Here is a 144,179-nt window from a genome sequence, read left to right as displayed (position 1 = left end):
CCCATTGAACCTGGGCCACTGGTGCTGCCTCTACCCACAGTGCCCAGCGGGAGTGAGGCCAGGAAGCTGCCTGAGGACATAAGGCAGGCAGTGCCATCCACCTCCCAGGGCTCCTCCACTGGGCTGCAGTCCCACTAAACTCGGCCCTCCAGCCATCCCTACCCCGTGCCAGACATGAGTGACCGTGACCAAGCCATCTCAGAAGACATCCCCCTGCCCCCAATGTCCAGCCCCCAGCCTGTCAAATCAGCCCCTGCCGAGGCCCCAGGCCCTGTGGAGTAGGGACTCGCGAGCTCTGCTGGGCCTGCCTGGGTCCTCCTGTCTGTCTGACAGCTTCAGTAACCAAAACACCGTTTCGGAGTCTGCGGATTAACACAGAGAGCTTTGCTGATTGAGTGAGTGTTCAGCGACAAGAACAGTACTGCGTAGTGACTAGCCAAGTGTCCTGCTCGGGCCCTCGGCAGGACACGACTCCCAGGTGGGCCAAGCCCAGTTCCCAGCCAGCTTCGCTTGTGTGTTCTGGGTTTTCCTTTCACGAGAGTATTCATTTCTTGGGTCCTTCCAGGCTTCTGTGAAGGCAGCCAGCCCTGGAACAGAGGTGCTGTGCTTAGTCACTCAGTTCTGTCTGACTCTTTGTGACCCCATGGACTGTAGCCCGCCAGGCTCCTCTGTCCATGGGGATTCTCCAGGCAAGAACACTGGAGTGGGTTGTCATTTCCTCCTCTAGGGGATCTTCCCCACCCAGGGATCCAACCCATGTCTCCTACGTTGCAGGCGGATTCTTTACTTTCAGAGCCACCAGGGAAGCCCTTGGGGGTGGGGAGTGGAGGCCAATTCCTCTTTGTCACTGTCACTTCCTAGAGCTGCCAGGAGATGAGGGGACAGGCAGCGCTTCCTGCCACTGGGAAATGAATCGCTGCCGACGTCAGTTTTTAAAGGTGTGGGGAGAGGGGGACGGAAAACGGCAACCACGGGGAAATTTACAGGACAATTCCTGGATTCACCTCGAAATTCAAGTCCTTTATGGAACCAGGAACAATGTTACTGCTGGTTGTTCTTTCCTATAGGAGGGGGGATATAGCCAGCCTCAGGAGTGATGGTGCCTGTAGGCATTTGGTTTGCAGCTTGAATTGATTATCTGTACAACACACAGCCTCGAGCGCCTCAGAGTGTGTGTGAAGGAGCCTGAACTCCTTCTACTGGGCTCTCCCTGTCAGGGACACCCCATTTGCCAGCTGTGTGACTGACTCCTCAGGACAGACTGTATTTTCCTCTTGAGTTGGGGTGTCCACACAGTTACAGCGCAGCCCAGGGCTTGGGCTTTGAGTCTTTGATTACAAGCAATAGAGACTCCAGCTTGCATGCTAAGTCACTCAGTCTTGTCCAACTCTCTGCAACCCTATGGGCTGTAGCCCGCCAGGCTCCTCTGTCCGTGGGATTCTCCAGGCAAGAATACTGGAGTGGGTTGCCATTGTTTCCTCCAGGGGATCTTCCCCACCCAGGGATGGAAAGACTCCAGCTTAGTTAACAATAAAGGGAATTCACAGGGAGGAATGGAACCTAGAACTTGGGGCCAGTCTAACCCGTTAAAGATAATTAAAAATGACGATGTAGGTAACATGCAAACTCTGCTCAACACCTCATAATACAAGTGGTCCCTGTTTCCAAGGAAGGATCCAGGGACCTGCAAAATGGGGCAGAAGTCTGGACCTTTTTTATAGGATAAGGATTAGTTTCCATTGGCTGTCATAGCACCCAGGGCAGGAGTGACTCCATCTTGGGACTAGAAATGTATTTCAATCAACTGAAGTACAGTTGGCTCTCAGTCTCTGCCAGTTCTGCATTTGCAAATTCAATCAACTGTGGATTGAAAATATTTGGGGGAGAAATTCCAGAAAGTTCCAGACAGCAAAACTTGAATTTGCTGCACTCAGGCAACTGTTTACACAGCACTGACATTGTATTAGGTTTTGTAAGTCATCTAGAGAAGATTTAAAGTTTACGGGAAGCTGTGCATAGGTTATGTGTAAATGCTGCACCATTTTATGTGAGGGACTTGAGCATCCTCAGAGTTTGGTATCCATGGGGGTCCTAGAACCAGTGCCTGGGGGATACCAAGGCTGACTGCAGTGCCGCTCAAAGAAGTGAACTCCAGTGGCTTCTGCCTTTTCACCTCTGTCCCTCGCTTCTTCCTCCTCTGCACAAGGGAAGATTGTGATTCAAATTCCAGAGGTGCTCCTGGGTTCTGAGGAGTTCGGTCTAGCTTGTGTCAAATGACTGTCTCTTAACTGGAGGAGGGCATAGCGCCACGAATAACAATTTCCCCCGATCCACCTCGCAGGAGAGGAGTAATTCCATTCTCCCTCCACAAAACTGGGATGGTGTTACTGAAGAAGATGAATGGGTGCTGGCTTTCCTGCTCCTGCAAGGGTCTGTAGCCCTGGAAGATGCTACTCTGACCTCCTTGAGAAATGCTCCCACTAAGGGGGACGGATGCCCAAGAGAACAGACGGGGGGCTTCTCACTGGGCCACGGGTGGTCCAGCTGGAAGAAAACTTCGAGCACAGGGAAGGCTGGAATTGCATTCTATTTATTATTTTCTGGGCTCGTCTTCATAAGGCATTTTTGCCTGAGCCACAGGCTTCATAGCAAAGGCAATAAAAGTGGGGCAAATGCTGATGTAATGTAACAATGTTGGGATGATGATGTCATCTGCGGTAAACAAGAATAGCTATTGAGTCATAAATAATCTTTTTATGGCGATCTTGAATAGGTCTGATACCAGATGCACAGTACATAACACTCACTTTATGGAAATACCTTTCCTTTGAAAAGAAGGGAAAACGGTCAGTAATATATAAAGGTCCTTGTGTGCTGCTCACATGGGCTTTATTTTGTGCTTTCTGTGTGATTTGTTTAATGATTCTTCAGTCACCTAAATAGAACAGGCCTCGCTATGCACTCCCTGGTTTTGTGTTAGTGAAAACGTGGGCCGGATGCCCAAATCTGAACTGAGTCTGAGTCTGAGTCGCCTAGTCTCTGAATGAAGTGTGTCGCCTCCAAAATCCAGTTTCCTTTCTTAGACCTGTGATGTTGAAGAGAGCTAGAATTTTCTGTCACTGCACATCTTGGGCTTTTTGTCTTTTAGATTTTGAAGGCAGAATCTAACCAACTTTGGTTCACGCCACTGTCTAAGCAGGCTAAGACCTCCACAGTCCCCTCCAGAAGTGAGTCCTCCTCACCCTGTTCCTCGATGTCCCCATGCAAGGTAGCCACCCTCCCCAAGTCTGTTCATGAGGCCCTTGCTTTCCCTGTTTACACATTGTTACATCATTGATACATATTCTAGGAAAATATGCTTTATTTGTTGTTTTTAACTCTATACAATTAAACTGGTTGGGAGCTAGGGCAACATTCATTATAGTATTCTTTATTCCTTTTTGAATGTCTTCAATATTTGATACATCTTAAGATGGAAAACAAAATTTGCAGATTCTTTTTAAATTGTTTTTTAAAATGTGTCTGTGATCCATGAAAGAGAAATGTCAGCTTTGAAAGTTAATGTTCACGAATATCTGGGGACAAACTTTTTTTTTTTTAAAGATGGCATCATGCGGGGAAAATTTGGCTCATTGTAAAATCAGGATTTCTTAGAAAATCTGTATAAACTCTAATGGCCAGTGTAGGAAGAGCCCCCTATAAAAAAAGCAGGTTTGTCTTCCACAAAATAAATGATCTGGCAATAGAGAGAGAACCCACATCACTGTTTTGTTACCTGAGTGTTTCTCCCATTTCTGCTTTTTCCCCTCTTCTCATCCCTCCCCCATCACCATTCCCTCCCCTCCCCAATTCAGTCCTCCTCTGAAGCCAAGTTCTTCTGGGGGAAGCGCACACCCAAGATACGCATTTATGCCGCAGTGGGGGGAACTCAGCCTGCTTCTCCTCCAAGGAACTCTTGCACTTTGACAAGGAACTACTGCTGGGAACTTCATGCACATGGCCATGATTTTCAAGGACCTGAATGTGAAGGCAGGAGGGGAGGACCTCTGAATACCTGGGAGTTAGGGAGTTAGGGGGATAGAGGTATTTAGGTTAAAAAAAAGTCATCATGATACCCCCAGTCCTCTCCCACATCTCCACCAAGAATTCTGGTGCCAATAAAGAGAACGAATATTTACTGGCACCGGCAATGGGGCAAGGCACAGAAGTAGGTGCTCTGTGGATCTTTCCTCATTTAACCAACAAACTTTTGTAGCAGGCATCGCTCTTTGCATATTACTACTGAAGAAGTTGAGACTTAAAAAGGACAACTCAGTTGCCCAGTCTCACCACTTGTCAGCAAGGGGCGGCACCTGCCGCATCCTCCCAGCACACCTGCCTCCTCACCTGCAGCCACTCCCACCCAGAGGCCACGTGGAACGCACCTTGCAAGTGCAGACGGAGAGACTGCCTCTTGCTTCTGATGGGAATCACATTCTCAGCAGCTGAGGCATTGCCAGGGGGCAGTAGCATCTCTGCTTTGCTCTCCAGAGAACTCTTATATTCAGTTTTTACCAGTTATCAAGATGCTCCCGGCAGATGAGTGAGGGAGAGAAGAGTAACAAGCTACGTTTTTAGCAGCTGAAGTTGATAGCTGCCCGGCCCACGAATCTATATTGGCCGGACCTGGAGCCATGGACTAATTCTGTGAGGAAGTAGCTAGAAGAACTTGCTTCAGGAACGTTTCCTCTGTTTCAATAGTATTTTAGTTCTTTATCAAATTCCAACTTTATCCGATGGCCTTGGCCATGGTGAAAATGGGATTATGTTTATCTCTGCTATTTCAGACGGACTGGCAGGAGTCCCTTCAATAAAATCAAGATGGCAGAGAGGCTGTCTTTTTGGACTCTTCGTCCTGACCCGAAGTCAAGTAGAGGCCAGCTCAGCTCACTCCTGCCTGCTCCCAATAAAGATAGTGAGAAAGACAGGAGGTAGGGCCGGGGTGGTGATGGAGGGATGGGACAGGGGAGGGAGGAGGAGGAAAAGGGGGAGGAGGAGGGAAAAGGGGAGGGGGAGAAGCCAGCTGCTTCCTAGCTCTTCAATTGATGGACCAAGTGAAGCCCCTTCCTCCCTGTGGAGAGTGGGAATCGCTCCCTGCCCTGTGCCCCCACAGTGGACAGCAGCTGGGCCTTGCTCCGGAAGCTGGACTGGCTCTGGCCAAGGGCAGCCTGCATCAGCACTCTTCTGGAAAGCAGCAAGGGGCTCACAACCCGGACTCGGGCTTGGAATTGGGACTTGTTTTCCACTCCTCCCTGCCAGGGCCCCTCCATCATAATCCTGGACACCCCTGCAGAGTCCACCCGCCTGTCTGTGAAGAGCTGGCTGGCGGAGGCCGATTTCATGGGGCTCTGAGAGCATGGGCCAGCAGAAAGCAGGGCAAGAGCTGCAGCCGTCCTTGTTGCTGGCAGCTGAGCTGGGCTCTGAACTGCTTCCCAGATGGAAAACACGCCACTGCCGGGCAGCTTCATAAGACCACCAGCTTGGCTTCAGGTGCAGGCTGTGGAGGATAAACAGCCAGCTCGCTTCACTCACCCCAAGAGGAGGCCTTCTTGCTGTAATCCTGACCATCCCAGGAGGAGGGGCGGGGGGCTGGAACCAGCACAGCTAAAGCGGAAATAGAGGAGCAGCCACATCATGGGAACACAGATATTTTATCCTTGGTTTTTAAAAAGTTGCTCTGCAAACTCTCCCCTTGCTGGCAAAAGTTTGCACTTATGCAAAGCTACCTCTTCTAGTCTGTGCTCCAGCAAAATCTCTAAAGTCTTATAATTAAGTACCAGAGAGGTAGAGAACATTAAACCAAGAGATTTAAAAACCAGCAACCAAATGCTTTCCCTGTGAAGCAGGCAAATTGCTGGGGATCATGTCCAAATGCACATCTGTTTCAGCAGGTCTTGGGGGTGCCCAAGATGATGCTGCATCCCTAATGAGCTCCCAGGTGGGGTGATGCTACCTCAGCTCACACCTTGAGCAAGAGTCTCATGTATGATGGTTTTGAACATAGATTATTTTAGGAGTCACAAATGGTAAGATACTTGTACACCAATATCCTTTTATTCCTTCAACATTAAGTTTTATTGAGATAAAATTGATGTACAGCCATGTATTCATTTCAGGTGGCCCGCATAGTGATTTGACTTCCATATATTATGAAATGATGATCACAATAAGTTTATTGAACATCCATCATCTCACATAGACACAGAAAATAAAAAGGGAAATAGTTTTTTTCTTGTGACGAGAAACTTTGGAACAACTTGCAAGAATACCATGTGACAGTGTTAACTATAGCCATCACAGCCAGTGTTCACAGAGTGTATGCGATGTGGCTTCTGTGCTAAGCACAGGGCAAATCGCTGACCTGAATGTAGACCTCAAGGCATCCAAAGTTCTCTGTGAACCCTACAACAAATTGACCTTGACTGTTTGGTGTAATAAGCTCTCGTTCACAGTGGGTCCAGCAGGTGGTGTTAGCCTCGCTGCTCCAGCAAAACAGTAGAAAGAACCTGTGTTATCATCATTGAATCCATGGCTCAACAGGAAGTGCTGACTGAGGCTGCCTGAATTTGGAGGGGTGCTGGGCACTGTACCAGGTACAGAATACCCGTCAGGTGGGGTCCCACAGTCCACAGGTGATACAGCTGTAATCTGTGCAAAGTGGCACGCAGCTATGCAACTGTGGTAGTAGGGAGTCAGTAGAAAGAGAGCAGAAAGAGGAGGGGGGCGGAGAGGGAAAATGGTAAAGACTGACGAAGACAAAAAACAGGAAACTGTTGAGTTCCCAATGAGCTGTCTTCATTATATAACATTTTGCTTCTTTTTATATGACTATAAAAATAATACATATTTAGTGTAAGGTAACTCAAAAAATGAAATACAGAAAATAAAGGTGAACACGTGCCCAAATCCCACACCCCACAGAAGAAGACTGTGTGTGCTGCTCTGTACCTTTTATCTTCACAAATCAGTACTCGTGAGGCTAAATAGAATCATCGTTTATGCCTTGTGCTCCCACTCACCTCCTGCTTTTCTTTCTCCCCCTTTATCAGAACTCCTCTAAAGGGTTGCCTGTCTCCTCTCTGCCCTGCCCACTGCAGTCAGGCTCGGCCCCATTTCCTGCACTCTGCATCCTGAGTCACCATCTGACCAGATACTCCACCTCACTGCTCATCTTGCTCGGCCTCATCTGACAGAACCCATCTCTGCCTCTTCACATCCTCTCTTCATTTGCCATCTGGGTCATCACTTTCCACATTGTTCACCTGTCTCACCAGCAGCTCTTTCTGGGTCTCTCTGCTGAATCTCGGAGAAGGCAATGGCACCCCACTCCGGTACTCTTGCCTGGAAAATCCCATGGATGGAGGAACCTGATGGGCTGTAGTCCAAGGGGTCGCTAAGGGTCGGACACGACTGAGCGACTTCCCTTTCACTTTTCACTTTCATGCATTGGAGAAGGAAATGGCAACCCACTCCAGTGTTCTTGCCTGGAGAATCCCAGGGACGGGGAGCCTGGTGGGCTGCCGTCTATTGGGTCACATAGAGTTGGACACGACTGGAGCGACTTAGCAGCAGCTGCTGCATCTTCCTCCTCTCTCCTAACTGCTGCATCGTGGAGTGGCGCAGGCTTCCTTCCTAGCCCACGTTGCTTCCTCTCCATGTTCATAGCCTTAATCCCCTGATTTTAAAAACTGTTATTATGCCTCCTAAATTCACTTCTCTAGTCCCAATTTCTCCCTGAAATTCAGACCTACAATAGTCATTTAACTATCCTCTCTATTCAGATGCCTAACAGATATCTCAGATGTTGTATGGGCCAGATTAGGGTCACAATGGATTGTTGTTCAGCTTGAGCACCACCAAAGGCAGCCAGCCAAGAAACCCCATTGGGCATCCAGCCCATGTCTGGTCTCCGAAGCTCTGAGCACCAGTGTGGGCTCCAGCTGCTCTGCAGAGGAGTCACCTTCCATGGGAGTGCCTGTCTGATTCTCTGAGCTGCCGTATAGGTTCGCTAAGGTTGTGGCCAAAATATATCTTTTGATTTCTCCCCACCTCTAACCTGCTACTTTTAATATATGTCATCATTCAATTGGAAAAAGGTGGAGGAGGTTGCTGAAGAGGGAAGGGAAGGAAAGGAAAAGAAACCCAGCCTGCTGATCTCTTTGCCATATCCAGTTGAATTCCCAAATGTATCCTGAATCTGACCTCTTGTCCCCCCTCTTCTGCTCCAGTAAAGGTCTGAGCCCCTATAATCTCTGGGCTACAGCAAAGCCTCCCAGCTGACTTCCTGGCCACTACCCCTGTCCTCTGCACAGACAGAAGCTAAGACAAGAGTATTCTGTTAGCACTTACCTGCTTAAATAGCACCATCATCATGACTCCACCAGAATCAAACCAAACCCTGTGCTGCAGATGACAGTTCTCCCACTTACTCCCCCACCCGGGCACCCAGGGTTTCCCTGAGCTGAGGCCGCACTGGTCTCCTCCCGACTCGGGGATGCCAGCTCCCTGCTGCCTCGGGGCTTTTGCGCTTGCCATTCCTTCTTCCAACTCATCACACAGCCACCTCTTTTTCAGTATTCAAGTCCAGAGTATATGTTACCTTCTCAGAAAGTTCCTTCCTTAACCAAAATGGCTAAAAGAGTGCTCCCTTCCTCTCCGTCACTTTCTGTCACACTTCTCTAATCTGTCTTCTTTACTGCGTCTCTCGGCTCCTGAGATTACCACATCCACCTCTCAGCTTCCTTGTCGCCCACCTATCCCCCTGTCTCCCATCAAGTCCATTTTAGAAGTCCAGGGTCTCTCAGCCGTGCACCTGCACCTCCCCTCCCCGGGGCTGAGCACAGGCTGGCATGCAGCAGGCTCTTGGCGAGTTGACTGACTACATGGACTGATGTGAGAGAAAGATGTTGCAAGCTGAAAAGATCACAGGTAGACAGGAAAGGGGAAAAAAAGAGCGAGAACTAAGAGAGAGACGAAGGGAAGGAGGAAGATGGAAGATGGGCTACAGACTGAGAGGAAAATCTGCCCATGTATAGCAGGACCAGGAGAGAAAAAGCATGGGCAGAGAAAACGGGGTTGATCTTTGGCATCACAGTAAAATGCTGCGTAGCTGGTGCCGACCCCCCTGCGGAGGCCTTGTGTACAGGGCTAGGGCTCCCAAGCGCCCCCTGCAGGAGGCAGTCTCACGTACACGCGGGAAACAAGCATTAGCAGGGATACGCGGCCACTAGTGCTTAAATTCGGAGAAGGCAATGGCAACCCACTCCAATACTCTTGCCTGGAAAATCCCATGGATGGAGGAGCTAGGTAGGCTGCAGTTCGTGGGGTCGCTACGAGTCAGACACGACTGAGCGACTTCACTTTCACTTTTCACTTTTATGCATTGGAGAAGGAAATGGCAACCCACTCCAGTGTTCTTGCCTGGAGAATCCCAGGCACGGGGGAGTCTGGTGGGCTGCCGTCTATGGGGTTGCACAGAGTCGGACACGACTGAAGCAACTTTAGCAGCAGCAGCAGCAGTGCTTAAATTCTGCCCCCAGCCAGGTGAGGACCCAAAACGAGCTCAGTGGGGGAAAAGGCAAGGCTGTTAAGAGCTTAGTTTATGTTGGGCCTCACACGCTTACCCCACTGACATTCCAAGGGAGTTTGAAACAAGCCTCTGTTTCTGCTTCCTTCCACATTACCCCCAGGGTCCCTGAATTGTGTGGAAGCTTTGTGAATAGAACTGGGTTGCAGTCTCGCTTGAAGAAAAAGAAAGGTCCAGAAGTCCAGCCATGAAATCAGCATTCCAGCAGTTTTCTCAGCTTCTTGTTTAGAATTTACTTAGTTTTTAATTGAAGGGTAATTGCTTTACAAAATTGTGTTGGTTTCTGCCAAACATCAGCATGAATCAGCCATAGGTATATCTATGGCCCCTCTCTCTTGAACCTCCCTCCCCATCCCACCCCTCTTGGTTATTACAGAGCCTTGGTTTGAGTTCCCTGAGTCATACAGCAAATTCCCATTGGCTATCTATAAGTTTCCCTGTTGCTCTCTCCATACATCCCACCCTCTCATTCCTTCTCACCACCCCCATGTTTGTTTGTCTGTATCTCCACTGCTTCTTACCATGTCTTCTCATAAGTTGAGGAGTGGAGGCTTCCACCAGCTGAATGTGTATCTTCAGTTCAGTTCAGTTCAGTCGCTCAGTCGTGTCCGACTCTTTGTGACCCCATCAATTGCAGCACGCCAGGCCTCCCTGTCCATCACCAACTCCCAGAGTTCACCCAAACTCATGTCCATCGAGTCAGTGATGCCATCCGGCCATCTCATCCTCTCTCGTCCCCTTCTCCTCCTGCCCTCAATCCCTCCCAGCATCAGAGTCTTTTCCGATAAGTCAGCTCTTCGCATGAGGTGGCCAAAGTACTGGAGTTTCAGCTTCAGCATTGCTAGTGTTAGTAATTCACTATTAACCTACTCAGGAGAAGAAGGGGACAACAGAGGATGAGATAGTTGGATGGCATCGCTGATGCTATGGACATGAGTTTGAGCAAGCTCTGGGAGTTGGTGATGGACAGGGAAGCCTGGCATGCTGCAGTCCATGGGGTCGCAAAAGTTGGACACGACTGAGTGACTGAACTGAACTGAACCTACTCATCGTGGCCACTGCTCAACATGTGGGTTGTTTTGGTGGTGGTGGGGATCTTAAAAGGGATGGAGAGGATGACGAGTCCAAGTAGTAGAAACAGATCCTGGACCAAGTGCTCAAAATCTGCTCTACTCGTTTCCCCACTGAGAGCTTTCAGGGTGCTGCTTCTCCCTGGACTTGGGGGGCCCCAGTGGCATCAGGATCACAAGTCAGCACACCCCCAGACTTATCTCAGAGCCTCCTCAGACTTGTTTCTGGGCCCTCGGGAGACAGACTGGCACGGCAGGCAGAAAATGACATCAACAAGCGAGTCATTCAGGGGGCACCCTGCCAACTTCCTGTCTGTTTAAAATATCGGAGCTTTGTCTGAACATGGGATTTTGCAAAGCCCACCTGGACAAACTCTCAGAGATTCCCCCTACCAGTCTCGTCCACATGTCAGCCATGAGTTTTATTTCCCCACATTTCTTCTGGGAACACCAGGATGCTGGGTTCCTTTGAGTCGGATGTGAAATCGTGCAGGACCCAGTTAGCTGAATGTTGAAACGAAGTAGACACAAGCCCTAACCTTGTATGGTCTTAAGCGAGAGAAATGACTTGCAGAACACTGAGCAGCAACGGCCCATATAAAACTTATTTTGATGGCAGAGACTCAAGCAGGCTGCGCAGGAGGCCACACAGTTTACAAAGGAGAGGTCTGCTAATTGCACAGCGGGGCTCAGCAGATGGCACGCAGCCCAGAGCATAAATTTAGCTGGGTTCCCCCTGCTCTGTCTCCACGAGTTCCAGACGCAGAGTGGAAGATTCTTTCCACCCCTACGCAAAGTCAAGGAGAAGAGATCGATGTTGCATTTCTCTGAAAGATAACCCGCTGTTCCAAGGGAGGGCCTGGTGGTTAAACAAGACATTTCTCTCTCCTTACCCACCTAGAGTGACCATGCCATGTCTCTGAAGGGCTCTGCTATGGATTCCTAGTTGCCAGTATTTCAGGAACTCAATTGGCAATTCATTTATTGATGTTTATAATTTGTACAAAGTTTTCCTTGCTCAAGTTCAAGGGAATTTGGCATGGACGTTCCCTTGTTCATTCATCAAATCAGCTCATTTGTCTTTCTAAAGGGCAGTGTCCTCCTTCTCTTCCATCACAGGGTCCTGGCGGATGTGGGCCTGACTAGATCTGTCTCTGGCACCTGTCCCTGCCCCCATTCTCCACTGATGGTTTGGTATATTCAGCTGATCTCAGTCAGGGATCCCCTTCCTCCCTCTCGGCTCCCCAGGAGTCCTGCTGGAAGCTGTGCTCCCTCTTTGCAAGAGGGTGATGCTCCCAGAGAAAGGGGGCAGTCCCCCAGGGATATATGTTCAGGCAAGAGCTGGTGCCGCCTCGTGTCTTGGTCCCTTCCCCCTGGTCTCACCAGTCCATTGATCTCCAGGGTCCCCTTCGCTGGTAACTCCAAATCTCTCCCTGGTTAGATTATGTGTTGGTTTACATCTCACTGTGTCTGTCACTTCTCAGACTCACAGCTGCATCAGGAAAAACTAAGAAAAAAATTATTTACTCATTTGAAATGCAGTGAGGCTTTCTGAGGGGCCCACAGAAGTGCCATCTATTCCAGACCTTTGGAATGAAGTTGAGTTGTGTGTGGGAGGCTTTGGGGAGTGGTGGTGTAGGAAGAGATGACATCTATCATGCCCAGGCTCGTGGACATAAGAGACCTGCATTTTGTGTTGTAGAATATAATCAGTAGATCCAATAGGAAGCAGCAGGGCTCTTTGGGGGAGGGACTACTTCCAAGTCTAGGCAGGAAATAGACAAGAGGAGCCAAGATGTGTTGTAACGAAGGAAGCAGAGACAATGATGGGTCGTGTGAAAGGATGTAGGAGTCAAAGTGAACCATCTCCCTGTGACTAAAGATGGAGAAATGAAAGAATTAAGAGAATTAGTAAATACAATTGATTGAAACACATGAAGCTCATAAAAAGTCATGAAGCCATTATCATCATCATCATCACTTAAGAGAGAGACTCTTATCCCCACCAAAAAAAACAAGCAACCAAACGAACAAATAAACACAACCTTCGGACACCACTGTAATTAAGTAGGGCACCAAATCCTTACTCTGAAAATGAACCTTAAGAAAAGAAAGAATTAAGCTTCTATCCAGCCCTTTTTTATGAACTATATTTGAGGGTAAAAATAGTCCCCACTGATGAGGGGAAATCACCTTCTGGAAAGAATCCAAGGAATGGGAAAAAGTCATGAATTTGTAAAAACAGTCTTTTGCAGCCTCTAATGAAATGATTGATGAAGCCACACTTGCCAATGAATGATCCGCTCATGGAGGGCTGGGGAGGGATCTGACAAAGGACCACTCAGGCTGTCAGCCCGACCCTGCTTCTTGGTTAAGCATCCCACTCTGCAACAGGGGCAACAGGACCCCGTGCATTTGCAGACGGACGCACCATGGAGAGAACTAGGGGACACAACCATCTGATTTGTCATAACTTTTAATGGAGTATAATCTGTAAAAGCAGGGAATTACCATGCTGTACCTGAAACTAACATTGTAAATCAGCTATGCTGTGTATGTGCTCAGTTGCTTCAATCACGTCCAACTGTTTGCGACCCCATAGACTGTAACCTGCTAGGCTCCTCTGTCCATGGGATTCTCCAGGTGAGACTACTGGAGTGGGGTTGCCATACCCTTCTCCAGGGGATCTTCCCAACCCAGGGATCAAACCCAGGTCTTCTTTATTGCAGGCAAATTCTTTACCATCTGAGCCACCAGGAAAGCCCAAATCAACTATACTTCAGTTAAAAAAACATACAGTACTATCCCACAAACAAAATGAAAACAGCTCACAAATAATACAATTATGGCTGACCAAGCAATTTATGGAGAAGTAAGTTCAGATGATAGAACGTATGTTGTATGATAAACGACATCATTAGTAATCCAAGAAACAAAATAAATCAGCAAAAGTCTTTATAAAAATAATAACCAATAGCTATTTGTAGACCTAATTTGGATCTACTTATAACAAGTCAGCTTGAAATACAGATTTTTGACAGTTGAGCGAATGTAATCACAGAATGGGAATAAGAGGGTAATGGGCTGTAATCATGTTTTGTTTTTGTTTTTTTAAAGGTTCATATTTTTTAGAGCTACATCCAGATGGCAGTGGGGAAATGATACCAAGTCTTTGTATAGGGAGTCCATTCCATTATGATCTCTGCTTTTGAGTATGTTTGACATTTTCATGATGTAAAAAATTTAAAAATGAGGTTTTCAGTGAATCTAAACCTTACCATGAGAGCCTTTCATGAACGCCTCTCCTGGGCTTCTTTCCTGGGTCTGAATTTGTTGTTCCTGCAGGAGTTTCCCAGCCTGAGTATCTCAGAGTGGACACGGGCAGCAAAGGGAGGGCTCATGAAGGGGGTGTGCCCACAGGGGTCCCTGGGGGAGGGCATTCCAGAGATAGCAGCACCCATGCACCCCAAGAACCCCTGCCCTTCCTGACCCTTTCTGAGAGCCCCAAAACATTTCTTTCAGCATTATGTTCAATTTGGGGTCAGATTTGAGAGGCCCAAAAAAACAGAGTATACATTTTGCTTTAAATATTAAATGAGAGGTGGTTGGTGTCTAGTTCTCAGCCTTTCTTCTATGAATTCTAGTGCTGAAGACCACCTAGTCATCAAAATTATAGCGAAGAGCCAGAATTCTAGAATATCACCAATGATGGTGCTTACTGGACAGGTTTAGAGAGCCCTTTTTATGACTTTGCAGGCATCAGTTCAGTTCAGATCAGTTGCTCAGTCGTGTCCGACTCTGAATCACAGCACGCCAGGCCTCCCTGTCCCTCACCAACTCCCGGAGTTCACTCAGACTCACATCCATCGAGTCAGTGATGCCATCCGGCCATCTCATCCTCTGTCGTCCCCTTTTCCTCCTGCCCTCAGTCCCTCCCAGCATCAGAGTCTTTTCCAATGAGTAAACTCTTCGCATGAGGTGGCCAAAGTACTGGAGTTTCAGCTTTAGCATCATTCCTTCCAAAGAACACCCAGGGCTGATCTCCTTCAGAATGGACTGGTTGGATCTCCTTGCAGTCCAGGGGACTCTCAAGAGTCTTCTCCAACACCACAGTTCAAAAGCATCAATTCTTCGGTGCTCAGCTTTCTTCACAGTCCAACTCTCACATCCATACATGACCACTGGAAAAACCACAGCCTTGACTAGACGGACCTTTGTTGGCAAAGTAATGTCTCTGCTTTTGAATATGCTATATAGGTTGGTCATAACTTTCCTTCCAAGGAGTAAGTGTCTTTTAATTTCAGTAAGTGTTAAAAAAAAAAATTCTTACAGAGCCACACCAGTGCTGGGAGGACAGGAAACTGGGAGAGTCTGAAGGGATGCCCTGTAGAGCTGGAGCCCCCTGTCTCAGGGCATCCTCACCTCTCATTCTCCTGCTGAGCTGCGACATTGCCTGTGGGACCCTGGGGCTGGATGTGAGACCTACTTACTGTCCAGCATCTACTCCAGCCATGGTGGGGGTGGGGTTCACTTCCAACTTCCCAGGAGTTCCCCACGGTCAGGGCTTGTTCTGGCTGGTGAATGTGAGCAGAGAAGACATGTGTCACCTCTGGGGAGAAGCATTTAAGAGGTGGTGCCAGGCTCTCCAGGTCCACTTTCCTCTGGTACAAATGCAGCCACCAGAGAGGACACCACCCACCCAATGGCATCGTGGACGAGGGAGAAACCCCAGCCCACCCCCATCTCTCTCTCTCACAAGCTGCTAAGGTTTGGAGGGTTTTGTTACTGCAGTGTGACTTACCTGACACTTCATCTAATACAGAGTACGGAAATGGGGTGGACACTGGTCTTTTCAAAACATCCTATGTTTGTTTACTTTGCATGTTATGTTTTATTACCATAATAATTAGGATAAATTAGTTAGGGTTTACTATGCTAAGTATACCTATTACTTAGGTTACCTATTATCCTATTTCTGTCTCGCCTATTCCAGTCTCACCACAAGCTATGTGTAAGGTCTATCATTATTACTGAGGAGCTTACAGGCAGTGTAGTGGTAAAGAATCCACCTGCCAATGCAGGAGACCTAAGAGATGGAAGTTCGATCCCTGGGTCAGGAAGATCCCCTGGAGAAGGAAATAGCAACGCGCTCCAGTATTCTTCACTGGAGAATCCCATGGACAGAGGAGCCTGGGGGCTACAGTCCATGGGGTCACAAAGAGTCTGACACAACTGAGTGACTGAACACATCATTATCATCTCCATTTCGTATCTGAGACAGGCAGAGGCCCGGAGAAGTTAGGAAGTTTGCCCAAGGACGCACAGCAGGTCTAAGGCAAAGCCAGGACTAAACCTAGGCAGCTCAGTTAGAGGACAGCTCTTAACTAGAACCCTATCTTTTCACTGGGTGAGCGTCCCATCTCTACATTTGCAGGAGTTCTATTCCTGCTCACACTGGTTTATTAAGTATTCTTGTTTTTTGTTTTTGTAAAAAAATCTATTTCAGAGAGTAGTTCAATAAAACAATAACCTTGAGGCCAAGTCCTTGAGGTTTACAAACTGCTTCCCGGTAGGATGTATAACAACAGTACTTTTGTCCAAGAACAAAAACTCCTCACAAATTGCTCTGTTTATTAGAGGAAAACTTGCCTCAGAGATCACTTCTCACTGGATAAACAGTCACGCTGAAGCCTCCGCAGGTTTCCCAGAGGTTTCTGTCAGCGGCAGGCTCTGGAGGTAGCTCTCCCCCAAGAAGCGGACTCTGCATGGGAAAAACTAGCCTCAGCTCAACCCCAGATCCACACGGTCCTTCCTGCTTCCCGTCGTCTTGGGGCTACGTCTTTTGAGCCTCTGTGTGTCTGGTACTTCTCTGAGTGATTCACATGTGTTGATCCTGACAGGAACCCTGTGAGGTAGGCACTGTTATTAGTCGGTACTCCACCGACGGGGAAACTGAGGCACAGAGCAGTTAAGTTTCTTTCCCAAGGCCACACAGCAGGACCAAGGAATGACCAAGCAGCCTGGTCCAGATCCAGGGCTCCACGTCATGACAGCATCACACCTCATCCCTGGCTTATGTCCAGGGACTGCTCCTCAACTTGAGGCTGCCTGGAATAAATTGCTGGGCAGCACACACGCCGCTTCAGAAACTCCCCCCAACCCTCTTCCTTCCCAAGTTCTCCCCTGGGCTTTCTCTCCTGGGTCTGAATCTGTTGTTCCTGCTGGAGTGTCCCAGCCTGAGTATCTCAGAGTGGACACGGGCAGCAAAGGGAGGGCTCATGAATGGGGTGTGCCCACATGGGCCCCTGGGGGAGGGCATTCCCTGGAGAGAGCAGCACCCATGTACCCCAAGAATCCCTGCCCTTCCTGACCCTTTCTGAGAGCCCCAAAATGTTTCTTTCAGCATTATGAAATTTGGGGTCAGATTTGAGAGGCCCAAAGGACCAGAGTATAAACAACTTCTCCGAACGTCATGGGATGGCCATGGCCCAAGGAAATTTGCAGGAAAGTGATTATTTTCCCCCTTGCCTCTCATATATTGGTGCACTGCTGAACTCAGATTAAACTTAGTAGCACGGACCTGCGTGTGTGCTCAGTTGCTCAGTCGTTCTGATTCTTTGCAACACCATGGACTGTAGCCCACCAGGCTCCTCTGTCCATGGGATTATCCCAGGAAGAATACTGGAATGGGTTGCCATTTCCTACTCCAGGAGACCTTCCCGACCCAGAGATCAAACCCATGGCTCCTGCATTGGCACTGGGCCAGCCCCAACCTGCGACAGGTAGGATACGGGAAATAGGTATACACGCCAAGGTCATGCTTGCTACAATGACAGTCAGCTGAGCCTGGCATGGAGGCCTCACCTGTCAAAGCAAAGGTTGCTCTGGACAACTGCCCAGCCATGCTGGACCATCCTGGTGGTGGTCCTCCCATCCTTGCCTGGGAGAAAGTAGCAAGAAGCTTAACAAGGGTAAATTTCCTTCATTCCGGCATCCTTTCTGGCTCCAGCTCTGACAGCCGAGCTGCTTCAGTCACAGCTGCCTTTGGGTCATTCTTGCTTTAGTGCCCCCTGGACTGGGTCGTTCTGCCCCCTGAGTCCTGGAATCTAAACAGGACTGCTAGTTTGCAGAATGTACTAGGGGTGGCGTTGAGGGTGTTTGAGGAGGGTGCTGTGTGTCTCAAATGAAGCTGTCTGCTTCCTACATCTTTGACTTCCAAGTATTTACTGACTTATTACATACCTGTGGGGTTATGCCGGACCTTGGAACCTTCAGGAGAAAAGCTCTGGAGCACAGACCATTGCTGGAGCTGGAATCACTAGGGTCTTTATATAATTTGATGTGCTCAGATGCTCAGTCTTGTCTGTGTCTGTCGTTAAAGAGGTTCTTCTGTGAGACACAATCCGCCGGTCACAGGTCATGAGAAGATATGAGTGTCCTTCACTCATTGATGCCCACGTCATCATTGTTCATGGTCAAGGATCAAATTCCTACCAAGTGTCTGGTAATCTCTCCAGACAGACCCCAGGAAGCCGCTGATGAAGAGATGCTCTGAGAGTCTGAATCTGTCACCACATCCAGGCAACACACATAAATGGACAAGTCCTGAGGCTCCTTCCAGGAAGAACCTCCTCAGTCAGCCCACTGTCCCCTCCTCCCTTTCCTTCCTGCCCCCCATCCTGACCTCTTCTTTATCTCCTTCTCTCATCTTTCCATTCTACCAGAAGGAAGACCGGTCAAAGACTGGTTCATTTGTTTATGCACAGTCTTGTTCTAGAAAGGCTCCTTGAAAGAGTGCAGAAAACACAGCAAGGTGGTATCTGTGTCAAGTAGGACAGCGAGAGAAGGAAAAGCAGTGGCTGTCAAAACCTGAGGCCCGGAGATGAGACAGAGAGACTTGCTCCAGCCCAGCGGAGCTGCGCGGCCCTTGGTTCCGCCCCCACATGTCGGTGTTCTCTCTGCAGATCCGGCCCTCCCCTCCCTGACTGTGTCATCTGCCAGTGTCACAACTGTCAATCCCATTCGTGAGCAGATGAGTCTACAGCAGAGGCTCTTCCCGTTATCTGGAAGCCCAGTTAGGGATGTCATTAAGGGCAGCGATGCACCGGTGAAAAGGTTACACTCCTCGCATCCCCCCTGCAGCCATGGTGTTAAGCTCCAGAGAATGAGATGGACAGAAGACCATGTAGCCTCACCTTCCCCTACTCTTCCTGTTCTCAGACTGTGGAATTCATGAGGAGAGCGCCCTGGTTCATGCTGGACCATGACATGGCTTTGGGGACAGCAGCCACATGCTGGGGACGATAAAGAAAAGACAGAAAGACAGGTGTCGGGTCCTTGATGAGGAGCGCATTCCCTGTATCAGCCCTGAGGGGCCTACCTCCAGATTACCACCAGCTGGGCAAGGAATACGCCTCTTCTGTTGAAGCTACTGATATTCAGGATTTCTGGTCTGTGTGCTCAGTTGTGTCTCATTCTTTGCAACCCCATGGACAACAGCGCACCAGACTGCTGTGTCCATGGGATTTCCCAGGCAAGGATACTGAAGTGTGTTGCCATTTCCTCCTCCGGGGAGTCTTCCTGACCCAGGGATCGAATTCACATCTCTTGTGTCTCCTGCATTAGCAGGCAGATTCTTTACCACTGAGCTACCTGGGAAACATTCTGTTATAGGAAGCCATGCCGATTTCTTTTTTTGGCTATGCTACATGGCTTGCGGGATCTTAGTTCCTGACCAAGGATTGAACCCAGGCCATAGCAGTGAAACCACAGAGTGCTAACCACTGGACCACCAGGGCAGTCCTGCCGTACCTAATTCTAAGTCTCTCTCTCAAATCTTTGTGTCTAGCTATGCTCATTTCATCTGCATATCTGACATTTCTTCTTGAATGGTAAATAAGCATCTCAAACTGAAAAAGACCCAAACAGAACTCTTGACATTTTTCTCATCTGTTTTTCATGCTCAAGGGCCTTGCAGAGACTTCTTGATCTGAAGTTAGTACCACCAAAGGCTCACTGACTTAGGATGAAAACCAGGGAGTCATCCTCAATTCCTGTTTACTTCCCTCTCCCACATCAGCAAAATTTACGGGCTCTACCTCCAAAGTAGACCCCAGGTCCCACCACTGCTCACCACTTGCCCAGCTCTCACCATCGTAGACACTGACATCTTTTCTGTGGAATCTCATAAAAGTATCTCACCCACTCTGATTCCACTCCTCCTCCAACAGTGCTTCCTCCAGAACAGCCGGAAAACATACATCAGATCACATCACTCATCTGCTCAAAGCTTCTTGTTCCCACTGCAGTCACCCCACTCATCATGAGCTGGACTCCTTGACATCCTTGCCTTTCCCACCCTAACATCCTCAACCCACCAATAAATAGGCTGGGAACACTCCTCAGTAATCTTCCCAGGCTACCCCTACCTGAACTTATCCTCTCAAAAGCTTGCAGGGCAGGGTGGCCATGCTGGGGGTGGGGACATGCATATACAGAAGTCATAGTACACACATAAGTTTTCTTGTATTTTATTGTAAAATTTCAAGGAGATTTTGCAGTCAGTGCTATAATACATTGAACCACTGGGCAGATGGGTGACCAGCAAGAAGCTATGCTTTCTCTCAGCTCGGGGAACCTGAAGCCTGGCCACCTGTGAGGTCACATTGCACATCACCTGGGGACCCTCTCCTGCCTTTGTTCTGACTTTGGGCTAGTTTATCAAAGTTCACCGCTCTCCCTGCACCTGAAGTATGCAGAGATCGCTTTGGGGGTCAACCCCCTCAGAATTGTTGCTTGGCCTGGGAAGGTCAGATGCTCCCACAGATCAGCAGGAGAATACAGATATGTTTATGAATGTTAAAAACATGATGAGTGGTCAAAAGTCAATGAAATTAGCTAAGTACGGCCAAATTTGCAAGCTCTGCAGCAGGATGAAACAGCAAATCTTTCACTGATAGAGGGTTGTCATTAAAGCAAGGAACTGAAGCCCATGGAGAAGTGATTTGCTTGCCACCACCCCCTGCTCCACGAACGTGTTCTCCACGCCACCCCTGGCAGACACCTCAGTCCCCCCAGCTCCTCCTGAAGCTGGTCCCACCCGCAGCACTGTGTCCTCCCTCTTATAGGCCTTCTACCCAAAAGCCGGTCTGGGGCTCTAATGAGAGGGGAAGGGACCAATCAGTCTCTTTTTCAAAAAAAAATTTTAACTGAAAAACATATATGAATGAGTACAATAACGGCAGGGGGGAATCTAACTGTTAAACAGGATGCGCAATGAAAAGTAAATTTCAGAGTGGAATCATTCAGAGCATAGATTTCAGGCAAACTGCCTCGGTTCAAACCCAACTCCTCCCCTGCCAGTCTGGTTGACTGTAGGCAAGTAACAGAAACTGTGTGCCTCAGTTTCCTTGTCTATAAAATGGGAACCCTAATATCTGTCTAGAGAACTGTTGTGAGGATGGTTGTTGTTGTTGTTCAGCCTCTTAAGTCATGTCTGACTCATTGCAACTCCATGGACTGCAGTATGCCAGGCTTCCTGTCCTACACTATTTCCCAGAGTTTGCTCAAATTAATGTCCATTGAGTCGATGATGCCATCCAACCATCTCATCCTCTGTCGCCCCCTTCTTCTATTATCATGCTCAATCTTTCCCATCATCAGGGTCTTTTCCAGTGAGTTCTGACTCTTCACATTAAGTGGCCAAAGTATTGGAGCTTCAGGTTTGGTATCCGTCCTTCCAGTGAATATTCAGGGTTGATTTCCTTTAGGATCGACTGGTTTGATCTCCTTGCAGTCCAAGGGACTCTCTGTGAGGATTAAGTTTGTTAATTCATGTAAAGTGCATAGGTAGGTGCCAGCATACATAAGCCCTGTCTAGAGAGAGATGATATTATTGTTGTGATTGTTTCAATTTCCTTAGACTTTGAGGGAACCAAAGGTGACAGCTTTTCATGTATCTTTCTGGGCATTGTTTATGCGGACATAAGTACATTTCCTTTTTACATGGAAAGTAACAGGCTAACACACTCTTTTACAAAGAAGCTCATATGTGTTTCTGCCTCGTTCCTTTCATACAAATATTCCTTATGTGACCAGTTCCTACTGATGGACATTTAGGTTATTCTTCTGTTACGTAGTCACAAAGACTAAGGTAATACAACCTTTTACATGACTTAATGTGTATTTGTGAGTGTATCTAGAGAATAAATCCCTTACAGTTGAATTGCTGGAACCCAGGCTATACACATTTTATACTTTGAAAGGTATAGCTGAATTGTCCTGTAGTCCAGCAGTCCCCAATCTTTTTTGGCATCAGGGACCAATTTCATGGAAGACAATTTTTCCATGAACCCACATCTGGTGGGTGGGGCTCCTTCCCACATCTGGAGTGGTTGGATGGTTTCAGGTGGTTCTCAAAAGTAACATGCAACCTAGATCCCTGCCATGAGCAGTTCACAGTGGGGTCCATGCTCCTATGAGAATCGAATGAAGCCACTGATCTGACAGGAGGCGGAGCTTAGGTGGTAATGCAAAGGATGGGGAGTGGCTGTAAATACAGATGAAGCTTCACTTGTTCACCCACCAGTCTGTGGCCCAAGGGTTGGGGCCACTGCTCTAGTCCATTCTCCAGAGGGATCCTGACAGCATGCTTCCCACACCTGGTGGGTGGGGCTTCTCTCCCTGTCTTACCTGGAGCAGGTATCTCACTTTTTCTGCCCTTTTGTACATTATTCACTTCCAACCCTTTCATGGTGTTAAGCTTCCAGTATTCGGGTCTAGTATGAAAATTCCATATCTCTCTTGCATCATTCCCTTGTGATTTAATGGTGTGTTTTTTTGGCTATTTTCTATGATTTCTAAAGCTCAGAGAGTACATCATCTTTTTTTACAGATGGGTCCTTAGTCCTTTTAGGGGAGGGAGGAACATCATTTGAGTTAGGGTTCCAAACTAACTATAAAAGTCATTTTTTTAAAAATCCAGGTGCTCTCCTGTTACCGGCCTTACTTCCAGACTCCCTACTGTCCATTTCCTGCCACTGAGCAGCTCACACACTTATACATTAGATTCATTGTCTGGCATCTTCTTTATCAGAGAATGCTCCCCAGCGTTGGAATTTTCCTGACCAGCGGTTTCCTTCAGAGTCATGGTCACCAAGAGGACTTTCTGGGTCTTTAGGACCAGGCATCTGGAAGCCTGGACTAAGGGCCCCACTCAGCCAGCATCTGAGATCTCCTTCAGGTCCTTAAGAAGCCTCAGTTTCCCCATCTGAAAAAGTAGGGCAAGACCATCAGTCCCAGCCAGGACCAAAACTCTGTGATTTTCGTATGCTCTTCCAGATGGCTTCTATCTGCCAGTAATGTTTGTAACTGTTCTTCCTCCAAAAATGTCCTTCTTTCCAGAAAGACATACAGAAACAATTAACAGAATATTTTAAATACACATTAGATTTGCTCATTTATTCCCCTCAAGGACTTTATCTTTTGAAGTAAATAGGAGGTAAATTGAAGGGCCAGAGAGGTAGCTTCTACCTGAAAACAACAGTGATGACGAATTCCGACCTAAATTATAAGGCCACCTGTGAGGGTGGAGTGCTTCCAGGGAGTGATGAGCTCAAGCTGGGGTCTACAAGGCAATTTTACTCTGGAGCCTCCTTTTACATGACTTGAAGTGGTAAAATTAGAATTGCTGAAAAGAAATTTAAATCCTTTAAAAAAAAAAAAAAAAGAAAGGAACCCGTCATTGTTTAAACATTTCTTCTGTGGTTTAGTATAAGTTTCCAAGATTTGTATCTGTAGATTGTGGAAAACTCCTTTCTCATGCTCAGAAATCTCCTCACCTCGTACCCTGTAGACCTATAAAGCATTTTCAACTAATTGGACAAAGAGAAAACAAAGACATAATAAAGAAAATGAGTTTGTGTTCATGGACTGGTGGAAGCAACTTTTTTCTTGGTACTCAGTGGAAAGAATCATCAGTGATACTAATACATTAGAGTAGTTTTGTTTAATGCAAACTGTACCACCTCAAGAGGGAAATAACATTTGGAGATGGATTTCCCATGGAACAAAATATCATTTAATGTTATATTAACAAGTCTCTTTTCCTAGAAAAGAGACTTGAATATGAAAAGCTATGAATATGTTCCCGGCTTGACCTTTTACTTGCTTTATGTTCCTGAAGTAATTTCTTTATTTCTCACTGTCTACCATTTTCAGCCTCATTGTTTACTTCTGTGGGTAAGATCCAGAAAATTGGGTGTATCTCCTGATAGCTGGATAGAGATCTCCCTTTTACTCATTTCATGTTAAAGCTTTCCCTGAAAGTAGTTGTTCGTTTATTCAGTTACCTAATAAATACTTAAGTATGTTAGCATCAGCAAAGCCCCGAGCACTGAGGAATGTTTTCGAGGGAAGGAACTGTCCTTACCTTCCAAGGATTTATGATCTAAATTTTGCCCTGGGAAGACATATGAAGCCAAAGTTACCAAGTCATGTAATTTAATCCCGCAAATATTTATTGAAAGTCCACCATGTGCTAGACACTGGAAATACAAAAATAAATAAGATGCAGTGGAAGTCCCAGTTCACTGGAGAAACAGACCAGGGCAAGCAGGCAGTTGTGCTTCAGGAGCTCAGATCTGCAACATAGAGATGTGCACATTGTGGAGACGAAGTGGAGAAACGTAGAAGAGGAATGTGGATTCATCTGCCTGGAGAGACCGGAAAAGTCTTCCTAGAAGGGGTCACCCTGTTCAAGATCAAGTCTGATCAGGAATTTGCCAGACAGACTTGGTGATGGATTGGTTACCGGGCAAAAGAAGTGGGGCAGGGAGGGAGCGTGGTCCATTGGGAGAAGGCGCGAGTAACTCCTCATGTGTGGAGCTTGGATGCAGGTGGATGGCACAGTATGGTGAGTCCCGGCAGGGTGGCCAGGGCAGCTTACGCCAGGCCAGGTGCTTCTCGCCAAAGGGATTGATTTTATCTCATAGTCTAGGTGATTGGAGCCACTGAAGAATGTAAGCAGAGGTGTTATATGATAAGATCATTAAAAGAGATGTCCCTGAGTGGACAGCCTGGACAGCCATTGCCTGTTGGAGTTCAAGTCACAGCCCCACAGCCTGCCGGCTGTGTGTCCTGACGGAAGTGACCCAAGCTTCTTGGGCCTAGGTTTCCTCGCCTGTAAACATGAAGACAAAAGGTGTAAAGGGGATGCAGCAGTGAAGACAGGAAGTGCTTGGGGAGGGGTCCAGCATGCAGTCGGTGTTCCTTAGGTGCCTCCCACTGTCATCATCGTGGTTTCTGTTGTCTGTCATTTTAGACTTTTCTCACAAAGCAAGTGTCATTTGAGCTGGATCTCCCCCCAGAGAAGAAGAACCCGTCTTTTCTCTTCAGGCTTTTGATCAAACAGTCACCGCCAGGGCCAGGGGTGAGTCTAGCCCTCCTACAGCATCCACTGTGTTCTGTGAACCAGTGCTGTCAGCAGGGAAATGTGGTTCTCAAGTGGGGTTCCTGGAGGAACATCACCTCCTGTTTGCCACGCTGAGTCTTCACCAAAATCAGAGTCGTGAAGGGTGGATCCAAGAAGAACCCTGTACAACTCACAGGCTCCTTCCTGTGGTCCCACTGCTGCTGCTGCTGCTGCTAAGTCGCTCCAGTTGTGTCCAACTCTGTGCGACCCCATAGACGGCAGCCCACCAGGCTCCCCCATCCCTGGGATTCTCCAGGCAAGAACACTGGAGTGGGTTGCCATTTCCTTCTCCAGTGCATGAAAGTGAAAAGTGAAAGTGAAGTCGCTCAGTCGTGTCCGACTCCTAGCGACCCCATGGACTGCAGCCTACCAGGCTCCTCTGTGAATGGGATTTTCCAGGCAAGAGTACTGGAGTGGGGTGCCATTGCCTTCTCTGGTGGTCCCACTAGCAAGTGCTTAATCTCAAAACTGTAGCTGGAACGCAGGGGTCCTTGGTGCCTGGATCAGCTTTCCCTGTCACTCCATGATAGCAGGATCTCAGAGGCCCTAGCCTCACAGGGCAGATTCTTAACCACTGGACCACCAGGGAAGCCCCACCTGTCTCTTTTAAAGAAAGGAAAAAACAAGCATCCTTCACCTAGAATCTTCAGATCCAGAGTCTCCCGCAAATCCTCCCAGTAGCCCCTCTGCAGACTTCCCTGTAGCACTGCTCTCAGGGGCTTTTCTCTCTCTTTGTCCTCAGCCACTCCTCATCTCTTCTGCTGCAGGCCTTCCCCCTGAGAGTTGTCCCTGGAGAGTTCCTCCAGCCCCTTCACAAAGCCCCAGCCCCAACCAGGGGACGCAGGTCTGGATATCTATCTCCTCCCACGTTCCCTGTGTAAGGCAGGAGGGGAAGGGGTGAATTTACAGCCTAGAACCTCCCCTGGTTTTCACATGTCTCAACAGTGACACTGGCTTTTTCCTTCTCCTCCAGAAAGACTTTTGACAATAGTGCTCCCATGTATTAGCAGCAGACCTGGCCCTGGTTTTATTGTCGATCTGGGTTCTGTTTGTACTGGGGCAAATTCCATTCTCCATTTAGTCTGGGACAAACCAGAGATGGAGTGCACCCTAAGCATAACAAGAAGCCGCTCTCAGGAGGCAAGAGACCGAGTTCCAGGCCTCTGGCCAAATGAAATTCATTCTTTGCTACCACCACCTCCAGACTATGCCTCACTCATTAACTAGTTATTCTATTCAGCTTCAAAATGGTAAAAAAAAAAAAAAAAAAAGAAGAAGAAGGCAGAGTTGGAAGCCAAGCCCTAACTTGAGGCAGCTTTGTGATGACAGTCAAGCCCCCCCATGTTTGGCCAGAAATGATGCAGTCAGGGCCGTGCCCAAGAGCACTGCATTTTTTGGTAAGATGTAGAAATGATTGAATAATAGATCAACATCATTATCACAAAGCATATAAATAGATGTTTTGCTTGCTGTCTGACTTTGCATGCATTGAGAACTTGAACTACACTGCGTGGCTAATTCTGTCTGAGACTGTGGACGGCCTTATTAGGAAAAGGTGGTGCTTTGTTGTGAAGGGCCGTTTCAAAGGAACACAGACATCTCCCTCCCTCCCTCCCTCCTGGGAGAACTGTGTTAAGTGAAAAGGACTTTCTGTAGTGAGTAGATTCTAACAATCCAGCGCAAGAGTAGAGAGTAGAGACACCACGTATTTTGTGGTCTCAGAACCAGGCCCTGGTTTGAAATAATTAATACGATCTATATGACATTTCCTTTTATCAGCCCAGGCTGATAATTCCAGCAGCCTTGGGTGTTCTTTACATTTTGTTGGCTTAATTTCAAAGCTGACCTCATCCTTTGAAGATGGTGCATTAAGCCTAGAGCAGTGTCTACAGCTACCTGTGAGAAAGATACTTTAACAAAGAAGACTTTTTTCTAGGATAGTCAAACCCAGTAAAAACAAACACACACACACACACACAAAATCCTATTTCTATCTCTCGAATACGCAAGGCTTACTTTAAAAAAACATCTATGTGAGTGTATTTCAGATTTTGAAACAATCACCCACCTAAAGAAAGTTAACAAGTAGAATACAAATAATTTGTTCCCCTTAGATTATTTGAGAGTAAGTTTCTAATCTGACGCCCTGTCCCCCATGAATAGAAACAAGGACATTTTCCTCCATAACCATTGTACAACCGTGCAACCAGGAAATTTACAGTAGTGTGCCACTGCTACCCAGTCCTCAGACCTATTGAAGTTTCACACTTATCCTAATTTTTTTTTTTTAATAGCAAAGAAGCCAGTTTGCAATCACATGTTACTTTCTGTCATCATGTCTCTTTGGTCTCCTTCCATCTGGAACATTCCCTAGGCTTTCCTTGAGTCTCATGACTTGACATCTTTGAAGATGACAGGCCAGATAGTTTATAGAATGGCTCTCAGTCTGTTTTGCCTGATGTTCTCTCATGATGAAATTCGGGTTCTGTGTATTTGGCAAGAGCATCACCAAAGTGATGCTGTGTCTTTCTCAATGCCTCCGATCAGTGGTCGATTTCAGTTTGTCTTGTTACTGGAGACCTTCACTTTGATCCCTTGATGAGGTGATGTCTTTCAGGCCCTTTTTTTCTTTTTTGCAGTCAGTAAGTATTTTAAGGGGACTGACTTCGAAACTGAGGACATATTTTTATATTTAACAAAGAGTCAGTATTTTAACTCAGCTAACATTTGGAGACAAAATCTGATAGAAAAAAGGCAAAACAACTCTCCCAAAGTAGGGTCCCACTGGAGAGGACCCTGGAAGGAGGACACAGGGGTGTTTGCCAAGAAACTCCTGAAAGTGGTCAACTGTAAAATCCCTGGAGGTGAATAGCACAGAGGTTTTTGCAGAGGGATGGAATTGTTGGAAAACTTCCATGTCATTTTCTCATTTTTAGTTTCCACTTGGACTAGTGGTGCAAGACAAGGCACTTCGCTTTGATAGTGTAGTATGACTTTTTGCTTAGATTTATCCGGTTCTTAATTCACAATGGCCTTCCAGGAGTCAGGAATTAGACTTGAAGCACATTCAGAGGATGCCTGAATTCACAGGGCCACAGAATTGATGAGTTTTCTAGCCAAGAATAACACTATTGAGTTCTTTGTGGGACATATTTTTACTAGGAAACCGCTAGACATTGAATAAAATGGAGCAGCCTGGACGTGGTAGCTAGTGGGACAATTTTAATGCCCTGTCCCATAGAGTATCCTAGATAAAAGTAATGCTAACATTATTTTCAATTCAAAAAATAAGGTGAATGGGTGTTGAGGGACTAGCGCTTCAGCCCTACAGCCAATTCCTGAAGCCATATTTCCTGACTCCCAGCCCTTGGGGAAGAGCATGCCCGCAGAAGTCAGAGACTGGAGACCCTCCCTCTCAACACCAGCGTGAGATGATATTATTAAGGAATGATTATTAATGTAACAGTATACACACACACACACACAAAGCTTAGGGTCAAAATCATATCATACCTAGAATTTGCTTTAAAATACTTTTAACAATAATAACAAAAGAAGATGGAGAGGGCAAAAGATACAATAAGATTGGGGGAAATATTGATAATTATTGAGCCCAGTGGGTATAAGGGAGTTTGCTACATGTTTCTCTTTACCTCTGTGTATTTTTGAAATTCAACTTTAAAATTATCTTAAAGATACTGATACTTGGGACTGTATCACTGCAGACTAAATAGATTAGAATCCTGGTTGAGGGAGGAGGATAAACCCCCTAAGGATCAAAGTTTTTCACCTGTCCCCTGCCCTCCCCCGCACCCCGCATGGTTCTAACATTGCTGCCATGGTTGAGAACCACTAGGTTATTAGGCAACACCTTTAATTCTATGCTGGTGGCTCAGTGGTAAAGAATCTGCCTGCAATGCAGGAGATGTGGGAGATGCGGGTTTGATCTCTGGGTCAGAAAGATCCCCTGGAAGAGAAAATGGCAACCCACTCCAGTATCCTGGAAAAATCCCATGTACAGAGGAGTCTGGCAGGCTACAGTCTATGGGGTTGCAAAGAGTCGGACAAAACTGAGTGACTCAGCACATTAATTCTACCAGAATGGTTAATCCCTGATGGCTAATGATGTTGAATATCTTTCCATGTATTTATTTTCCATCCGTGTATGCTCTTTGGTAAAATATCTCTTTGTATTTTTTGCCCATTTTCTAATTCAGTTTTTTGTTTGAAACTGCTAAGTTTTGAGAGTTCTCTCTGTATGTTCTAGATATGAGGCCTTTGTTGGATATGTGGTCTGCAAATATTTTTTCCACAGAGCTTGTTTTTTCTTCCTCTTGCAGTGTCTCAAAGAACAAAAGAATCTATTGTTAAAGTCTAGCTCATCCACTTTCTTATCTTTTGTGGATCATGCTTTGACTGGTAAGTCTGTGGACTCTTTGCCCCGCCCTAGATCCCAAAGATTTCTCCTATGTTTTTGAAAAGATTTTAAAATTCCCATGTTTAATAAAATTCAGTTTTATGCTTTACACTTAAGTCCATTATCTTTCTGGAGTCGATTTTTTTTTTTTTTTTAAGCTCAAGACTTAGGTTGAGGTTCATCTTTTTTACTTCCAGATGCCCCATGTTTCTAGCACGATTCGTCAAAAAGTTTATCTTTCCCCCATTGACCACCAGTTGTTGCATCTTTATAAAAAATCAACTGGAGAACTTCCCTGTTGGTCCAGTGGTGAAGACGCCGCCCTTCCAGTACAAGGATGCAGGAGGCTCGGATTTAATCCCTGGTTAGGGAACTAAGATCCCACATGCTGCGTGGCAGCATAAATTCTATTTATTTATTTATAAATAAATACAAACAAACACATACACACATATACATACATTACACAAAATAAATATATAAGCAATATTAAGAAAAAACCAGCTGGGCATATTTCTGTGAGCCTATCTCTGGGCTTTCTGCTCTATTCCACTGATCTATGTGTTTATACTGACACCACTGCCTTGATTACTGACCCTACACAGTAAGTCTTGAAACCACATATACTGATTCCTTTTACTTTATTCTTCTTTTTCAAAATTATTTTTAGCTATTCTATTCTCTTTGCCTTTCCATATAAATTTTAGAATAATCTTGTTTATATCTACAAAAAAATCTTTCTGGGCTTTTGATAGGAAAAAAGCAAGGCTTTTTGGCACTCTGCAACGTCCTTTGGTTCCAGGACCTGCTGAGGATGGAATCTTGGCCCCATGACCCAGTTCCCATTTCGCCTTTGGTTGTTGTTGTTGTTATTTGAAAATGTCCTTTTCTCTCTTCTAAAGCTTCCTGCCTCCCAGACACATGTCAACATCAGGAGTGACACCGCCGTGCAGCTGGGAAGCCCATGAAGCTGATGACTCAGGATGATGGAAATAAACACACTTTGTAGCGGCCGGTGTCCCCAGTCACAGGCGGCCCTCACCCCCCCACCCGTGCCCACTACCCCGCCTTCACCCTGTCCTATGCCTTCTTCCTTTTGTGCTTCTCCAGGATCCTTTCCTATCCTCTCGTGCAGCCTGATGTATCCGTCACTCTGGCTTCTGTCTGTATTAATGAATATCAGCTGTCTGGGAGAAGCTTTCCAACAGTTGTCTTGTTCAAAAAGAACCAGAGGAGGCATACAAGGAACAGAATATACAGACAGATCTGGGGACCCTGACCCGGAGACAGGATCTGGGGTCACTGAAGCATCACCTGGGAGGCTTCCAGCTTGGCCATCCTTCCTGTCCAAGGGGAGGTTGGTAGGAACGTTATCTCCCATCCCTCTTCTGGATGCTCTTCTCAGATCCAGAGAACACAGGGAGCCCCTCCCAGCTCCAACAGGCAACGTGAGCCTCCACGAGCCCCCGCAGGCAGATGGCTGCAGAGAGGCCGTGCAGTGGGGGTTGTGTGTTCTGTCTCCAGCACAACATTTGGGTTGATTCTGGGAAAAGATCTAAACAAGTCTCCCAAAGAACAAAGACTTGCAGCTGCAGTGTCTTACCTACTGAGAGGCACACCAGCTGGATCTTGCCTCTGAGCCTGTGTGACTGCTTCCCACTTGCGTTTCTCGGGCTTGGGAGCTTTGGTGGGGAGTGCGTTGGGCTGTGAGGTCAGAGGAACCCATCTATTGTGCCCTTCCATATGGCCACGTGACCTTGGGCCAATCACTTTTGTCTTTGTGAGTAAAATAAATGGGGTACCTATTCTACAATTGTTTATTAAATGATATGAAAGAATTATTTAAAAGTCTGGGGGATGTGATCATGGCATCATGAAAATAATGTTCTCTGGGAGCTGATTTAGAATAATACAAAAGAAACAGGAAGGGAGTAAAGACAAATGAAACAGGATTGGCAAAGTGTTGATAATTGTTGAAGGAGGGGTCTGGGTTTGAGGTGGCTGTTACAGTCTACTTTCTGCTTTTGTGTTTGAAATTTTCTATAATCAAAAATTAAGAGTCATAGCATTTCACATTCTAGTAGCACCAACAAGATGGTGGCTAGAAATACCCTTTGGAAATGGAGTCTTGCTATGGAAGAGCTTATCTCCACACTGCTTTTCTCTAACAGGATAACTGGGTGAGGGCACTCCTCTCTCACTGGTTGAACTTGGCTGTAAGAACTGCTACACGTCTAGGCAGTGAACGAATAAAGAAACCCACGCTCACCACCCCCGCCACCAGCTCTCCAAGTGGAAGGAAGGTCAGCAGCCTCTTACAGGGCAGGAGTTGGACTCTGTGGTCCTTCTCAGGCTGGTTCCCATGGCCTCTCTCTGTCATGTGTGGTGGTTGTCCACCACAGGTTCATGGCTGCCTGTCACTTCCTCTTGGATCTTGTGCCTCCTGGCCTTGGGGGAGACTTTCCCGTTTCCTCCTCTCCTGTGTTCTGCTTGCTCTGGTCCTCAGATTCAAGAGAGGTTGAGGAGACTGACAAGGAAGATATGCGGACGCAGAGAGTTGAGTCAGGTCAATGGCAGGGGTCAAGGCCAGGTCACCTGCGTGGGGCAGTGGTCCCCAGACTGCCATCTGGCAATGAGCAGGTTGGCCAGTGTCACTGGTCCTGAGCTCTGGACCTGCTGGGTGCTATTTCAACAAAGATGACAGAGGTGAATCCTCTGTTCCAAGGAACTCGTGTCTGGTAATGGAGAAAGTTAGAAAAACAGATGGTTACAGAACAAATTACATTCCAGGCATAGACATTTGGAGACAGAATAAACAGGGTTTTAGACAAGATGCTCCAATGTGGCATCTGGGTGTTTGGATGGTGGGCAGGGGTGGGAGTAGCTGTGTAGCGACCAGGGCAGCTTACCAGGAACATTGACTCCTGAACTCATTGTTGAAAGGTCAGCAAGTGGTGGGAAGAAGGAATTACATCAAACATGCGTCACAGCTCAGATATGAGGGGCGCCTCGACAGAGAGACACAGTTCCTCCTCCCACCTTTCTGCAGCCCTCCTTGTTGAAGAGTTCTGCAACCAAACCCCAGATCCCCACTTCTGACAACAAGAGCCCTAACTCATGTGCTTCATACATGAGACTTATAACAAGAGGTTGTTAGCAAGTGACTGGTGGTTGCAGAACCACAAAAGGGCTCAGGTAGGTTTCCAGAAAGAACCAGTGATTTTTTTTTCATGCTGGTCAGGACCGAACTAGGTGGCCCTTGGACCATACCATCCATCCAGGCTGAAGGCTATTTTTAGACATTGTAGGCTCTTTGTGTTACTCTCTTGCACTAACAGGAAACCCTGTTTGTGTTCTGGATCCAAGTTAGTGCCCGTCACTCCTATTTCCTGTGTTTATTTTGGATGATGGAGACTTGTTATAATTATCTTTCTTTTAGTGTAGAGTCTATTAACTTATCCACATTAGTAATGTTTGTTCGTTATTGATAAGCTTGGTAAAAGACAAATAGAACAGAATTATTAAAAATATCAGCAGTTAATACCAAAGGATAGTCCTTCTCTAAAGAGCCACAAGCATTTTGAACTTGCTTGTGGTCAAGCTTGGAGACACAGCATGCTCTCATGTAGATATCTCTACTTCCTCTTCCCGAGAGGTCTATCCTTGGATTTCCTTTCTTTCTATCTATGCCCAACCAGAGTGGTCTCTAGATGAGACCTCTAGATGAGACCTCTTCCACCTTCGTCTCTGGCAGTGTCTCCCAGTGCTAGGTCCTTAGCTTTCCCCTTGCTCCTGAGTTCCATACCTGTCTGTCCAACCCATATTGGGCATCACTCAAATGTTCCATGGGTGCCCTAAATGTGTATGTACCACCTCAAACTTGCTCCATCTCTTATGCTGTCCAGTACCAGCTACTCGGTCCCAGTGGTAGAACCCTGGGAATCATGCTAGGCCGCTCCCAGCTGCAGCTGACTCCCCTCTCCACCACCTTCCATTTCTTCTGCTGTCCACACACTTCAGAAAGGGGCAACTTCCCCCCAGGCCATTGGTATCTCTTATATCCACTTTCTGCCACTCTTCTCTCATCTCTTGATCCAGCATGGCCACTGCTTCCAAGCAATTCCTTAAAAACAATCTCTGTCACCCCTCTGCTTTAAATAAACCCATTGGCTTTCCACTGCTTCAGGACACAGCCAAATTCTTGACCCAGGTGCAAGGGCTTTCACACTCAGGCCCCAGTCCATCTTTCTGTCCTTACCTTGACCTCTTGTCCATGAGACGAACAGCTCTGCTCTTTCTGACCCTCTATTCCTTTATTGATTCCTCTCCCCAAGTCCTCTTAGTTTTCCTCTCAGTTTTATCATTATAAGAAAAAATTACATTAGACAATTCCCAGGGCTCCTGCCTATTTCATCCTTTCATGTGTTCTTAAGTTCAACAGATATTTCCTGAGCATCTCCTGGGTGGCAGGCATAGTTCTAGGCAGCAGGGATACAGCAGATACCAGGAATGAAAACCCCTGCCCTGTGGAGCTCAGGGCAAAGACAAAAAACAAGCAGAAAGAGCAGCAAGCAATGGACTGTGATGAGCTCTGTGTAGATAGATGAAGCAAAGGAGACAGAGAGAGAATGAAGGAGATGAGGAGACATGGTTATTTCTCCCCCTTTCACGGTGCAGGGACAAGTGGGATTTTCCTGTCTGTATTAGTTTCCTGGGTTAAGGGAGAAGAGGAACAAGAAACAGCTGGTGGAGCATTGGCACGGGGCTCTGGTGAGGCTCTGTGTGTTTTGCCTCCTTCAGATTGGCCGCCATCTGTTACACCATCAGCCCCTTTGGGAGGCAGTTAGGAAAGAGGGTTTGTGGTGGTCAGAAGCTGATTTATTATTTTTTTTACGTGTGTCCACGCCATGTGACACATAGGATCTCAGCTCTGAGACCAGGGATCAAACCCACACCCCAAGCAGTGGAAGCCTGGAACTCCCAGAGAAATCCCAGAAGTTGACTTTTTAATCGCGTCAATTTGTACTCCAAACAGGGGTAAAATGTCTTACGTAACCATGGCTAATTGAGAGCAATAATTTATTGAGCCTAGCGCTGTGTTGTATATATATGATCTTTTTTAATCTTCACAACAGACTTACAAGATAGGTCTTATTATTCCCAGTAATAGATGAGAAAAAACCCCTGAGGCTCAGGTAAGAGTCCATGCTATCACTCCCAACAATGAATGCACAAGCATCAAGGAATCGCCATGACTGTTAGTATACAGACGGGCTACACGTGGAGAGTGAGTCTTCAAAGGAAGCACTTACAGTTCTAAGCATCTGTTGACTTTATATTCTTAAAATGAAATTGAGATGTTTCTACAACACTTATTTCCAGCTTAAAACAGTTCAAAGAAGTGTTTATAAGAACCCTGCTTTTTTTCTGGATTCTTATTTAATTGGTGACTTTCCCACTTTTTTGAAGTATTTGTTTGCTTAAAGATTTTAAAGTTTTTTTTTAAATTTCTAATGTAAACATGGTTAAACAAAGTGTAAGACTCTGAAGAACTGTTAACACTAATGAAATAGGAGAGGCGCTCTAAGACAGAGCCCCAAAACAGCAGAGGACACTGAAGAATGAGAAGAAGCATCAGGAATAGGCAAGAAAAAATGCGGTAGGACTCATCACAGACGCGTTCCAGGCGTAAACATCCTAGGCAATGTATCTAGATTGAATTATGGTACAAGACAGTTATAGGTGGGGATGAAGCTTGTATATCATGCATTATCATGTGTAGGTATGAAATGATTTAATATCCTCTAAAAAAAATCACCCGCCAGGAAAAGCCCTGGCGTGGGGAATATGGGTTTTAAATGTGAGTCCGCAGCATGAAACCTTAAGAACAGAGATGAACAAGTTGCAAACATTACCTCGAAGTCGTTGTGATGGGACGGTTTTACCCAAGCCTGCTTTGGGAACACCCACAAGAGGGCTTTATACACCAAGAAACAAAAGCTACAACAATCATAATATAGCCAATATTTTATTAATATTGTAATCCTCAATGGAGTCTAGCCTTTAAAAAGGGAATCCCTATGTTGTACACCTGTAACTTATACAATATTGTATATCAACTATACACAATAAAAGAAAACAAAAATGAGAAATCATGCTCAAGTTCCCAGCACTGGCTTCACATCAAAGACATCATTATGGTCCTTGGATTTATTCTCTTTTTTTCTTTGTCAATTTTTATGTTGTATTGAAGTATAGTTGATTTACAATGTTGTGTTAGTTTCAGAGGTACAGCTAAGTGATTCATTTATATATATATATGTATTTTTCAGATTCTTTTCCCATATAGGTTATTATAGATTATTGTGTAGTGTTCTCTCTGCTATACAATAGGTCTTTCTTGTTAATCTATTTAATATATAGTTGTATGTGTATGTTAATCTCAAACCTCTAATTGATCCCTCCCCACAACACACACACACGTCTTTCCCCTTTGGTAACCATAGGTTTGTTTTCTAAGTCTATGAGTCTGCTTCTGTTTTGTAAAGAAGTATCCTTGTATCATTTTTTAGGCATATAAGTGATATCATATGATATTTGTCTTTCTTTGTCTAACATACTTCACTTAATATGATAATCTGTAGGGCTATCAATGTTACTGCAAATGGCATTATTTCTTTATTTTTATGGCTGAGTAATATTCTATTGTATACATGTACCACATCTTCTTTACCTTCCTCTGTCAGGGGACATTTAGGTTGCTTCCATAACTTGGCTATTGTAAATAGTGCTGGTCGCAAAGAGTCAGACACGACTGAGTGACTGATCTGATCTGATGAAGATTAGGATGCATGTATCTTTTCAAAGTATGCTTTTCTCTGGATATATGCTCAGGAGTAGGATTGCAAGATCAGATGGTAACTCTATTTTTAGTTTTTTAGGGAACCTCCATACTGCTCTCCATAGTGGCTGAACCAAATTCCATTCCTGCCAACAGTGTAGGAAGATTCCTTTTTTTCCACATTCTCTCCAGCAATTGTTATTTGTGGACTTTCTGATGATGGCCACTCTGTTGTGAGGTGGTACCTTATCATATTTTTGGTTTGCACTTTGACTGTGTGGATCACAATAAACTGTGGAAAATTCTGAAAGAGATGGGAATACCAGACCACCTGACCTGCCTCTTGAGAAACCTATATGTAGGTCAGGAAGCAACAGTTAGAACTGCACATGGAACAACAGACTGGTTCCAAATAGGAAAAGGAGTATGTCAAGGCTGTATATTGTCACCCAGCTTATTTAACTTATATGCAGAGTACATCATGAGAAACACTGGGCTGGAAGAAGCACAAGCTGGAATCAAGATTGCTGGGAGAAATATCAATAACCTCAGATATGCAGATGACACCACCCTTATGGCAGAAAGTGAAGAGGAACTAAAAAGCCTCTTGATGAAAGTGAAAGAGGAGAGTGAAAAAGTTGGCTTAAAGTTCAACATTCAGAAAACGAAGATCATGGTATCTGGTCCTATCATTTCATGGTAAATAGATGGGGAAACAGTGGAAACAGTGTCAGACTTTATTTTTCAGGGCTCCAAAATCACTGCAGATGGTGACTGCAGCCATGAAATTAAAAGACGCTTACTCCTTGGAAGAAAAGTTATGACCAAACTAGATAGCATACTCAACAGCAGAGACGTTACTTTGCCAACAAAGGTCTGTCTAGTCAAGGCTATGGTTTTTCCAGTGGTCATGTATGGATGTGAGAGTTGGACTGTGAAGAAAGCTGAGCACTGAAGAATTGATGCTTTTGTACTGTGGTGTTGGAGAAGACTCTTGAGAATCCCTTGGACTGCAAGGAGATCCAAGCAGTCCATTCTGAAGGAGATCAGCCCTGGGATTTCTTTGGAAGGAATGATGCTAAAGCTGAAACTCCAGTACTTTGGCCACCTCATGCGAAGAGTTGACTCATTGGAAAAGACTCTGATGCTGGGAGGGATTGGGGGCAGGAGGAGAAGGGGACAATAGAGGATGAGATGGCTGGATGGCATCACCGACTCGATGGACGTGAGTCTGAGTGAACTCTGGGAGTTGGTGATGGACAGGGAGGCCTGGTGTGCTGCGATTCATGGGGTCACAAAGAGTCGGATTCGACTGAGCGACTGAACTGAACTGAATAATTAATGATTTTGAGTATCTTTTTGTGTGTGTGTTGGCCATCTGTATGTATGTTCTTTCAATATTTCATCCGAGAAAAGGTGACTTTATTGTGCTTGTGTGCTCAGTCACTTCAGTCGTGTCCAACTCTTTGCAATCCCATGAACTGCAGCCCATCAGGTTCCTCTGTCCATGGAATTTTTCAGGCAAGAATACTGGAGTGGGTTGCCATGCCCTCCTCCAGGGGATCTTCCTGAGGAATGGAACCCACATCTACATTTCCTGTATTGCAGGCAGATTCTTTAACCACCGAGCCACTGTGGAAGCCCTGCAGTGAAATACATGAATGTAAATTAGGTGCATTAACACTTCATCAATACCTGTTTGTCCACCCTCCACTCATGTAGAGTCACCAGAATTTTCTGTCTTCCTTTGACCAGGATGCCTTGAATGTTGGGGTGACATCTGTGGGACTGAAGTCAGGAGTCCTCTGCTACTGAGTCTATTTTCAGTGTGTCTGCTGTGTCCCTTCGTAGTTAAATTTAGTCATCCTAATTGAATCGTCTCTCACCTCCACAATTCAGATAACTGGCAAGATCAGTTCACTTCTAAACGTTTTTAAGTGTTTTTTTTTTTTTTTGGTAGGAATATTCCTGTTACAGGAAAAAAAAAACAGATTATCCAACCTCTAAGCTTTCTCATTTTCACTACCTACACAGTCATTTTTTTTTTTAAGTTTAATTTTGCAAAGAAGAAAGCATTCTAGATGAAAGCATTCAAAGTGATTTAAAATAAAGCATTAACTTCACAGAGAAAGGGATCTTGTGTTAGCACTATTAAACATTTTTTTAAAACCTGAAAGCACCATAATACCTGGAGGTGTTTGCTGAGTCGTCTCAGCCTGAGGGCTGACAAGGTGGCACAAGTGACCCATAGCCCATCTTGTGGGTGCCCTGGTTACATCTCCCTTGTAGTATAAATGCTCCGCCTCCACTTGTCAGCATCTGTATCTCTGCCTGAGAGTTTATCCAACAGCTGGAGACCATTCTGTCCTCCCACAAAGCAGGCTGGGAATTCTGGAAACATAAGAACCCTGGGAGCCTCTCTCAACAGAACACTGACAGAAGCTGGTGTACAAATATCCCAGCTCCCTTGCCCCTTGGAAGCAATATAATATATATAAGCTTCCCAGGTGGTGTAGTGGTAAAGAATCTGCCTGCGATGCAGGAGACGCAAGAGACATGGGTTCAATTGCTGGGTTGGGAAGATTCCCTGAAGTAGGAAATGGCAACGCACTCCAGTATTCGTGCCTGGAAAATTCCATGGACAGAGGAGCCTGGGGGGTTATAGTCCATGGGATCGCAAAGAGTGGGACATGACTTAGCGCTGAGAATGCACAACTGTAGTTAGAAAGTACGTGAAGCACTTTAAAGAAAATTTACAGCAATTCTGATTTTTAAAAGTCTGGATTGCGTTGGTCGGTTGTCACCCAAAGGTTCAGATCCAGTCCAGTTTGTCAGTTGACTGTTGACAGATGTTAGGATGTTTGCTGATTCAACAGGGATTCATTTGGGAGCTTAGATTTCTGATGGAAAGTGAGACACGGGATGATGAAATTTATGGTGAGAACCTCATTCCTGTCATGAGGTTTTAATCAAATAGCATTTTAAAAATATAAAATGAAGGCTTCCCTGTTGGTCCGGTGGTTAAGAGTCCACCTTGCAATGCAAGAGACATGAGTTCAATCCCTGGTCTGGGAGGATCCTATATGCCATGGAGCAACTACAGGCTCATGCACCACAACTGCTAAGCCCGTGAGTCCTGGAGCCCACACTCCATGACAAGAGAAGCCACTACAATAAAAAGTCAGCATACCACAACTCAAGAGTAGCCCCCACTCACCACAACAAGAGAAAGCCGACGTGTAACCATGAAGACCCTGCACGGCAAAAAATAAGTAAATAAAAATATTTTAATTAAAAAAATATAAAATGATTTACATATACATCATCATCATGAAATACGTGACACAGTTGTTTTCTGATGCAGAGTAAATCTTTTAAATTTTATTATAAAGTATCAGCAACATAAGAAGGTATCAGAAATGTAGGGCGAGGAACATATTTGATCATGATCATCCCTCTTCTGATCTTTTAGACACTATTTTACCTTTTGTTTTTTTGACATCATTCTGATCGAAGGTGCTAACACCTTAACACCCTTCATCTATCTGGTTATTCTGTGCATCAAGGCCCTTCTGCCCAGGCATCTTCATTATCCAATCATGTCCTTCCTGTTTGGAATTAAAGTGCATTTCATTTCATGAAATTGTGTTAATAGCAGATGCTAGGTTTTTTATTAATATTTGTTCCTTTAATGAAAACTAAAAGTTGCCATTCTTTTACACGTTGTTGTTATTGTTCAGTCACTAAGTCGTGACTGACTCTTTGAGACCCCATGGACTGCAGCACACCAGATTTCCCTGTCCTTCACTATCTCCCAGAGTTTGCTCAGATTCATGTCCTTTGACATGGTGGTGCTATCTTACCATTTCATCCTCTGCCTCCCTCTTCTCTTCCTGCCCTCAATCTTTCCCAGCATCAGTCTTTTCCAATGAGCTGGCTCTTCACATCAGGTGGCCAAAGTACTGGAACTTCAGCATCAGTCCTTCCGGTGAATATTCAGAGTTGATTTCCTTTAGGATTGACTGGTTTGATCTCCTTGCAGTCCAAGGGACTCTGAAGAGTCTTCTCCAGCACTACAATTTAAAACCATCAATTCTTAGGCACTCAGGCTTCCTTATGGTCTGACTCTCACATCTGTACATAACTACTGGGAAAAACATACCTTTGACTAAATGGGCCTTTGTTGGAAAGGTGATATATCTCTGCTTTTTAACATGTTGTCTAGGTTTGTCATTGCTTTCCTTCCAAGGAACAAGCATCTTTTCATTTCATGGCTGCAGTCACCGACCACAGTGATTTTGGAGCCCAGGAAAATAAAAGTCTGTCACTGTTTCCACTTTCCCCCTTCTATTTGCCATTCTGTTCCATACTCTGTTCTTCTACTTGTAAATGTCCAGTTTTCCCAGCACCACTTATTAAGGAGACTGTCGTTTCTCCACTGTATATTCTTGCCTCCTTTGTTGTAGGTTAATTGACCATAGATGTGTGGGTTTATTTCTGGGCTTTCTCTACGGTTCCATTAATCTATGAGTCTATTTTTGTGCCAGTTTCATACTCTAGCTTTGTAGTATTATATGAAGTCAGGGAGCCTGATTCCTCCAGCTCTGTTTTGTTTTGTTTTTTTCCTCAAGATTGCTGTGGCCAATCCTCTCATGTCTTTCTTTATTTTTAACAAATATCTTATTGGATGTTAACATCTAGGCATCATAGTTTTGGCTTTCTTCTTCAACTAGTGTCTTGGATATTGGTTTTCACTGCTGTCAACCTGTTTGGCTGTCCATATCCAGCTAAGTTTCATTAGTTTCGTGATAAGCAAGCTTCCTACAGCTGGTTAAAGATTTATCTGCTGGTGAGAAACAAGGTGTGCATTCCTGTCACTCAGAATGATGTGCCACTCGTCAAGGAAGATATCTACCTTCAAGGTTCAATGACTTGAACGATTCTGCTAAAAGGCCTTCTTACCCTAAAGCTTGCTCTACTGCCTGTGCCCCCCAGAGAAGAGCTTTTAGAGAGTTCTTTCCTTGGGTTAAATTATTCTGGCTTGTGGAGTCCAAGCATAAGATACAAGAGCAACATAGTGTTCAATTATATCTTAAAAATTTGATATTACCTTGTACTCTGAGCAGTCCCATGCTCTGAATAAATAGCACCTGCTGTCTAACTCTTACACAATCCTATCTTCTGCATGGTGATGTAGAAAGCTAGCCTTGTTGTCCAATCCACTGAGGGTGGATGGAGAGTGTGTTCTGTAAAGGGAAACATGCCTCCCTCATAGGATGGTGGCCTTCAGAGCCCTGGGGCCTGGAGAGGCTGCTGACTCCTCAGAGGTGTCCTCTTGGTCTGGCCTTCAGGGCTGGGCTGCCCACAGTGAGACAGCTCTCTACTGAAGAACAGAAGCTGTGGTACATATATGCAATGAAATACTATTCAGCCATAAAAAGAATGCATTTCAATCAGTTCTAATGAGGTAGATGAACCCAGAGCCTATTGCACAGAGTCAAGTAAGTCAGAAAGAGAAAAACAAATGTCATATATTAACACATGTATATGGAATCTAGAAGGATGGTACTGATGAATCTGTTTGCAGAGCAGCAGTGGAGACACAGACATAGGGAACAAATTTATGGACAAGGTGGGTGAGAAGAGGGAAAGGGTGTGGGATGTATAGAGACAGTAACATGGAAACATATACATTGCTGCTGCTGCTGCTAAGTCGCTTCAGTCGTGTCCAACTCTGTGCAACCCCATAGACAGCAGCCCACCAGGCTCCTCTGTCCCTGGGATTCTCCAGGCAAGAATACTGGAGTGGATTGCCATTTCATTCATATACATTACCATACGTGAAATAGTTAGCCAATGGGAATTTGCTGTGTGACTCTGGGAACTCAAACCAGGGCTCTGTAATAACCTAGACGGGTGAGAGGTGGGGGGAAGATTCAAGAGGGAGGGGACATATGTACACCTATAGCTAATTCATGTTGATGTATGACAGAAATCAAACCAATATTGTAAACCAATCATCAATCAATTAAAAATAACTAAATATACATGTAAAAAAAAGAACAGACATGGTATCAAGGGCCTCCTCTCTTCCCAAAGGAAGATGCTTGCCCGGGCTTTGGCTGAGTCATTCTATAAAAGCTGCCCAAAATAGCTGCCAGCGCCTAGATCCACAAATTCTCCTTTCCCCCTCTACTTCTCATTTTGTAAGTTTTCAAACCTAGAGAAAATTTGGGGAAAAGTAGTACAATGAACATCCATGCTCCCTCCACTTAGATTCAACTTGGAGGAACTTTCCTGGGACCACCCTCATCTAGATTTAGTGTGTGTATTAGTCGCTAAATCGTGTCCAGCTTTTTGCAACCCCATGGATTGTAGCCCGCCAGGCTCCTCTGATCATGGAATTCTCCAGGCAAGAATACTGAAGTGGGCTGCCATTCCCTTCTCCAGGGGATCATCCCAACCCAGGGATCAAACCCAGGTTTTTGCATGCAGGCAGATTCTTTACCAGCTGAGCCACCTGGGAATTTAACAGTTCCCTTATTTGCTACATTTACTCTCTCACTCTTTTATTTATTTATTTTTTTAGTATGTTTAGACTTGTTGCTTTATTCTCAAATTTGGTTATCAGCTTTAAATTATTGCCATCATTAGCCTTCTCCCTAAAAGCATGTGCTTTATATGTACCTTGATGTCTCTGTCTTTTTTTTTTTCTGGCCCTGACATGCAACATGCAGAATCTTAGTTCCCTGACAAGGGATTGAACCTGTGCCCCCTGCGGTGGAAGCATAGAGTCTCAACCACTGGACCACCAGGGAAGTCCCTCTCTCACTGAGTTTCCTAACTGGGAAATTATCTGTGTGCATCATAATGCTTTACTCCTTATTATTCATAATTTGCAGACATCCCTGAGAATAAGAACATTCTCCTGGTAACCACAAAGCCATTTTCATGCCCAGAAAAATCATCAATAATTCTATAGTGCCACCTGAGAACCAGCCCAATACTTCATTATCTCCAATTGTCTCTAAATGTCTTTTATGATTGTTCTCCTTTACTTTTCTGAACAAGGATCTAATTAAGGTTGCACCTTGCTTTGGGGTTCTGTGTCTCTTTTCTTCTAAGCCAGTCTCTCATTTTTTCCCCTGTAATGTTGATTTTGAAGATTCCAGGCCAGTTTTCCTGCAGCATGTTTCATCTTCAGAAAAGAACCAGTGTGTTCAACTCAGAGTAGTTTAACTTCATTGTACCCTCTGTTTCCTGTGAACTGTAAATTAGGTCTAAGGCATCAGCACTCCTTAACCTTCAATGGTATTGAACCTGTTCTCTCTGTAAAAATAGCCTCCCTCAGTCACGTTCCCAGATTTGCGTAACTCTTTTGAATTTATGATTTGTTATTTAACCAGCACACGCCTGGTAGTTATCTCTTTGTCAATCACTGCCTCTGGGAGCGGGTTAACTCTGCACCAGATGGAAGGTATTCCAGCAGAAATAACCAGCCTTGAGGCTGAGGGACACACAGATTGCTGTTTAGCATCCTTGATCTTTGCCTGCCCCTCACCTCGCCCCGCCTTGGCATGAAAGCAATTAACGTCTGGGGTATGAAAGCAAAGAGAAAGAGTAGATCTTAGAGAAAGTTCTTTCCAACTCTTAATCTCTTTCAACCTGGTCCTGACTGTGAGCAGGGCGTTTTCCCCCTACTCAGTTCCCACATCTGGACACTGTCTCCTCTCAGCCCCTGCAGGAGCATAGCTGTCCTGAGTCCACAACCACACTTGCTGGGAGACTTAGGGGAAACGGCAGCTGTGTGCAAAGTGCAGAACTCTGCGACACTGCCCAGCTGAGCCTGACAGCCCTCCCTCATGATCCTGCTGCTGACAGTTTGAGTCTTAACATGAAGAGTAGGCAAGGCAATAAACCAGAGAAAGTAGGTCCAGAAAGGACAGAGAAGAGAAATGATTTCTGATGAATCCTGGACTTACTAGTTCTCTGCTACTCAAATCTGAAAACGGAATATAGGCTTTTCATTTCAGGAGAGTCTGGGTCTCACAGGCTAGTTGCAATAACAACAGCCAGCAATTATGGAAGTGGTACTTTAGGCCAAGTACTCTTCTCGTTAAAAGCCCATGAGTTAAGTATGATGAGCTTCTGTAAATAAATCTAAGGCACCGAGAAGTTAAGTAACTTCCTCGAGGCCACACAGTAATTAGTGGGAGGAATTAAGATCCAAACCCCAGCACATGGGATTCATGACCTAGCACTGTGTGCCCGGCGACTTTTCCATGTGGCCCAAGAAAAGCATCTGGAAGGAAGAGGTGGCCCCTTGGCTGCTCTGGGTCCAGAATCTGCCCAGGAGTGAGGACGCACCCATTCTCTGCCTGACCTGATGGGCCACGTTCAAACTGTCCAGCTACAGCTGGAAGCATGTGGGCGAGCAAGTTGGTTGTGCAGCAATCCTTGTCACAAAGGCGGAAGGCGTGGCCTCCAAAGATGACCAGGGGAGGTGGGGAGCAACTGGGGATCTGTGTGCAGATGGACAGACGCCCTTCCTGGATCTGCTCTTCCCATACCTGCGGTGATACCCGGTAGGGTCACTACGGGGCAGGTGCGGTGAGATCAAGAAGACCAGCCGAGGTAATCTGTGCCTGACATGTGAAACTCTATAAACAGCTGCCCCACCGCCAGCTCCCCAAAAGTGAAAACAAAGGGCTGCTTTAGGAGTGAGTTCATCCGACGAGCCTGCTCTGCTCAGGTGCCCAGACAGGTCAGTGCCAGACTGCAGAGCGGTCCGGCCATCAGCAACAGTGTGATCAGCGGCCTTGCAGGTAGGCCGGAAAACTACAGAGTCGGAATCATGTCTGGACGTCGGCATCAGTGTTTCTTCATCAACACACTCATTTATAAATAAACCATCTCCAACTGTACCTTTGTTGGATTTTCTCAAAAGCTACCTGCTTCTTGAAAATATCTGGAAAGCAGACATTATTAGGCCAAGGGACACAAAACACAGCTGGCCCAAAGTCGCTCTTTCTGCAGTTGTAAATCACTCAGCACATCTTTTGCCATCTTTTTGCTAAATGATTGAAATGGAGACACTTATGGGAGAACTGCAAATTGAAACCAAAAAAGACACCTTTTTTTTGTTGTTGTTCCATATGTGTTGGCAAAGATTCAAAAGTTTTATAAAACCTAGGATAGGTGAGGGTTAGGGAAGTTCCCTTCATTGATTGATGGTCAAATATAAAGATCTCTAAGGAGGCCATGGTAATATCTGTAAAAATATTTTATGTACAAACCCTTGAATTGGCAAGTCTGCTTTTAGGAATTTACCCTACAGACATATTGGGGCAGGTGTACAAAAATATATGAATAAATATTCATTGCAATATTGTAATATTTTTAAAAATCTGAAAATATTAATAACAAATATCCATGAATAGGCGACTGGTATATGAAGCACATCCACAGAAAGAATGCTATTGTTGTTGTTTAGTCGCTGTTGTGTCTGACTCTTTTGCAACCCCATGGACTGTAGCCTGCCAAGTTCCTCTGTCCATGGGGACAAGTTCCTCTTGTCCAGGCAAGAATAGTGGAGTGGGTTACTGTTTCCTTCTCCAGGGGATCTTCCCAACCCAGGGATCAAATTTGCAGCTCCTGCATTGGCAGGTGGGTTCTTTACCACCAAGTCACCAGGGAAGCACATAGAAAGAATACTATGTAGCTACTGAAAATAATAAAGTAAATTTGTATGTGTTGAAATAAGCATGCCAATATGTATTAAATATATAATCAATAATCTTTCAAAAAACATGTCATAATATTGTATACAAATATTAAAATATGTTTTTTCAATGTGTATGAATGGAAAACTCTGGAAGGATATATAAGAAATTGTTCATAATGTTTATCTTTAGACATAAGAGGAAAACTTTTATTTTCATCTTTTAAATCCTTATCTCTTTGAAGTTTTTTAATGAGCATGTGCTGCATTTATCTTTTTTTTCTTTTTAATTCATATGTAATTGTTACAACTTTTTAAAGAAGAAGGTGACTGGAGCACCATTTATTGTTTTTACAAACCGGCTTCTGTTTTTTAGAACTAGTGACGCTGAAAATTCCTGGATCATTTGGAATTTTCGTGCTTCTCTTTTCTACAGAACATGCAAATCACAAATGCTTCCCAAGGCTGAAAAAAAAAAAAAAAAAAAGGAAAGAAACATAAACCATGTTATCCAAAAGGACCTGCTTTCCTATCATCCCTTTCTTATAATTTTCATGGAATTTCCACGTGTTGAGTGAATCTGAGTCAGTGGAGGTGGAGGTCTGGGCTGGGAGGTCTCCCTATTCCCTTCCTCTGACTGAGACTCAGACGAGAGGCCTCACTCATTCCCTAAGGGTCAGCCGTGCCTCCTGGGGACCTGCACGCTGCCAGCCTGAAGAAGAACAGGTTCACAGCTGACTCGGTCTGATATAGCAGAGGCTGGGGGTTCTCCTGCTTTCCCTTTGTGAGTCAGCATTTGCCCTCTGGTGTGGCCTGGATCCACAGGACTCGGTATGGAATGTGACAGTGTGGTTCTGACACACTGGAGAAGTTTGTGCTACGGTTTCTTCAGAAACAACTTTGTCAGGAGAAAACATCTTTATAGTAAACTTTGCATTTCAAAAATTGTTCTCCACAAACTACTATAGATAAAATAGATAAACAAGGTCCCACTGTGTCATGCAGGGAACTATATTCAATATCCTGTAATAAACCATAATGAAAAATAATGTGGAAAAGAATATATACATATATGGGTATATAGAACTGAATCACACACACAAAAATGTTCCCTGGTTAACTAGTGTCTACGTTAGTGTGATAACAATCATTTTGCCATATATACATATATTAAACCATTATGTTGTACACCTGAGCTAGTATATGTCAGTTATATCTTTTTATCAGCATTGAATTTTATTCAAAGTATTTATGACCAATTCTTTTCTTTTCTTTTTTAAACTTTTTATTTTGTATTAGAGTATAGCAATTAACAGTGTTGTGGTAGTTTCAGGTGGATAGCAAATGGACTTGAAGAAGGCGATGGCACCCCACTCCAGTACTCTTGCCTGGAAAATCCCATGAATGGAGGAGCCTGGTAGGCCGCAGTCCATGGGGTCGCGAAGAGTCGGACACGACTGAGAGACTTCCCTTTCACTTTTCACGTTCATGCATTGGAGAAGGAAATGGCAACCCACTCCAGTGTTCTTGCCTGGAGAATCCCAGGGACGGGGAGCCTGGTGGGCTGCCGTCTATGGGGTTGCACAGAGTCGGACACGACTGAAGCAACTTAGCAGCAGCAGCAGCAGCAGCAGCAGCAAATGGACTCAGCCATACATATACATATATCCATTCTCCCCCAAACTCCTCTCCCATCCTGGCTGCCACATAACTTTAAGTGGAATTCCATGTGCTATACAGTAGGTCCTTATTGATTATTCATTTTAAATAGAGCAGTGTGTACATATCCGTCCCAAACTCCCTAACTATCCCTTCCCCCATCATTCTTCCAGCAACCATAAATTCATTCTCTAAGTCTGTGAATCTCTGTTTTGTAAGTAACTTCATCTGTGTATCATTTCTTTTTGGATTCCACATTAAAGGAAAAAAGAAAATGAAACAAAAGTGTCCTCTGGTTACCACTGAAAGTATTATATTTCTGAGACGGTGGAAAAAGAATGTTGTCTTTTCAGAGGATTTAAAATAGTAGTAATAAGTGGTAAGTGTTCTATAGTACTTACATAAATAATATTTCCCAGGTGATTTTCCAATTCAAGAGCAGAGCCATTTGGTAAAGTGAGATGGTGTTGCCAGTGACTCCCAGCCAGGAAGGGGCTTGCGTGCCTTTGGAAAAGCTCCTCTTCTGGTTCCAGCAACTTTCTTATTCACTTTCCACTCTGTCCACCTCCACTCCCACCCCACTCCCACCCCCAACTGTGGAGTGAATGCTGGGGAATCAGAATTGACATGGGCTTGGGGAAAGTGAGTCCCCCATCTTGGAATTCCTTCCCCTCCATGACCCTCCAGTCTCATGTGAAAACCACTGACGGAATAACCCACTGTAGGTCTTGGTGTCCTGTCCCGACTCCCCCCACCCCCGCCAACCCCTCATTCAGTATCAAAGAATGTTTCTTTCCCTAGACACAGAGAGTCCAGACTACATTTCTAAGCTCACAGAGCTCTTCTTGACCCGTCTGCCAACAGTAATTGAATCTTTTTTGTCCTGTTGGCCCAATGGGTGGGATGTGGATCTCAAATACTCCATCTGAAAGTCTGCTTTCTTAGACCATTTCTGGTGCCAGTCCGCAGAGGCGGGTTCCCCGGGGAGCTGACTCAGAGATGGACGTCAGCAGGTCAGCATGCAGAATGTTTATCAGGGAGTGATCTCAGATTCTCACTGAGGGTGGAGGGATAAAGCAGTTTTGAGCTTCTAAGGCACGGGTAGTGTTCAATTTTTTAAGTTGAGTGATAGGTATTTGGGGGTTCATTTTATTAATATTCTTTATACATTCATTTTACATATGCTATTTCAAATGAATGTTATATTTTACAATTTTAAAGCTTTTTTTTGTTGTTGTTCTTAAGAGTGATGGACCACACAGCCTGATAAAATGCTCTAACACTTGAATTCCTGGCATTTCTGAAATATTCCCTTAGGCCACCATTTATTCTCCGAACATTTTGACATCTTTATGTACCAAACGGTAACTGTTATAACATTTACTTCATACGTTCATGGTAAGGATTAAAGGATTATGCCTGTAAAGTGGATTAAATAGTGTCTGTCTACAATTCACATTCACCTGGAACCTCAGCATGTTAACTTATTTGGAAATTCAACCTTGGCAGATGTGCTCAGTGACAATGAGGTCATATTAGGGTAGGGTGGGCCCTCAATCCATCTCCTCTTCCTTATAAGAGAAGGAGAGAACATACAGATATACACACTCAAGCAGGGAAGAAGGCCACGCGTCAGAGGCAGAAACTGGACTGAAGCAACCACAAGCCAAGGAACGCCAAGGACTGCCAGCAAGTGTCAGAAGCTCAACAGGCGAAGCAGAGTTCTCCCCTAGAGCCCTCAGAAGGAGCACGGCCCTGCCAATACCTTGATATTGGACTTCCGACCTCCTGAACCAAAAGAGAATATATTTCTGTGGTTTCCAGCCACCCCTTTTCTGGCGCTTTGTTCAGGTAGCCACAGGAGACCGATCCATTATGTAAATGCTTAGCTGGGGACTTCCCTGGTGGTCCAGTGGTTAAGAATCTGCCTGCCAATGCAGAGGACGCGAGTTCTGTCCCTGGTCTGGGAGGATTCTACACGCCAGGGAGCAACTAAGCCCATGCACCACGACTACTGAGCCTGTGCTCCACAACAAGAGAAGCCACCGCAGTGAGAAGCCCACTCGCATCAACTGGAGAAAAGCCCTCACTTGCTGCAACTAGAGAAAGCCCATGCACAGCAATGAAGACCAAAATAAACAAAATTTTTAAATTGCTTAGCTGGTCCTTGGCACAGAGAAACCACTCACTGAAAATTAGCCATTAGGTACATTCAAACATCTGTGCCAGTGGTTTGACTTGAAACCTTCTCCTTGGCTGCATCGGCCTGCGGGGCGCTTCACGAAGCACTTACACGCAGTCTACTTTTGTATTACTCTTGTGCGAGTGACTCTATTATTTCTGGGCTGCAAGCTCCAGGAGACGGAAACTAAGCCTTATGCAGCTTTTGTGTCTCTTACAGCACCAAGCACCACGATAATAAAGATTTGAGTGCTGTCTATGGGTTGGAAGCAGTGCTAGGTGTGGGAGTCATAGAAGGTTAGCTGCCCTCTTGGATGTTTTTGTGGTGAGTGGGTCAGACAGTGGAGTCCCCAGGGGACTCTGCGATAAATGCCCCAACAGAGACAGGTGAAGACGGGAGCGAGGAGGGATCACACTCACTTTTCAGCTGAGGCTGAAGTGTTACAAGGTAAGGCGGGTTTGGGGGTGAAGCTAGGGCTGGGTTCCCAGGAATCTGCAAAGACCACTTTGTGATGGCTTGGCAGGCAAAGCCAAGGAGTGTGAGTTCTATCCTTGGAGACAAGGGGCAATCATGTGGCAGCCTGAATGGAAGGGGGCTTTGGGGGAGAACGGATACATGTATATGTGTATCTGAGTCCTTCTGCTGTTCACCTGAAACCATCACAACACTGTTTGTTAATTGGCTATACTCCAATACAAAATTAAAAGTTAAAAAAAGATTAAGCAGCAATCAAAACTGTATTCATTTTCAGGTTCTTTTCCATTTAGCTTATTACAGAAATACAAATGGTCATAAGAGACTACTAGGAGCAACTATATAGCAATAAAATGGACAACTTGGAAGAAATGGACAGATTCTTAGAAAAGTATAACTTTCTTAAACTGAACCAGGAAGAAATAGAAAATTTGAACAGACCAATCACAAGCATGGAAATTGGAACTGGAATAAAAAATCTTCCAACAAACAAAAGCCCAGGACCAGATGGTTTCACAGCTTATAACAAAATTAAGCAGAGTTCCCTGTGCAATACAGTAGGTTCTTGTTGGTTATCTGTTTTATATAAGTGCACACAGCTGATGCTAGCACAACATTGTTAATCAACTCTACTCCAATATAAAGCAAAAATTAAGGGAAATAAATAAGAGGAAGAAAAGTGTATTCTCCTTTCAATAGGCTGGTTGTTGGGCAAATGATCAACTGCCATTCCCTGGAGGAAGCCTTCACTGAAGTCTCAATATGACAGGTGTTGTGCTGGTGGTTGGTGGCTGCCGGCTCATTGGGGGCCGTCGCATCCTTTCCTGGGTCCTTGAGGTCCTCTGAAATCAGAAGGGAAGTCCTGAACCTCCTCATGTACCACAACACCGTGATGTTGAATTACAGAATCAGTGAAAGCAAAGGGGGTCATGTGGTCCATTTCTGTGAACTTTGAGAAGACTCGGGCCTTGCGTGAAAAGTTGGGTGGCTGAGTGTGAGCTGCTCCACATGATGGGAGTCCTGGAAAGGTGCAGGAGGGAAAGATGGAGCTGATGGAATAGGGCAGCAGAGCTGGGAAGAGGAGGCGAGGTCCTCCAATGAGGGCTGGAACAGAACTCCCAGCTCCTCCTCTGACTCAGCACGTACAAAGGGTCTCCAGGGGGCCACAAGCACCAGCCAGGTTGCACGCGAAGCCTGTGAGCAGCTCTGAGGATTAGCGCCTTCCAGAAGGTGAGTGCATTTTGCAGACTGGGGTTTCCGGGGAATTCTGACTCTGTCTGTCTATATATAGCCTTCTTCCAACTTGATATTTGGGTAGCATAGTATCTTCTATTCTCTAAATGTTTTTTCTTTCAAATCAACTTGCTTTTGCTTTTAATTCAGTAAAACACACCTACTTCAAAATTTGCATTTTGATGGGTTCTGACAAGTTTGTACACCCAGGTAACAACCAGTAAGATACAGTCAAGATAGAGATCACGGGCTTTATCCCAGAAAATTCCCTTGTACTGCTTCTCACTCAATCCTTCCAGCTCCAGGGAACCGCTGATCTGCTTTCTGTCACTATAGATTAGATCTGTCTTTTCTGGAATTTTATATAAATGAAATCATACAGGACATATTCTTTGCTGTGTCAGGCTGTTTTTTCTCAGCATAATGTTTCCGAGAACCGTCCATGGCACTATGTAGAGTGTGCTCTTCTGCGTGTATGGTTGACTAGCGTTTTATTGTGTGACTAGACTGCCATTTGTTGATCTGTTCACCTATGGATGAAATTAGCGTTGTTTGCACTTTGGGGCTGTTATGAATTAGACTTCTCTGAACAGTTGTCTACACATCTTTCTGTGGACATATGTTTTCATTTCTCTTGGGTAAATATTAGGAGTAGGATTTCTGGGTGGACCCTTTAAAGTGTGTCTTTAGAAGAAACTGCCAACGTGCTTTCCGCAGTGGTTGCAGAGTTTTGTTTTCCCACTGGCAATGTATGAGTTCCATGGCTCTATGTCTTTGCCAACACTGGCTGTGGACTTGCTGTGTTTCTTTAATTTTAGACATTCTAGTGCGTGTGGTGTGGTTTCTTGTGTGCTCTTCATTTGCATTTCTCTGTCAATACTGACATTTAGCATCTTCTCATGCAATAATCCGGAGAAGGCAATGGCACCCCACTCCAGTACTCTTGCCTGGAAAATCCCATGGATGGAGGAGCCTAGAAGGCTGCAGGCCATGGGGTCGCTGAGGGTTGGACACGACTGAGCAACTTCACTTTCACTTTTCACTTTCATGCATTGGAGAAGGAAATGGCAACCCACTCCAGTGTTCTTGCCTGGAGAATCCCAGGGACAGGGGAGCCTGGTGGGCTGCCGTCTATGGGGTCGCACAGAGTCAGACACGACTGAAGTGACTTAGCAGCAGTAGCATGCAATAATCGGCCATTCTTGTATTAAATTGCTCTTCAAATTTTTTTTATCTTTTTTTATTGAATTATTATTAAGTTCTAAGAGTTCTTAAATATTTTGATACAAAGATTTTATTGTTTGTTCTGTAAATACATGTCTATGACTATATGACCAGCACACTGAAAACACTATCATTTCCCCATTAAATTGCCTTTGCATCTTTGTCCAAAATTAATTGTGTATGTGTGGGTCTATTTATGGGGATTCTACTCTGTTTCTTCCATCTGTGTGTCTTTTCACACACCAGTACTACATTATCTTGATTTCTATAGCTTTATGGTAAGTCTTGAAATTAGGTAGTGCTGTCAGTTCTCTGTATCCCCCAATTTTACGAAATGCAGATTGAAAATATTCCTTAAAAAATAAATAAATTAACAACTCCAGAATGCTCCAAAAAGCAAAACTTGAATTTGCTGGGCATAGGTAATTATTTACAAAAGGCTTTCTTGGTGGCTCAGTTGGTAAAGAATTGGCCTGCAATGCAGGAAACTTCCTGCAATGCAGGAGACATGGATTTGATCCCTGGGTCAGGAAGATCCCCTGGAGAAGGAAATGGCAACCCACTCCAGTATTCTTGCCAGGGAAACCCCATGCACAGAGGAGCCTGGCAGGCTACAGTGCATGGGGTTGCAAAGAGTTGGACATGACTTAGCAACTAAACCACCACCACCACCACCATCAAGTAATTATTTACATAGCATTTACATCGTATTAGATATTGTAAGTAGCATGTGCATGCATGCTAAGTTGCTTTAGTCGTGTCTGACCCTTTGCGACCTTATGGACTATAGCCCGCCAGGCTCCTTTGACCATGGGATTTTCCAGGCATGAATAATGAAGTGGGTTGCCATGCCCTTCTCCAGGGGATCTTCCTGACCCAGGGATTGAACTGGGCTCCTGGCTTCTGTGGCTCGTGCATTGCAGGCAGATTCTTTACTGCTGAACATAGAGATGAGTTAAGGTATATGGGAGGATGTGCATAGATTATATGCATTACATGCATAGATTACACCACTTTATAGAAGGGACTTGAGCCTTCATGGATTTTGATATCCTTGGGGCATCCTGGAACCAAGGACCCCTGAGAGACAACTGTTTAGGTCCTCAAACTTTGCTCTTTTTTTTCAAAACTGTTTTAGCTACTTTTAGAGATCTTTTTCACCTCTATATAAATTTTAGAATCAGTTTGTCAATTTATATATTTTTAAAAGCAGCTGGAATTTTTATTGAGAGTGCAACCTATTCTGTAGATCAGTTTGGAAAGAACCAATATGAAAACAATAGCTTTCAATGCAGGAACATAATATTTTGCTCCATTTAGGTCTCCTTCATTTCTCTCTGAAACACTGTGTAATTTTCATTTTTCAGGTGTTGTGCCTATTTTGTTAAGTTTGTCCCTAAGTATTTCATGGTTTTTGATGCTCCTCTAAGTGGTACTAATTATACCACTAGATGCTAGTTTAATAAATACTTTAATGTGACTTTCTGCTAAAATTATCCTTTTTTTTAAAGTTATTAATGAAAGCACTGGGCAAAGGGTGAATGCTCTCTGGAAGAACTTGGTAAACTACTGGAAGAAATTAATGAAAAATGTGTATAATTTTGAAATACTGCCTAAGAAACAGTTCTTTTCCTAAGAACAAAGGCTCAGACAGAAGCTAGCTAAGATCATGGAGGACCAGCAAGGTAATTTAGTCAACTGAGAGATCCAAATTCAGTTAGTCTGAGTCTGGAAAGAGGAATTCAGGGATTTTGAATCATGATCCACAAAACTAGGGGAAGAGGGAAGAAAGAAATTCTTCCTTTAAGCAATTTGCACTTCCCTGGGCAGTTTCTCTGAATCACTGTACATTCTGATTAGCAATCATGAGATGGATAGCCTCCCTCTGAATTCCCTCTCATTACCAGGTTAACTTGGACCGGGTTATTGATGGACGACTGTGTACCTCTCTGTATAGGGAAAACAGTTCTAATGATATAGGATCATTTGGAATATGACTGCTTCCTGTGGAGCCCTTTGGAACCGATACTTCTGCCACAGTGCTATTGTTTCACAATTTACAACTGGTTCTAATGCAAATCTTCAATTCATCATTAAAATGGAGATGCCCCTAAGTCAGTCTTTACCCAGCAGTTTACAGAAGAACCAACAAGTAATTTTTTGAAAGAACCATCAGAAATAGACTGTACCTTAGGGTTTGGGGACTTTTGATAGGAGGGGCACTTCAGAAAGCTTCGCAGGAGGTTCAGTGGTAAAGAATCCACCTGTCAGTGGAAGAGACATAGGAGACGTGGGTTTGATCCCTGGGTTGGGAAGATCCCCTGGAGTAGGGCATGGCAACCGACTCCAGTAGTCTTGCCTTAAAAATCCCATGGACAGAGGAGTCTGGTGGGCTGCAGTCCATGGGATCACAGAGTCAGACACAACTGAGCAACTGAGTATGCACGTATTGCAGAAAAGGAGAAGGAGGAGAACTCTGTAGCATTCATGCACTATGGGTAAAGTTCAGAATATAGCCCAATTAGGGAAAAGAGCAAAGAAAGTCCAGTTGGAGAACTGAAAGCACAGTGCCTCCTCCGCACTTGCAGAGCCCAGGTAGTTGACTAGCAGCCACTTCCTGTTAGCTGGACCTGTGGGGCTGGCTGTGTCTACCAGTTAAAGAAACAGAGGAATATTCATGCAGATTGTGCAAAGATTCCTCTGCACCAGCCTGTGTGCTCCCTCTGGTGAACAGCTTCTCTGTTCCTTTAGTCAGGCAAGCCAGACGTGGATACTCATTCTGGACACCCACGTCCTGGTCCTTTTCCACGCCACGTCACTCTATGATTTTATTTCCTAAATGTCTCAAGAATCTCATCATGTTCATCCATTCAGGCTGTCATCACCCTGGACCAAGCTTGCAGCATCATCTCTCCTGCTCTCTTGCAATGTCCTGTTTCTGATCTCCCCACATGTTCCAGCCTGCCTCGAACTCATTTTCCTCACGGCAGCCAGGGTGATGGCTGGAAAATGCCAATCTGATTCCTCTTTATGGGGCTTTCAACCACTCAATGTTTTCCTTTCCTCTTGGATTGAAGACTGAAATCTCCAACACTGCCTACAAATCCCTGTGCTGGCTCAAGCTGCCACCTCGCCAGCCTCTTGTCACTTTCTATGTTTCAGCTGACTCATTTTTTTTTCCTTTAACTCATTATTTCTTTAGCTGCTCATTTTGAAATAATTTCAGACATGCAAAACGTTGCAAAACTAGTGCAAAGATTTTTCATATGTGCTTCACTCAGCTTCCCTAAATGTGAACAACTTACGTAACCAGAGTTTAATGATCAAAACCAGAAAATTAACATTAATGTTGTTGGCTGAATAAAATACACAACCTAAAAGTTGAGAATTATGTTTTATTAGGTGGACTTATGGAGGACTTAAGTGTGGGATACAGCCTCTCAGATACTCTGAAGGACTGTTCCAGGGAGACAAGGGAGGAGTCAGGGCATATAGGAGGTTTTGCTGCAAAACCCAGGTAATTGAACATCAAAATATTACTGCTGATTAAAGAAAAACAGACATCTTAAATGAATGAAGTTAGTGCTTTTCTATGTATGGGAAGATACAAGAGTCTGAGCTTATGGAAATGATTCCTTTCATCTGAGTCTTAACTGTCTAGGGCACTATCCCCTTTCTCGCCATCCCGAGTGCCCTCAGGGTACCCCGTGAAGGGAGGCTGCAGTGGCTGCTGGCTCAGTGGCTGCAACATCCTTTCTTTACTGATACAGCAAGAGACACTTTTGTCCACAACAAGCAAAGCTACTAACTAATCTACAGACCTTACTTGAATTTCAACAGTAGGTTCAGGATTGGGTAATCACTGCTCACTGCCTAGGGGTACCACATCTTCTTGGTCTCCAGTCTGAAGCTGTTCCTCATTCTTCCTGTGTGGTTCATGACCTTGACAATCTTGAAGAACACAGCCCAGTTATCTAGTAGCTTGAGTCTCAGTTTGGGTTTGTCTGCTTTTCTCTCACATTTAAACCCAGGTTACACATAATTTGGGAAGAATATTACAGAAGAGATGTTGTGTCCCTTCTCAGTGTATTGCATCAGGAGGTACACAATACTCATGTCTCATCATGGGGATGTTAGCTTTGAGTCCTTGGTTAAAATGGTGTCTGCATCATAAAGTTACTCTTTACTGGAGGGATGGGGAGAAGAGAGATTTTGAATCTATATAAGTATGAGGTTTCTCATCATAATTTTATCTGCCAATTTTATCACCAATTGATGATTCAGGCATGCAGTGATTATTACTGTTGTGTTCTTCAAATGGTGATTTTCTATGTCCATTATCCTTTTACATTTATTAATTGGAATCCTATTGTAAAAAATAGCTTTTCTTCTCATTTACTTATTTATTAACTTGTTGATTATCACTAGCCTGGTGGATACTTGTTTTATTCTATGATATAATCTATTGCTGTCATTATATATTTCGTTGTTCAAATGGTCCCAGATTTGGGACTTGCCCTTTTCAATGCCCTAAAAGTAGCAAGGATCCATCTGGCACCAGACCTTTGGACATTCTTTTCTCTCAGCCTGGAATAATCTTCTAAACTTCCCTTGCCACCCCTGTTTCATCCCCAACTTCTTTGCATAGTTGCTGCTGCTAAGTCACTTCAGTCATGTCCGACTCTGTGCGACCCCATAGATGGCAGCCCACCAGGCTCCCCCATCCCTGGGATTCTCCAGGCAAGAACACTGGAGTGGGTTGCCATTTCCTTCTCCAATGCATGAAAGTGAAAAGTGAAAGTGAAGTCGCTCAGTCGTGTCCGACTCTTAGCGACCTCATGGACTGCAGCCCACCAGGCTCCTCTGTGCATGGGATTTTCCAGGCAAGAGTACTGGAGTGGGGTGCCATCGCCTTCTAAATCCCTTTAAATAAAGCCTTGAGATTTCAGCTCCAATGTCGCATCTTCAGGGAAGTCTTTCTTGAGCCTCCCAAAATTGGGTAAGGCTCCTATTATAAGCTTTCACAACACTATTTACTTTTTCTTCACAACACTTAACATATTTCAAAATCAAACCATTTCTGAGTGAACATTTCTAAGGGCAGGGACTGTATCTGTTCTAGCTTAACATATTAGTAACTATTTGGGAAATTATTCAGGTTGAATTAATGAATAAATGAACTTAATACCAGAAAATAAATGGATTGAGGTCTTGCAGAAATACCATAGTGATAATTCATTATTACTCTTAGGAGGTTCCCCCCAGCACATCTCACAGGTTCAGGTAATCTATGATGGACAGACAGATTGACACAATGGAGACTCATTTATAAAATTAACCATTGAAGTCTGACTCAGTCATTTGGATGGAACTAAAAATTATTTTCTGGATGGTCTCAATTCTATGCAGTTGTCTTATTTTGTCCTTTGTTTTTTGCAATGATAAACATACATTTGCACCCTTATCTCTGACATGTTATAACTCCATAGTGTCTATAAGGAATTACTTAGACTTTTGACACTGAATCGTGGGGAGAAATGTGTAGCTGGGAGTAAAGAATTCTGCAAAATCCATTGTTCTTTGAACTCTGGTTGTCTGTAATAAGTTTTCATCATTTGGGACATAGCAGGTGACATATAAGTCAGATGTTAAACTTATACCAAACCCTTAGAATCAATTCCACACTCTGTTCAAATCAAATTCTCACTGAGCGATTTCACTTTCAATTTGGAACTTGGAATGCCAAGGTTTTCTGATATTTGAAGACAGAACGCAGGGGCTCTAAGAGCAGATCTTCCATCAGACAGTTTGAGAATGATATTCCTGGGTAGCATTCTGGTTTATTTTCACAAACTGGTTGCTTATATTCTCAGGTGGATGTGAAGATTCTAGAGAACATTCTCCTAATAGAGAAGAGCAACATGAGCACATCTGTAACCCAGCCTGAGGGCTGTACCTGATCTTGGGATTTTTAATCATCCAGGTTTACCCTGTTTAAGAAAGGATTATAAGGGATATTACTAGGAAAAAGATCAATTTCTCTGAGAGAATTCCTGAGATAAGAAAGGTTTCCCTTTAACTTCTCTCCATATGCTTAATTTGGAATGTTACTTATCCATAAATGACCACATGTGTCAGGAATTATGAAGAATTTGAGATTTACACTACTGGCAAGCTAGAAAGTTAGCCTGCCACAGTCTTATAAGTGCTGCCAGGAGACATGAGACTCCTGGGCCAGAGACAAAGACTGCCTGTGTTACCCATAGCAATAGCAGTAACTGGCATATCAGAATTTTTTGCATCAATGTATCAATTCCCATAAATGATGATAGCTACACACGCAGTACATTGCATTACAGGAGAGGAACCCTGTACTTAAGGAGCCCAACTCTTTTATAATGGCATTAAGCATGGCTGCTTTGCTGTGGAGGAAGATGTTTTCTTTGTTTTATTGGAAAGGAAGTATAATTGCCTTTGCTTCAGAGAAAGACACTACCTCTACTTTTCAAGGGGGTAGGCAAAGTTGCTCTTTGCTCTGGGGGAGGCATTATCTCTAGCCTCCAAACTGTTTGCTACACAAACGTCCTTGACAAGGTATTTGGAACAAAAAGTGCTCAGTACATTGATCACAAGATGTGCAGAAGTACAAGAGAACCATGGAGAATTTTATTCCAGGGGCCTATTTTCCCCTTTCTCCTCTTACTGAAGTCCCAGTATTCATGGGACCTGGGTATACACCTGAGTGTTCCTGATCTCTTTCTGAAGACTCCTGTTCACAGGCACTGGTACTCACTCATTCTCTACTCCACATTTGTCTGTTGGGTAGACAAGCAACCCATACATAGATACATCCTTAGACAAGTGCCAATTGGTACAAATGCCTAGGAGTGAAGACATCTTGGGGGCTTGGGTAGATGGACAGAGACCCCACCACCCCTGATTCTTCCTATCCATTGAAGTTAGCGACACTGTGTTATCAAATGCCTGGGAGGCAGGAAACACTCAGTAAATATAAGCTATTATGTAATGAATAGGAGAAACACATCAGGTTTTGGCTTGACTAACAAATTCTCTCCAAGTATTGAACTGTGTTGTTTTTTTTTTTCCTTTATCTTGACACTTGTCCTTTGCAGGGGCCTGAAGGCTCTGCTCCTCTGCACTATCCTCACTCCCGGATAAGGTTGATGGGGTAGCCATTGTCTGGACCATTCCTGGTTCTGGGGGGCAGCAGAAAGAACTGCCTGGAGAAACTAGAGCAGGCAGTAACATGCTCTGGCCCAGACGACACACACACACACTTCAGTTCACAGCTCACTGGCCAGATCTGGTGTCACAGGCGGTCAAGAAGGTCAACAGTGTCGTGTGCCAGAAGGCAGAGAGACAGCATACTGAGAGAAAGCATAATGATTACCACAGCTTTATTATTTAAAATTATAATAAATACATACCCTATGGCAGAGGACACCGTAACCATCTGCTCAGCAGCCTTCCCATCCCTTTTTTTGGTTTTGTCCAGGTCTCTCCCCTCCCCCCATAGTCATGGGGCCTCAAGGGGAATGTGACTGATGCCCTCCACACCAGGGTGGCCTGATTGGTCAAGGAGGGCTCTGCCTCTCTTGCTGGTGACTGATTTAGGAAAGAGCACATGTAATTGGGGCCAATGGCATACAAACTAAGGCTTCAAGTATCTGGGGGCTCAGGGGAAAGTCATTTCTCCATCTTCTTCAAGAGCTTCCAGGAGTGACTTTTGCTTTCTTCTCATGGATACTGTCAAGCACAGACATGAGGTCTGCAAACAGCTGCAGCATCTTGTTGCCCCCAGCCTGAGGATGAAGCATGCAAAAAGAGCCCACAGGGAAACAGATTTAAAGCCCCTAAACTGAGCGAATCCTAAAACACTCTGCATATCCCACAATGGAGTGTCATTCTTTAAGTTAACAGGAAAAGAACTGTCTATTACTTTTAGCTGAAAGCAGCCTAACCAATACTCTCTGACTATTAACTAGAGAAATGAAGGGTGGTGGTGGGTAGGGGAGGGGAGAGTCTGGATAACTGGCACCATGGATGGGTGGGGTGGCAAGAACCCAGTAGCAGCAGCAATCAGAAGGTGAGCATGATGCCTAAGGTCCACCACCCAGCCTGGCCATGACCCTCCCCCCCAAAAAAAAAACCCAGCCATGGGCCCTGGCAAAACAGACAGGTCCCTGGCCAGCTCTGCAGCTGTTGCCTTAATCTCTTAGGAAGATCTATTACACTGTCTGGAAGAAAACACTATTCTTAAGACCAGTGATTAACCCCAGATTTTGATCTTCGGCACAGATTTCCTGCTGGTTCTCTTTGAGCCCCCTTGAGGGATGTGCCCCTGGGATTTAACCACAATTTCCAGGACCGGGTCATAAGACAGTCGTGTCACTTGACCGTGAGCCCTCTGGTTGTGCCCGCCGAGCACAACAGACTGTGTCCAAGCCTGGTAGGCAAGGCCCTATGATCTCCATCAGGTCGGGTGACCCGCTTGCATGGATCCGTTGCACTTTCTGTCCCAGCTGAGCAAGCCTCTTGGCTTGCATCTTCTGGAGTTGGGTTTCTTTAAGCCTTTTCTTACATCATCTTCTCCAAAGCAGATCAGGTTAGAGTCCGGGACACATCTCAGATTTACATCCTCACCAGGAAAGGGCTCTGCAGGCCTCTGACTGCGTGGCTAGTCTTTTATTTCCTGTGTTGTTCTAGTTCAAGGCGAAGGGGAGGATTACTTATTTTTCATCCTGTCATATGAAATAAAGCCCTGGTTTAGAGTTTGGCAAGATTTGATAAGGAGCATCAAAGGCCTGTTTTTAATAAACTGGGGGGAGGGGTGATTAAAAAAAAAATGTCTGCTCTCTGCAGTGGCTCCGTGATACAACAAAGGCATGAAGATCCCAACTCCTGGAAGGAAGGAGTCTTATCTCCATCACCAGCAACATGAGGCTGTTTCCTGCCTCGCCAGGAATATAACTGGAGGGAAAGGGCTTAAATTAAGGCATATGGGCTCGGGGTGAGATTGAATTTATAAGGAGTTCAGGATCAAAGCAGCACAGATGGGTGTTGGGGAGTGGTAGGTCCATCGCTATTGGACAAGCACCAGTGTGGGGGGTGGACGAGCTCAGGGTTCGTTGTGAAGCAATCAGCTCTCATCGGCCCAGTGGAAGCAGGACCCATTGCTAGACCCATGATACAGGAGGGGGGATGGTATTTGCAAGGCCACCGAGGTGGTTTTGTGCTGGTAGAAGAATGAAGCTAATAATTCATGTGTGATACTCTTGACATGCTAATAGAATGTCTCCCTGGGGTATTCTTTCTTTCTTCACCGGGTAATTTCTATGCATCTGTCATGACTTAACCCCTTGTGGGTCCCCTCTCCGGCAGCTCTGTCTTTATGTCTTGTGTCTCTGCTTGGATCCAAGCACCAAGGCACCATTCCTGAGCTTAGCCCCTCGTGTGTCTAGAAGTCAGAGGTTGTAGAGATCAGCTTTGAGAGGCACACTGAGGGTCTCAGCAGATGACAGGGCACAAAGTGTCATCAAACAACCCTAGGGATCTTGGGTGTTACTCCAGAAAGGAAACCCAGGGTAAAGTAAATTTCCATCCAGTCAGGGCAGTAGAATCAGCCCTCAAGGGGTACCACCTATTGGGAAAGGCAATATATAAATATAATTTGAGGGACTTTCCTGGTGGTCCAGTGGTTAATAATCCACCTACCAATGCAGGGGACACAGGTTTGAACTCTGGTCTGGGAAGATTCCACATGCCATGGGGTAACTGAGCCCATGCACTGCACCTACTGAGCCCGTGCTCCACAGCAAGAGAAGCCCCTGAAATGAGAAGCCCACACACTGCAACTTAAGAGTAGCCCCGGCTTGCTGCAACTAGAGAAAACCCTCGCACAGCAGTGAAGACTCAGTGTTTTTAAATTAAAAAAAAAAAAACAAACAAACAAACTCAGGCATCGTCAGACTCTACCTGTTGGTGATGACAAATAGTAACTGTTTCCTTTGTTACTGCAAGTACAGAGATGCTGGCCTATTGATTTCCCCTGAGGTCCTGCACAGGGCCTGAGGAGCTGAAACATTTGTTGCAACAAACAAGTGAAATGCTTGAGATGATGCCTAGATGGGGCCATCCTAGCATCCAGACTACTGACAACGTTGACAAGACCCAAAGTGGTTCTCGGGCAAAGAAGTGATGAACTAAGAGAATGATGGGTGAAGTGTTCATGTATAATAACTAAGAAAAATAGTCACCGTTTATTAACAACTTACCATCCTGGAGGGATTATCCTAAATTTTATTTTTCTCATTTAAATTTCTGGGTCACATAATATGTGCATTTTAAAAAACCCGAGGTATAGTTCATTTAAAATAGTATGTTAGTTTCAGGTGTGCAGCAAAGTGATTCAGTTATATATTTTTTCAGATTATTTTCCCTTATAGGTTATTTGAAGTTGTTGAATATAGTTCCCTATTGCTTATCTACTTTATGTACAGTAGTTTGTCTCTATAATCCCATACGCTTAATTTACCCCGTTTGATAACCATATGGTTGTTTTCTATGTCTGTGAGTCTGTTTCTGTTTTGTATATAGATTCATTTGTATTTTTTTTTTTTTAGATTCTACATATAAATGATTTCATATAGTATTTGCTTTTGTCTGACTTACCTCACTCGGTATGATAATCTCCTGGTCCATCCATGTTGCTGACCATGTCATCATTTCATTCTTTTATGGGCTTCCCAGGTGGTACCTTGGTAAAGAATCTGCCTCCCAGCGCAGGAGACACAACAGACGTGGGTTCAATCCCTGGGTCAGAAGATCCCCTGGAGTAGGAAATGGAAACCCACTCCAGTATTCTTGCCTGGAAAACTCCACGAATAGAGGAGCCTGGCAGGCTATATAGTCCATGGGGTCACAAAGAGTTGGACATGACTGAGCGGCTGAGAACACATACATACAATATCTTCTTTATCCATTTATCTGCTGATGGACTCTTATGTTGACATATCTTGACTATTGTCAGTAGTGCTACTATGAACATTGGGTGTATGTATCTTTTCAAATTAGAGATTTTGTCTTTTCTGAATATATACCCAGGAGTGGGGTTGCAGGATCATATGGTAACTTTATGTTTAGTTTTTTAAGGAACCTCCATACTGTTCGCCATAAGGCTGTACCAATTTACATTTCCACCAACAGTGTAGGAGGGTTCCCTTTTCTCCACACCCTCTCCAGCATTTGTTGCTTTTAGACATTTTGATGATAGCCATTCTGACCAGTGTGAGGTGATAACTTATTGTGGTTTTGATTTGCATTTTTCTGATAACTAGTGATGCTGAGCATCTTTTGTGTGCCTGTTGGATATCTGTACATCTTCCTTGGAGAGATGTCTATTTAGGTCTTCTGCCTATGTTTTTATCAGGTTATTTAGTTTTTTTTTATTTTTATATTGAGTTGTGTAAGCTGTTTGTATATTTTGGATATTAACCCCTTATCAATCACACTGTCTAAATTTTTTATAAAAGTTTTCAGAAGGGAGTATTCTTGTTACCCACAACTTATAGCTAAGGAAACTGAGGAACAGAGAGGTTAAAAGTAATTCAAAGGTAACACAGCTTTGAATCCAAGCAGGTTGGCTCTGCAACTCTCAGAGGATGGAGAAGCAGGTAAATACAGTGATGAACTAGAAAATGGACTATTTTGAAGGAAATTAGCAACTTCTGTTAAACTAGTTCTGCCCCATCTATATTTTCAGTTTTTATTAGTAATTTTAGTTACCAATAACTAAACAACATTTTATTTTAGTTACCAATACTCCTATTGGCACCCAAACCACCAGTAATTTTCAAGAAATTAAAGAAGGGTTTATTACTTATAAAATTACACAGAATAAGGAGTGGAGGGTGATATGTGAACAAAGAATCTTCTCTGTATTTAGGGGAAAAGTTCAACTAACACCCATCTAGTTAGTGTAGATGGTTGAGACTTGGCCAGTGTTATAAATAATATCAAAGAATATTTCAGTCCCCAGGAATTTTTTGAAACCACATTTTTTTCCAACCCATCCTGGGGTGTGTGTGTGTTTTAAAAAGCTGAAAGAAGAATCTGGAACCCATTTTAAAGTTTTGTTAAAACTCATGCTTGCTACAGTGTGATTTCTTTCAGATTTTGTCCATCTTTCAAATCTAAAATATAATTCTATAATATTTGTGGCTAACTGTATTTCTATTGAGAAGCAAGAGAATAGAGATTGTCCTCTAGAATTTCTTTTTCATTACAGTTTTGGCTATCTCTGGTCCAGTCTATTTGTTTCTCTTTTTAAAAATCTTATCTCACTACCATATGATTTCACTCATATATGGAATATAAAAAAACAAACAAAACAAGTAGACAAATCAAACAAAAACAAACATGTAGATACAGACAACAGAGAGGAAGGGGTAAGAGGGGTCAGCTGTATGATGATTGAGGGAAACTAAATTTTTGGTGGTGAGCATGCAGATCAGTTCAGTTCAGTTCAGTAGCTCAGTTGCGTCCGACTCTTTGCAACCCCATGAATCGCAAGGTAGATCAAAACAGAACAGAAAGTTGTGCACATAAAACATACAATGTTATAAACTAAGGTTACCTCAATCAGAAATCTAAAAAAAATTTTAAGATTAACAACCTTCCCCAAATCTTGTCTACATCCTGCTGGCCCAAGCATTTATTCTTTTCATCTGTTCAGATCAGAATGACTTAAGCAATGAAAAAACATAGAAGCAATAATGTGTATTCTTTATTTACACAGCAACCTTCTTTTACAGATTCTAAACTTTAGGGAGTGAGAACACTGTCTTCTAAATGTTTGTGGGCTGGATCTAGGTTCCTCAGTAAAAGGCATTTAATATGGATGGAAATATTTGGCAGAACTCTCAAGGTTATAGTTTTATCAGGGCCACTTGTTACTTCTCCCTGTTACATAATCCTATCGCATTTTGGCCCTTCTCTCCATGGACTTTCCAGACGAGTCAGCTACCAGAGATGATAAAAATTCGACTTTTCATCTGAATTCATTGCTTTGAGCACTTACATCTCCCATTCTAACCCAGGGAAATTGGTATTTTTATTTCAGCAAAGGTTAACTTCATAACATTTGATCTTGGAACATTTGTGATGAAAACCAGGTTAAGAAATCCCATGTCATAGCACCTCCTGCTCATGTCTGGAAACCTCGGGGCCAGGTCTGGCCACAACCCAGGCCTCTCTCCTCTGCTCCGAGTCACTGATCTCATTTCTCATGACTCCTTGACAGAGTCCAGCCAAGAGAACTTCCCACACATATCTCCATACACAGACCAGTCAATCATGGCATTAATGTGGCACCTAATGTGTGCAGAAAGAGCCCTATGTTTTACTTTCCACTGGCCAATTGCTGGATTAAAAACCTGGCTCAGAATTTCCTTCCAGAAAATGTCCTTTGCTTAATGACTCCCCTTTCCATTGTCTCTATAAATATGTGTCGTCCGGTGAGCCCAACTCCAGCCCTGCTAAGATAATTAGCATTTAACTAAGACCTACAGGGAGGGATAAATTGGATGACACAATAACCCTGTACACACACACAGATACACACACACACACACACACACACACACAACTCACAATTATAGTTAACAAAAATTTCATGAAAACAATACTAACTCTTACTAGACAGGATATGCTCAAGTATTTTTAAATTCGAATTCTGTTTCATTTTTTAAAAATTCTCATCTTTATGCACAAAATTGATTTCGAGACCAGCAGCTTGAAAATCCCTGAGGTACCCTGGGTATTTAGCATAGAAGTTAATTAGAGATTCTAGAGAATGAACCTATAATTCAAGCAGGAAGTTCACAAATATTGTCAGAGAAAGTGAAGCTTTCTCCAAATAAAATACTTGCTAACAGATGCCAAGTTTGACTAAATCCTCTGAATTTCTAAGAATTAATTCATTCCTGAAGGCAAACTTTTATTTTTGAGCATCCAGTCCAGTCTAGACTTAAGCGTACAAAAATGGATAGATAGGGTTCTTGTTGTCCAGAACCTCATGGTTTAACAGAGGATGCAGAAGACCCAGGACTCTTGGTCAGTGTCCTAAGTTCTGTGATGTGCCCTGGGGTGCTCCCTAATTCAGGATGGAGTGGGTGCACTTCCTAGACCCAGTGACTCTCTAGCGGAGGCTAAAGGAGGAGTGACACTGTCCATAGACTGAGAGAGTCATAGGTGCTTATGTTTCTAGAGCAGGGGCCCTCTCGAGTCTGCAGGCATTGTGAGCGAGTGGTCCCTATGACTCCAGTGAAGGGCACTGATAAGGAGATGGTCAGAGATGAGCCTTCAGAAGGAAGTGAACAAAGATGCTTGAATTTTCTCCTGAAACCTAAAGGTAACCCACTAACAGGATAAAGAGGTTTCTGGTTTTGAAAGATCCCTAAAAGAGCAGTGTGGATGATGCTGGCCAAGAAGCAGGTTGGGGCAGCAGGTCTAGTTAGGGGGTGAGTGCAGAAACCCAGAGGAGAGAGCGTAGAAAGGATCCTACTGGGCTGATAGTGGTGGGAATGGAAAAGCAGGGAGCCCTCTGTGAGGCATCAAGGACACAGTGGCCAGTGGCTTAAAGCAGGTCCAGTCTCGGATGGGCATCTGTGCTAACCACTTGGCAGGAGGATGTGGGTGGGGAGACAAAGTTTTGGGAAGGGAGTTCAGTGCTGGATATGCCCAGTTTGGAGTGCCCAGACTGATTTTAATAGCCACTTGCATATGGAGATTAGGGAGCAGTCTAGCCTGGTGTTAGATGAAGCCACAGGCAAAGATCGAACCAGCAGAAGATTGGAAATAAGGCTCAGAGAAGGCCCCAGATTCAGGGTTATTACTGATTTGCTAGAGATCAGCTGGCTCTGGTGAGCCTGGGATCTGCACAAGTTGCCTTGTCTTTGCTCTTCCAGTTTTTCCTAGCTTAAATGCCACCAGAGAGCTGGAGAAGTGGAGAGTCTTTATTGTATTTATCCAACACAGTCCCTCCTTCAGGAGACTTCTGGAGATGGCACAGGTGCCAGGCAGAGGGCATAGCTCCAACAATGGCAGAATGAAGAAGGTAAGGGTGATTCTCTACTCAGTCATTAACAAACTATAAAGGGCTGGTTCTGAAATGCCTGGTGGGCAGGGGGTTCCAAATTGCTCATAGATTCTGCTATATCCCTTTGACACACTGGAGTGTTGTACTGATTGTATTTCTGAGGACCCTGAGCTAAGAGGGCTATTTCATTATTGGGCCTTGAGTCCTTCCAGCTTTGAATGACTGCACTTGAGTCCACATGCACATCAGCTCCAGGGGAGGGCAGAGGGATGAGGAGGGAGGAGGGGAGGCTGAAGCTCAAGCTCTGTTCTAGGGTGTTAGGGGCAGTGAAGCTCACTGTTGTTATGGACTGAGTTGTGGTCCCCCACCCCTTGCCAAATTCATCTGCTGAAGTGCTAACTCCCAGCATTTCAGTGTGTGACTGTGTTTGCAGGCAGGGTCTATAAAGAGGTAACTTACTTAAAATGAGGTCTCATGGGTGGACTGTCATCTACTATGACTGGTGTCTTTAACAGAGTTTAGGACACAGACAGACACAGGCAGAAAAAAGACCATGCCAAGCACAGAGAAGACCGCTACCCTCAAACCGAGTAGAGAGCCCTCAGGAGAAACCAATCTTCCTGACACCTGATCTTGGATTTCCAGCCTCCAGATCTGTGAAAAGATTAGTTTCTGTGGTCCAGGCCACATGGCCTGTGGTAGTTACTAGGCAGCCCTAGAAAACTATCAATAACACACTCACCTTTCATTCTCCTGATGGGGGCTGCTGTGCATAACTTGGTGTTATGGTGTTCCTCCTACTCAAGAGGGAAAGAGTCTAACACTCAGAGGAAAAGCAGCAGGGGCTGGATGGAAATCACATGCCAACGCAAGCTAGTGAAACAGACGAATAGCAAGTGTGGATTTCACAAACCTAAATTTACCTACTGCTTTACAGATTACCAACTACTCCACGAACTTTATTAACTCGTTTAATCTTCGCAACTGCCTCAGCATCACCTGGGAACTTGTTAGAAAAGCCAAGTTCTCCGCCCTGGCAGATGTAAAGCATCGGAAAATGGGGCGGGGCTTCGCGACAAGTGTTTCAACAAATCTCAGGTGGAGGTGGGCGGAGGATTCTGAGCAGCGAAAGTTAAGTATGAGAACCACTTGGGTTGGCGGGCGGAGAAAGGAAAGGTCTTTCGTCTAGACCCGCAGGTCGGAGGGTGACGTGACTTTCACAGTTGTGACTGGAGGGGCCAGGACGGTCTCCTTGACAGCCGGCCCGGAGCGCCTGTGACTACAAAGTTCGCACACCTTGTTGGGTTTTATCCCTGGATCGACTGGACACTCGGAGTTCCAGTTCCTGGTCTCTAAGGTCAGTGACGCCCCTCCGGCCTCAGAGAGGCAGCAGGTCTGGAGCCCCAGGAGCGCGGCTAGCCCTGGGGCCCGGAGCCGCCGGACGCGTGCGCGCGCGCGCGTTCCCCGGCAGGAGCGGGTGCGCGCCAAGGGGGTGGGTCGCCCAGGCCCGGCTGGCCTGGCGCGCGGTCCGAGCCACTCAGAGCGCCCGGCGGCCGACACCCGGGGGCCCTACAATTAATACCCGGCGCCCGCCCGCCGCTCCGGGACTCGCGCGCCCGCTCTCGGGGAAGGAGGCGCTCGCTGGGCCCTGACCCTCTTCGCAACTCGTCTGCTCTTGCAGCTGTGGCGACGGAGCTCCGGACAGACCCTCTTGAGCCCCTCGCCGAGAGCCAGCTCGCGCAAGGACCAGTGTTCCACGCCCCCGCCACCCTCGTCACCGCGGGGAACTCTGCGCCGGCGGCCGGCAGGCAGGTGGGCGAGCGCGCCGGCTAGGTGAGTGCGGGAAGTCCGGGCGCGCGGGTGAACCCGCTGGGCAGGGGACGCGGACCCTCGCGCGTGGGTGCCCTCTCGGCTCCTCCTGGCCCCTCTCCAAAGTTGTACCCAGTATCTGGGGTAGGGGGAGACGGATAGGCTCACCTGCTGGAAGTGTTTACTCGGGCGAAAGAGCGAGTCATTGGCCTGGCCACTCCCCCCTGGCTGGACACGCCGGCCGACCTCGGGGTCCCCCGGGACTGCGACTGTCCCTGAAGCTGCCCCAAGCGTCTTCCGAGTCCTAGAACTCAGGGATGTGCTAAGACCACTACCCTCTCCTCCGACCCTTTTAATTCGGGCAGAAGAGGGCTACTGAGAATCAAGACCCAAACTTTGTTTGACACAGTAAAACTGACTTTCCGGGGCTTTTTAAAACTCCTCTTGCGCACGCGGTTAATGGTGGGTTCCTGAGGACGCCTCCGGGGAGCAGGGCTGGACCGGCCCGGCCGCGAGTGGGGCGCGCAGTGGCCCTGGGGCACAGAGACAGCCCTGGTCCTCTTGGGCCGGGGTCGGGCCCAGCTCGCGCATAACGGCCCCGGACAGTCCGGGCGCGCTGGCTCCTACTCTCATGGGTGGCCGCGGTGGGAGGCGCGGGAGTCCCTGCGCTCGGCCGGGCTCCATGTTCCCGACCCGCTCCGGCCCGGGGAAGCTCTGGCCGGTGGCCCGGCAGAGGGCGCCCGCTCTCGATCGCCGCGCCGGCCGAAGGAGGGAGGGCACTCGAGTGAGGCTCCAGGTGAGGAGCTGTGAATCATCCCGGGAGGGGGACCCGGTCCTCGTTCTGGGAAAGCAGCCAGGGAGTGGCCGCGGCGCTGTCGAGAGTCCGGGCTGCCCAGCGGCTGTTGGGCCGGGAGCGGCAGCTGTGCCCCGGGAAGTCTGGGGGAAGCTCGGAAAGAAGGTGAGGAGCGTCCCTCTGCGCGGTGGCCGAGGGCAGGGATCAGCCGCGCAGAGCTCCGGCGGGCCGACACTAGGACGCGCCGTGGCGCGCCCTCCCCCGGGGGCTGGAGGTGAGGTTAGTTAGATTTGGGCTTGGGGCGGTCCTGCAGGGGGAGGCCGATCCCCGGACCGCCGCGATGGGGCGCTCCCGGGAGCGGGGGCCCGCGGGGTCCCGGAGCAACAACAAAGGCGCGGCGCGGCAGCCTCTCCCACCCACTTCCGTCCCCGGCGCGCCCGGGCGCGCGCCGCCCCGCGGCACCGGCCGGCTCAGGCTTCCCCTCCGCGGAGTTTCTGGAAGTTAGCGAGGCGGCCCGTTAGGCGGGGAGGAGGGGAGAGGAAGGGGCGGCCCGGGGAGGGACAAGCGTGTGCCCAGAACTGCGACACTGCTGGCCTCCCTGTCTCACCGCCTGGGCGGAGGGCGAGGGCAGCAGCGGTCCCCGGGCGCCTTCCTCGGGGTCCGTGGGTCGCGCCCCAGCGGTGGGAAGTGCCGGCGCCGCGCGCCCTGCCAGCCCGCCGGGCCACGCCCCTCCGCGCAGGCTCCCGGAAGGGAGGGGTTTAGTCCTGGGGTGACAGTGGCCGCCTCCCGGTACCCTGAGGGGAGCTCCAGAAGGCGGTAATTGCATTACTGTGAGGCAGCGACCCGGCGGCTCCAGTTCAGGCGGCAATCTGGGTCAGGTGCGAGGTTAAGCGCTTCTGGCGTCGGCATTACAGCTCCGGTGCAGTCCTGACGGTTTGTTGTAATTGGAAGTTCCGCCGAGGGGAGAGGACGGCGGTGAGAAAGAGGAGAGCTCCTGTCCTCCTCCGAGGTTGTGGTCACTGCGTGCAAACCCCAGACTTAGGCACAAGCCTGTCCTTGGGATGGCAGGGGCAGCATCTATCTCCCTGTGCGACAGACGCTTCCCGAGAGTAGGACGCCAGAGGAGGTGCTGCCCAGGAGAAACCCGGGGCGCTCCGCTCTGGTGTGAAACCGAATCCCGCCGTAATCTATGGATAGATTTCATGTTTTCTTATCTGCCGCCACTCCCTTCTGAAGTAGGGAAAGGCCTTCTGTACGAGACTCTTATGTCCACTTAGGAAGGATCGTCACCGTTCACTTTTAAGCCTCCCGCAGAAAGATGACTTCTACCGTAAAGATAGGGAAACGGGTTCAAAGAGGTCTCCAGCACCGAGAGTCTGTCTCGCTCCAAAGAGTACCGTTCGTTTGCTAGTCCCAGTTCCTACGCCAAAGGCTGCCCCTCGAGAGGCGTGGATCGGTGATTGCAGAGTCAGTGGTACAAGCTCTAAGCCTGGGTTCGGTTTGATGGTGTTAGTTATTAGGATTAGATTGACTTCACCTGTGGCTGACTTTTGTGTGGCTCAGGGCCTCCCCTAAACCAAGTTTATTTATTTAGGCCACGGAGAGCAACTTGCAGGATCTCAGTTCCCCAACCAGGGATTTAACCCAGGCCCATGGGTTCTGGCAGTGAAAGCCAGAACCCTAACCATTAGGCTACCAGGGAACTCCCCCAACTCTTAGTTTAAAGCTTAAGGTATATGAAGACAACTAAACTGCTTAGAGTCATCTGACAGCACCAGAGAGAGGCAGAAACAGCTGCGGTTTGCCTCTGCAGGCGTCTTTTTAGGCAGGTGGGCCTAGGCTTAGGAGTTCTGTCTAGGAAGCTCGCAGCTCCGTTGGCCTTCCTGCAGGAAAAGGGCTGCATTTCCTACCCCATCTAAGCTCTTGACATTGCTGCCATGTGTGTTTAAAATGAAGTCTGCCTTGGAAATGCACCAACCTTCATTAATTAAAGTCATAACTAGTAGGTTATGACTTTGAAATTCCTGTTAGGCATCTGAGATCATCACATCTTTAAGCCTTATTGAACTCCAGTTTATGATATGAGACGGTGGTGTTGTCTTGAGTGTACTGAAAGTGTGTTGTCTCAGAGAAAAATGTTGTTTGAAACCCTGGAATGACATTCCTGACTCAGAATATCCTAGGGCACTGCCAGTTGTGCAGACAGCGAGGCATGATGATTAAGGGCCGGCTACCTCTGCTGCCTCCACGTCTATTGGTGTGTAATGCTGGGGCTTCCCAGGTGGCACAAGGGTAAAGAATCCACCTGCCCAAGCAGGAGACGTGGGTTTGATCCCTGGGTTTGGAAGATCTCCTGGAGAAGGAAATAGCAACCCACTCCAGTATTCTTGGCTGGGAAATCCCATGAGCAGAGGAGCCTCAAGGGCCACAGTCAAGAGAGTCCGGCTCTACTTCGCAACTAAACACCACCACAATCATAGCATTGCCTGGTTTCAAGCTGCAAGGGTTAAATGTGATCATTCGTATAAGGCACTTAGTAGCACAGATCCTAACACATAGTAGCCGCTCAACAAGTGTTAACTAATAATGAGGTTTGAGAACAGAATCTTCTCTTCCCTTGTGTGGAGAGGTACAATAGTTGAGAGTTAACTTGATCTTCTTCATTCATACAGCAAGGTAATGCACTTAGATATTCTTTTTTGTCAGCCAGTGTTACGTGTGTGTCTGTCTTGGGGGTGGGGGTGGTAATGATGGAAAACTTTGTCTAGTCGCCCAAAGAATTTACAAGGAGCTCTGGAACCGACTGGTTTTCCTCCTCGTGTTACCACTGTGTAATTTTGTGGCCAATGTTCCAGCTATTCCTCTTTCTTTTTAAATTCAAAGCCAGTATCCCGTGGCCAAGAGGACAGGACTTAAAAAAAAAAAAAAGCCCTCAAAACCACCAAACAAGCTGGAGAAAAGGAAGCAGGTCTTCTCTTTGTGCCTTCACTAGCCATTGACAACGCTAAAGAAAATTTCTATGTCTGTGAAAATTGTGCTGGCCTGATCCTAGCAAGCGGGAAAATAGAATACTTTCTGGAATATACTTGGAAAATTGAACATTTTCTGGAGTCTGTTTAAAGATGAGCCACAGAATTGATCAGGGAGGGAGGAGAGTTTTAAACATTTTAAAACTGTTTGCTCAAATATGGTCAACTGTATATGATGCCCAAATTGACAAACTAACATTTGGAAGGTGGCAGAGAGGGATCTGGTTACGTCCAGTTAAGCTACACAATGAGTGAACATCCAGGATAACTATTTCATACGGTAAAAAAAACCCCAAAACTTGGAAGATTTTCGATTTAGCCAAGTGGAGAAATAGTTATTTTTAAGTGTACTATGTCAAGTTGTTGATGAAAGCCTCCTGAACATTGCTGCTTCCTAGTTCTTGATTTTTGCATTTATCTTTTAAATAAGCATCCTGGGTGAAGGACTGGAGACCTTATAACATTATTAAATGCCACCCAATAGTGAAAGTTGTTACCAAGAAGGGCATGGAGTGGAGTCCAGGGTGGGATTGCCCTTGAAAGCCGTACATGGATTTTTCCATTTGGGTGTGAATGAGCTGCGTGTCTATAACCAGGGGATGGCGTGCAAAGGGTTAGCAGCAAGGTTTCTCCCCTTTTGTGCATCTCGCTTCATTTGTAGCTACTTGTTGAGTTTCCAGGGCGGAAGAAAGAAGCAGCTGCGGGGCATGCGCCAGACCTGCGCTGGGCTGTCGCTTCCATTGTGGGGAAGATGAACAGGCAGCCTTATTTTGGATCACATAGCAGCTTGTTCAAAAGCATCTTGCATTCCCCAGCTGCTCCACAACTTCTTCGCGTATGGGAGAGAACTTGCCAGCTGCTGGGGCAACTGTGCTTACATTTGCTGCTTTTGTGCAGAAACCCAGGAAGGTAAAAATCCATAGACGCCTTTGTTAAACTGTAGCCATTGTAAAGAGTCTTGTTTGTTTCTGTTATGTCAATGTTATTCCAGATAGAGGGTCTCAGGGGAGAAAAGGAAATGTCAGAATTAACATTCCCCCCTCCCCATACCTTTTTTTTTTTGAGGATGACCACCACGTATATAGATTTTCCCTCCTGAAAACCTAGGCTGCTTTTGTATTTCGGTAACTAACAAAGAAACAGGTCGCATGGTAAAACTAAGTGGGTTTTTTTATTTTTTAAGTTGCCATATTCATCAGGGTTAATCATATATATTCTTCTGTTGCGTGAAATATATAAAAGTTACAATGTATGTCCTGACTGTGCGCTTTTGTTTTCTGAAGATTTAGGGTATTTTGCATTTGTTAGAGCCAGTCTGTGCTTTGCCCACACCCCTTATCTTATCCTTGAGAAAACTGGAGTTTCCAAGAAGTTGTTACTTACCCAAGATGACTTAGCTCTTTGGTTTACTTCAGTGCATCTTAGGTTGAGTGTTTACATGCAAGCCGGCCTGGAGAACCTGAAGATGAAAAAGGGCTTGGGTCTAGCCGTGGATGGACTCCCAGGTCAGAAACGACAGACAGAAACAAGTACAATGTGAGGGCTGTAATAGAGGCAGCGTGTGTGTGTGTGTGTGTGTGTGTGTGTGTGTGTTTTCTGTGTAATCCTGTTGGTGGTGTCACCATGTCTGCTCAAATAAAGCCAAGGAGGAGGGTGTGAGGCCAGGAAGATGGGAGAGGCTTGATAAGGTTGATCAAATATTGAGTTCATATCCTAACAAGGCTTTGCATGTGCCTGTAGACACACCTGTCTCTACTGGAGCCCCCCAGTTCCCTGACTCCTGCCCAGCACTCAAAAGCACGTGCTGTGCTTAGTTGCTCAGTTGTGTCTGACTCTCTGCAATCCTGTGGACTGTAGCCCACCAGGCTCCTCTGTCCCTGGGGATTCTCCAGGCAAGGATACTGGAGTGGGTTGCCATGCCCTCCTCTAGGGGATCTTCCCAACCCAGGGATGGAACCCAGGTCTCCTGCATTGCAGAAAGATTCTTTATTGTCTGAGCCACCAGGGAACCCCAAGAATACTGTAGTGGGTAGCCTATCCCTTCTCCAGCGGATCTTCCCGACCCAGGAATCACACCAGGGTCTCCTGCGTTGCAGGCAGGCAGATTCTTTACCAACTGAGCTACCAAGGAAGCCCACTTAAAAGCCTGTTGTCTCCTAATTCCTGTGAATGGAGGTGAACGAATGACCTCTAGCAGCTACAAGCATAAATCCAGTGCTTTATAGGAATTGAGTCAGCTTCAGTCCCTTTGTTCTAGGAGAGATTTTAAAATAAACTCTGATCACTTGTGATCACTCTAAATCAACTTCAGTCATATCTAATTCTGTGACCCTGTGGACTGTAGCCCACCAGGCTCCTCTGTCCATGGGATTCTCCAGGCAAGAATACTGGAGTGGGTTGCCATGCCCTCCTCATGAATAAAACCCTCTGATTCTGATGCTCATCTTTGTGCCGGCACCCACTGTGGCTTCAACTCTCCCAGCGACCCATTAATTGCCAAGTTAGACCCACAGTTCTAAGCCCTTTAATCTCCTTCAGGGCTCCATTGACACACCCACACATCTTTTATTTCATTTCTTTTGCACAGGAATCTTAGATTTTTGACAGCATCTCAGCTTTCAGTTGGTTTTGCTGCCATTTCATTTTGAGACCCTCAAGAACTGTGTTTGGGTCTCTGAGCTGATGACCTGGTGTGGCAGGAAGGGGGAGGCCTCAAGGGTGTGGGGTGTATTTTACAAAAGAGGAAACCGGCTCTGCCTTTGAGAACTTTGCCTGGGCTAGGATTAGAATAATAAGAGCCTGCCTCAAAGATCCGTGTCCTTGCTGATCAAGTCTTGAAAGGATCAACTTGTTTGAAACTAAAGGACAAGTCCTCACCTTCTGGAGACTTCATTGTGTGTCTTTTGTCTGCATGGTCCTCACTGGGTTCTTTCTCTGGAATAATTCTTTTCCTTATTACACTTCTCTGCACGTTATAAATGTCCACTTACCATGTTCTGTTTTCAAGTCTTGGCTCTTGAGGGCAGTTGCCAACTTCTCGTTTGTTCCTTTATTTTCTAATTGAATTATAGTAGACTTACAATGTTGTGTTAGTTGCAGGTATAAAAGGAGCAAGTGATTCAGTTATACACACACGTATATAAATCTATTGTTTTTCAGCTTCTTTTCCGTTAGCAGTTATTATAAGATATTGAGTGGAGTTCCCTGTACTGTAACAGTAGGCCCTTGTTGGATGTCTATTTTAAATATAGTGGTGTGTATCTGCTGATCCTAAACTCCTGATTTATCTGCCCCCCTTTCCACTTTTGGTAACCATAAGTTTGTCTTCTTTATCTGTATGTCTATTTCTGTTTTGTAAATAAGTACAGTTGTATCTTTTTTTTTTTTTTTAGATTCCACATATGAATAATATCACATGGTATTAGTCTTTGTCTTTCTGACTTAGTATGATCACCTCTAGGTCCGTCAAGCTTTATAACACGGGCATCCCTCCTACCTGTCCTGAATGAGCACACACGTGCATGCCTGCGCACGCACACAGAGGCCCAGCATGCCTAGTGGACGTGTTACTCTTCTTCAGCTAGCCCAGCTCCTTTCAGAAGGTGATTTCATGTTAACTGCATCTCAGAGTGTTTCATCCCTGTTCAGTGCTCCGGATGCAATAGCTGCTTCCCTGTAGGAGGAAGAAGGTGATGAGCTTTGAGGGTGCAGCCATGGGGGGCCACTTTTTGGCTCAAGACTGCCCCACGCCGGTGAGTTCCTTGTGCAGACACAGTTTTGCTCCCATATGCCTCCTAACAGCACCCCACACCCCAAGCTTTGGCTGCCTTCTCCTTAAAAGACCTTTTTCCTTTTCTCTCTGATGCGCTGCCCTCCTCCTCCTGGTCTGTGGCCGTCACCCAGCCCCTCCCACAGCCGCTGGTTTCAGGTGTCTTAGGGACACTTTGCCTGGAATGCCCTTATCTCCATCTGTCATTGGTGTTTAATTGCTCCCCCACTATGCAGCCTGCCCTTTGACATGGGGTGAGTTCTCCCCCATCCTCGCTGCTTGCTTCTGCTGGCTTTTCCTCCTCTGGCTGATGGCCGATCCTTGGCTCATCCTGCGGCCCTGTTTCGGCCCCTCTGTGTGTGCACTTTCCCAGGCCTCCCAGGGCATGGCTTTGTTTCTGTCCTGCATTTTCCTTCTCACTTCCTGTGCTTCCCACCCCACCCTTTTTTTTTTTTTTTTTAACCTTCTTGATTTTTATTTGTTGGGATGTAGTTGACATACCAGCTTCAGGTGTACAACATAACGATTCAATATTTGTGTCTGTTACGAAATGACCACAATAAATCTAGTCAACATCCATCACCACGCATAATGACACATTTCTTGTGTTCAGCACTGTTGAAATTTACTCTCTTAGCCTCTTTCAACTAATCCTTCCTCCCCTTCTGTGATGGTGCTTCCTGAGAAATAGATTCTTTCTCATTTGTTTGTTTTAACCCACACTTCGCAGGCCCTGCTGCCTTTATCGTCAGCCAGTCCTGTTTGACCGTCATTTGCATTGGGGATAATCATGACATATGTTATATGCACTATTACAGTTTTTATTTTGAGGCTTGTAACTAAAATGATTCTTGGAATGGAACCTTGGAAACACCAGTCTTGAAACTGGTCTGGTGAGGGCATTTGAAAGACTTGAACTTCGGGGGAAAGGTTTTGAGGTTTATTTTGGCTTCCCTTTCCCATGGCAGCACCTTGGAAGTCACTGAAACATGAACTTGTGTTTTGATAACTTTTTCCTTGAAAATGGACATTGTACATACACAGAACAGAATTAATGTTTGCTTTTTTTTTTCCCCCCTTCAAATTATACTTTTGAAAGACCTTTAAAGGAAGTTGAGTTTGTGCTGGGTGGCCAGTCTGTTTCTGTGTAAATCCTGAAAGATTGGTCATCTTGAGTCTGTGCTGTTCCAGAGGGTCATGTTGGGTACTTCCTAGCTATGATCCTGCATCTGTGAAAATACACAGGAGAGGAGGTCCGGGGAGATCCTTCACAGATTCACCCCGATTTGGGACTCTTTATTTTTCTCTCCAAAGCTTCGGTCGCAAAGAGGCATCCTCAGGGTCAGGATGGAGCAGGCTGGCTGTTGGGAGGCAGTGGAACAGGATGCCTTGGAACAGGGCTGCAGGAGGAGTTTCTGGGGTTCGGCTCCTGCTCAGTGGTGATCCCCATGAATTCTGGAGCCCTCGCATCTTGCTCTCCACTTTTTTTTTAATTCTGCAAAACAAAGGGAAAGGATGCTTCTCTATGCCAAAATGAAGTTTGCGTATAGATCTTCCTAATTAAAAAGGAGCCCAGTTTTCTTGCCCTGGTAGACAGGGGAGCCTGCTTAAAGCATTGGGGTAGGAGCTTACATTCCTACAGACTCATCCAGAGCAAAGGATCTTTGTTTCAGCCATGCTCTTTAATTGGTGTCCAGCGGCATCTCAGTGTGGTTACCAGGTTCAGTTCACTTAATCTAGTTATCCATCTATATTAACATCTGGGGAAAGGCTTTTTAAATTGGGATTATGTAGAAACGAGATGTGAAATCATCAAGTGGACTGTTCATTCACTGACTTGGTCAGCAAATACCTGTTAACCGCATATGTGTGTGCACGTGTGTGTGTGGGCTTGGTGTTGAGACTATAGAGTCAATCCTGACCTCATGGGGCTTACAATTGGAGATGGGTCTGCCAGCACAGAAGCACAGGAACATGTTGTGGGAGGGATGTGAGTACACTCCGGGTGTAACGGGGCACACAGGATGCACTGGTGGGGGCAGTGATGCTGTTGATTACAGCAGCATGGAAGATTGGGACTGTGTATCGGGCTCTTTGCTGAGGCTTGAAATGCAGTGCAACTTTTCATCAGCACCGTCTCTGAGCTGAAGCCTTCACAGGCTAAGTACCCCAAATGAGGCAAGACAGTAAGTAGTAGAGTCTGGGTGTGAACTCGGATCCCAAGCCATCAACTTTATTTAATCAAGGAGACAACCATATCAGTGTCTTGTAGGTTGGCTTTTCCTTCTGTGGCCATCTGCACCACTGCATATAATGAAGGAAGAAGGAAGCCTGGAGAGTGGTGTGCCTACAGGATGTCCGGTGGGGTGCAGACGACCCCCGCTGTCCTCTAAGGGATGTATGGTGGGGATGTAGTCCAGACAGTGATTCTGAGTCTGTAATTACACATTTTCTCGGAGTGTCCTTTATACTCAGTGTTTTGCCAACTGTGTTTCTAAAGAGGCTTTCTTATCCCTGTGCCAAGCTCTGCAGAAACTAGCTGCCAGGCTTATTGTCACTTGGGAGGGACTGTCCTCCGCAGCGAGCAGCCTCTTTTCCTGGTGCTGTGTGTCACAGCCAGCAGCCTCTAGTGTCTGCCTTGCTGTTTTCAGCGGTTTCTGGGGGAGGAAAGAGGTTCTATTTCAGGCCTGTTGGAGGGAAGAGGGACTTCCCCATCTGTTGGAGGCGATCTGTGTGCCTGAAGCCGCTCTCAGAAGTCTCATCTTCACATCCAGTGTGGTGTAGGCAACACTGCTCTTATCTTGAATGCTTTTCAAGGATCAAACGTTGGTATTTCTGATAAAAGCCCGGTTGTGATTTAAGAATACTGGCTAGCAGGTTGGCAAAACCTACTATTTTTGGAGAAAAGTAGAGGCTTGAAAGGAGAGCCGGGCCTGCTTTCTCTCAGAGGGAGTCTGTGCGGACCCAGGGCAGCCTTCTCAGGATGAATCACTCTGGGGCTTAAGAAGAAACTGACAAGGATGATCTGCCCCAGGTCTGCGTCTGTGTGTCTGTTTCAGACATGGCCCTTGAGCCGGGTAAGTAGAAAGGTAGTCCTCTGTTCCTGAATTGTGTGCTGTGAGGAGGAAATTCCATGCTTGAAAACTTGAAGGGAAACAGGCTTTTTTTGTGAAAAGCTGTATTTTTAGTATGTTGGATTGTAAGTCCAAAAGCTCTAAGAATAAGGCTAATAACATCCTGTTACACCCGAAGTGTACTCTCATCTCCCCCATAACATGTTCTTGTGCTTCTGTGCACTACATTCCTAGAAAAATTGATAGATTGTGAACCCAAATATAGAGAGAACTTACTTCAAGTAGTGTTAGACTATTTCCTTCCCATTCCTCATAATGAATTTGATGTAAGACTTTTAAATAAGATATATGTGTATGATATGTAGATATATATTTGCATATATATATATGTGTATATTCTTATTCTGACCCCAGAATTATCCAATTATCTGTTGAAAAACAATCATCATCATAAAGTTCTGATGTTGAATTTCCAGGAAAAAGAAAAGCATATTATATGCATGACAGGAAAATTACACAGTAGAAAAATGTTTCACTTGATTATTTATATAAACCCAACATCTGTGTGTTTTTTAAAAAAACTTCCTCATCACTTTTAAAAAAAACTAAAAGCCTTTCATCACATGGCTTTTTTTTTTTTTTTTTCCTATACTTGGTTCTCCCAGAGTTGTAAGAAAGCACAAGTTAGTTACAGCAGGCAGTGAAAGCACTTTATTATTTTTTTTCCATGAACAAATTAGTTCCATCCCTAATGTCTAGGCTTCTTAGCGGGGTTGGGGAACTTAAAGAAAACTGCAGATTTATTGTAGAAAACTTTTCCCTTTCATTTTGAGCACAGACACTAGTTCTAGCTACAAATAGTAGCATCCTTTATCGGATGGTAGAGCTACTAATATCTGTGCCTGCACGCTAAGTCACTTCAGTCGTGTCTGACTCTGTGCAGCCCTATGGACTATGGCCCACCAGGCTCCTCCCTCCACGGGATTCTCCAGGGAAGAATACTGGAGTGGGTTGCCATGCCCTCCTCCAGGGGATCTTCCCGACCCAGGGATTGAACCTGTGTCTCTTATATCTCGTGCATTGCAGGCAGGTTCTTTACCACTAGCACCACCTGGGAAGCTAACATTTACAGGCCCACATATATTTTTTGCTCCACATACATGAAATCCATGAGATCCTACATATGCGGATCTGCAATAGGTTGAATTCCCTGATGCGGAGCCCGTGGGCGAAGAGGGCCAACTCTTTATTGGCCCGTTGCTTCCATTTTCTACTCCATCCCTTCCCACGTCAGCTAAAAGTCCCCTTCACAAAGTTAAGCGCTGTGTTTGCATAGTGTTAGTCACTTGGTCGTGTCCGACTCTTTGTGACCCCAAGGACTGTAGCTCGCCAGGCTCCTCCCTCCACGGGATTCTCCAGGCAAGAATACTGGAGTGGGTTGCCATTTCCTTCTCCAGGGGATCTTCCCAGCCCAGGGATTGAACCTGGATCTCCCGCATTGCAGGCAAACTCTTACTGACTGAGCCGCTGTGTTTGCATAGTCATCACCCAAACCTTTTTCTCCTCCATGCTTTTTGTTCTCTTTGGTTGCCAGCTCCACACGGCTTGCTGAGAGTTAACCCCAGAACCCAGAATGGCTTTTCGGCTTTATCTGCTGTCACACTTCCCAGTGCTTTCCCCATTGTTTTCGATTCCAGGGAGAACTGGGGACAGCTGATGAGCTGTGGAGGAGTTGCCCCCATTGTGTTTAGGCTTACGAATTAGTTATCGCCACTCAGCGTAGGTGAATACAAGGATACCTGTGGATTTAATATTTTTTAAGCTTCTGTATCGATAGAGGCAATTTAACAGATGAATTCTTGAGAGAATTATTCTCCAGATGGGTTTCCTACTATTATTACCATTATTCTCGAAAGTATCATTCATCATCTGGTAGGACAAACAGCTCTTGCTAAGAGTAATGCCTTCTTCAGTGAATATTGAAAGTTGCCATTAAAGTGCTATGCATATGACTTCTCATGAATAATCATTTACATTTAGGAGATTTCAAGCTTATATGAGTGTTTTTATGTGGAGAACACATTCACATCACTAATGCCACTGAATCACACCACCTGAAGTAGGTAGTGTTATTCCCATTTCACAGAAGAGCAGTATGGAAGCTCACAGGGGTGGAGAGCTGGGCAGAATCACTTATGTAGCGGGTGACAGGATTGCAATTTAAACCTAGGGCTTCTGACTGCAAGGTACATCGACCTTCCAGTGCACTGAGCCAATAAATAAATGGTACTAATGTCATACTGCCATACTGTGAGGCTTCCCAAGTGGTGCTAGTGGTAAAGAACCCTGCTGCTAATGCAGGAGACTTAAAGGACATGGGTTCGATCCCTGGGTAGGGAAGATCCCCTGGGGGAGGGCATGGCTACCCACTCCAGTATTCTTGCTTGGAGAATCCCATGGACAGAGGAGCCTGGTGGGCTACAGTCCATAGGGTTGCAAAGAGTTGGTCACAACTAAAGCAGCTTAGCACACACACTCTCTTAGCATGCACACAAGTCCGTGCTGGTTTGGAGAACAGGATTCAAGTATTTGTCTGCTTTTTGCTGAAGATGTTGACTGTCCCAGATCTGTGTCTAACTCAGTGAAAGACTGTTTCTGTTCTGCTGCTGTTTTGATGTGTATATCTTCCAATCGCCATTCCCACTGTTTTCTTTCTTCTTTTTTCTTCCTCCTTCCCTCCCTCCCCTTTCATTCTGTCCTACCTTCCTTTCTTTTTCTTTACTTTCTATAGATTTACTGAGGTATAATGTTACCACTGTTTCTTAACTTTCTAACAGGGTTTTGGGGGAAAGTTTGGCCCAGTGTTAAGCCAAAATTTATTAATTTCTTGGGCTTTATGTAATACAGTCTTAGAAAAGTTACTCAAACTTTTTTCTTATTACTGCATTTCCTTTTACTTGTGGAGAAATCTCTTCAGTGGTAATTTGGGAAGTTTTCGAGCAAATAAGTCTAAAAAGGAGAAGAGTAGTGACTTGATATTTGACAGTTTTTACCCCCCAGTTATCTCTTGATTTTCATATTAATAGAAGGAACCAATGACCATGATCATTGAAAATAATATCTTGTACTTAAGTAATTTTTTTACAGTTTCGCACGCATGTCATTTAATTTTTTATTTTTAAATTTTATTTATTTATGGCTGTGCTGGGTCTTCATTGCTGTACAGACTTTTTTCTAGTTGTGATATACAGGCTTCTCACTGCAGTGGCTTCTCTTCTTGCAGAGCACGTGCTCTAGACACTAGGGCTTCCATAGTCGTGGTACATGGGCTTAGTTGCTCTGTGGCGTGTGAAATCTTCCCAGGCCAGGGACTGAACCCATGTCTCCTGCTTTGGCAGGTGGATTCTCAATCACTGGCCCGCCAGAGAAGTCCTCCTTTAATTCCTTTTTGCACTCTCTACAATGAACTTGGCTTGTCTTTTCTTTTCTATTAATAGATGAGGAAATTTAGGCTCACAAAGAAAAATGTGCTACTCAAGATCATAAAAGAAGCAGGTTCTAGGGTCTGGCCTGGATTCTGTGTCTTCTGACTCTTAGCCCCATTTTTTCATTCTTGATGTGATTAGGTCAATAACAAGTGATATTTTCCAATGGGATTTGAAAAAAATACTTAAAATATCACCATTTTTATACACTTGCCACAATTTAAAAAGTTTGTTATAAAGCTGTTCAACTTCTTCCTTTCTTTTTTAATCCCTTATGAGATGGAAGGCAACAGCTGTTAGAAGAATGTCAATGACCACTATAAATAAAGTAAAGCTCTTCATTGAGGGTGAGAAGGGAAAGTATTGGCTGAATTCAGTGGTGTGTCAGGATTTTCAGTGATTAGAATAAAGATACTGGCATGTTTTGCCATTGAAGATCTTGCCTTTTCCCATCCTTTGATTAAGATTTCCAAGCATATGTGCTAGAAAGGTAATCTCTATACATGAAATGTTTATTGACTGTGGGAAAGGAATTAATGTTTGTTGATTCTGATGTAGGCTGTGTGCTAGGCATTGTCTGTACTTTACAATAGCTCTTACATAGTCCCATAGATGAGTACCTGAAGTCTCAAGAAATTTAAACGTAAGTGGGGAGCCGGTGTTCTTTCTAGGTCTATATGAGTAAAATCCAGATTCTTTGGACATTACCATCTCTAAATTCTGTGGTCGCTTTTTTAAAAGATTAACTTTCCTAAAAATACTTTCTTCTCTAACTCCTGGTTAGCCTGGAAGCCAGACAAAAGTATTCAAGCATTCCTTGGAGATATTTTGGATTTGATTCCAGACCTGTGCCATAAAACATGTATTGCAATAAAGTGAGTCACATAAATTTTTTGGTTTCCTCATCCATGTAAAAGTTTTGTTTACAATATAATGTAGTCTATTAGGTGTGCAATAACACTTTGTCTAAAATAAGTACATACCGTAATTAAAAAATACTTCCCTGGTAGTCCAGTGGTTGAGACTCTGCACATTCACTTCAGAGGGCACAGGTTCAATCCTTGGTTAGGGAACCTGAGATCCCACATGCCATGTGGCATAGCCAAAAAAAAAAAAAATTTCTTGTTAAAACATTCTAACCATCATCTGAAACTTCAGAAAATTATAGTAGTAACCTCCACTGATCACAGGGCACCAAACAAATAAAATTATGAAAAAGTTTGTAATATTGCAAGGATTACCTAAACAGCACAGAGATGTGAAGTGACCAAATGCTACTGGAAACTGGTTCCAATAGACTCAATCAATGCAAGGTTACACTTTCATGGATGTTGTTGTTCAGTCACTAAGTCATATCCAGCTCTTACGACCCCATGGACTGCAGCACACCAGGCTTCCCTATCCTTCACCATCTCCTGGAGTTTGCTCCAGTTCATGTCCATTGAGTCGGTGATGCCATCCAGCATCTCATCCTCTATTGTCCCCTTCTCCTCCTGCCTTCTGTCTTTCCCAGAATCAGGGTCTTTTTCCAATGAGTCAGCTGTTTGCATCAGGTGGCCAAAGAATTGGAGCTTCAGCTTCAGTCCTTCCAATGAATATTCAGGGTTGATTTCTAACCTGAATATTAGGATTAGGATTGACTGATTTTGATCTCCTTGCAGGATCGATGCAAGGTTGCTGCTTATATGGATATTGATTCGTAAAGAACCCAGTATCTATTAAGTGCAGTAAAGCAATGTGTGATAAAATGAAGTATGCCTATACCAGTTATGATGATATCAATAAGAAGCCAAAAGAAAAATTTGCTATAAGTTCACCTGAATATGGACTGTCTAGGGTGGAAGACAGGGTAGGGTCATGAGTAGGGTAGAAGAGTACCTCTCAACCTTAATGTGCAAATGAATCACCTGGGGCTCTTGTTCAAATCTTTTCTACATTTATTGATTTCCTATCTAATATCAAGAGAGCAATATTGAAATCTGTGACTATTCTTATGAATTGGCCTTTCTTCTTGCAGCTGTATCAGTTTTTGTTTCATATGTTTGGCATAGTTGTTAAGTTGAATAGATGTTTAGGATTGTTATGTCCTGTTGATGAACTGGATATTTTTCATTATGAAGTGACTTCCTTCATATACAGCAGATGATAATTTTTACTTTGAAATCTTTGTCTATTAGCCTGGTATATCTTTTTCCATCCTTTTTCTTTAAACCTATCTGTGTCTTTATATTAAAGTGCATTTCTTGTAGGTAGTATGGATTTTGGATCTTGCTTTTATTTTTCCAGTTTGACAATATCTTTTAATTGGTGTTTTCACAGTAAGACCATTTACATTTAATGTAATTACTGCTATCATTAAAGTATGTAATTTTCCTGGTTTTTTTTTTTTTCATTTATCCTGTCTTTTATTCTCTTGTCCTGTTTTTCTGCTTTCTCTTGGATTATTTGAGCATTTTTTTATGATTCCATTTTCTCTCTTTTGATGGATTATTAGCTCTATCTCTGCTTAGTTATGTTAGTGGTTGCTTTAGGGTGTATAGTATACATCTTTAATCCTCTACCCTTAAGTGATGTTATTACTACTTTGTGCTAAATTGCTTCAGTTGTGTCCAATTCTTTGTGACCCTGTGGACTGTAGCCCACTGGGCTCCTCTGTCCGAGGGATTCTCCAGGCAAGAATACCAGAGTGGGTTGCCATGCCCTCCTCTAAGGGATCTTCCTGACTCTTACATTTCCTGTATTGGAAGGTGGGTTCTTTACCACTAACACCACCTGGGAACTGATTGTCTACCCTTAAGTGATATTGTTACTACTTTACCTGTATTATAAGAACTTTACAGGGACTTGACTGGCAGTCCAATGGTTAAGACTCCACACTTCATTGTAGGAAATGTGGGTTGGATCCCTGGTTGGGAAACTAAGATCCCAATGTGGCGGGGTGTGGCCAAAAACAGAAAAAGAAAAGAAACTTACCATGGTATACTTCCATCTTGGTCCTTGTATTACTTTACTTTCATATATGTAATTAACTCCACATAATTTTATTATTTTAGAAATCATTTCTCTTTTAAAAAGATTTAAATAATAAGAAAAGAGTCATACATTTACTTAGGTAATTGCTATTTCTAGTGTTCTTCATTCCTTTACGTATATCCATATTTCTACCTGATAGCATTTTCCTTCTGATTAAAAGGCCTTCCTTTAACGTTTTTGTTATGCAGGACTGCTGCTGATGAGTTCTTTCCATTATGTATCTGATAATGTCCTTATTTGCTGTCATTTTTGAAGCGTTTCTGAGGGTACAAAATTCTAGATTGACATTTTTTTCCTTTCATTTCTTTAAAGATGTTGCTTCACCGACTTGTCACTTACATTATTTTCAACATAAAATCTGATGTCATCTTATCTTTATTCTTCTATGTTGTGTTCTTCTCCCCCTGATTGCTTTTATGATTCTTTTCTTTATCACTAGTTTTGAGCAATTTATGATGTGCCTTAGTAAAATTTCTTGTGCTTGGGGTTAGTTGAGCTCCTTGTTTCTTTGGGCTTATGTTTTTCTTAGACTTGGAATATTTTCAATCATTATTTTTTCAAATATTATTTTCTGCATCTCTTCTGCCATGAGGGCCCAAATTTCATGTATATCAGAATGCTTGAACTGTCTCTACAGCTCATTCATGCTTTGTTCATTTTTTTTTTAACTTTTTCTTTTTTCTCATTTTACATGTTTCTATTGCTGTGTCTTCAAATTGACTAATCTTTTCTTTTGCAGTGTCTATTCTACCATTAATCATATCCAGTGTATTTTTCATCTCACACAATGTAAATTTTTTATCTCTATGAATTTGATTTGTATTTTATATAGTCATATCTCTATTTAAAATCTTGAATCTCTATCCTTGTCTGGTAATTCTAATATCTGTCTTAATTCTGGGTCAGTTTCAGTTGTTTGATATTTCCCCTCATGTGTTGGATTTTCTTGCTTCTTTGCATGCCTAGCATTTTTTAAAATTGGATTCCAGACTTTGTTATTTTCACCTTTTTTGGATTCTGGATATTTTTGTGTAACTATAGATATTCTTGAGCTTCTTTTGGGACCGTAGCTAAATTGGGACAAGTGATTCTTCTGTATCTTACTTTCGAGGCTTGGTAGGTGTGAGTGGACAGTGCTCAGTCTTGGGCTACTATTTCCCACTAAAGAGGCAAGATCTTCCTGAGTACTTAATGCCCCTGATTTATGAGGTCTTCCAGTCTGTCTTGGAAACAGGTACCATTTGGCCCTGTGAGAACCCTGGGCAGTGATACCTCTAATACTCTCTGGTAGTTTTTTCCCCAGCCACAGATAGTTTGCCCCCACGCCCACACCGTTCAGTTCTCAGCTGAATACCCCAGTGACTTTGTGCAGATATCTGGAGTTTTCTGTCTGTACAGCTTTCTTCTCTTGTAGTAACAACTCTAGCTGCCTTGGTCTCCTTAAACTCTTAGCTCTGTATCTTCAACTCAAAATCTCCTGGGGTTTTCTTGGTTTCTCTTTCTCTGACTTGGCCAGGAAATCTCTTAAGGCAATAAGCTGGAATAGTCTCACCTTATTAGCTTCCTATTGTCTTGTCCCCTGAAAACCATTGCTTCCTATATCATATGTTTTGTGTGCCTTATTTTCCTTTTTTTCCTTCCCTTCCCCCACCCTCCCCCCCTTTTTTTTTTTGCAGGGGCAAGGGATGTTTTTCTTTATTTTTGGTTGTCTCAGGCAAGGGCTTAAATCCATTTCCTCTTGTTTCATATTGGCCCAACTAGAGACTTTCAATAAAATTCTGATTCTGTTCAGTAGGTTTCAGCTGGGTCCTCAAACTTTGCATTTCTAAGAAATTTCCAGATGATATTGATGCTCCTGGAAAAAACACTGCTTTGAGTAGCCAGAGTCTCCAGCTATTCAGTTGAATGGGTCATGTATATAATTTTAAAATTTCTGATAGTAACATTGAAAAAATTAAAAAGAAAAACAGGTGAAGTTGACTTTAATAATACATTTTCTTTAACCCAGGCTTCCCAAAATGTTGTCATTTCTACTTATAAACAATATAAAAATATTAATGAGATTTCTTTATTTTATTCTAATTCTTGAAATATGTATATGTTAACACTATAGCATAATTAGGTTCAGATACTATATCTTCATCTGAAATACTTGGCTCTGTGTTTAGATTTATTAAAATTTGTAGTTGAAAAAGTAGATTTGTGTAACCAAGTTTCTAACATATATAAGTTTTCCAATAACTGAATCTACTGTCAAAAATACTTTTCTTTTAATATATGCCATTCAAATTGATAGAACTTGTTTATCTTTTTAGAACTGATTTTTTTGAAACAGAAACTTGTCAGTTTTAAAGTCTATTCAAATTATGTGAATTTGTTAACTCTCATGCCAACTCAGAATTACTAACATCAAAATCAAAGGGATATTGTAAAAATTGAAAACCAATGCTAAATTTAACTTATCAATATCAATAAAGTATCATTCAAATTTTCTTGTATGTTGGAGGCAATTTATGTAATACTTTTGGTTTCAATAAAATCTTCTGCATATCAATCCAGGTTATGAAAATGTATGACCATTATTTTTCACTTATGAAAAGTATCAATTTTGATATATATTCTCACACTTTCTATGTAGGTCATAAATAATCTTTTCCTCTCCATGGAGCTTTAAACTTAGTTTGTTCATATGCAGTGTGATATCTATGAGAAAATATATCATGCTGCAGTTTTTTAATCTTTATTATTTGTTTACAGAAAACCATGAACTGTTTAACTATACAGCAAATCTTTTGTAAGACTCTTCCATGACTCAATCAAAGATCACTGGAAGAGAATACATAATCATTAAATTCATTGTCGTGTATTTGTTTCAGCAGTTCTTTAAACTGGTGGTAATTCATAGCATTTATATGCCTATACCAAACAATTTTAACAATATCCATGGTGGTTTTTGTAGGCTGTGCTTTGGAAAGCCAGCTGAAAATTATTATCATACAGTAGAATGAAGTACTAAGAGAAATACCAGTCTCTTACTATAAAAATCTAGTAAGTCTCTATTTTTGACCCAGCATAGCAAGAGTACTCTGTCATGACAGAAACATCATGATAGAAACCTTTTGTTTTCATATCTAGCTGAAATCCTTCTTTGCAGATGTAAAAGATTCAAAAGTATCTTCACATGAGTTCAATTTTCTCAGTCAATGCATTGGCAACATTTCTTCATGAATTTCAAAGTCTTTGGAGACAAAATATACCCAAAGTCCTGACTGAGTGGTGTCTCTGATACTGCATAATTCATCTAAAGCTAATTACTTGTGTTTTTCAAATTTTAAATTTAACTTTTATATTGCTAGAAATAACAAAGGGGGAATTGTCTGGTTGCTAATTAAAAGCCACTGTTTCAACACTGTTTTTTTACCTTTTCCTCATAATTTTCTAATAACACTTCCATAAATAATTTATTTTACCATCTCTCCATCTAAAAATGTTCCTTTATTTTTGTTTTTATTCAATAATCCAAGATGTTTTATACCTGGGCATAGTTACAAACTCAAATTTTGCTAAAAGTCATTAAATTTTTTTCTTGGTCATTTAATTATGATTTGGCTGATTCCTTTGTTACTGTTGAAAGGACGCTGAGCAGCAAATGTACTGCCTTTGCTAAAATTGTCTCTTAGTATTGTCTGCTTTATTATCTTTATTTTTTAAATGCAATAAATAACTTTTTCAATTTGTTCTGTGACAGCAAATTGCAGTTGTCTTTATTTTTATTTTTTAATTGCAGTATAGTTGATTTACAATATTGTGTTAGTTTCTAGTGCACAGCAAAGTGATTCAGCCATATTCATATTCTTTTCCAGATTATTTTCCATGATAGGTTATTGCAAGGTATTGAATGTACGTCCTTGAGCTATATAGTAGGAACTTGTTATTTATTTTATATATAGTAGTGTGTATCTGTTAGTCCCACCCTCCTAACTTATCCCCCTGCTCTTTCCCCTTTGGTAACCATAAGTTTGTCTTCTATGTCCGTGAGTCTGTTTCTGTCTTATAAATAAGTTCATTTGTGTCATAGTTTAGATTTCACATATAAGTGATGTCATATGGTAATTGTCCTTCTCACTTATTTCACATGGTATCATCATCTCTAGGTCCATCATGTTGCTTCAAGTGGCATTATAACCAGCAAGGACCTACTGTATAGCACGTGGAACTCTGTTCAACATTATGTGGCAGCCTGGATGGGAGGGGGTTTGGGGAAGAGTGGATACATGTCTATGTTTGGCTGAGTCCCTTCACTATTCTCTTGAGACCATCACAACATTGTTTGTTAATCGGCTATACACCCATACAAAATAAAAAGTTTTTTAAAGAAAAGCTCTCATGCTCCTCCCCTGTTCACCTTCCCTCAAAAAAGGAACACTCTGATGCTTTTCCAGTGTCTTCAGGAAAACTGGAGACTTGATCTGAACTACAGACTGTGCCTCTGTGTTAGGTGTTCAGACTCATAAGCACATTAGAAAATCAGTTCCTTTAAGCCAGCAGTTTCTAAGCTCTGTGAACATGGACCGTCTCCCACTTTGTGGAGGATTACCCTTAAACATATTAGAGCATCTTGTAGCTCATAGTTTGGGGAACATTGGGCTAACTAGATCAAGGGTCTGCAAAGTACAGCCTGCAGGCCACATTGGGCTTGCCACCTATTTGTGTAAATAAAGTTTTATTGGCACACAGTCACAGTTGCTGATTTACAGATGTCTGTTGGGACAGACAGGGGCAGAGTTGTGCATTTGCTGGAGACCCGTATGGCTCACAATGCCTAAAATATTTACCATCTGGTTATTTACAGAAAAAGTTTGCTAACTTCTACACAAACCTCGAAGTGATTCATGAACATGGTTTAAAAAAGTCAGATGGTAGAGAAACACTAATAACGAAAAACAAGAGTCTTATTTTCCAGAGGCAATGCAATTTTGATGGTTCCTGTTAATTATTTTAGTGGTTATTGCTTCTATAACCAATAATACATTTACTCAGCTATCTTGGATGTATCTGTCGTGAGTTTTATCTACTGACACTGCTGTGATCGAGGGAGCCCACACATGCACGCAGAGGCAGGCATAACTCAGTTTTGCCGCTATATGAATTCCTCTGTAAATTACCTTTGCAATGTAACATTTAATATTCACAAATCTCTATACCTTGTTCCGTCTACTTCCTACCTCTTAAGTGCCGCATTTTGTGAGATGAGGATCCTAAGCACCCTACCCTTTCCTCTGCCTCTCTTTTCCCCTGGTCTTTAAACTTTTCCCTGTGTTGTCTTTACCTTTGCAGTGTTGAGATGTTGATAATGTTCTCTAGCTGGCAGTAAGTATTTCCTAAGCTTTGTCCATAGATTGAGTTTGAAGGTTAATATAAATAACCTGTGGCAGAGCAAGTAGTGCTATGATTACACGTCCTTCCTATGGTTCTAATATTGCAACTATAGAAAAGCTTGAAGGAGAAAATTTCTAATGTCATTTACAAATGGGTCCATCCTGTTAAATTCCACCTGTCACTGAAAATCATGGCACATTTGGACTATGTCTGTCTTGTATTTTGTTTGTGGCCTATATTTTTCCTTGAGTTTTTATTGGTCTTTTGATTTATTGAGGAAAGACTCAGGTTTCCTTTCCTGTACCCTTCCCACCCTCTAGCTTCTAACTCATTTGTCCATTGTTTGGAATCAATGCCTTTTTCTAGAAGATGTCCTATGTAGCCCACTCTCTGAAGTTCTCATCGCTTCCTAGCCCTGCACCTACTCAGTTCAGTTCTTTCACTCAGTCGTGTCCGACTCTTTGTGACCCCATGAATCACAGCATGCCAGGCCTCCCTGTCCATCACCAACTCCTGGACTTCACTCAAACTCATGTCCATCGAGTCGGTGATGCCATCCAGCCATCTCATCCTCTGTCGTCCCCTTCTCCTCCTGCCCCCAATCCCCCCCAGCATCAGAGTCTTTTCCAATGAGTCAGCTCTTCGCATGAGGTGGCCAAAGTACTGGAGTTTCAGCTTTAGCATCATTCTTTCCAAAGAAATCCCTGGACTGATCTCCTTTAGAATGGACTGGTTGGACCTCCTTGCAGTCCAAGGGACTCTCTAGAGTCTCCTCCAACACCACAGTCCAAAAGCATCAATTCTTCGGCGCTCAGCTTTCTTCACAGTCCAACTCTCATATCCATACATGACCACTGGAAAAACCATAGGTTTGACTAGATGGACCTTTGTTGGCAAAGTAATGTCTCTGCTTTTGAATATGCTATCTAGGTTGGTCATAACTTTCCTTCCAAGGAGTAAGCGTCTTTTAATTTCATGGTTGCAATCACCATTTGCAGTGATTTTGGAGCCCCAAAAAATAAAGTCGGAGACTGTTTCCACTGTTTCCCCATCTATTTGCCATGAAGTGATGGGACCAGATGCCATGATCTTCGTTTTCTGAATGTTGAGCTTTAAGCCAACTTTTTCACTCTCCTCTTTCACTTTCTTCAAGAGACTTTTTAGTTCCTCTTCACTTTCTGCCATAAGGGTGGTGTCATCTGCATATCTGAGTTTATTGATATTTCTCCCAGCAATCTTGATTCCAGCTTGTGCTTCTTCCAGCCCAGCGTTTCTCATGATGTACTCTGCATAGAAATTAAATAAGCAGGGTGACAATATACAGCCTTGACGTACTCCTTTTCCTATTTGGAACCAGTCTGTTGTTCCACGTCCAGTTCTAACTGTTGCTTCCTGACCTGCATATAGGTTTCTCAAGAGGCAGGTCAGGTGGTCTGGTATTCCTATCTCTTTCAGAATTTTCCACAGTTTATTGTGATCCACACAGTCAAAGGCTTTGGCATAGTCAATAAAGCAGAAATAGATGTTTTTCTGGAACTCTCTTGCTTTTTCCATGATCCAGCAGATGTTGGCAATTTGATCTCTGGTTCCTCTGCCTTTTCTAAAACCAGCTTGAACATCAGGAAGTTCACAGTTCACATATTGCTGAAGCCTGGCTTGGAGAATTTTGAGCATTACTTTACTAGCGTGTGAGATGTGTGCAATTGTGTGGTAGTTTGAGTATTCTTTGGCATTGCCTTTCTTAGGGATTGGAATGAAAACTGACCTTTTCCAGTCCTGTGGCCACTGCTGAATTTTCCAAATTTGCTGCCATATTGAGTGCAGCACTTTCACAGCATCATCTTTCAGGATTAGAAATAGCTCAACTGGAATTCCATCACCTCCACTAGCTTTGTTCATAGTGATGCTTTCTAAGGCCCACTTGACTTCACATTCCAGGATGTCTGGCTCTAGGTGAGTGATCACATCATCATGATTATCTGGGTCGTGAAGCTCTTTTTTGTACAGTTCTCCTGTGTATTTTTGCCACCTCTTCTTAATATCTTCTGCTTCTGTTAGGTCCATACCATTTCTGTCCTGTATTGAGCCCATCTTTGCATGAAATGTTCCCTTGGTATCTCTGATTTTCTTGAAGAGATCTATAAACTGTCACATATTATTGTTCGTAGGCAGCTATGGGCTATTTTCTTTCATTTCTTTATGATTTTGTTTATAAAGGCTTCATATGTTTACAGGTTAAGTTATAGTGTAAGAGTTTGGTAGATTATGTCAGCTAGCATATTTATTCATTTTCTCGAGGGATGCTGTGTTATTCCTTATTCAGGCCTTGTGTGAAGGTGTTAGTCGCTTAATCATGTCCAACTCTTTTGCTACTCCATGGACTGTAGCCCACCATGCTCCTCTGTCCATGGAATTCTCCAGGCCAGAATACTGGAGTAGGTAGCCATTCCCTTCTCCAGAGGATCTTCCTGACCCAGGGATTGAACCTGGCTCTCCTACATTGGCAGGTGGATTCTTACTATCTGAGCCACCAAGGAAGCCCTAATCGGACCTTGGTTAGTTACAGTGCAGTAGGCCTGTTACAGCTGTAATGGTCTCTAGAGGTGGAGGGAAAGCAATGGGTATAAAATTAATAAGCTTTGAGTTCTCATTCAGACTTCTGTGAGTGTTATTTAGTCAACAAATACAGTCTGAGACACAACCAGAGCAGATTGCAGATAAGTTGTAAGTTTTCAAGTTTGGTATGGTGATTTTCTGTTAAATTGTGTCTCCTTTATTTCTATTTTAATCCTAATATGTGATAAGAATTATATCTAAGAATTAAATTAAACCTATAAGATTTAAGAAAGAATACCCTTACAGTAGAACAAAAAATAAAGTGCAGATTTCCAGTTATATCTTGAATTCGATAATGTTGGGAGAGTCTTTGCCTGAAATGGAACAGAACTGTAGTTTTTTTGTAAAGGGAAAGGCACCCAGAATGTGTTAGGTCAAACTTAGAAGTTTACGTGTTTGGCTGTGAGAATTTATAGATTTTGGAGGTTTTTTTGGCATTGTCACATGGCTGACTAGGGATCAAACCCACACCCGCTACAGTGGGAGCTCAGTCTTAACCACTGGACCACCAGGGAAGTCCCCAGTGATTATTCTTTTAAAATTAGATTTTCACAGGAGAGGGGTTGGGAGGAATTGGGCAATTGGGATTGATACATGTATAACATTGATACTGTGTATAAAATAAATAACTTATCAGAAGACACTGTATAGCACAGGGAACCCTACTCAAAGCTCTTTGGTGAGCTGAATGGGAAGGAGATCCAAAAGGGAGGAGATGTATGTGTATGTATGGCTGATTCACTTTGCTGTACAGCAGAAACTAACATTGTAAAGCAACTATTCTCCAATAAAATTTTTAGAAAAGAAGAACTGAGCTTTGGTCATGAAAAAATAAGTAAATAAGATTAGATTTTTCATCTAATAACAAACCATCACACTGTATCTGTTTCCTGTTGGTGCTGTAACAAATTACCACCGGCTTAAAGGCTTCATTCAACGAGACAGATTTATTCTTTTATAGTCCCAGAGGTCAGAAGTCCAGTGAGTTTTACAGGGATAAAATTGAGTATTAGCAGGGCCAGTTCCTCCTGGAGACTTCTCCCAAGGGGATTCTGTTTCCTCGTCTTTTTCGGCATCTAGTGTCTGCTGGCATTCCTTGGCTCACCCCTGCATTCCTTCCCCCATTTGAAAGTACGTCACTCCAATCTGCGTCCATCCTCCTGTTGGCTTTTCTTCTGTAGTTACTATCCCTCCGCCTCTTCCTGTAAGGATGCTCACTGGTGATTACCTTGGGCCTATCCAGATAAGACAGGATAATTTCCCCATGTTAGGTGACCTTCACAGCTTCTAGGGCTTAAGACCTGAGTTTTTTTGGGGGGTGCTGGAGGAGCATTGTTCAGTTTACCATAGACACGATTTCCCTTCTGACCATGAATATTCCTGCAGCCTACGTTACCTTTGACTGCACTGCAGATCTTTTGGGGGAAGCTGCAATTTAAAGGGAAAATAACCCTCTCCCCATATTTTCCTTTACCAACATTCAGGGAGAAAGAACTTCTCACACTCCATGGTTTCTCTTTCATGCATTCAAGGAATGATTGTGAAGCCCTCATTCCTACTCTCCTGATATTTCAGAAGGTATTAACGTATTTAAAATTGGCACCACATTGACATGGTTTCAACAGAACCACTGCAAGCATCTCAGTTTACGTATAAAACCAGTATATAAGTAAGGGATAGGTTTTTTTTAAATTTTATTTTTAATTGGAGGATAATTACTTTACAGTATTGGGATAGTTTCTGCCATATATCAAAATAAATCAGCCACGGGCATACCCATGTCCCCTCCCTCTTAAACCTCCCTCCTCATCCCACCTAAGTGAGGTGTAGTTTTTAAAGATGTCTTCCTTAAATACATTAAAAGTTAAAGTAGCACCTCCTTTAAGACTGCTGAGAGGTATCTGCTCGTGTCTCTGGTCTTGGAGGCTTGAGTCACTGTGTGTTATCTTTGATGGAGAGAACGAATCAGTTACCTGAATGACCAGGGAGGGGAGGGGTGCTGTCCTCTTTCCTCTTCCAATCTTTTTTTTTTTTTTGCTGCACTGGGTCTTGGTTGCAGCGCATAGGCTTCTCTTACTGTGATATGGGCTTAGTTGCCACAGGACATGTGGGATCTTGGTTCCCCAAGGGACTGAACCCATGTCCCCTGCATTGGCAGGCATATTCTTAACCACTGGACCACCAGGGAAGCCCTGGGTCAGTCCTAATTGTTCGAGTTTGAGCTTATGTTCTGTTCATGTAACTAACCTCGCTCATTTCCACCCACCTGTCTCCCACCCTCGCGGGTGATGTGGGTCCATTTGATTGTGTTGGCAAGGACTTGGTGCTTTGTATGTGTGTGTTTTTCCCAGATCACCTGGCTTGGGAGAAGAGAAGAGAAGTGGCAGTAGTTGCCCAAGTTCTGGGTACCAGGCACTGTGTCAGGGGGGCTGACATGACCCCACTGGCAGTGGCTGTGACCATTTTCTGTGAGTAAAAGGAGGGAACAGGAGTTAACCCTGAGGTCTGCCTGTCTCCTCTGCCCCTGTAGGTGATGACCTGTTCCCACAAATTTCTGCTATGACTTAGGACAGCTTTTCTGATTCCTCTGCGTTTGATCTTGGCAATGGGATTGGCCATCCTGGCACATGCATCCTGGTAGTGTTCACTGGTCACACACACCCTTTCTCTGTGCAGGTGCTATGTGAGGTATAAAGGGGTGCAAGGAACAGTCTGGCCCTGCTCTCCTGGAGCTTTCAGCCTAGAAGGGGAGACAGACGTGAGCAGTGGACCAAGAAATCCAGGCTTAGAAATGTGCTAGGTGCTCAAAAGGATGCTGTGAGGAAAATGGGACTGGGGGTGGCAGGGAGAAACCTACTTTACACTGGTGGTCAGGGAAGGTTTCTTGGAAGAGGTACCATTTGAACCAAAATCTGAAATCTTAGGAGGAGTTGGGCCATGAAGAGCATTGCACACACCACCTGTATGTGCAAGAGCCCTGTGTGTATATGTTCACTGTACATGTGGAACTTCAGTGCACTTTTGTTCATAGATCTTCTTCCCTCCGCTTACTGCAGGCCCTCCAGGACAGTGTCAGGGCCTTTGTCAATGTCCCTCCAAAGCTGAGCATTTTGTGGGTAAATGATTGAGCCCCCAGAGTAATATTATCCCATTGTTGCATCTTCTATCCTGGCTTTGTTATCGGAAATTTGTGTCCCAAATAAAAGTGAACAATAGTTCATTTTTCTGTTTCACCAGCAAATGGCTTTTCTTGGCTTTGGGTGGAGGGCACAATTGGGATTGATTAATAACATAAGAAATTAAATTTTAGACGGTATTTTGGTGAACAAATAATTGAGAACTAACTCAACATGAGGGCCTGTGTTAGATGCTTCAGAGATTTTTTTTTTTTAAGTGAGAAAATAACTCCTGCTAGTGAGGCAGTCATGGTATAAACATTTCGAAAGTGTTGTAAACCATTTTCTGTCACCATTTAGTGCATATTCAGTTACTAAGTGAACATACGCATACACACTTGTGAAGTGCTATGGGTTTACAAAGTGGCGTGAGCTCTGTGGACAGCAAAACTTAACAGAAAATCATGGATTTGGTTGAGAGAAGAGTGGTTGCAATTTGGGCATGAAAGGCTGGGGAGCCCAGCTCTCAGAAGCAGGAAACAACAGGAACTTCCACGCTGGTAAAAAAACTATTCAGGCTGTTATGACAGAACATCATAGACTGTGGGCTTAAATAACAGACATGTTTCTTGCAGTCCTGCAGACTGGAAGTCGAAGGTCAAGGTGCTGGCACACCCAGTGTCTGATGAGGACCCACTTCCAGGCTCATAGACAGCTCACTGTCTTTTCCTGGTGTCCTCACTTGGTGGAAGGGTCCAGAAAGCTCTCTGGGTCTCTCTCTCTTTTTCAATTATGAAAATATGATAACACTTTTACAGAATACTTGGAAAATACAGAACAAAGTTACATATAGTTTCACTGTATATTACAAGTATGTTTTTAGGTAGAGAAATTAAGATTTTTAGTTGGAGTTTCAATATCAAACTCTCAAAAATTAATAGAATGAATAGACAGAAAAGTAGAAGGGTATGGTAGACCTGAAAAGCATTATGAACCAATTCAATATAATTAAAATTTATACAATTTTCATACAACAGCAGGAGACAAATTCTATTCAAGTTCTCTGCACAGGGCACAAATCCCATCCATGAGGGCTCCACCCTCATGACCTATTCACCTCTCGAACCACTAACACTTTCACATTGGGGATTAGGTTTCATGAATTGTGGGAGACAGTGTGTTCAGATGAAGAATACATCTGACAGTTATTTCCTGGGGAGCCTCAGCCCTTTCTGCTAATTGGATCATTTTTTGGGGTTGCTGAGGCATCCTAGGTGGGATGGGAAGCATCTCATGTTGCAGGGCTCTGTTATTTGCGGACAGATCAGGGTTTGCCCACCAATGCTTCCCTCTACCCCTCTGAGGCACAGACATCTGGACCCTTCTCCTAGTGGAGGTCGCCTGCCCAGGGCCATGTGCCCACCCAGTGGCCCCACCCTGGGGTCTTTGTTCTGAGCTCAGAGCCCCAGTGGGTGCTGGAGCATTTGGATGACTGGTTGACAGAGGGGCCTGTGTTCTCTCCTCCTGCCCTTTCCCTGCTCCACTTGTCATGAATGGAGGGCACATGAGTGGAGAACAGGAATGCATTTGGAGTGGAAGATGCGATTTTCAAGAGAGGGGTGGTTTCTGACAACAGGTGGCGTTGATGGCTGAGGGCTGACAGTTCACTATCGGCAGAGCCAGCCTGTGCAGGGGACGTGCTCAGTCTCTGGTATTTGACCCTGAACTGACCCGAGTTACTTTCAAATCCAGTGTTAGGAACTTAAAGACAGAACCCAGAGAAATTTAAAAAGACTGATGAAAAGTCATGCAAGTTGGGGAAGAATCCTGGGTCTATTTTAAAGTTAGATTTTTTTCCCTTTGTTCTCTCTCTTTTGTTTTTTTTTTTGGCAAAAAAAAAAAAAAACCACACACAAAAAACTGTGCTCTTTCCTGTATTAAAAATAAATTTCTAGATTATTTCACATTACCCCTAAGCCTACATTGGGCCCCTTCATATTGGGGAGTTATCTTGGTTGAGATCCTAAGATCCAAGTTTGGAATTTTTTTGCTTTTGCCCTTTTTTAAAAAAACAAACAAACAGTGAAGTGAAAGGAAATAGGGTTTATCCATTTAATGAGTATCTATTTGTTAGGCAGCCTGTCAAATTCCTTAGAATGTGTGTCAGGAAGCAAGATCAGGACGACTCCATCTCTGCTCCTCCAGAGTTTGGGCTCTTGCAGAAGGGCAGACGTGCAGAAAACAAGGTGTCAGCAGCCGGCTGTGAGCTGAAGGTTCGCACCAGGAACGGGAGCCATCCGGAGCCAGGGAACGGGTCTGATGATCAGATTGTCCACAGACAGCACGTTTGAAAGTCATGAGAGATCACAAAGGTCTGTGAGCTGTGTCAGTTTAGGGATTTCTTTTCACTGTCACCATAAGATAACTTGGACTGATGCCTGGGAGGGTGACCTTGTTTATGAAGTGGAATATGTTCATTGATTATTCCTACCCCATCTGATGAACCTCATCAACTTGTGGTCTGAGCTAACATCCTGATTCTGGCTGTAGCTTCCCTCGGGGTCCGGGGAGTGAGCGATGAGGGGAGTGAAGAAGCTCGAGTCTGCAGTGGGCATCTGCTCCATGGAGTCCCATCCAGGAGTTCACCTCCTGCAGAATCAAATGGGGAGGTCAGTGTGTCTGTCTTGGTCTCCACAGGAGGATGTTGCTCTGATTCCCCTAGACGTCTGAGTGCTGCAGGAAGGTGGAACATGTCTGCTTGTGCTGTTGGGTATGGAGTTTTTTTTTCTTTCAGGAGCTTATCCTCCCATCCAAATAATAATGAGGCTTGATGCTGCTTAGCTTACGAGATTGGGCACATTCAAGGTGGGATGGCTGTAGACAGGAGTTTTTTTATTTTTTTTTTATTTTTTAATTGAAGGATAATTGCTTTACAGAATTTTGTTGTTCTCTGTCAAACCTCAACATGAATCAACCATAGGTATACATATATCCCCTTCCTTTTGAACCTTTCTCAATGGAACATTTATTCCAAAAGTAGCCCCTGAACTATGCTTTATAGATGTCTCTATGAGGCTTTAACCTGGGACAGTTCCCTAGGAAATACTATGTTTAAATATTATATTTAAAGATGCTACCACATCCTGACAGAATTCTTTTAAAAATATTTCACATGATCCTTCAAATTTATTGGAATGTCACAGTATGTTAAAAGTAACAGCCTTATAATTATAAGGCTTATTTAATTAAAAGGTTTCAGCATCCAGTTAGAACAGTTTTCTGCCAAACATAAGTGACTGTTTGAATGTATTTGTGAACAATTATTTTCTGTTGGAATGGAGAATCTTTTTGGGTGGGAGATGGCTACTGAGTATATTATTGCATGCATGCTAAGTCTAAAGAACTAAAGAGCCTCTTGATGAAAGTGAAAGAGGAGAGTGAAAAAGTTGGTTTAAAACTCAATTCAGAAAACTAAGATCATGGCATCTGGTCCCATCACTTCATGGCAAATAGATGGGGAAACAATGGAAACACTGAGAGACTTGATTTATTTGGGCTCTAAAATCACTGCAGATGGTGACTGCAGCCATGAAATTAAAAGACACTTGCTCCTTGAAAGAAAAGCTATGACCAACCTAGACAGCATATTAAAAAGCAGAGACATTACTTTGCTAATAAAGGTCCGTCTAGTTAAAGCTATGATTTTTCCAGTAGTCATGTATGGATGTGAGAGTTGGACAATAAAGAAAGCTGAGCGCAGAAGAATTGATGCTTTTGAACTGTGGTCTTGGAGAAGACTTGAGAGTCCCTTGCAAGGAGATCCAACCAGTCAATCCTAAAGAAAATCAGTCCTGAATATTAATTGGAAGGATTGATGCTGAAGCTGAAACTCCAATCTCTTGGCCACCTGATGCGAAGAACTGACTCACTGGAAAAGACCCTGATGCTGGCAAAGATTGAAGGCGGGAGGAGAAGGGAAAGATAGAGGATGAGATGGTTGGATGGCATCACTGACTCGATGGACATGAGTTTGAGCAAGCTCTGGGAGTTGGCGATGGACAGGGAAGCCTGGTGTGTTGCAGCGCATGGGGTTGCAAAGAGTTGGGTACAACTGAGCAGCTGAACTGGTAAGTCGCTTCAGTCGCGTCTGACTCTTTGTGACCCTGTGGACCGTCCCACCAGGCTCCTTGTCCATGGGGTTCTCCAGACAAGAATACTGGAGTAGGTTGCCGTGCCCTCCTCCAGGAGATCTTCCTGACCCAGGGATCGAACTTGTGTCTCTTACGTCTCCTGCATTGGCAGGTGGGTTCTTTACAACTAAGCCCACCTGGGAAGCCCAGGTATATTATTATAAGATTTTTCTCTTTCCTATAAAAAGCTACAGTTTTACATTTCCTGAGGAAAGTTGGGTGTTGCACATCTTCCCATCCCCCAACTCAAACTAGCTTAAGCAAAACATCAAATTTGTTGACTTATAAACTAGAGCAATCCAGGAGTAAAGCTGGCTTCAGACAGGGCTCAAGTGCCCTCTCGGGGTTGGGCCTGAAAGATAGCCACTGGCAGTTCTTACAGCTTTGACCCAAAAAGAAAGAAGAAAGACCCTCTTTCTTCTAGTGCTGCTCAATCAAGTCTTATGAAAGGAATCTTTTTGGCCTGGATCACGTGCCCATGGCTGTGCCCAGAGGGGTGAACTGCCATTGCAGGGTCCATCCTTGGATTGAGGGGTGGAGGCAGTGACAATGGGAGGGAGGAGGAGTTCCCAAATGAAGATAAGGGTCCATGGCAGACACACCCACACTTGTGCTAGTAGGGCCTGCTGTTGCTAGTGGCACCTGGTGGTGGAGGGATGGAGGATGGAGAGGAGGAAGATGGCAGTCCTGTGGCACCTGCTGTTTGTTAGAACCTTGAGGTTATTGGCTCAATTGCAATTCTTCTCCAACTGGCTTTTATGTAAGTACCTGGCTAGCCAAGGATAAACTCATGATTGGGAGTGAGAGCAGGAGAGGGAAACAGCCAAATGCTGTCTTCCATAGATAATGAAATCGTACGCCTTTCTTCACTGTTTTATAAGATATGGGAAAGGATTCATGGAAGGGGGTTCCCAGAACTCTTCCTGTGACATTTCCAGGCTCCTGTTGGTAGAAAGATTTTTGTAGGTGTGTCTTCTTGGTGAGAGGGTACCCCTGGGGTCACCTGGTAAGTTAGAGAGTTTGGGCAAAATATTCATCCGAGGGCTTTCTCAGCAAAAAAAAAGACAAAAAAAAATGGCCAATAGTGATCTTTGTTTTACTGTGGGAGTCTCCTTTCCACATAAATGAAGTTAGAGCCTCAGCGTTCCCTCAAGGACCATCTTCATCCACCTCCCAAGTTTCCCTTTGATTTCAGCAATTTTGTCTTTACGCAGTGAACAGTCTCTGTCTTGGTCAAGCATCTGCTAAAGAAGCTGACATTTTGAGTCTCTCTTTTTAATTTTTTTATTTAAACATTTTGTTTTCTATGGGTGTATAGGCAATTAACAATACTGTGATAGTTTCAGGTGAACAGTGAGGGGGTTCAACCTTTCATATACATGTATCCATTCATCCCCAAACTCCCCTCCCATCCAGGCTGCCCCATAATTTTGAGCAGAGTTCATGTGCTATACAGTAGGTCCCTGTTGGTTATCCATTTTAAATATAGCAGTGTGCACCTTTCCATCCCAAACTCTCTTACTATCCCTTCCCCGCATCCTTACCTGAGGCAGCCATAAGTTTGTTCTCTGTGAATCTCTCTTTATTTTAGGTCAATTAATTTTTCTTGATCTACGTTTTTACTGTTTATTGTGTCCTCTTTTTCTTCAAAAAGGGGAAAAAAATATCCATTCTGCCCTGAATTTGGAAATCTCTCATCGTCTTTGCTTGGTCAGTCAGACTTCATCACAGTGTAAACTTTGAAAATCACTTTTCAGTTCCTTATTTGTCCAGAGGGAGGGTTTTGAGCCTAAACCACTGTTCAGTTGGTTTGGTTTCTTTTCTAGCATTTTCACCAGCCCATGTACCCAGAGGAAGCAGTATAGCAGATGCCCTTGACCCCAGGTACACCACGGCCTGGACTCGAACCACCTTTCTTCTCCTGCCTGGAGAGCTGGCCCCATCCGGCTTCCCACCCCATATTTCCAGCCCCAGCAACACCACTCACTCAAACACTGAGCAAATCTGGCTGAAAAAAACCCTCTTTGTCAGTTCAGCCTTTAGCCTGTCCAAAGCTATCATTAAAGCCATAGCAGTTGTTCAATTATTAAAATCCGTTCTTGTATTCAGCTCTCAGACAGAATCCAGCCCGTTGACCAGTTGTTCAGATCTGTCTTGAGTGCATTCAGATCCATGGTTTTACGGTGTCATTTGATGATGGTGCTTTTTCCAGCCGGGCTGGCTCCTGGTGGCTTAAACGGTGCAGCCAAATGGGCACCGAACTTCCCCACCTTGTCTCCTGTAAACAAAACTCTTGAACGTGATTTTGTGTTCAAAGCACCATGCTACACACTGGACACTTAAAGCTGTAAGACACTTATGATTTTGTTCCTGTATCCATTTTACAGATGAATAAAGAGGTTGGTGAGGTGAGGAAACCTGACCCAGTTAGAAAGCATTTTAAGGCCATCTGTGGGATTCCTGAGCCCACCTGGGATCCCTGCTTAGACAGCAAGGGGATGCTCCCTCCCTCATGGCTACAAAATGCCAATCCATTAGGGAGGGATAGCCATGTTTATTATCAGTTTCATGATGTCATCTCTTTGTGCTGATAGGAAGTCTAGTGGTACATTTCCTTTTAAAGGCAGTTTTAACATTGACAGACACTTGCTTCTAAATCAGCTGGCCAAAAGTAAGGAGCCCAGCCCCATGATTTCTTGTTTCCTGTAGTTTGATCAGTCTTGCCTGCACCGACACTTCCTTTTTAGAGCAAACAACAGAACCTCTCCCCTGAGGTGGGCAGAAACTTACCTGAGTCATTGGAGCAGGGATTCCCCTGGTCCTTGAATTTCCGTTTGCTCTCTGATTCCCCTCCAGGAAGGAGACCAGAGCGGAGGGCTTGTCTGGCTCACTTAGCCTGAGGCTCAAATATTTGGGAGGGTGATTTTGAGCGTTTTCTTCTTATTGTTCTTAGACCACAGTGGTGAAATCACTCAGGCATCTACATGGTATTCCCCACCTTTGTTCTTCAGTCTCTGGTGGCCATGGGAGCTGGTGGCTTTACTGTTCCTACTGGAAGGAAACGTTAGTCACATCTTAATCCTGAGTCATACATTTACCCTCATTTGGGAAATAAGGAAATTTGACAGCAAGGCTGAGTCAATAATTTTGGTCCTGACCTTTGAGAGAGATTGGTAAACAAACTGAATCACAAATTGTTTATTATTTTGGTCACAGAAGCTAGAAAGTTCCCAAGAAGTGAATCTTTCAAATCTATATAGTATCCCACATACTTTAAGCTCTATCTGTCATCAATTATTTAGATGATTAATACTGCTACAGATTTGGAAAATAAATATCTTTCTATTATAGAACATTACAGTTTTATTTAATGGGAAAAAAAAAAAACAACGGTTCTCTTACTTTTCTTATTCTCCTAGAAGAAAATGTTCCACTGAATAATTTATGCTTTTAAAATGAAGCCTTGTGTTTTCATGATACCAGAGGCCCTTTCATTATCTAAGTGAATGTTAAGCAGCCCTGAATGTCAACCATTTTCATGTAATAAACATTTTGAACCTAGGACAACTCAGGCAACTTGATTGTCCTCAGGTGAAGTTCAGACTGAATTACACAGAAGTACAAATAATTGCAGATAATAGAACTAATCACAGTATGCAAATTAGCCATGATAAGAACCTTATGAAAGTTTTTCATGGTTATGTTCACGTAAAATAGGTTGTAAAATTTAATTATGTCATTCAGGATGGTAAACATATTATAGTTTCACACTTTTTAAAAGAATTGAGACAAAGGGTTATTTGTAATTTTGTAATCTTGTTATTTTGTATAAAATGCATGATTTTTTAAGACAGAGGGACCAACTAAAAACGCACTGTGCCCTGATATTTCAGATCTAAAGTGCCTCCTTCTAAAATGTATGCTTGGCTTGAAATGACATAAAACCCTCCATGTTACTGATTTATACTTTAAAAAATTATTTCTGAAGATTCTACAGCAGGTCCTTGTTATCTGGGGATAATTAGAACCAGGAAAAAGCCATTTTAATTGAATCAACTTAAGCAGGGACCAGAATGTCATAATACAGTTTTTAAAAGCTTTGGGGCATTATCTGGCCAAAAACTCTGAATATCACGAAAATAGTATTTTTAGTTTAGACTTCACAAAATGTAGATGATCATTTTGACCTTGGCTAACTCTTAGAATGAGCAATGCTAAAAATCAAGTATTAATTGTTTGGAGAGGAATACACTTTTAGACAAACTTGTAATTGTGTATCATGGTACTTTATAAATCCCATTTGACATTGACATCACATCTTTAAGATGGTCAGTTTTACAGAAATACTTGAGATCCTAGCCATTTTCCTCTGGGCCTTTTATATTGTTGACTATCAAACTCCTCCTGGGTTGAAATCCCTACCTTGTCACCCATTTAAAATGTTTCTCTTAAATGACTGTGGCTCATCCGCCTGCTCAGTCCCCATTTGCCACTGTTTTACCTGTCATTGCTGAAGTTCTCTAATATTTTGATTAACCTCATGAAATTCTGTATTTGGAGGGCAAGATTTGCAATTAGGAAAGATGCTGATGATGAGCAGGGATGGGATTTTGAGTGGGAATTCAAGTCACTTGGTGGTTGATTGTTAGGAAATATTGTAGAGTTTTGAAGGCACGTTTCCCTAAAAAAAGCTCCTCACCATGTGGGGATCTGGACAGTGAGCATTCAGGTAACCGGGGCCCCCCTACTTCTTTGCCTGAGTCCATTGCAGTGCGCTCTGGAGACGAGGAGGCAGATTCATGTGTGGGCCCGGTGCTGGTCCTGCCAGGAAGTAGGTTTATGACCATGAATAAGTCATTTAACTTCTTTTGGACTAATTTTCTAATCTACAAAATGAAAGGGTTGAGCTCAAGCCCCTTCTGATGACAAGATTCTGTAATTCTGAAGTGTTGGATATTTTCAGGCTGGTGAGAGTTTTAACACTCAGTTTTCATAGAATCCTAGAACTTAATAATCATCAAGAACCAGCTCCTTCTTTCAGTTTAAATGTACCATATAGCTTGCTTACTGAGTCACTTCAGTTGTGTCCAACTCTCTGCAACCCTGCCAGGCGCCTCTGTCCATGGGATTCTCCAGGCAAGAATACTGGAGTGGGTTCCTCCTCCAGGGCATCTTCCCGACCTAGGGATTGAACCTATGTCTCTTAAGTCTGCTGCATTGGCATACAGATTCTTTACCACTAAGTATCTATATATAATATAAGATGTAAAATATATATCTGTAGATAATTATTTCCATAGCTATGGATCACATATGGGTATATGTGATCATTTATTTGGTAAAATTGTAATCAGCACCTTGGAACAGTTTTAAATCTGCTCTTTTCAGTCATGTTATCCTTATGCATTTGCCTATATATTGTCATCTTTTTTCTTTCTTTCTCTTTATTTACTTTTTGGCCTCACCAAGTGCCTTATGGGATCTTTGCTCCTTGACCAGGGATTGAACCCTGGCCCTCGGTGGTGAGATCATAGAGTTCTGACCATCAGGGAGTTCCTTTATATTGTAATCTTAACATGTTTCTCTTTTTCACATTAATCTGTTCTAATGACTACCACTAATAATAATAATAATCCATAAGTACATTTTCTAAAAATTTTTAGTTTTAACTTTTTATTTTGTATTGGAATGTAGCCAGTTGACAATGTTGTGGTGATTTCAGGTGCACAACAGAGTGACTCAGCCATCCTTAGACATGTATCCATTCTCCCCCAAACCCCCCAAGTACACGTGGTGGTGGTTTAGACGCTAAGGCATGTCTGACTCTTGCGCTGTAGCCTGCCAGGCTCCTCTATGGGATTCTCCAGGCAAGAATACTGGAGTGGGTTGCCATACCCTCCTCCAGGGGATCTTACCAACCCAAGAATTGAACCTGGGTCTCCTGCATTGCAGGCAGGTTCTTTACCGAAGTACATGTGTTATGATACATTATACTTCAATATACCCTGCCCAGTATATCCTGGCAACAGAGCATCTCTATACTTTAGAATTTGGGGGGGAAGTTTTGGGGTCATGTTACCATAGGCATCTCTGTAGGTAGACAGTTTTGTAAAAAGAGCTTCCCACCCCCCTAGGGCGGTCTGTATACTGCAGTACTTAAACGCCTTTAGCCACTGCTGTAAACAGGAAGAAACATACTAAAGCAAAGGTCTGGCTAAGAGAAGCAGGGGGAGTGGCAAGGAAAGCTGGAAGGATATTCCTTTTGCTGCTGCCAGCAGGGCAAATCAAGATCCCGGGAGTCTGGCATAAATAAAGGAAGTTGGGAAGGACACAGAAAGGGGTTTCTGGATGCATTTTCGGAGCACTGCACTGCATATTCAGTTAACCCAGAGGGCTTGGTGACCTTTGGCTTCTGAAGTTGCACTGAGCCTGGTGCAGAGAACAAAGCCACCAGACCTCACCAGCCTCCAGGAGCAGAAGTGCTCACGGGAGTGAGGCAGCCACAGGCCAAATGAGCAAATCCTGCATGGTTAAAAACAGCAGCACTTTTTAATTCAAGATCTGGGAGATTGTCAAAGCATCCTGGGGGGATAAGAGTTTGTTCATCCGTTAAAATTTCATCTGCTGCCTCCTACAAGATGAAGGGAGCATAATTGACACTCTTCCGTCCCCTCTGGCCATGTCTGCTTTAGTCTCTGGTTGCTCTGGGTCTCCTGCATATGTGGGTGAATGGCTTGCAATGCTTTTTGACATAACTTGCTAAGGTTTCCCTTTATTGAGAAAGAAAGGGAACTCTGTGTTGCAGAAATGGGGGGGTAACTTGGTTGTTTACAGTAGCTGATGGCACATGTTTCAAGTTAAGCCAGGTTAAGCAAGGCAATTTTTAGCCGTGATGGGCATGACCAAGTAGAAAAAAAAAATACTGTTACAGAAATTTTATGTCAGTTTCACTTCCCCTTGTTGGAGGCCTTATGGAAATGAGGGGTAGTGATAAAGTCTGGTGAAGTCCACTGTTCTCAGAGAATTTATTTCATCTCATTTATGTATTCCTCAGCTTTAGAAGTCACATCCTATAGTTTAACAAAAAAAAAAAATTTTTTTTTTTTTTTCCAGATTCTAGCTACATCAGAAACTGGCCATTTTCTAAAACTAAAGGAGAAAACTAGGAAGGGGTGATGAATTCTTTCTGAGTTTCGAGTTACAAAATAAAACGTAAGTATTGATGATTTCACAATGTGTTTACAATACTGTTGAGACCAGCTGAAAAAGCAGCAAATAACCAAGAGTTTTGGATATTTGCTCTCACAAAAAATAACATGTACACTTCTGATTTACTTATGGGATTTTAAAAGAGAAGCAAAACTTAGCATATTCTTTTAAAATAAGCTTTCCAGGTAGATACACCAGAGGGTTAAGGTGAGACCCAGCTGAATAGTTTATTTTTTTCATAGACTGCATCCCTGGGCACGTTTCCCAGGCTTGGTCTGTATAATATCCCCTGATTTAGAGAGAGATGTGAGAATTTCCAATATCAAAGTTGGAGAAAGACAGCTAAAGAGTAGGGATTTACTTTAATCACACATAAATTTGATGAAACTTAATCACCAGTGGCTGCCTTAGGTCTTTCCCCAGGTCTAACTCACTTAAGCCCCATGACAGCTGCTAGCCCTACCTGGACACGCCCAGATCTCTTTGGCTGGACCCCAGGAACAGCACCCTCTCAGCCCCCTCATCCTAAAGCTGGTCATCCTCTCCAGGCCAGGGGTAGTCCTCGCGGGGTGCCCTTCTTCCCATTTCCCAGGACTTACAGCCAAAACCGAGGACCGTCATTAGTCCTCAGGACTGCCATTAAGACCACCAAACTTATTGTTTCCTCAAAAGGCTGTCTTTCCAAATCTCTTGGCAATATTTTGTCATTACGGACAATCACAGTTCCTCTTTTCCACTTCTCAGTGTATCCATTGATTTTCCTCCTCTCCTTCAAATTGCTCTGCTTAATGACTGGATTCATGGCTAAAAGGAAATCACTTTTAAATTCATATCGATCTACTTTTTGTTTTTTAAAAAGCCAAATCGATCTCAGGGCCCATAGGCTGAGGATATAAAAAAAAATTAGAATTTTTGAAACCTCTGACTGTCAGTGAACAGGCTACCCTGCCTGGAGGAGCATCTCTGTTGATGGAAGCGTTTCTATAGAAACTGCACACCTGTCTGACAAGGATTCTCCAAAAGAGGAGCCTGGCTGAATTTGGAACAAAGTTTTCTAGGTTCCAGCCAAAAGGAATTATGCAGTTTCTCAGTTGATGGCCCAAAGGAAGCAAAGTTGTGTGTGTGTTTAATTCACACATTTTAAAAATTAAGCCAAGAGATTCAACTAGATTATTGCACATCTACTGAAAGGTGACTCTCTGATTCTCGAGTATATTTCCAGAAAAGCTGTTCAGGGAGAGAGACTCTGTGGGCATTTTTCTGTGTGATGTGGGCTGCAATGGATGCAGGGTGGGATCCCAGAGGGCTCTTGACAGCAGGCGGGCACAGATAAAGCACACACTGAATCAGGGTGATTGACCATTGGGATCAACAGAGGGGGACAGTGATGAAAGCTGATAGTAAACTGTCTGAAGTGGGTATGTAGGTTTTGCTGGGCCGTGAGGGAGATTATATGAGTTGATTATACATCTGACTGTAATGAGGGTCTGAACATGACTTTTGAACCCCATCTGCCCTGCCACCCTTGAACCCCTAGTGTCTGCCTCCTGCTCCCATAGCCCCATTGACCTGTCCTTGGAGGTGATGGAGGAGTAGTCCTTAATACATGAAAGAAAGCACAGTAGGGTCGTCTTTCCTGAAAACTTCTATATATATTTGAGCCTCTGAAGGCATATTTATTTGTGTTTTAACGAAGTCATGCTCCTGTTTCCTCCTCGAGCCTCCCTTATTCCAGCAAGAAGTGTTTTCTCCTCCTCCATTCTGCACGAGCATTGCTGGGCCCTTGTCTCGTGCCATTGCTCTGGTTCCTTTCACATTAATTATGTGGAAAGAGGCATTTCCTCACTTACTACTAGACTGTTAACTCCAGGAGGCAAAGGATTTCTTTCTGTTTTGTTTGCTACTTGACGTCAAGCGCCTGGAACAGTGTCTGGTATGTGGAAGGTGCGTGATGAACGTTTACTGGGGTAAATGAGGTGGCGAATGCATCTTTCTGACCCAGATTCCTTAGGCTCAGGACCCGTCCCTTCATCCATGAACTTCTTGCTGGACTGACACAGCGGCTGGTCTACTCACTGACCATTGGTCTGTGGGGTGTGATCACCCACGCCTGGTCCCCTCAGAGGGCCTGGGGAGGGGGTGTGCGGTATTGTCGCCACCTTGGAGACCTTAGGTTAAACTGTCAGCTATTGAAGGCATTTCCTGGGTGCTTACAGGTATGACATGGAAGGGAGGCAGCCGCCACGGGGCAGCTCTGGTGTAAATGGTGGGACCAGCCCCTCCTAGGAAGCATCTCTGATGGATGGGCCATGGCTGGTGGAGGCAGGAAGGGTGTGTGCTGGTTGTCACAACTGAGTCTTCCCCTCTGGTCGGGTCTAAGAGGAAGCCTGTGGTTAAGTCACGTGGCAGCAGAGTATCTGTCCCTGACAGGAAGGTTAAGGTGGCCCAGACTAAGCCCTGCCTCTGTTTAAATAAAGGAGGACAGACAGAGGCTGCATTGCAAGGCATGGGATGTGATTTGCAGCAGATACGGAGTCAGGCTGATGGAAAGTCAAATCTAATTCGGATGATCTAATAACATCTTTGAGTGGTTGCCCTGAGGGTCAATTCTGGTTGGTTATGGCTTTTACTTCCCTGCCACCCAACCCCACAATCACAAGGAGGAGAGCGGGAAGCTCTCAAGAGGTTCTTTCTCAGAACCTCTGTGCTAAGAGAGTTTATCTGGAAAGGACATTGTAGGTACAAGACAGGCTGTAAGGCACAGTAAGAGTTGCCTTCTGGTCAGCTGATGAGTAACTTTGAGATGATCGTGAGATATTAATATCGTAAAACTGGATTTTTGCTCCTGTCCTCCCCTGCCCGCTTCTCTTTCTTCTTCTTGTTCATCATCATCATCGTCATCTCCTTGTCCACACACACACACACACACACACACACACACACACACACACCCCGCCCCCCCGGCTGACACTTGAGAAACTGTCAAGCCTTTCCCTGTCAGGCTCTGTGCAGAGGTGGCTGGAGTCTCTCTCGTCATCACCAAGTATTTATGAAGCTCTCACTCGGTGTCACGTAATTGCTGCCAACTTCTCCTCCTCCTCTGCTTTGTGCGCCCTGAGCCTGCTCTCCAGTTGCTCCATGCTCTCCTATTCCTTTCCCCCAGGGTCATCCCTTCCCAGCCTCCCTTACCAAGCCTAGTCCCTGCCCCACCTCCACCTCCTGGAAGCCCACCTGGTTGCAGCCCTGCAGAGCCCCTGCTGCCCTTACCTCCGGCCCCAGGAAAGCAAGCCCGGCAGGTGATGCCAGTCACACCGGGGGAATCCGCAGCCTGAGCTGTGACCACCTTGTCTCTCCTTCCCCTTGCCCCTCTCGCACTGGGCTCCATCACCCTCCCAGGATACACAGGGCACTTGTGATAACCTGACCCTTTGGCTGTGACCCCAGAGCTGACGTCTAGTCTCAGTATAGTCAGCTCCTCTGATGCAGCCCTCCAGCCCCACCCAGTGGTTCCATGTCAACCCATGTGAGGGGTGATGGCACCACTTGGGAAGCCTTCACAGAAGGACCTAGACTCACAAGAGAAATGGAAACATTCCTGTAGTTTTCACGTCTTGTGCCTAGAAGTGTTACTTGGAGGGAAAATACATCTTTTTGGCATCTGGGTTCATGGGCTGGGGGTAGCTGCTGAGCTGAGTTGGAGATGGAGAATGTGTGGAACAGAACGGTGGGCGTCCAGGACACTCAGAGTGGGTGTGTGTGCTGTGCTCAGTCGTGTCTGACTCTCTGTGTCCCCATGGACTGTAGCCCACCAGGCTCCTCTGTCCATGGGACTTTCCAGGCAAGAATACTGGAGTGGGTTGCCATTTCCTACTCCAGGGATCTTCCTGATCTATCCAGGCATCAAACTCATGTCTCTTGTGTCTCCTACATTGGCAGGCAGATCCTTTACCTCTGTGGCACCTGGGAAGCTTTCACAGAGGAAGTCAAAATGATTCAGTCTCTTCCCTAAGTTTCCATTTTTTTATTAGAGATTTTAAAAATGATTAAATAGCAGTTTTCAATACCCAGTTGATCAAGGTATTTTAGAAACCTTTGATTTGAAAAGTTCTAAGGTGAATGATCTTTGGTTTGGTGGACAGTTGGCTTCTGATGACCTGGGGTGAACTCTTGTATAAGTGAGTAGGGCTCGTTCTCAAGAGATGCTTCCAGTACCCAAGGATCGTAACCGAGTGCCAGTAGGAGAAGAGACTTAGAAAATACGCTCCATGCAGCCACATGGGTGTTGCATCATAGCAGATGCTAGCTGAACAGGAGCCCTAGTTGTGGCCAAAGGCCGTTGTCAAAAACAGAAGGGTTGGCTCTAATCTCCCTCACCAGGATCCAGCTCAGTGTTCCATAACCAGCTGCTCTGGTCCCCGAAGATGACATCTCAGGGCCCAGGGTCACCCTCCCTGCCCTGCCAGAGCCGGGCCCACCTGGCTCTTCTCTCTACTTTAGACAAGAGGAAATCTCTATGAGACTCTGAGTGTAGTCTCAGAAACATGTCTTATTTTATTGTCATGGCCCAAGACTACTTAGTAATTCCTTAGGACTGGAGGTAAGCTGACTGTACTATTTCCTAAGTATCTGTATTTAACAAGTTAAATAGTCTTTGCTCTCAATGAGTTTATATCATACATACACACACACACACATGCCTACCCTTATTATTTGAACTTTGATGATATGTGTGTTTCTGTAACACAGATAGTAACACAACAACAGGATGGAGATGAATAAATCTTTACTATAATAAATCTTTGTGTAACACTAGGGCAGGGCTGTTTTATCCATCATGAGAATAGAAGGATGGAGGAAAAGGCATGGTTTTCCCTTCACCTGGAGGGGGAACAAATGGAGGAAAAATTAGTTTTATTCTTAGAAGAGTTGAGGGCATGAATAGAACATGGTTTGATGAATAAGAAATGGCAACCATGGTGGGACTGGTTGGGGAAAGGAGGTGGTGTGCCTCTGGGAGGCGTCAGGGGACTGCGTGGATAGGAGTAACATTCTAGTAAATTGGAGGGCTGGTTTCTAGGGGTCCTGGTATTTCAGGTTCTACCCTGGGTCATGGCTGTGACCTAGGCTTATTGAACTGCTTGCTACAAAGTTATGTGTGGTAGGGAGAATCATGACTCCCCAAAGAATCATGGTTCACATCCTAATTCGCAGAGGCTATGGATATATTAGGTTACATGGCAAATAGGAAGGTCTTATCTGGCCTTGAAATGGGGAAGTTATCCTGATGGTCCAGGTGGGTCCTACGTAATCACAAGGGTCCTCTGACATGAAGGAGTTGCAGGAGAGTCAGTGTAAGAGTGATGCCGTGGGATGAAGTCTTTGGAGGAGGGGCCACAGGTCAAGGAAAGCAGGGGCCTCTAGAAGCTGAAAAGGCCAGGAAATAGATTCGCCCCTGAAGCTGCCAGAGGGGATGCAGCCATGCTGACACTTCAATTTTCAGGCCAGTGAGACCCAATTCAGACTTCTAACCTCTAGGGCTGTAAGATAATAAAGTTATTTTAAGCCACCAAGTGTGTAGTAATTTGTTACAGCACTGATGGAAAACAATCCAATATGAAAACCTGCCTCTACTGTGGAGATGTGAGACTCCCTTAGTTATTTATGAAACTTAATACGATGGAAAATTTATGAAAGATAAATAACTTGAAGAATCTTGTCAAAATGAATTGTAAGATCTAAGATAATCTGTTTCAGTAAAGTGAGGGCAAGAACTTTATTTCCTCACTATTATACCCTCACTGCCTAATTCATTTTTATAATTCATTTTTTAAGTGAATGAAACCCTTCATTTAAGTCCATGAAAAAACAAGAGAACGATCTTTTCAAAGAAATTGTTTTATGCAAAAGTGTGTCACTATGATTAGAAATCTTAAATTCAGACTCTCTTTATAGACCAAGAATATTATACTTTACATTATCACTCAAAGATAAGAGGTTTGGTTAGAGGATTTAATTTCTTTTAAGTTGTTGGGTGTAAGCAGGAATCATTTTTGTTTTCTTGGGTTCTAGGAACGTCTTTGTACCTATGCATGGTTTGAGTGTTAACTTGCCCTTTGTCTTATCAATAAAACTACTGTAATATGTAGCAAGCTGTAACCTTAAATCCATGATACCGCCCCCCCCCACTCCGCCCCCAAAAAAGTGCTCATTATTTGTGAAATTTAGTTTAGGAAACCTGATACTATAATACTTGTCTATTATAAATGATCTTTGCATGGACTGTTAGAATTACAAATATTTCTAGTGTAGATTTGCTATTTCTTGGCTCACTTATTCTTTGAGAAAAATCTTGGCTAGGATTTGGCTATGTGCCAGGCCATGGGAAAACAAAGGTAACTGAGATATAGCACTTTGCAGAGAAAGCCACCTTCTCAATGGGAAGAAAAAGAAGTCTGTAGATAATGAAAAGATAAAATAGCCAATACTGAAATAATTCCCAGTGTCAAGAGTAGTAAACTTTCAACTCTGCAAGGAGAATACAGCAGAGAGGAAGAGACTAGAGGACCAGAAGGAGCCTGGCAACTAGAAGGGACAAGTATTAATTGCCTACTGAATCCTGGCATTTTTACACATAATTTTATCATTTTACTTTGCAAAATCACACAGAGTGGAAATAATAATCACTGTCTTCTGAGTCACTGATTTTAAAGCAGAGATGGGCAGACTTTTCTGTGAAGGGCTAGATAGTAAATATTACAGGTTGTGAAGGGCTAGATAGTAAATATTATCTGTGGGGCTATGTGAAAATACAGGCTATGGAGGCCATACTGTCTCTGTCACATCTATTCAACTCAACTGTTGAGGCAGGAAAACAGCCACATAGACTGTGGAAACAAGTGAGCACGTCTGTGTTCCAGTAAAATTTTATTGACAACAATCGACAGTGGACCAGATCTGGCCCAGGGGTTGCAGTTCGCTAATCCCTATTCTCAAACAGCCATGATAGCTACCATTTCATTTTAGAATATTTCTGGAGAGGGAGATTATAGGTTTCATTAGCTTTACAAGTGGGTTGGTGACAGTTTCAAAATGAATTATAGAATCTCACCAAGAAATAATGGCAGACTGGATTAATAATGGAGGTTCAGACAGACCCAGTTTTTGGACATTTCACATCATCCTGGTTAATATTTAACAGGCCTCTGAGAATCCAGATATAATCCATCTTTAGGTCATTATATGATGAGTCCAAAGAGAAAACCACACTAATTCAGTCTTGGCACAGGATATGACGCTGCGTAGGCATGTGTGTGTGTTAGCTCTGAGATTTTTAAAATCATGGATATAAAGAAGATTTGTCTGGAACCATTGGGAAGAAATGAGGTAAATATCTGAACGGATGACCTGGGAGAAGCCTAGAGTGTAAAGTCTCAATACCACTGTCTTCTGGAAAAAGGCAGAAACATCTGGTTAGTGTAACAATGAGGGGTGATGTGAAAGGAAACACCATGTCCAGATTGGAAAAGCAGAATACATCTTGACATCTTAAAGCAACAAGCCAGAAAAAAAAAAATCTGTCTTTAATAGCTGATAGTGTGGGAAAAGTCACTAAATTCAGAGATTGAGTTTCTTAATTTGGTTTCTTAATCCTTTAGAGCAAAACAGTGAATTTTTCTTTCCAGGAGTATATCCAAGTGTATCTCTTAAGATACAGAGTAGTAGGAAAACACCTGGAAAACCATTACAGGACTTTAAAAAAATGTGACACCGGGAAGCTGTTTAGGTCACCTGTCCTAGCCCTAACGTGACTGAAAGGAAATTTTTCTCTTGGCTGATGAGAGAGAGCTTGGATGAATTTGGTTACATTGGGGAGCTTATTTCTTTTGAGTAAAATTTTCAAAAATCAAAAGCACACAAAGTTTATAAGATGGTTTCAAGTGTAGATGGTTCCAACTGGATTGAAACATTTTTTCACCAACAGGAATCAATTAAAAGGATGTTGTCTCCAGAGGTCCCCATGCTTGGCACCCACAAGTGTGTTTTGATCTGGTTCCCCATCAGGCTCTGTACTGTTGCTCTTAAGATTGACTTGGAAGAAAGAGGGAGGAAAAGATGGAAAATAAGGGAGTTGATATCTTCCTGGAAGACACTGTAGATGTCAGCAGACTGAATTATTCCAACCAAAACAATGTAAGCTTTTCCTTATGCTTTGAATCCTGGGCACGAATCTTATCTTGGACGAGACAGATGTGATTCTGGGGACGTGCACCGCGTCCTGAGCTTTGGTGACTTTCTGCTTGTCACTTTGACAGGAATCAGACACCCTACCGCTCTGCATTTGTGTACTGTTTCTAGCCTCTTTCTAAGTTCAGTGGAACTTCGTAAAACTCAAGAAATCTTAGGACAGCTTGAAGAAAATAATCTGTAAAGTAGATCAGTGTTTTAATGTGGATTATAGCCAACAAAGAGCCTTTATGTTGAAGGCTTTAATGCATAAGCTAATTAAAGAGTCTTACAAGTTGACTTTTCTTTCCCAACAGACAAAGCCTTTTTTTAAAAAGTTAATTAATTGGACTTTCCTGGTGATCCAGTGGTTAAGAATCTGTCTTGCAGTGCCAGAGACACTGGTTTGATCCCTGGTCCTGGAAGATCTCACATGCCAAGGGGCAACTAGGCCCATCCACCACAGTTACTGAGCCCATCCTCAGGAGTCCTGGAGCCGCAACTACTCAGCCCACGTTTAGCAACCACTGAACCCCATGCACCTGAGCTCCGCAACAAGAGAAAAGCCACCATGATGAGAAGCCCGAGCACCCCAACCAGAGAGGTGCCCCTGCTTCTCTCCACAACTAGAGAAAGCCCACACACAGCAATGAGACCCCAGAACAGCCAAAAATAAACAAGTAAATAAATAAATATTTTTAAAGTTAATTAATTTGGTTGCACTGGATCTTCATTGCTGTGTGCAGGCTCTTATTTGTGGCAGGTGGGATCTAGTTTCCTGACCAGTTCCCTGCATTGGGTGCCCAGAGTCTTAATCACTGGACCACCAAGGAAGTCCCCAGGCAAAGCCTTTTTGCAATGTAAATGTGGTAAGGAATATTCATACTCTACAGTCTTGCTGGCGTTCTTTTCTTTTAGCAAGGGTTAAATAAGGGGGATCTTCAAAGCCTTGGTGCTATATTATAGAGAGCTTTGAAGTTTTTATTAGCTTCCCTGGAATCACTGTTCCCTGGAAAGTTCACTAATGGAATATATAGTTTCTTACACAAATCCATTTCCTAGCTGTATAGAGTAAATTACCTAGTCAGTGGGGATTCCATGGCAAGATAAAGTTAATACCTAAACTGGTCCCGAGTCAGCTATTCCCATTGTAAAGCTTTTGCAGTCATAAGGTACAATGTTATTTGGGTTAAATTAACATTTCTATATCTTAACTCACCTCTTGAACTTCCTGAAAGCAGCATAATATGCCTTTCCCAGCCAATCAGATGACAGCTCTTATATATGGAGCTAACCTCTTCCAGCTTAGTGGGCGGTGCCAGCCTGCACTCGGTGCCCCTTCTCATCTCTGCATCTCCACCTGTGTCACCACCCTGTCTGGAGCAGACTGTCTCTGCCTTCTTGGTGGTGGTGGCCTCCTATCAAGTTCTCTGCTGCTTCTTTCCCTCTTCCCCATCTACCTAAACCCCGAGGTCTATTTTTCTTGGAGCAGCTAGACTGATTCTTTAAATCAAGATCATTCGTGCCCTCCTGTAAACCCTACAGTGGCTTCTCGTACCTACAGTGGCTTCTCATACCTCCAGTGGCTTCTCATACCTCCGAATCAAATCCCAAGTCCTTCTTTGGCACAGGCCTGTGATCTGTGCTCAGCTTCCCCTGTCCTGCATTTCCTGCTGGCTTCCCAGGCAACTCCCTGTCCCTCCCTCTGCTCCAGCCACACAGGCCACCTTGCTTGTCATGCACCCATTCAAAACTTGAAACTTCACACTTCCCTGCTCCTGAACCCCCCTCCCTCCACATACCCTGCAGCTTTCTGGCCAGTTCTTCCAGGTTTCTGCTCAAAGACAACTGCCTGAGACCCGACCACTTTATCTAAATGAAAAAACCCCATCCTCTTACCTGGCTTTTCCTTCCTTCCTTCTCTTACTAATGGACATTCAGCTTATTATTGATTGATTGCTTGGTTTAAATGTTCATTCATTTATTTATAGTTCATCTATCCCTCCCAAGAGAATGTAAACTCCATAAAGACAGGGACTTACAATGATATACATGTATCTTTCATGCCTCACATACATAGGCAATCAAGAGGTATCTGCTGGGCGTTGAATGAAGGAAAGAACCAGAGTCATTCACATTGTCTTTGGTTTCCATATATAGACCAAGTCACAGAGCAGTTTATGTTGTTCAAAATGCCAATGATGTTTTTTATTTTCCTGCCTTAATAAAGTTTTCAGTCCAATAGCCAGAGTTTATCTTCGATTTAGCTCTTGCCTAAAGATCTTAGCAGTGACCTTGGTCAGTCTCCAGTGTGGGGTTCAACATGTGAACACAGGTACCATATGGACATGAGGACCTGGACTTCCTGGTGATGTAATGGTTTTGTGGTGGCCATCCGTGTCCATGGACAGAGCTGCTGGGATCTTACTTGCCTTGTTAGTGATTAGCAGGCACGTATATAGCACAAGGAAAAAGAGCCAATAGGCATGTCTATTCTTAGTACAGTAGAGTTCCCATAATTATCTAAGCACTCAGAGGTTACTTTAAGAAATTTTGTAAGACTAATGGAGCTTTTTCTCCTACCAATGAGCTACTCATCATCTTCCTATAAATATTATATGAGAAGAAATCAGGGGTGGGAGTTAATAGAGGAAGTTGGATACATGGTCTGTAGAACCTTGTAGAAGATCCTAAGAGCCCCATTCCATGAGATAATTTTGTTGGCATAATTGCTTTGGGCTGCTTCTAAAGAGTCAGATGTATCAATGTGTAATTTACATTCAGTAAAATTCACTTTTTAAAAAAGCATATGGCTGTGCATTTTGATAAGTGCATACAGATACAGTTTTGTAACCACCATAATCAAAAAAAAAGTTTTCGTCCTTGCAAAATGTTCCTTGGAATGTGCTCCACTGTAATTGCTCAGCCCTGACCCCTGGAAATCACTGATGTGTTTTCTATCCTTATGGTTTTGCCTTTTCTATAATGCCCTGTAAATGGAATCATGCAGTCTGTCTCTGTTTGAGAGGCACCGATATGTTATTGGTAGTTTGTTCCTTATTACTGCAAAGTATTCCTGTGTGAATATAGTTTCTCTTCTCCCTTCAATTCTGTGTTCCAGTCTCTTCTACTTGGACTTTTAATTACCTTTTATGTAATATTTCAAACCTTCCCTGTTGCCTGAGTTCCTTTTTTCCTTCTCTGCACCAGTGCAGTGTCTGTACCCAGCAGTTCTAAGTACACATCTGTTTGGTTGATCCCTGGGGACAGTGATGGCAATTGGGGTACTTCTGTGCATGTGTAGCAGGCTCATGTGGCATATGTACAAGGTGAGTGAGCCCTACCCCAGGGCTGAGGTAGAGATTCCTATTATTTCTCTCCTGGCAGCAAGGCATTACCTGCCAGACATAGAATATAAAGAAGGCTGAACACTGAAGAATTGATACTTTCAAACTGTGATGTTGGAGAAGACTCTTGAGAGTCCCTTGGACTGCACAGAGATCAAACCAGTCAATCCTAAAGGAAATCAACCCTGAATATTCATTGGAAGGACTGACGCTGAAGCTCCAATACTTTGGCCATCTGATGCGAAGAACTGACTCATTGGAAACAACTCTGATACTGGGAAAGATTGAAGGCAAGAGGAGAAGGGGACTACAGAGGATGAGATGGTTGGATGGCATCACCAACTCAGTGGACATGAGTTTGAACAAATTCCAGGAGATTTGATGGACAGGGAAGGCTGGCTTGCTGCAAACCATGGGGTTGCAAAGAGTCAGACATGACTGAGTGACTGAACAGTGGGATATAAAACTGGATTTGAGCTGTCACAGCAGTGAAGATCCATCTTACCATGAGGGGGGAAGTCAGACCAAATCTGTGGTTTTTATAAGATATATAGATTTAGCTTGGAGACACCAGCCGTGAAAAGTGCAGAATCTTGTCCAAAGGCTTTCCTATCTCTTAAAGCTTTTGCGTTGTTTTTTTAATCACTGGTAAGCTTGGCATAGTGGTTAAGAGAGAGAGATCTGGAGACAGACTCTGCTATTAACCACCTATGTGACCTTGGGAACCTTTCAACGCCCTAGTTTCTTCATCTGTAGAATATGGGGATAAAAATCTGTAGAAAATGGGGATAAAAATAGCAGCGAGGAGTGATGATAAATGGTTGATTTGTACATGGTGCTTAGAACAGCACCTGGCAGATATTGAGCTGTACAGGACCATTAGTCACTGCTCTTACTGTTATTAACTAACTTTATCCCCGGTACTCCTCTGAAAATGTGTACTTTACATGCATTTGTGACACTTTTCATGGATGTCAGCTTCTAGATACCTGTTCAAAGAAAGATTATGATTCAGTTAATGGGGGTTTGGGAATAAGATAAAATAGGAGTTTGGGATTAGCAGATACACACTACTATATATAAAAGCAATAAACAACAAGGACCTACTGTGTAGCACAGGGAATTATATTCAATATCTTGTAATAACCTGTAATAGAAAAGAATCTGCAAAAGAAAATATATATACATACACATATATATGTAAATTGTGAAAATTTATAACACACATGCATACACACATATATATGTGTGTGTGTATGTATCAGATTGGATCAGTCGCTCAGTCGTGTCCGACTCTTTGCGACCCCACGAATCACAGCATGCCAGGCCTCCCTGTCCATCACCAACTCCCGGAGTTCACTCAGACTCACATCCATTGAGTAAGTGATGCCATCCAGCCATCTCATCCTCTGTCGTCCCCTTCTCCTCCTGCCCCCAATCCATCCCAGCATCAGAGTCTTTTCCAATGAGTCAACTCTTTGCATGAGGTGGCCAAAGTACTGGAGTTTCAGCTTTAGCATCATTCCTTCCAAAGAAATCCCAGGGCTGATCTCCTTTAGAATGGACTGGTTGGATCTCCTTGCAGTCCAAGGGACTCTCAAGAGTCTTCTCCAACACCACAGTTCAAAAGCATCAATTCTTTGGCTCTCAGCCTTCTTCACAGTCCAACTCTCACATCCATATGTGACCATAGGAAAAACCATAGCCTTGACTAGACGAACCTTTGTTGGCAAAGTAATGTCTCTGCTTTTGAATATGCTATCTAGGTTGGTCATAACTTTCCTTCCAAGGAGTAAGCATCTTTTAATTTCATGGCTGCAGTCACCATCTGCAGTGATTTTGGAGCCCAGAAAAATAAAGTCTGACACTGTTTCCATTGTTTCCCCATCTATTTCCCATGAAGTGATGGGACCGGATGCCATGATCTTCGTTTTCTGAATGTTGAGCTTTAAGCCAACTTTTTCACTCTCCACTTTCACCTTCATCAAGAGGCTTTGTAGTTCCTCTTCACTTTCTGCCATAAGGGTGGTGTCATCTGCATATCTGAGGTTATTGATATTTCTCCCGGCAATCTTGATTCCAGCTTGTGCTTCTTCCAGCCCAGCGTTTCTCATGATGTACTCTGCATATAAGTTAAATAAGTAGGGTGACAATATACAGCCTTGATGTACTCCTTTTCCTATTTGGAACCAGTCTGTTGTTCCATGTCCAGTTCTAACTGTTGCGTCCTGACCTGCATACAGATTTCTCAAGAGGCAGGTCAGGTGTGTATGTATATATGTGTATGTGTGTGTATACACACATATATATATATTCTAACACAACTCTGTGGGCTTCCCAGGTGGTGCAGAGGTAAAGAATCCACCTGCTAATGTAGGAGACTCAGGTTTGATCCCTGGGTTGGGAAGATCCCCTAGAGTAGGAAATGGCAACCCACTCCAGTATTCTTGCCTGGAAAACTCCATGGACAGAGGAGCCTGGCGGGCTATAGTCCACGGACTCTCGAAGAGTTGGATGCGACTGAGCACACACAACTAACAGCAACTAACACAAATATGTAAATTAAAAGGAAAAAAAAAAGCAGTTAACAGTGAGCAAGAGAGTTTGTGGCATTACCTGGGGTAATGTCTAGTGGCCAATCATCCCCAGAGGTGTGTATTTATCCTCAGTATGTTGACTTGGGTCATGTTTAGTGACCTCAGTTCTCTGGTCTCACTTGCTTATTTCTCCTACTTTTGGAAGCTTGGGGTGGGGGGAGGTGTGACTTCTGAGTGTTGCTGTTCCCTCCATCAGAATGTCCCTGCGTCCTACATGTGAAGGAACACCAATCTACCAGTTTGTTCACTAACTCAGGGCTGGAAGTTTGGGCACAAGATTTTCAGTCATTTCTCTCTCTCTTCCTAATTACTTTACTGCCATCTACTACAATGATGGTTTCTTCTAGCACTACTTAGAAACTTTTTCCTGATGTTGCTTTATCAGGCCACCTCTCTGTATTTTAAAGCAGGTGTTCAGTAAGTTGCCTCTGTGTTTGGGGCAACCACTTCAAGGCTACAGCAGCTGATCCCAAGGACCAGTGGGTGAGCACACAGCTGGCAAGCAGACCCAGCCAGCCTGCCCACACCAGCACCCCCCTCAACGCCCCCCTTCAACACAGCTCTGCTTCTTTCTTGCCCTTCAGAAATACCACAAAGGCTGGAGGAATTCACAGGCAGACCTCGCTTTATTGCATTTCACAGATACTGTGCTTTTTACAAACCAAAGGTTTGTGGCAACCCTGTGTTAAGCAAGTCTATGGGTGCCTTTGTTTCCAACAGCATTTGCTCACTTCCTGTCTCTGTCACGTTTGGTAATTCCCACAATATTTCAGACGTTTTCGTTATTCTATTCGTTATGGTGATCTGTGATCAGTGGTCTTAGGTGTTACTCCTGTGACGAGCTGAAGGCTCAAATGATGGTTAACATTTTTTAGCAAGAAAGTATTTTTTAGTTAAAGTATGTACACTTTTTTCAACCTAATGCTGTTGCACACTTTATAGACTAGAGTGTAATGTAAATATAACTTTTACGTGGACTGGGAAAGCAAAACCTCGTGTAGCTCACTGTATTGTAATGTTCGCTGTGTTACAGTGGGCTGTGTGTTGTTCTGAGCATCGTCTTCAGGCTGAATCATGGCTCACAGGTGCACTACTCTGAATGCCGCTAAGTGCTGTGACTTAGAAGATAAAGACCTGTGAGACACGCTGCTAAATTCACAGCAGCCTTTCACCATCACTTACTATACACAACTGCTGGTGTGGGGCGGATCAGAGGCAATATTGGTGTTGTAAAGGGTTGGTGTTGCTCATACTTGAAGCTCTTGAGACCCATGTCTGTAACAGACACCCAGGAGGTAAGAGAGAGGAGGAGAGGGTGGCCCGGGGTCCACCAGGGCCCATTGCCTCCTTACCTGCCATGAGAGCTGATGGGCACATATGCCCAATGGTGTACATCAGCCCCTAGTGTCTATTTTTCTTATCAAATACTATTTGTTTTTATGTTGTTCATTTAGGAAAAAAAAGAGTAAGGCCTATCATAGTCATCTTACTTTCATGAAAACATGCACATGTAAAGCAAAGACTGATAGAAAGTATCTGCCCTCACTAGTTGGTGAATCTCAAAGGTCTGTGGCATCCAGGAGACTGAAGAGGGGTCATGACATGGTGGTTGCTTAGAACCCACTGCTGTGCTGGGGAGACCCCACGTGCCTTCCACAGAGCCTGTGATCCCAGAAAGGGTCTTAGTTCTGTTTTTGCTGTGGCAGCTGCACATCTAGGGTCCCTCCTCTAGCTGCCTGGAAAGGGTGCTCATGTTGGGGTTTCAGGTGTGTTCAGGTTTAAGGGCACTTGGAGAATGTCAGACCTTTTGCGGTACACTTTGGAATGTTGAAATGTTGCATCCTGTTTTGCAACTTGGCATATTGTATGTTTTGTCATTATACTTACAAACATATATATGTATGTGTATGTGATATATGTGTGTATATTTATACATGTGTATATATATCCGTATATACATGTGTGTATGTGTGTGTTTGTTTCTTTCAGAAATATTAAGGTGGCTCTTACTATATGTCTTAAGGCCGTTGTAACAGAATTCCATAGACTAAGTGCCTTAAACAACAAACCATTTATTTCTCACAGTTCTAGAGGCGTTGAAGTCCAAGATCTAGTAGCCAGCAGATTGAGTTCCAAGTGAGGGCTCCCTTCCTGGTTTGCAGACAGACACCTTCTTGCTATGTTCTCACATGGAGAGGAGCAGAGAGAGAAAGGGTCTCCCTGTCTTTTCTGTAAGGACACAGATACCATCATGAGGGTCCCACCTTCATAACCTAATCACCCCAAAGGCCCCACCTCCAAATACCATCGCATTGAAGATTAGCATTTCAACAGATTGATTTTGGTGAACACATAGCTCTGTATTTGGATGCTGTGTGTGTGTATGTGTGTGTGTTCAGTTATGTCCAACTGTTTATCATACTCATGAGCACATATATCTATTAAACAGCAAGCTGAGTTTTTTTTTCAGAGTTTGCACATTTTGTGGTTGCTCTTAGGCAAGTAGTAGGAGACACTAAAGAATTTGAAAAAAATTATATAGGAGAGAACTTAAAATTGAGAATTCGGCCCATTAACAATGTTTCTACTTGCAGTTGTGGGCGATATGTACATCTTTTGAATTGTGAGGCAGAACACCTCCCAGGATTTTATAGGAGCCTATTTGGAAATGCACGAGGACTGGGCCTTTTAGGAACCTGTGCTGTAGTGAGATACATGGGAAGCCCACTGGTGGCAGCGGAAAGCCCACAAAGTGGGAAGGTGTCCCCAAGGGCAGAGGGGAGGTGGCCTTTCTGGGTGTCACTAGGGAGGGTTGTGTGCTTATTTTAGCTCGCTCTCCTTCATGTGTCCCCACGTCAGCTGCTATTTTGACTGTGGACATCTTCCTGCAGCTGGTTGTGTGCTGGCTGCCAGACGCCCTCCCAGGAGAGCGAGCTGCCCTGTGCTCACTGGTTCCCATCCGTCAATCCACATCCATTTGAGCAATGAACTGTGGCTGTGAAATGCTACAAACATACAGGATTAAAGGCCTCTTGTAACAACGCTCAGTCCATTTTTGAGAAAAAAAAATACAACATTCTCTTGGTTAAGAGAAGTAGAGGGAAAAAGGTTGGCACATTCAAATTGTACCTCAAAATGCGTTTAATATAGCCTCATTTAGTGAAAGCGACCAACATTTACTTAGTACAAAAAAACCCAGTATTTAGGAAAATACTCAGTGCTCTATGGATGTTATCCTAATGTGTAAATATACTACAAGCATAATGGTTCAGGATCACAAAATCTCTGATAAATGACTTGACACATAAAATGGACCATTGTTGGCACTCTAAAAATGGTCTATGATTTATTTATGCAAGCTTTCTGTATCCTGCCTCACCTCCATATTACAATGAAGCCAGGCAGCCTTGATGTCCTGAGAGTGGTCCCATGCGCTTTCTAAAGGTGGTGGGGGTGCCGGTGGTCTCTGAAGGAAGTCCCTCCCGCTCAGCATCTTTGCGGCCCCACCTCCCTCCTGTGGCACCTCCCCTTGTTGTCATTTCTCCCCTGCCTCCAACCTCAGCTTCTGCACATGCCACTGCGGTCACTTACTAATGGTTTTTCCATCAACTTGTGAGCTCCTGAAATTGATGCTAACAGAATGTCACCTTGGCTTGGCCACCGGTATCTGGAGGCTGATGAAATGGAGCTGTCCCCACACTGTCACAGACCCACAGAGATGTATGTCAGTTATCATGGGGCCTGTCAGTAGATACCTTCTATTAATAGGAATGTGATTTTGCTGACTTGGAGATGGTTTTTTTATTTTTTATATTTTTAAATTTTTATTTTTAAATTTTTTGGCCATGCTGGGTCTTGAACACGGGCTTGTCCAGTTGTGACGTGGCATGTGGGATCTTAGTTCCCTGACCAGAAGTTGAACCCGTGCCCTCTGCATTGGAAGGAGGGTTCTTAACCACTGGACCGCCCAGGAAGTCCTAAGATACTTATTTTTTATAAATGTTCAAATAAGTTAAATGATTATTTAAAAATTATTACCATTACTACTATTGCTGTAGCTAATCTAACCCATGATGGTTGAGAATGACACATAAAGGTCATGGTGGTTTTGTCACTACGTCATATCCAACTCTTTTCGACCCCACAGACTGTAGCCCGCCAGGCTCCTCTGTCCATGGGATTTCCCAGGGAAGCATACTGGAGTGGGTTGCCATTTTTTTCTCCAGGGGATCTTCCCGACCCAGGGAGCGATCCTGTGTGGCAGGCAGATTCTTTACCACTGAGCCACCAGGGAAGCCCCCTGAACCATAGTAGTTGTTTGTAATCTGGTCTTTAGCATGAACTGAGCAAGAAAGGTCCCTAAGACAGGAGGGCAGCAGCCAGGGGAGCCTCACAGGAGGTGGGGGCCTCTGAACTGAATTCAGGAAAGTGTCTTGAGGTTTGTTTGGTTGCTGGGGTGGAGGTAGGGGAGGAAGTGCCCAGTGCTCTGGGAAAATGTCAAGATCCTCCTTTCCCTGCTCTCAGCATCCAGGGAGAGAAAGAGTAAGTAGCCAGAGAGAAAGTTGGATCTGGGGAAGCCTCATCTCTCGGGTCTGTAAGGGGGACTCTTGGATGCCCAGTGAGGGGCAAGGCTCTGCTAAATGCCCTGGACCCAGAGGCACCTGACTCTGTGCTCCTTAGGTAGGCACCACTGGCCCTCCATGTCCACGGGTTCTGCATCCCTGGATTCAACCAACTGCAGATCAAAGATATTGGGGGAAAAGAAATTCCAGAAAGTTCTAAAAAGCAAAACTTGAATTTGGTGCATACTGGCAACTATTTACAAAGCATTTACATTTTATTAGGTATTATAAATCTTCTAGAAAGGATTTAAAATATATGAGAGGATATGCATAGATTATATGTAAATGCTAAACCAAACTTTTCTGTTTTCTAAATTAAAAAATTTTAATTGCAGTATAGTTGATTTACAATGTTGTGCTAATTTCTGCTGTATAGCAGAGTGATTCAGATATACATATATACATTCTTTTTTAGATATTCTTTTCCATTATGGCTTATCATAGAATATTGAATATGGCTCTCTGTGTTGTATAGAAGGACCTTGTTGTTTATCCATTCTATAAGTAACAGCCTACATCTGCTAACCCCAACTTCCCACTCCATCCCTTCCCTAACCTCCCTCTTGGCAACTACCACTTTGTTCCCTATGTCTGAGACTGTTTCTATTTCCTAGATAAGTTCTTTGGGCTATATTCTAGGTTTCACATATAAGTAATATATAGTATTTCTCTTTGTCTGATGTACTTCACTTAGTATGATGAACTGTAGGTTCATCCATGTTACTGCAAATGGCATTACTTCATTCTTTTTTATGGTTGAGTAGTAGTCTATTGTATGTATGTACCACATCTATTACCACACTACGTTCTATAAGGCATTTGAACATCCATGGGTATTGTTATCCAAGGGGATCAGAACCAATCCCCTTCAAATACCAAAGGATGACTGTAACATGTGACCACAACTCACTGAAATATCCCTTTCCTATGGGCACCTCCACTGTACCTCTTGTTAAACCCAAGTCTTTTGAAGCCTTCAGATAAAAGTCTGCCTTTCTCTGCAGTAGTCTCCCCTCCAGTTGCAACTGGTCTAGAATTACTGACAAAATCTTGTCAGAGTTTTTGCATAGAGATAATCATCTGCAAGTTCAGTGACAGTTTATTTTCCACCAGTAAGAAATGCTTTAGAAGGATGGAAAGAGTGTTGGAGAGACTGGACAAGCCCCCTGGGTCTGACCTTGAGTTTGGGTGCCTCTTCCTGCTGCAATGAAACCGTATTGATTTTCCCAGTGTCCCCTTCTCCTTTGAAATTCTTTCTGCTTTTATATAGGCTTGACTAGTTTAATTAAACTTCAACGTGTCACTTAGTCTGGATCCTGGCCTGACTGTGGATTTGCTCTTTTTTTTTCCCCCAAGTTGTCATGAGTGCATTGAAACCGATATATTGTTTTGTTTTCCTCCTGGTGCTATATTCTGAAGTTTTATTATCTTGTGACTGAGGTTTTCCCTTTGTCTTTGGACAAACCAGATTCTGAGACTGAAAGCATCTCAGGTACAGGCCCTTCAGTCTCCTTCTTGGTCCTTGGGCTCACCATCTCCACTGGAAGTTTACTTCTTTCTTGCCCCCTGATGTGGAGACCCAAGGGGGTCCCTCTGTACATGCACGTTTGAGAACCCTGGCTCTAGAGGGTCCCAGAGGATGTGGACCACGGACAGAGGGACGAGGTTGTCCTCTCCTGCCCTTGCCTCTTGGCTTCTTTTGGTTTTCTTGGCCTTGTTTTCTTTTTGAAATGTTTTTGTTTTCCTTTCTTTGTAGGGTCTCCTTCCTAAAGCAGGTCCTTCCTCCCTAGTGTAGTCCATAGAGGAGGAGGCTCAGGAGATGAGAGGCTTTTGTTGGTCTAGCCCAGTTCCCAAGGCTCCAGGGCTTTTTAGTAATAAACAGATTTGTGGGGGAGGAAGGAAGGAAAATTTTTTTTGGCGGGGGGAGCACAAAAAACAGCCCTTAAAACCCAGGGGTTGGGCTGTGTTTACCACAGCCGTCTTTGTGGCCTCAGATCAAGAGTTCACGGCTGTCTGAAACTCCCCAGCAGGGGTGACAGTGTTTCTTGCTTTGTGGGAACTTCGCATGGTAGAGGCCCCTTTGCCCCCTCGTCCCCACAAGGCTCATTTCCTTGTAAGTTGCCTCTGCCGGGGCTTCTGCAGATAAAGCCCATTCTCCCTACATGAGAGGGAGGCTCTGACACCAAGCCTCCCACATGCTTCCAGAGACTGGATCCTGACACCAGCTGTGTCCTTTAGGATGCTGGCGTGTCGTTGGCTGCTGTCCAGTTCAGGGCCGCCTGTGCTTGAGGGAACCGTTTTCCAAGATGATGCTTTCAAAAAGTGATACAAGGGCGGCGTCCCTGGGGGCTCAGTGATAAAAAGTCCACAGGCCAAGGCAGGAGACACAGGACTGATCCCTGATCTGGGAGGATGCCACATGCCTCGAAGCAGCTAAGCCCATGAGCCATAACTGCTGAGCCTGTGCTCTGGAGCCTGGGAGCCCACATGTCGCAACTGCCAGAGCCCATGGACCCTGGATTCTGTGCTCCACAGTGAGAGAGGCAACCATGATAAGAAGCCCACACACCACAACTGGAGAGTAGCTCCTGCTTGCCGCAACAAAGACCCAGCACAGCCACTTAAAAAAAGAAAGGTGACACAAGCAAGCACTGCCTGGACATGAGGAGGATAGAGGAAGAGGCGCCTATTTCACCCTGAAAATCACAGGCTTCCCAAAGGCCCTCTGTCTGAACCACTAACCAACGAGCCATTAGCCAGCTAACAGACCTAGGGCTTTCCTCTCCGGCCCTGCTTGTTTCTGGGACCCTTCTCGCAGGCTGAGTCATCGGAATGCCACATGGGCAGCCAGCCTTTTGAGGGTGAGGAAGTGTATTTCCAGGCAAGTCATCCTGTACACTAATAACTAGCAACAAGGAGAACCACCCAGGAAAGTGTAGCTTCCCTCTGTCCTACTCTGTTGCTTTTCCAGTGCGGGTGGGGTTTTCCCTCTTTCCCCAGCCTTTGAAGGAAAATGAATGTTGGAGAATTTCTCTGCATGCAGTCAATGGCACAGACCAAGTTCTAGTCAGTCCCTCAGTCCAGATGCCTGAGATGCGTTACCCTGGTCTCAGCTTCTTCACCAGACTCCCTCTTTCTCTAAGGACCTGGGCCTTAGTCAGTTCCCTCTGGTTGCACATGTTTGACTTTTTCATAAGTTCCAACCCATCCTCCTCTGTCTTCCTTTGTTACAAGGCTTCTGTCCCAGAGCCCCCTTATTTGGGTCTGTTGTAAATGTGTGTTGTAAAAAGGACTCATGTTTACTCAAGATCGCTCTGCCTTTTTTTTTTCCCTAGAAAGGAAAGTTGCTGTCATCAGAAAAGCCAGCAACCTGGGGCAAAGGTAGACTCAGGTCCTTAGGCCAACTCTGGAGATTCTGCTCAGCCATGACAGTTTTTAAAGGGCGAAAGGGGAAAGAATCTCAATGACTCATCCAAAAGGAGGGTGGGCTCTGTGTCCTTCTCCACTGTGCCACTGTGTGCACACTGGCTGTGTGTTACTACACTACCCAAGTGATCTGCCTGCAGCCTTGCTAAGGGAGCTGTTGGAGCTAGAGAGCTAATATCATTTCTTAACTACTTAATTTTAATGCTTATGCTTTAGTCTAGGAAAAAGAATCAACAGGTTAGACAAGGCAGGCGTGGGGTAACTCAGTGGTAAAGAATCTGCTTGCCAGTGCAGGTGTTGTGGGTTTGATCCCTGGTCTAGGAATATCCCCTGGAGTAGGAAATGGCAACCCACTCCAGTATTCTTGCCTGGAGAATCCCATGGACAGAGGAGCCTGGCAGGCTACAGTCTATGAGGTTGCTAAGAGTCTGACATGATTGAGCACACATGTGAGGGGCCTATTCAGGAAAGCATAAGTCAGGAGTTACGTTAGCTTGCCTGGTGATCTCATTCCTATAATTAGATTCTTTTAAGGTGAGAGGGGAACGGAAATGGGCCAACAGGAAAGGGGCAAAAGAGCCGCTTTCACAACCTGCCTCAAACCAGAATTCTTGGACCATGCTCTCCGGCAGGTGGCCTGTGGGCCCTGCTCTCTGCTCAGGTTCTTGTCTGTGGGAGTGGTGTCCATGCCTTCTGGATTCAGGGCACCAGATTAGGGGAGCACTTATAGAGACAGGTGTTCTGAATAAAGTGGCACTGGCAAGCACGCTTCATTTTGACACAGCGGTTCCAGGTGAATCTGTACAGGTAGAAAATAAGCTACGGGCTTCTCAGCTGATGTTGACAGAGCAGTGGGCATTCTTCTTCTGGGGGCTGAACTGCCCATGTAACCTGTCCTCGGGACCTAGTTTTTCCTTATGGTGCTTGGTGTTCATGCAGACATTGAGAAGCTCCATCCTGGGCCAGGCTACCTGGATGGCAGCCGCCCATACCAGAAGGCACCGCAGCTGCGTTGTCTTCCAGGCCATGCTTGTGCCTGAGAGAAGAGTTGTGGTCAGAGGAGCAAGGAATGTGAGAATGCGGGAGGAGACAGCTCGGCTTTTGGACCAAATGTCAGATTTCATCATGAGAGAAAAATCAGAGCTTTGCACATAGAAACAGTTTTATTCACCAAGTTTAAGATAGAGGAGGAAGATGTATTTTTGTCTTGTTTTTGCTTTTCTTTTTAAAAAAGTTTTATTTATTTTATTGAAGAATAGTTGATTTGCAAGGTTGTAGTAGTTTCAGGTATACGGCCAAGTTGTTCATATACATGTGTATATATGTGTGTGTGTGTGTATACACGTATGCATGTATATGTATTCTTTTTCAAATTCTTTTCCCTTATAAGTTATTACCAGATACTGAGAATAGTTCCCTGTGCCATACAGTTAGGTGGTCTTGATTATCTATTTTATGTATAGTGGTGTGTATATGTTAATCCCAAGCTCCTAATTTATCCCTCCCCCCAACCTTTCACCTTTGATAACCATAAGTTTGTTTTCAACATCTATGGGTATATTGTAAACAAGTTCACCAGCATCATTTTTTAGATTCTACATGTAAGTGTTATCATATGGTATTTGTCTTCCACTTTATAACTGAGTTCACTTAGTATGATAATCTCTAGGTCCATCCATGTTTTAGCGTACTGTGGGTTAGCAAGCAGGGGTGGTAGGAGCATAGATAAAGGTTAAGTTGTGAACTCTCCCCCCCAAAAAAAGAGTAGAAATTTATGCTTGTGAGACACAAGTGACCAGTGCTAAGTTATATGAAAGATCGTGGAAGTATTGATATAATGCAAAAGACTTCAGCCTCGAAGGAAGTGGGTCTCAGAGGAAAACACTTAGGTAGATGGGAGAATGCACGTTATTCTAAGTACAGTGTGGAGAAGGCAAGGTGACAGGACAAGGAGGGAAGCCAACTAGCCAGATAGACAAGGTTATGCGAGAAGTAAAGAGGAATGGGTAAGATGAATTCTTGGAAACTGCAAACAGTTTGGCCCTTAAAGGGCTTCAGGGTAGGAGCAGCATGTTTGAAAAGATTAGTCAGGTAGTATTAATGACTTTTAAAAAGAAAAGAATGAAAAAACATGACGGTTTGGTGCTACATAGAAAGTTAGTGCAGGAACCCACTGATAAAAGAGATGGAACAGAAAGAAGTGGAAAGGAGAATGGCATTGAAACATGTATAATATAATATATGAAACGAATCGCCAGTCCAGGTTCGATGCACGATACTGGATGCTTGGGGCTGGTGCAGTGGGACGACCCAGAGGGATGGTATGAGGAGGGAGGAGGGTTCAGGATGGGGAACACATGTATACCTGTGGTGGATTCATTTCGATATATGGCAAAACCAATACAATATTGTAAAGTTAAAAAATAAAATTAAAGAAAAAACGAGAGAAAAGGATCCTACCTCAGAGAAACACAAGTTTCTGAAGAGAGAGGACAAAGACAAAGAGAAGTAGTTTAATGGTTAAAAGAAAAAATTTGTTGCAGTTTGGATTCTAATCTGGCTTTGGCATTTAAAACCAGATGAATTAGGTTGGGCCAGCTATTTCGCATCTCTCTGCCTAGATTCCTTGTCTGCAAAATGGGGATAAGAATAGTATCATGCAAGGTAACTGTGAAGGACTTTTAAAGTGCTTTACATGTATTAGGGCTTTACCAACCTGATAGCTCGGTTGGTAAAGAATCTGCCTGCAATGCAGGAGACCCTGGTTTGATCCCTGGGTTAGGAAGATCCCCTGGGGAAGGGAAAGGCTACCCACTCCAGTATTCTGGCCTGGAGAATTCCACAGACTGTATAGCCCATGGGGTCACAAAGAGTCGGGTACTGCTTAGCGACTTTACTCACTTTACCATCCATGTTGCCGCCACGTGTCATTATTTCATTCTTTTTATAGCTGAGTAGTGTTCCACTGTATATTACCACATCTTCTTTATCCGTTCATCTGTCAATGGACGCTTAGGTTGTTTCTATGTCCTGACTATCATAAATAGTGCTGCTATGAACATCAGGATTCACGTATCTTTTCCAATTAGAGTTTTCTCCAGATATATGCCCAGGAGTGGCATCACTGGATTGTATGGTAGCTCTCTAAAGAATGTATTTTTAATTGAGTATTTTTAATAAGAGCTTTAAAAAGATACTCTAACCACTGCCTATAATTTGTAATCACCACTGTAGATGAATAATTGAAAGGAGAAAAGCTCTTTAGAAGCAGAAAATGAATCACAGCCGTGTACTTTGCCTTGCTCATACATGTGGTTCTTAGGTTGTTGGCTGTTTTCTTTCTTAGATTTCAGAGTAGAAACTTTTCTTGCTCCTTTTGCAGGAAGACTTCGAGTAGATGAGCTGGAAGACTGGGAGAGCTGAGACAGGAAGATTTTGAGGTCATTCTCCATCTGAAGCTATGATTTAAACATCAGCATTACGGTCAGTATTTAGAGAGAAATAGAACCATTCTGAGGTTATATACACATCATTGGTTTTGCCTGAAATTCTGAGAATATGATAAAGGACATTGTGAGGGGTGAGTTTGTTTCAATCACATTCAACAAAGCAGAGCTCTGAGAAAAGTAAAGGTATCTCAGTGATAAGTTGTGGGACCACGAACATCCAGGGGGAGAACCATTCTGACACAGTAGCCGTGTGTTCCAGTGTGTAAAAGAAAAGCCAAGTTTAATATATTGGAGTTTCCTTTTTGAACTGGGCTGTGGACATGACAAAGCTTTTATGGACTCTGAGTTAGACTTTTAGTGTGTGTGTATTCTTTTTTTTTTTAAGTCTTTATTTTTTTAAGTCTTTATTGAATTAGTTGCAATATTGCTTCCGTTTAATGGTTTGTTTCTTTGGCCTTGAGGCATGTGGATCTTAGCTGCCCAACCAGGGTTTGAACCTGCACCCCCTGCGTTGGAAGGCAAAGTCCCAACCACTGGACCACCAGGAAAGTCCCTGAGTTAAGACTCTGTAGAGGAAGGTGGGGCCAGGCATTGCAAGGGCAACAGAAGTATCTTTCTGGGGACTGTGCTGTCTGTCCTGTTGCTCTGGGGCAGGATTTCTCAAAATGTGTTCCATAGAACACACTTCTCTAAGCTATTAACGCACTGAGGACAGGGCCGTGAAGATGGGTCTGTGCTACAGTGAGTTTGAAAAACATTCAATAACCTTCCTTCCTAAAGAGTCTCAGAAATGGTTGAGTCTTGTGACTCTCCATGGGCGTGTGGTTGGCAAGGCTCACCGGAGTCCCGTGGAGCTCTTCTTACACGGCATCCTAAGTCCAATGTTTATGTGTTCATTAAGTATGTATTAACACCTGCCACGTCCATGTTAGATGCTAAAAATACAGCAGTAAATGAGATCAGCAGGGCTCGTGTATAGGTAGCAAGATAAGAAGTAAATAAGAGCAATTATTTTTTTCCTCTTTTTAAAAAAATTTTTTAATTGGAGTATAGTTGCTTTACAATGTTGTGTTCATTTCTGCTGTGCAGCAAAGTGAATCAGTTATATGTATACATATATTCCCTCTTTTTTGGATTTCCTTCCCATTTATGTCATCATAGAACATTAAGTAGAGCTCCCTGGGCTATATAGTAGGTTCTCCTTAGTTACCTATTTTATATATAGTATAAATATAATAGTGTATATATGTCGGTCCCAGTCTCCCGATTCATTCCACCACTCCTTCCCCCCTTGGTGTCTGTACATTTGTTCCCTACATCTGTGTCTCTATTTCTGCTTTGCAAATGGGTTCATCTGTACCATTTTTTAGATTCCACACATATGTGTTAATATAGCAGATGTTTAAGAGAATGGTCTCAGGAGTGAGGGGCCTGGGTTTGAATCCTAAGTACGCCACTTAGAAACCACATGACCTTGAACAAGACACTTAACCTCTCTTTCAATGTTGACATCTATAAAATGGTGATAATAGTATCTACCTAGTGAGGTTGTTGTGAGGATTAAAATGATGAGTCCGTGCTGGCAAATACTAAACCTTATGCAAGTGTGATCACAATGAAGGATAATGGCTGAGTGTGTTGAAAGTTGTGTGGCACGTGTCTGGGGAGGAGGCGGTGGTGGAGTGGGGACTTGGAATAGGGCGGTCCAGCTCTGCCTTGAAGCAGAGACCTCTAAAGAGGAGCAGCATTGAGCCGTGGAGACGGTACAGGGAGCGAACACAGAGGGAACACAGCTGCACACGGGCCTGTCTCATGCACAGGGAGAAGGGGATGAGGCAGAGGGTGAGAAGGTTAGATAGCATTACGGATTCAGTGGACACGAATTTGGGCAAACTCCAGGAGACAGTGGAGGACAGAGGAGCCCGCCTGGCATGCTGCAGTCTACGGGACCGCAAAGAGTCAGACACGACTTAGCAAACGAACAACAACAACAACGACAGTGGTCTCATGCAGAGAAATCTGGACATGTGTTGTGCATACTAATTTGGTTCACAAATTCTAACACCTCTTTAAGATTAAATAAACAACAACAAACTAGACTCAAAGCAGACTTCTTCAACCTAAAAAGAGCACCTGTGAGAACCCCACAGCTAACTTCATACTTAATTGTAAAGGACTGAAATCTTTCCACCTGAGATCTAGATCAGCTTCAGAAAAGTTGTGGGATGCAAGAGCATTATGTCTAATGGAACAATGTAGATGCCTTAATTTTAAAATGCTTTATTGCTAAAAAATACCATCATCGAAGCCTTTAGCAAGTCATTATCATTTTGCAATAGTAACATTAAAGGTCACTGATCACAGATCACAATAACAAATGTAATAATGAAAAAGTTTGAGATACTGCAAGAATTACCAAAATGTGGCACAGAGACATTGTGAGCAAATGGGGTTGGAAAAATGGTTCTGATAGACTTGCTCAACAAAGGGTTGCCACAAACCTTCACTTAGCATTAAAAAAAAAAAAACACAGTATCTGCAAAGTGCAGAAAAGTAAAGCACAATAGAACAAGATGTGCCTGTACTTAGGAATAAATGTAATTAAAGAAATATAAAACATGCTCATAAAGCTACAAAATATTGAACAAAATTTAAAGTCCCAAATAAATGGAAAAAATTCCCATGTCCACAGATCAGAAGACTTGCTATTATTAAAACAACAATACTCCCTAAATTGATCTATAGATTCAGTGCTGCTGCTGCTGCTGCTAAGTCGCCTCAGTCGTGTCCGACTCTGTGGGACCCTATACACGGCAGCCCACCAGGCTCCCCTGTCCCTGGGATTCTCCAGGCAAGAACACTGGAGTGGGTTGCCATTTCCTTCTCCAGTGCATGAAAGTGAAAAGTGAAAGTGAAGTTGCTCAGTCGCGTACGACTCAGCGACCCCATGCAGCCCACAAGACTCCTCCGTCCATGGGATTTTCCAGGCAACAGTACTAGAGTGGGGTGCCAATGCAGTCTCTATCAAAATCTCAGATGAATTCTTGCAGAAATCAACAAACTGATCCTAAAATTCACAGAGAAATTTAAGAGACCCAGAATAGCTAAAGCAATCTTGAAAAAAAAGCAGAATTAGAAGACTCACCCTTCCTGATTTCAAGACTTAATACAAAGCTGCAGTACTCAAGACAGTGGTTCTGGCATAAGGATAGACATATTAATTTTTGGAATAGAATTGATAGACTAGAAATAAACTCCTACATTTATGGTAATTTATTTTTGACAGTCATGCCAAGACAATTCATTGGCAGATAGTGTCTTCAACAAATAGTCTAGGACAACTGAATATCAACACACAATAGAATGAAGTTGGATTCTACCTTACACTGTGTATAAAAATTATCTCAAAATGAATCAAATTTTTACATGTAAGACCTAAAACTACATCCTTCTTAGAAGACAAGAGGAATGTTAATCTTCATGACCTTGGGCTAGGCAATTAATTTTTTAAGACATAACACCAAAAGATAAGTGACAAAAGGAAAATGGGTAAGTTGGATTTCAACCAAATTAAAAACTTTGGGGATTAAAAGACACTTCGAGAGTGAAGAAACCTACCGAATGAGAGAAAATACTTGCAAATCATATAACCTAACGACATACTTGTATCTAGAATATATAAGAACTCTTAACAATTCAAGAATAAAAAGATAACCTACTTCAAAAATGGGCAACTATCTGAAACAGGCAAAGATATATAAATGGCCAATAAGCACATGAGAAAACTTTCAATATCACCAGCCATCTCAGAAATATAAATTGAAACCAAAAGGAGATACTGCTTCCTACCCTCTATGAAAGATGGAAAGTAACAAGTGTTGGTGAGGACATGGAGAAATTAGAACTCTCATACATGGCTGGTAGGAATGCAGAATCTTTCCCAAGCAGCTGCTTTGGAAAGCAGTTTGGCAGTTCCTAACATAGTTAAACATAGATTTTACCTTATGACCCAGCATATCCACTCCTAGGTATATGCCCAATAGAAATGAAAGCATATTTCTATATAAAAACATAGTGTTATTTTTAAAATTTTATTGAAGTATAGTTGATTTATAGTGTTTGGTTAATTTCTTCTATAAAGCAAAAAGATTTAGTTATATATACTTTTTTATATTCTTTTCCATTATGGTTTATCACAAGATATTAAATATAGTTCCCTGTGCTATACAGTAGGACCCTATTGTTTGTCCATCCTATATATAATAGTTTGCATCTTATAGCAGTATTATACACAAGTGCCAAAGAATGAAAATAATCCAAATGTCCATTAACTGATGAACAAACAAAATGTTGTTTATTCATATGATAGGATGCTATTTGATTATAAAGAGGAATGGAGTACTGATACATCCTATGACAAAGATGAATATTGCAAATATACTCACTGAAAGAAACCAGACACAAATGACTGTGTATTATGTGATTCCATATATATGAAGTTTCCAGAACAGGCAAATCTATAGAGACATAAAGTAGATTAATGGCCGCTCAAGACTGGATTGTTGTAGGGGAAATTGAGAGTGACTGCTGATGGGTATGTGGTTTCCTTTGGGGGTGATGAAAATGTCTAAAACTGATTTGATAATGGTTGTACAGCTCCACGAATATACTAAAAACCATTGACTAGTACACTTTAAACTGGTGAATTGTATGGTGTGTGAATTATATATCAATAAAGCTGTTGTGTATAAGAAAAAATGTTTCCTGGAGGTACAGCTGTCAACACTGGTGATAGCTGAGATTTGGGGAGTGAGGACTAGGAGGGCAGAAAGCATGACTCCCAAATCCTGGCAGCTTCTGAGGAGAGGAAAGACTGGGGGAAGGAGGGTTTTCTTTGTTTTTCTTTTTGGGTTTGTTTGTTCATGAGGAAGGCCAGCTTTGAGACTTGAGATTTCTGTTGTGGACATATAAAGTGAGGTGCCTGTCGAATATCCCAAAGAGGTATTAAGTAGATGGTTGAATATGATGCCAGAACTCTGAGGAGCAACTCTGACTATAGATGGGATTTAGGTAACAGGTAAGTTCATCTGAAAGGATGACAACACAAAGAGTTTGTTAATGAGGCTCAGGGTGGGATGGGGTAGAGGAGAGGCAGCCAGCCAGGGAGGCAGGAAGTGGGAGGGGGTGGGGTCCTTGAGCCCAGGTGACCAGGATGATGGTAGTTCAGAGCTGGGGACCCCAGACCAGAGTGGATTGAGAAGGTGTGTGCAGAAAAGCAGTGAGGCAGCTGTTTCTAGAAATTCTGATGAGCCACACACTCTGGGGGAAATTGCTCCTGGATCATTTCCTGCTTGGCTGAAACACCGAGTGCTGGTCGGGTTTGAGGTCATCTCTTCCATGGGGCAAACTCTTATGGGTGTAATTCCTGTATCTGAGACACTGCCTGTTGTAGGTAGAGGTGACGCAGGAGGGTGGTGCTGGGCTGGAGTCCAGAGAAGGGTCCTCAGACTTTGTACTCTTTGTCCTCTGATGATTTTGATTTTCTTTTATTATTTTGATTGGGAGAAAGCTGAGAGAAGGATTTTACTGACATAATTTTTTTTGAAGTTTAGGTTGAATTGTTTAAAAGATTTTTTATTTGAGCTGGAGAAGGTGTGGAGAAAAGGGAACCCCTCCATCACTGTTCGTGGGAATGTAAATCAGTACAGTCACTTTGAAAAGCAGTGTGAAAGTTCCTTAAAAAACTAAAAATAGAGCAACTGAGCAACAACAAGAGCTACTAGATGATTGAACACTCCAATTTCTGGGCATATATCTGGAAAAGACAAAAACTCTCCTGTGAAAAGATACATGCATCCCGTTGTTCATAGCAGCACTACTTACAATTTGCCAAGACATGAAAGCAACCTAAAAGGTCATCGACAGATGAATGGATAAAGAAGATGTGGTCCATATATACAACAGAATAGTATTCTGCCATAAAAAAGAAGGAAATATCGCTATTTGTAGCAACATGGATGGCCCTAGAGAATATCATATTAAGTGAAGTAAGTCAGAGAAAGACAAATATCATATGATATCACTTATATGTGGAATCTAAAAAAATGATACAAAGGAACTTATTTGCAAAGAGAAATAGACTCACAGACAAAGAAAACAAACTTATGGTTACCAAAGGGGAAAAGTGGGTTGGATAAATTGTGAATTAGAGATTAACAGGTACAAGCTACTATATATAAAAGAGATAACCAACAAGGCTCTGCTGTATAGCACAGGAAACGATATTCAATATCTTAAAATAACCTATAATGGAAAAGAATCTGAAAAAGAATAGATATATGTATATGCATAAGTGAATCACTTTGCTGTAACGAGAAACTAACCTAACATGGTAAATCAACTGTACTTCAATAAAAAATTAAGAAAGTTAAAAACAAATAATTTTCATTTGAAATCAGATTAAAAAGAAAAGACATCCTACAAGCTTTTGTTAATAGAGGCCATGTAGGTCTTTTTAGAGCAAAGTCCTGGCTGTGCCTACATCACTGCGTCACAGCTCTTCAGACATGAGTAGATCCCAACTTTGGGGCTCCCAAGACTACAGCCGATCCTGAAGTGAGGTGGGGGGGGAACAGGGTGATTTTCTCAAAAGGTGCACCTAGGAACACCTGAGTTTGGTGCAGTTTCATAAGCCTATTTATAGGAATGCCACAGGGGCAGCTGGACTTTTGAGGGTGAAGAATGAGTGCATTTCCAGGCAGGTCATCCTTGTACACAAATCACTAGCAGCTAGAAAGCCTCAAAGGTGTATGAACTGTGGGCCTTACCATTTGCATCAGTGCATTGTTTCCCCAGTGCTGCTTTATTCATTTAGGTTGTGTGAAAGCAACTGTTTAAGACACATGGTCCTTCAAGTAACAACCTTCTCTTGAGAACTTGGACTATTCCTTAGGCTGTTAAGCACTTTGGATATTTTGGGCAAACATCATGTCTTGAGACCATGATTAAAGACTGTGCATTTTGGATGAGCCCAAGTGGTGTTTGTTTTCTCTTTTACAAGGAGTGTGTGTGTGTGCGCGCGCGCGTGCGTGCGTGCGTGCGTGTGTGCGCAGCCCTGCACACTTTGGTAAGTCGGATTTTTAAAGTTGTATCTGACTTCTCTCAGCTCACATTTCTGCCTTTTCTTATATGGAATGTAAGTGGCTGATCATAAAACCTTAGTTTTAAAACCCAGTGTTTCCTAACTGGCTTGGCATGATATGGGAAAACACACTGGTTTTTCAAGCTCTGCTAAAAGCCTTCTTTAAGGATTTTTTCCTTGTATGTGTGGTTTGAAAACTTATTTTGATGTGGTTATTGTTGTTTGGTTGTATTTCCTTGTGCATGTAGAGGGCGTGCAGTTTAGGGATTTTGAGGGAAGAAAATCAGGGTTACTTTCATGAAAACAATCTTCTTCTGAAAGAAGCATCTTTGTTCTCAAGCACAGATCCACAGGGTTTTTATTTATTTATTTTTAAATTTTATTTTATTTTTAAACTTTACATAATTGTATTAGTTTTTAATTATTATGAGAAATCACTATCAGGAGTTTGCCCTACTTGAGGAAATCACCAGTTTCAAAGAAACCATGAGTCCAGAATCTGGTTTTTTTTTTCAGCTGTCCTCTGCCCTGGGTTTAGAGATCTCTACTAACTTCCACTTATGGGACAATTAGAGTCTGGTTATCTGGAAGGAATCATTTGAACCTTAACCTGTCATTTTGCCTACAAGGCCGGGCTAAAGGGCACTGTTGATTATCCTGATCTTAAAAGAGCGAGAGAAGATGGTCAGAAGAGAAAGTCTTGGTGTGCTCTGCTACCGCGGTCCCTGAGAACAGTCTGCCCTGGTCCCCCATCATGCTCAGGTCTCAAGGTTAGTGTCCAGGCATCTTGTAATCATTTGCAGGGGATCAGACTGCATTTAGCAGGTGCTACGGACAGCATTTCAGATCCATCCATGGAGGAAAACTGATTCCATTTTCTCTGCGCAAGGGTGGGTCTGTGCAAATAACTTTGTTTCTCAAAATCGTCTTGTTTGCCTTGGGCTGCAGCCAGACCTCTCATGTGAGTGGTGTGTGCTGTGTCACAGACCTCAGCCCGGGAGCCTGAACTTTGCTTTGTCCATCAGATCGAGGCTGTGGGGTGTGTATGAAGCCGGTGGCTGGCCCTTGGGAGACTCCAGGGGGCCCAAAAAAAACCCAAAAAGGATGTTCGTGAACCTGTGTAGACAGAACCTTTGGGCAGATTTCTCTGAGGTTTGGGACTCTAGGTAACAGGAAGAGAGGAGAAGCCAGGTAAGCACTTTAGGATTTTCTGAGATTACTCCATTTGGCTGCATTTAGAAGCCTCGTTAGCATTTCACAGGCTGGTAGGGGCCTTGTGCTCTTTTCTTGGTGGGGTTGGGGTGTGTGGGTATGTTTGTGTATGTTTGGTGAGGGGAGTGGTCTCTGCTTTTTGAATGTTGATAATGTACTTAGGTTCGGGCATTTTAGCTAACAAGGCCACTAGTTTGACTGTTTAAGTAAAAACTAGGGTTCTTTAAAAAAAAAAAACAAAAAACTGCTGTCCTACTACCAAAAACCTAGTACTGTCTGGCTTTCTCTGCAGGAAAAATAAACAAGTCCGTAAAAATCCTTCAGGCATCATTCTTTGTGATCTTTTATTCAATCCAATTTATGATGAATGTCTTATTTCAAATAAAACTTACCATCAAGCAGGAAACAGTAACTGTGGAAGAATATAAATACACTTTTGGACCAGGACTACCTTACCTGGTCCCAGATACACACATACACACAGAGACAGACACACACACATGCCCTCATAGACACACACAGAGACAGAGACACGCATGCACACAGACATATCTACACCCTACTTGTAGTCTGATTTAAAAACAGTAGGTAGCAAGCGTCTTGAAGGGCAAACAGAAGGTACAATA

General features: G+C 43.9%; 1 long non-coding RNA gene across 1 annotated transcript; it reads left to right on the top strand.

The window, feature by feature from the left end:
- Nucleotides 1-69,415: 69,415 nt before the first annotated feature.
- On the top strand, nt 69,416-142,964 carry LOC133259130 (uncharacterized). Its single transcript, XR_009740273.1, has 4 exons — nt 69,416-69,867; nt 109,441-109,539; nt 135,134-135,234; nt 142,858-142,964. It is a non-coding gene; the product is annotated as an uncharacterized LOC133259130 (long non-coding RNA).
- The last annotated feature ends 1,215 nt before the right edge of the window (nt 142,965-144,179 follow it).

Source organism: Bos javanicus, chromosome 13, assembly GCF_032452875.1.
Source record: "Bos javanicus breed banteng chromosome 13, ARS-OSU_banteng_1.0, whole genome shotgun sequence".
Taxonomy (NCBI): Eukaryota; Metazoa; Chordata; class Mammalia; order Artiodactyla; family Bovidae; genus Bos; species Bos javanicus.
Note: the sequence above shows the minus strand (reverse complement) of the source record. Positions and strands in the feature narration are given on the sequence as shown.